This window comes from Sciurus vulgaris (genome assembly GCF_902686455.1).
Source record: "Sciurus vulgaris genome assembly, chromosome: 11".
Lineage (NCBI taxonomy): Eukaryota > Metazoa > Chordata > Mammalia > Rodentia > Sciuridae > Sciurus > Sciurus vulgaris.
This window is the reverse complement of record NC_136472.1, coordinates 147,275-282,829: the sequence shown is the minus strand read 5'-3', so window position 1 is coordinate 282,829 and position 135,555 is coordinate 147,275. Positions and strand designations below refer to the sequence as shown.

General features: G+C 50.6%; 7 protein-coding genes and 1 long non-coding RNA gene across 13 annotated transcripts; 3 read left to right on the top strand and 5 right to left on the bottom strand.

Annotated features, from left to right (window-relative positions):
• Positions 1 to 18,936: 18,936 nt before the first annotated feature.
• LOC306640580 (interferon-induced transmembrane protein 3-like) lies at positions 18,937 to 20,093 on the top strand. The gene is made up of 2 exons (XM_079104909.1): positions 18,937 to 19,276; positions 19,766 to 20,093. Exons 1-2 carry the CDS (start codon positions 19,028 to 19,030, stop codon positions 19,955 to 19,957), a joined length of 441 nt encoding a protein of 146 aa, XP_078961035.1. The 5' UTR covers positions 18,937 to 19,027; the 3' UTR covers positions 19,958 to 20,093.
• Positions 20,094 to 22,205: 2,112 nt separating this feature from the next.
• LOC306640581 (interferon-induced transmembrane protein 1-like) lies at positions 22,206 to 23,347 on the bottom strand. Its single transcript, XM_079104910.1, has 2 exons — positions 23,022 to 23,347; positions 22,206 to 22,532 (listed from the first exon to the last, which is right to left on the bottom strand). The coding sequence occupies exons 1-2, from the start codon at positions 23,205 to 23,207 to the stop codon at positions 22,341 to 22,343; spliced, it is 378 nt and encodes a 125-aa protein (XP_078961036.1). The 5' UTR covers positions 23,208 to 23,347; the 3' UTR covers positions 22,206 to 22,340.
• Positions 23,348 to 26,652: 3,305 nt separating this feature from the next.
• LOC306639287 lies at positions 26,653 to 27,632 on the bottom strand. Its single transcript, XR_013757604.1, has 2 exons — positions 27,308 to 27,632; positions 26,653 to 27,109 (listed from the first exon to the last, which is right to left on the bottom strand). It is a non-coding gene; the product is annotated as an uncharacterized lncRNA (long non-coding RNA).
• Positions 27,633 to 61,561: 33,929 nt separating this feature from the next.
• LOC306638607 (pre-mRNA-splicing regulator WTAP-like) lies at positions 61,562 to 62,011 on the bottom strand (the record flags this gene model as incomplete). Its single annotated transcript, XM_079101802.1, has 1 exon — positions 61,562 to 62,011. One exon carries the CDS (start codon positions 62,009 to 62,011, stop codon positions 61,562 to 61,564), a length of 450 nt encoding a protein of 149 aa, XP_078957928.1.
• A 25,335-nt stretch (positions 62,012 to 87,346) lies between these two features.
• Positions 87,347 to 88,458, top strand: LOC306640779 (interferon-induced transmembrane protein 3-like). The gene is made up of 2 exons (XM_079105338.1): positions 87,347 to 87,635; positions 88,125 to 88,458. The coding sequence occupies exons 1-2, from the start codon at positions 87,387 to 87,389 to the stop codon at positions 88,314 to 88,316; spliced, it is 441 nt and encodes a 146-aa protein (XP_078961464.1). The 5' UTR covers positions 87,347 to 87,386; the 3' UTR covers positions 88,317 to 88,458.
• A 4,548-nt stretch (positions 88,459 to 93,006) lies between these two features.
• On the top strand, positions 93,007 to 99,212 carry IFITM5 (interferon induced transmembrane protein 5). Of its 2 annotated transcripts, XM_079105340.1 has the most exons (3): positions 93,007 to 96,028; positions 96,159 to 96,453; positions 97,693 to 99,212. In XM_079105340.1, the coding sequence occupies exons 2-3, from the start codon at positions 96,262 to 96,264 to the stop codon at positions 97,903 to 97,905; spliced, it is 405 nt and encodes a 134-aa protein (XP_078961466.1). In that variant the 5' UTR covers positions 93,007 to 96,028; positions 96,159 to 96,261; the 3' UTR covers positions 97,906 to 99,212. The 2 variants fall into 2 exon arrangements, with proteins under 2 accessions (XP_078961466.1, XP_078961465.1); XM_079105339.1 differs by having other exon boundaries at positions 93,007 to 96,453.
• Positions 99,213 to 100,237: 1,025 nt separating this feature from the next.
• Positions 100,238 to 105,991, bottom strand: PGGHG (protein-glucosylgalactosylhydroxylysine glucosidase). Of its 2 annotated transcripts, none has more exons than XM_079104624.1 (14): positions 105,800 to 105,991; positions 105,355 to 105,635; positions 104,739 to 104,949; positions 104,231 to 104,666; positions 103,319 to 103,438; positions 103,005 to 103,136; positions 102,738 to 102,849; positions 102,580 to 102,652; positions 102,357 to 102,493; positions 102,146 to 102,279; positions 101,956 to 102,051; positions 101,668 to 101,765; positions 101,391 to 101,614; positions 100,238 to 101,312 (listed from the first exon to the last, which is right to left on the bottom strand). In XM_079104624.1, the coding sequence occupies exons 2-14, from the start codon at positions 105,611 to 105,613 to the stop codon at positions 101,257 to 101,259; spliced, it is 2,088 nt and encodes a 695-aa protein (XP_078960750.1). In that variant the 5' UTR covers positions 105,614 to 105,635; positions 105,800 to 105,991; the 3' UTR covers positions 100,238 to 101,256. The 2 variants fall into 2 exon arrangements, with proteins under 2 accessions (XP_078960750.1, XP_078960751.1); XM_079104625.1 differs by having other exon boundaries at positions 101,391 to 101,602.
• Positions 105,992 to 108,313: 2,322 nt separating this feature from the next.
• NLRP6 (NLR family pyrin domain containing 6) lies at positions 108,314 to 115,480 on the bottom strand. 4 transcript variants are annotated; one of them, XM_079104607.1, is made up of 9 exons: positions 114,564 to 115,480; positions 114,252 to 114,456; positions 113,678 to 113,958; positions 113,427 to 113,465; positions 111,456 to 113,205; positions 110,570 to 110,662; positions 109,723 to 109,893; positions 109,482 to 109,649; positions 108,314 to 109,051 (listed from the first exon to the last, which is right to left on the bottom strand). In XM_079104607.1, the coding sequence occupies exons 3-9, from the start codon at positions 113,802 to 113,804 to the stop codon at positions 108,913 to 108,915; spliced, it is 2,487 nt and encodes an 828-aa protein (XP_078960733.1). In that variant the 5' UTR covers positions 113,805 to 113,958; positions 114,252 to 114,456; positions 114,564 to 115,480; the 3' UTR covers positions 108,314 to 108,912. The 4 variants fall into 4 exon arrangements, with proteins under 4 accessions (XP_078960733.1, XP_078960734.1, XP_078960731.1 ...); XM_079104608.1 differs by having other exon boundaries at positions 114,252 to 114,396; XM_079104605.1 differs by lacking the exon at positions 114,252 to 114,456.
• Positions 115,481 to 135,555: the final 20,075 nt, after the last annotated feature.

The following is a 135,555-nucleotide window of genomic DNA, read 5'->3' as shown; positions in this document are numbered from 1 at the left end:
GTGCCCCAATTCTAAGGGCACAGGTGCCAGGGATGGGATCTGAAGAAGGCCCGGGGTGGCCCTGAGAGCAGCAGGGCAGGCGGGGTCCTGCGGCCTCCTCTCTGTGCTACCTTCTTGCTGCCAGCCTGGACATCATGGCCGCCAGGTCCCTCTTGGCCCAGGAGCTGCGACCTCTCTAACTGCATCTGAGCATTTTCATCCAGACCAGGTCTAGTGTCAGATGGTGTCCATCAGAGACTGCCTGGGCCCCTGGAGGACCTATGGAGGCAAAGGATTGGAAGGAGAGGTGTAGACAGAGTCGCCAGAGTCCAGGGAGTCTGGGATCCCTCCAGCCCACTCACCTGAGAGGACACAGAGCTTCAGGGCTGCAGCACCATGTTCAACCAGGAGCTGTTGTCTGCAGGGTGCACGGAGGCGAAGAGGCCCCGAACACCTTAGGGGCAACGGGGCCTGGGGCCCTGCCGGGCTGAGCAGTCTCTACTCGCCGAGTCACACCCCGCCCAGCAGGGACAGGCGTCTGAGACAGGTCACATCTCTGAGAGCCTCCTGAGCGTCCCAGGCGTGGCAGGCAAGACGCAACGGCCCACAGACGATCCGAGGAGGTGCGTCCACTGATCCGACTCCAGCTGGTCCCTCTCCTTCTCTCACCCGCCCTTGTCAAGTTGCCCTGAATGTGCACTCTTTCACTCAGTGAACTTTCCACTCCAGAAAAGAAGAGAGAGCTGGCCAAAGGCTCACTAACGCAGACCTTCAGATCCACTGGTATGACTGCTTCCTCCTGGTACTAAGCTTTGGCTGAAGTCTGAACTTGGGGCAAGAGTGGAGGCTGCTATGTTCCCAGGAGCCTGCGGACACCTATACAGCACAGTGAGGCTGCCCTGGTCACCCAGGCTGAGCCATGTGTGCCTGGTGCTTTTCCTCCTCTGGATGGTGCTTCCAAACTGACTTGCAGCTGGGCATGGTGGTGCATACCTATAATCCCAGCTGCTCAGGAGGCTGAGGCAGGAGGATTGAGAGTTCAAAGCCAGCCTCAGCAATTCAGCAAGGACCTAAGCAACTCAGCAAGACTCTGTCTCTACATAAAATACAAAAATGGGCTGGGGGGTTGTGGCTTAGTGGTTAAGCGCCCCTGGGTTCAATCCCCGGTACCAAAAAAAAACCCTCAAAAAACCCCCAAACAAAAACAACAACAAAAAACCCCAAAACAACAACAACAACAAAAAAAACAAACCAAACAACAAAAAAACTGACTTGCAACAAAACTCTATTTAGTTGACTGAAGGAAAAATATGTGCTCAGATGTGAGTCTTCCCCAAAGCAGGACTGGGTCAGAACCTGCGGTTCTGATGGACGCTGGCCGGAGCCTGCCGGCTGAGGTGGCTGAGGTGGCTGAGGTGTCAGCCTGGAGCAGGACTGAAACCCAGGTTTCAGTCCCCAGAGTCACTAGGTAGGTGGGCTCAGTGCAGCTGTGGGCAAGTGGCTGCGAGAGGTGCCCGCTGGAGAGGTTCCTAAGCCTTTTTGGTGACTTAGCCACTAGATGTGCCAACTTAAATGAAATGATGTCTATTTGTTGAATATTTAGATCATTTTCAAATCAGATAAAATCCATGAAACGTTAGCTACCAGCATAAACATCTCCAGATTCTTATCATGCAAGAACTAAAGGTGTCTGGTCTGTTGGCCAACACTTTCTATGCTGTGCTGACGCCCTGCCGTGAGGAAGCCAGGTTTCCAGAGGTCACCTCAGTGGTGACAGATTGGCCAGTGGAGGATGTTGGCGTGTGGTGCCCAGCTGGCCATCACCCTTTCCTGGTTCTCACCAGGACTGAAAGCTGAGAAGGGTTCCGAATTCTAAGGTGTTCGGCAAATAAATGAGGGAAAATGAAGGGGTGTCAAGGGCATGTCCAGGGAGGAGGAAGAACTTTGTTAAGACCGCTGTGACCCTGAGGCCTGGGGAGAGTTTCAGAAGGAGTGAAGGGAGACGGGGACACAGGGGGCCCAGGGAGCTGGAGAGGAGGCTTCTGCAGCCACAGGGGTTCTCAGTGTGTGTCCTGAGGTCAAAAGTAAACGGATGGGATTTGGTTTTTTTCTTTGTTTAAATGAAATAATTCTCTTGTTCTGGCCTTCATAAGAAATTTAAAAAGTCTGTCTTTATTTGCAGGTAACTGGCCAAGGAGACAGGTTTTCTGTTCTACGGAGGTGACCTCACACCGTGTCTGTTGGGTCTCTGCTTACACAAGAGAGCTGAGCCTCTTTGTTTGAGTGAAGAGACTCATTCCACACGAGTCCTTTATGAAGGCTCTGGTTGCTTCTTAGTGATGTGATTCTATTCAATCACCTGTTTAAACTATTTGATGTTTTTTACAAACTTCTCGAAATCAAATTCTAAATTTTCTTGACCTTGAATTACTTTTGGGATTTTTCAGATGAGTCCCAGGATTATCTCAAAAGAAATTGTTTTTGCTGCTTTTAGAAAGAGAGATGATAAACTATTAGGTTTATTCAATATGTTAAATTGCAGATGAAGATGTAGCAAGTAAGGTGGTGTTTGGCTGAATAATGTATCTGTATGGGTCTATGTTATTATGATGTGTTAGGCAGCTTTGTGTTACTACAGTGAAATTCCAGAGACAGCAAACTTTAAAAAGAGAAAAGTTCTATTCAGTTCACAGCTCCAGAGGCTTAAAACCAAGCTGCAGCTTTGGCTTGGCAGCTGGCAGCATCACCTCACAGAAAGGGTGGCCATGATAGCTGCCAGTGGAAACCAGCAGCCAAGCTTGCAGCAGGGCAGAGCAGGGTCCGGGCAGACTCGGGCTTTCCAGCCGTCCCCTTGCAGGAGCTGCCTTGTGGGGCAGCGCCCAAGGACCTGGGGATTTCCTTTTGACCTCGCTTCCCAAAGGGTCTGGCTCTTCCAGTAGCGAGGCCCTGGAGATCAAGTCTTCAATGGGACCTTGGGGGGCGCGGCAAGCGGACGAGCGATATCCTGAGAAAGCCAGAGGCCCCGTGTGCTGCCTTGCAGTGGAGGAGCCAGGAGGGCGTCAGGAAAGTCAGTGCCCCTGCCCTGTGCATGTGGTCTCCCACCACACCATGGCCATTTTGGGGGCTTGCCACCCGAAGACTGCTGATTGTTTCCTGAAAGCTTTTGCAAGGACTGATCCTACCGTGCGGTGTCTTCAGGAGGCCCCGGGAGAGGCCTCCAAGGGGCTGCTGGCTGCTGCGCCTCAGATCACACCGCCGGACTGCCCGAGGCCTTCCGGTGCCGAGGAGAGGCTGAGCTGGGGATGCGTGGAGCTGGAGCCAGGGCCAAGCAGGGCAGAATCGATCACCTGGGGCTGCACTGGCCCTAGGGTCTGAAGCTGTGGCTTTTGACTCTCTCGCATTGCCGCCTCTGTGAAGTTTTCTTTTCCAGAGTCAAATCTTTTCTTTCTTCCTGAGCTCTCCTTAGCTGACTGCAACCTGCTCGAGTACAGCTTTGTGGGCGAAGATGAGACAGTGCTTTTCCTGCCTGCCGACCCTCCAGAATGCAGAAACTAGCAGTCAGTCACCTTCCTTTCTGTGGTGTGGGGACCAGGTCTTGCTACTGAGCCTGGGCTCCAGCCCTGTCAGTGGAATTCGCCCAGATTCATAGGTGTTGCCGGTCAGGTGTGCGGGGCAGTCCCTGGCGAGAGGTGCAGGTGTGCTCTGATGTTCCTTTTTAGAGGTTTCAACGAGGACCTTTTTTTGTGTGTGTGGTCAGTGCTGAAGTGCTGGGCATCAGGTGCAGGGCCGAGTGCACAGGAGGCAAGTGCCCGGTGGCAGGGAGTGCTTGGAGGTGGATACGGGGCATTTGCCACTGAGCCACACCCAAGCCTTTTATTTTCTGATTTGAGACAGTGTCTCGCTAAGCTACTCAGGGCTTCACTGAGTTTCTGAGTCTGGCTTTGAACTTGCTGTCTCCTGCCCTAGGCTCACACGACTCTGGGCTTACGGGACTGCGCCACTGTGCCCAACCCACAGAAAACACTCTTGAAGAAGAAACTAAACAAGAAGAAAAACAAGTCCATGAAATGCTGCAGGACACGGAGGTGAGGGGGTAGAGTGTCAGGGAAAAGCCTGGGCGTGAACCTCCCCCAACTCACAAAGGGCCAGGAAGAAGCCCTGGAGGCACAGTCTCACACCAGAGCAGAAGCCAGACCCGCCCAGACCAAGGGACAGGAGTGTGCCGAAGACCAAGTGGTGCTGGAGAGGTGCAGATGCAGCCCAGGAGGGGCCCAGCTAAGGAGCACCACTGGGTCATCCAGACCATCTCCCTGGAGTGTGCATTTCATGGAAAGTGAACGGGAAGGACCTCAGTTCGTTGCTGGTCAGAGTCGTGGTCATGGGAGTGAGTTGGGAGCCTCTGCTGTGCTCTGGATAGTGAGGGATGAGTTGCTCCAACAGGATCAGCACCAGGGCCACACTGCGTGTCCTCCACCACACAGCCCTGAGCCCCGCAGCTTTGTCACAGGACAGACATGTCTTCCCAGAGGCTCCGAGGACGTCCCAGACAGATGGGACCCGGGTTCTTACACACAGAACGGAAAAGAACTCCAGCTCTGCCAGCCAGATGCCCAGATGGGTTTCTTGAGGAAAGTCCAGAGACGTTCAGGGAGGATGGGGTGTGTCCAGAGGGGGAGATGGGGTAGGTGCCATCACTGAGGGAGGGCCAGCGCCCAGCTGGGCTGGAGGCGCCCACAGGTGAGCAACAGGGCTCGGCACCTGTCCCCCGTGCTGGCTCACTGCCCGAGTGTTACCAGGACGTGGTCCGGGACATGCTGCTCTGGAGTTGCGGCCGCCTCAGTGGCTTATGGGCCCTCTTCTGAGACGCAGCGTCGATGGCTTCAGCACTGAATTCCTACCTCGGGGTCACCTCCCTCACCCATCCCAGGGTCAGAGCCAGCTCCCTTAGCACATGTCAACCAGAGCAAAGAACAGCATGTGCCTTTAATCAGAGTTCTGCCTGACCCAGGGGTCCGCCCAGGGCTGTGGAGGCCCAGCATACTGCGTTCCAGCACCGAGCAAGGGGGTGCAGAGGTTTTGGCCATTCCTCACTCACTGGTGGGGGCAGGCTAGCCTGCGGGCTGGGGCCGTGCAGGCCGGGAGTGCTCTCCTGCACGTCAAGCCAGGGTTGCTCTGCAGACCCTCCCCACAGGACTGAGAGGAGGGAGCGGCCAGCTTCCTCACCATGCCCTCAGGGGCCTGGGGGGGACAGGGGCTGTGGACTCCTGCTGCTGTTGGCCTGGACTGTGGACACTCCCAGGTCTGGGAGAAGCACGCGGGTCCCCCACAGCCCTAACACGGAGGGCTCAGCAGAGGCAGGTCCTGATCTGGGTTCCTGGACAGGGAGCACCCTGCCCTGGGCCTCTCCTGACACCCTGCCCTGGTGAAATCGCCACTTACTGATTTCTTTCCCCATCTTCTTTCCTCAGACAATTTACAAACACAAGGAAGCAGAAACCTCTGAGAAAGCAGAACTGTAGGGTACACGGGAGGAGGCTGCCGAGGAGGGGCCAGACCCTAGTAGGACCAGCCCCAGCACCTGGGCCTCAGCCCACAAAGGGCTTCGGTGGCAACAAGAACCACACTTCCCGAAGTCCCTCTCAGCAGCATCAGCCTTCTCTGAATGAAGAGCGAGACGCTCCAGGAGCCTGGCTCGGCTCCCCCGATGTCCACTGTGGTCAGTATCAGCAGGGAGGACATCACACCCGACTATGTCACCTGGTCCCTGTTCAACACCATCTTCCTGAACTTCTGCTGCCTGGGCTTCACAGCCTTCGCCTTCTCCATAAAGGTGTGTGTGCTGAGGGGGCTGGGCAGTGGGAGGGCCGGGGGTCGGGACGGTGCTGGGAGGATGAAGCTGCACCTCACCTGGGGTGAGCAGCCAGCACTGGGTCCTCCTGCACAGTCTGAGCGTGTGAAAGGGGAGGGCAGCAAGGACCCTGGGGGACCTGGACAGCAGCACCTGGCTCTCCCCTGACCGCTCAGGGCCCTCTCCATCTGGTCTCCCCAGTCTAGGGACAGGAAGATGGTGGGTGACTTCACCGGGTCCCAGACTTACGCCTCCACTTCGAAGAAACTGAACATCAGTGCCACGGTCATCAGCATCATTGTGATCGTCCTCATGCTGATATTCATTAGAATTAGAATACAGGTGTGAAGGTGTAGCTCCATGACGGGGTGGACCAGGCTGTGCATGCAGCTCGGGGTTCCATCCTCAGCACCAACATAAATGAAGGACATTTGAAATGCTTTCCATATTTGAGGCAAGGTCAAGTTTCCATGCTTGCCATGGCCCTGACCCTCCCTAGCTGGCCCTGCACCTGGCCTGAGGCCTGCCCCCTGCACCACCTGAAGCTTCTCACTCACACATCCCTCCACAGTGGGAGTCAATAAAGTGCATTGTCCCGAGTGTGCTGTGATCTCGCCTGGGGAGGGGGCACTCTGGCAGTCCCAGCCTGCGCAGAATCTGAACCCCACTCCCTCTGCGGTAGCGTCATGTCCCCAGGTTCTGCAGGTTTCTGGCCTCCTGCTGTGGGTGCTCAGTGCTAGGTGGCATGGGGCTTTCCCCATATTTGATGTCTCAACTGGATGGGCAGAGCCTGAACTTCCCATGGCCCAGCCCCCAGGAAGGTTGCAGGGGACAGAAGTCAGGAGTCCATAGCCCAGAGGTGGGGGGCAGTAGCCCAGGGTCCCTGGCCTTCAGGGAAGAACAAAGTTCTGACCAGCCACACCCACGACAGGGTTTGTGTCTGGGCCTGGAGTGGTGGCCTCAGGGGCGCCCCTGGGCTGACCTTGCCCTCGACCCCCTGCTGCAATGAGCACTGAATTGCCTGCCAGCTCTTCTCCTGCACAGCCTGAGCAAGCTGGGCCTCAACCCGCCCGTCCCAGGGAGTGCTCGGATTCCAGGACACGTGGCAGGCCACGTGACTGGACCTGAGGGAACCAGGGTGCAGCAGGGCCACATTCTCAGCCCCCGTACCCCTTCTTCCCCACAGTGTGGGACACATCTCCCAGGCTGCTGCCTCACTGGGGGCGACCCGCACTTGCCAGTCTCCTGGGGCCTGTGGAGGGGATTTGCCTTTGCCCATGGTGCGGGGTCCGTCCTGAGCCCCAGGAAAGGTACACAGGGTGGGAAAGCCACAATTGATCTGCTGCTGTGGGAGGCCAGGGACACCCCGTTCTCCAAGACCAGGGAGGGAGGGCCCTGAGGCTCTCTGCCCAGCCAGCCTGCAGCTGGGGCGTGCACTCGGGAGGGGCCAGGAGACCCAGGAGGACAGCAGTCATCTCACTCTGCATCTTGGCAGGCAGAGAGCTCTTGGATGTTCACAAAGACTGGGTCCCTGGGGGAAACAGGCCGTGCAGGAGGACACTGCCCAGTCCCCACCAGCTCAGGAGCAGTGGTGGGAGGCAGGGCCCGGGCCATGCTCCCTGCAGCAGACCTGGGCCTTCACTCAGCTTCAGACGCTGCCCCGTGGCAGGGCAGGACAAGAGACGCTGCCACGCATGGCCATGGGCACACTCTCACGCCTGAGTCCTTCCCCACAGACCATGTGGACATCACTTGGGCACTGGACCCAAGAACAGGGGACTTCAGGGGCACCAGGCACCAGTGGGCACAGGAGTGGGTCAGGATCTCGACACCCAGAGCATCGTCATGGCTCCTTGTCCATGGGGGGTGTGTCGGCACCAAGGGATCAGCAGTGTCCAGATCCAAAGTCCACTCACAGTGGGCCCCAGGCCACGGGCCCTCCCAGCAGGCACTCTCCATTCCCCAAATATGTGACTGGAACAGAAACAACAGGGGTTCACAGAAGCCGTACTGGGTCAGTGGCCGGCTGGGCAAGAGCCATCGTAGTGTGGTCAGCCAGGTGAAAGGGCCTGGGTTGCTCCCTGCTGGCTATGCCCAGCTAGAGAGCAACCATGAATAGTGGAGCCAGGCACAGAGCCTCCTGGGTCTGGGCGCTGGCCCCATCCGTCCTCCGATCCCTCGCGGGTCTGGTCCTGCAGGAGAGAAGGCTCTGGCAGAGGGGGTGGATGGCTGCAGACCCCCTGCTGGGACTCCAGGTGTCGCGAGTGTCAGGTGGGGGGTCTCGGGTCTGGGTGGGAGCTACACTGGACACTGCAGGCTTTTCTATGATTTTTCTCTAATGATGGAACTGGTCACTAGAAAATGTAGTGGAACTGCCCACCAGGAGCAGGACTGTGCCAGAACCTGCAGGCCGTAGCACCCATGGGACAGCAACACTGCAGGTGGGGACAGAAGCAGAGCATCCTGGAAGGAGTGGAAGGCTGGTCCTGACCCCTGTGTCATGTGCTGCTTCCCAGTGCCTGTCCCTTTGCTGACCCTTGGGGCTGCAGAGGATGCATTTGGGACAGACAATGGAGAAGGCAGAGCTCAGTGAGGGGCAGGTGGACAGGGGAGAAGCCTCTCTCCAGCCCAGTCAGGGCAGCTTGAGGACACTGGCAGGGGCAACCTCCCCGTGGACAGAGCTGGATGCAGGCCCCAGGCAGCCTGTGTGTGGGGGGAGACGTGGCCCAGGATTCAAGGTACTTGGAGGCCTGGACATGGCAAAGTCCTAGCAGAAGGTGAAGGAGGCAGAGCGGGGTGTCCCAGGTCCTGAGGAGGGCTGGTGGAAGTGGCCACTAAGTGTGGGATTAAGGGAAAAGTCTTGCTCTCAGAAATAAGGTACCTGTGCAGGGCTCGGCAAGCCCCCGGAGCATGAGGTGGACCTCAGGAACGTGGTGAGCCAGGGTGCACACAGCCCCTGTGGGGATGGAAGCTGGTGAGCTGTCGGTCAAGTCGGGGCGTGGTGTCGCAGGCCTGCCACCACTCTGGGCTGTGCCTGGGGTCACTCTGCACTTCGCCTCCTGCCCGAGGCCATCTCTTCCCACCGCAGCCCAGGGATGGCCCAGGGGCAGCCTGGAGAGGGCCAGGCTGTCGGGCTTTCCCCTCAGAGGGGCGGAGGCTGTCAGGGTTCAAGCAAGAAGCGGCACACGGGGCCCGGCCAGGACCCTGCCCCTCGGCACCCCCACCCCCAGCCTGCTCTGTCCACTCAGTGCCCCGTCTCCCCGTGTACAGCTGCAGCTACCAGAGGGAGGCCCTGGGTCATGTAGTCCAGGTGGCCTCGCAGAGGCACACCATAGTTCCAGCGGGCAGGGCACTTGAGGTGACCCAAGTGACTTGCAGGGACACCTGTTTTGGGGTAACTGGCAGCCTGCACCCCTGGGATGGCCCAAGGGAGACAATGCCTGATCAGAACTGGACACCCGGGGGAGGCCCAGGGCCCAAGACCCAGCGCCCCGGTGCAGTGGACGCAGCAGGGACACTGCAACACGGGTGCCAGAGCCGGGACCCCACGGAGCCTGCAGGACCGTCGCTCCCAGCAAGAGTCCAGGACATGCCCTCCTGTAATCAGGGAAGGACACCTGACCCTTCAGGCTGACCTGGAACTGCAGTCCTGGCCACAGGGGCACCAGGCTCGTCCTGTGAGACCAAGGTCATCCAGTGGCCGGCTCCACACCTGAGATGAGAAGATGACGGGGATCAGAGGGTGCATTCAAGGCTGTGTGGCTCTGTGCTGGGAGGTGGCTGGCAAGGGCACTGACCCCACCCCCCACCACCCCATGAAAGCCCCACTTCAGCCACTAGCTCCAGAGTTCCGTCCCTGGCCTGGAAGTCACCCCAGGGCCAGCAACATGCGCTACTGCGTGTCTGACCTGCAGTCAGGAGGTGCAGCGGGGTCAGGTCTCCCCAAACTCCACCTTCATGAGAGGCTTCAGCAGTGGAGGCCCAGGACAGTGATACAGGTCTGGTGGGATGGGGTCCTTGTTCCCCAGTCGAAGACGAACACCAGACAACTGCCGAGGCAAGCACGGCAAGCACAGCAAGCACGTTTTATTGAAGCAAGCGACAGAGAAGGACTTCTCCGAATGAAGCAGGAACAAAGGAGGGCAGTCAGTGCAGACGCGGGGTCAGGTAGGGAGGATCGAAGCACTTTCCTGGCCCCTCCATCGCCTGCTTCTGCTTCATCTCCATCTTCCCTCTCGTCTCCACCTCCATCTTCCGCAGCCTCTTTTAGCCCACCAGCCACCAGGTCCCACACCCACAACCAAATTACCCAGCTCCATACAATGGCACCCTTATGAGAGGCTGCTGGACCCAAGGTGTTATTAGGGTCCTGTTCCCTTTTCTATGACTGACCTCACTCAATTGGAAAAATGGCTAGGTTCCTTCACTACTGACCCTACTATTACATCCGTGAATTCCAATGGGTCCTACAGGCCTTATTCTTACTCACCATGACATTTACATGCTCTTAGCTAACACTTTACTTCCTGGGGAACGCAGACGGGTCTGGGAACTAGCCCAAGCTCACGCAGATGACACTCACCGAATCAACCCCAACCACCCTACTGGCCCCCATGCAGTCCCCGAACAAGATCCAAACTGGGACTATAATACCGCAGCCGGAGTACAATTAAGAAATCAGTTTGCTCTCTGTATAATCGCTGGTCTAAAAAAGGCCACTCGCAAGGCAGTAAATTTCCAAAAAATCCAGGAGATAATCCAAAAAAAGGATGAAACCCCCTCTGAATTTCTAGATCGCCTCACTAAAGTGGTCGAACAATACACCAACTTAGATCCTGAGACCCCCGATGGCAGGCATGTCCTTATGACATATTTCCTATCCCAGAGCTTCCCTGATATAAATGCTAAATTAAAAAACTTGAGCAGGGGCCTGCAATACCTCAGACCGAAATTCTGGCTATGGCTTTTAAGGTTTTCCATAACCGGGATGAGGAAGCTGAACACCATAAGTACCATAGGTATGAAAAGGCAGAAAACAAATTTCAGATGCTCGCCCAGGCTCTACAGAAAGCCCCTCAGGGCCGACGCCAACAGCCTATATGAAACACCAATCCCCCAGGAGCCTGTTTTAAATGTGGCAAAGAGGGTCACTGGGCTAAAGCATGCCCTACTTCTAGGACCCCCAACATGCCTTGCCCTAAATGTCAGCAAATGGGCCACTGGGATTCAGACTGTCCCACCTTCTGAAGGGGAGTTGCAGCCACAAACCCCAGCAGTGACCTCTTGGGCCTTGCGCTCAATGACTTGGGCCCTGGGTCCTCCTCCCCAGCATTACTATCAACAGGCAGGAACCCAGGGTGCCACTCCAAGTAGATGGGCGCAGCATCAACTTCCTTCTCCATACAGGGGCCACCATTTCGGTCTTGAGGGAGTTTTGGGACCCACGTTGCCTTCATCCTCTCCTATTGTTGGGGTAGGAGGGAAACCATACTCCCATTAAAAACACCTCCTCTCGCCTGCTCTATAGACGGTTTCCCTTTTTCCCATTCTTTCCTTGTAATGCCCCAGTGTCCAGTACCACTTCTCAGTAGGGATATCCTCTCACTCCTCAAGGCTACTGTAATGTATAAAGCTGCTCCCCCGCCCATCAGGTGCAGTCATTGTCCACGCCTCCCAACCACTTGTCAATCTGTGAACATCCTGGCTAGCTATTGGTTCATCAGTCAGCTTGCAAGTATCCTTCTCCGATATTGGTCCCCTGTTAGCCCGGCGGGATTCAACTGTTTACTAAAGCTTCCCCGCCATTTTTTCCATTCTTCTGTCTGTCTTATTCACTTTTCTCTATTCTCCTGGCTTTCCACTCTCTCTCTAGCGCGCGCCCTTTCTTTTCCTCTCATTTTCTCTCTTACCCTGCAGGGAGACACTCTGTTTGCTTAATAAATTCCCTTATGTGATTTCCCATGTCCAGCATGGTTTCGTGGAAATTCCCTTACAGCTACAGTTTCTATACAGCCTCCATCGTCCCCGGCACCACATTTTTTAATGGCTGTCTTAGCTTATGATTTTACAATCCCTTTCTGCTCGGATTACACAGGTCCACCCTAAACACAAGCACTTCCCCATCCCCACCTCCCTCGTAAACCCCATTGTCTGGGATGTCTGTAACCCTTCCACAGTCGCCTGCCCCCCTACCAAAATCCAACTCAAAGACCCCACTCATTTTTCTAATCAGGCCCAATACCCATTACCTACCACCTCGCTAATTGGCCTCCAGCTCATCATATGGGACCTCCTAAAGAAAGAATACTTACAACCCACTCACTCCCCTTTCAAAACCCCTATCCTAACAGTTAAAAAACCAAATGGTTCTTACCGCTTAGTGCAAGACCTTCGCCCCATCAACTCTTCTGTTATCTCCATCCACCCCCTAGTCCCTAACCCCTACACCCTTCTCTCCCAAATCCCTGCTACATCCACTCATTTCTCAGCAATGGATCTCAAGGATGCTTTCTTTTCCATTCCCCTTGCACCTGAATCCCAAGACATTTTTGCTTTCACCTGGACTGACCCCAAAACCAGGCACTCTCAACAGCTTACATGGACAGTCCTTCCCCAGGGCTTCAGGGATAGTCCCCATCTCTTTGGACAAGTCCTGGCAATGGACCTAAAGGACTTCCACTCAGCTTGCCCTGACTCCACTCTCCTTCAGTATGTAGATGACCTCCTCCTCTGCAGCCCTCCATGGAGATCTCAAAGCATGACTCCACATCCCCACTCAACGTCCTGGCCTGTAAAGGTTAGAGCCCCCCTCGAAGGCCCAGCCGTCCAGTCCCACGGTCACTTATCTTGGGTTCTCCATCTCCCACGGAAGGAAGGCCATCACTACCGACAGGGAACACCTCATTACTCCCTTCCCATCCCAAAACCAAAGCCGAAGTCTTATCCTTCCTGGGCTTTGCAGGATATTTTAGGGCATGGATTCCCAATTAGCCCCTCCTAGCAAGGCCTTTATACGAGATGGCAAAGGGCCCTCAAAATGAGCCGCTACCCTCCACTCCTGACCGGCCTTTCCACATATTAAAAGGGCACTCCTCCAGGCCCCAGCCCTCCACCTGCAGGACCTAAAAACAACCTTTCTTCTCTATGTTCATGGAAAAGGAGGCCAAAGTTTAGGAGTCCTTGGACAAAACTATGGGCCAACTTTTGCCCCAGTCGCCTATCTCTCCAGGCAGTTGGACCCTGCTGTTAGAGGACGGGCTCCCTGCCTGTGCACCTTGAAAGCCAGCCATGATCTTCAAAAGGAAGCTCATAAACTCACCTTTGGGTCTCCCCTCACGATTCTTTCACCACATCACCTGAAAGACCTCCTGACCTACAAAGGGTTGCAATCTCTCCCCCCTTCCAGGATTCTTTTCCTACTGGTATCATTCTTACAGAACCCCACAATATCTTTCAAACCCTGTCCCCCTTTAAATCCCACCTCCTTGCTCCCTATTATAACTAACTTGCCAGAGCCCCCAGTCCTTAACTGTACTGAAGCTCTGGAGGCTTTTCTGCCCTGCCCCACAACCATCTCTGAGGGGCCTTTGTCTGGTCCCGACTTCACGTGGTTTTCTGATGGCAGTTCCTTTATGCAGGATGGGGTCAGAGTGGCAGGATATGGTGTAGTCTCCCTCTCCTCCATAATCGAAGCAAAACCCCTCTCACCAAACACCACTAACCACCAGGGCTTGTGAGCTCACAGCAGGAAAGCTCTATCCCTTTACACTGATTCCAAATATGTTTTCCATATTCTCTTGTGTCATGCTGCCATATGGAAAGAAAGGGGACTCCTAACAACCAAGGGCACCTCTGTCACTAATTCAACACTCATTTCCAGCCTCTTAGAAGCTTCAAAGTTACCATCTAAACTTGGTATTACACACTGTAAAGCTCACCAAACTGACTCCTCCCCTATTACAGCGGGCAATTTTGTTGTGCCCAGTGGCTCAAGACCCCACAAAGACCACCAGAGACCACGATCAATGCAAGCAACAAAGAGTCATTTATTAGCAAGCTCGAGCCTGGTCCTCCGCGCACTCGGTAACTGGTGACGCTAAGAGGCCCTGAGCCCTTGTTCAGCAGGCTTTTTATAATGAAAGGCAAACAGTTTTACAGTGTTCTTTTTAATTGGTTAACATATAAAATTGTATACAATGTTATTTTAAGTTCTGGGTCATCCTGACCTCTGAGAGGAGGGTTATCTTTAAGTTTGTTTTTGTGCCAGTCGTTTGCTTTTGGGTCAGCCACCTGGCCTTTACAGATAAGATAAGAGACAAAAATTCTTTGCGGCTTTTATGAGGGGTTGAGGGCGGTTTGGGAAGAGCCTCGTATTTGTATTTACACAGGTGCGGGCTCTTTCTATCTTCACGATTCCAAAGCTGATCAAGCCGCACGATCGGCTGCCCTCCACACTTCCAATTCCTCTCCAATGCTCACACTCACCTCTCTGGTGAATATACATGAACCAGATCATCAACACCTTTTCCATTTTCTCCATTCCCTGTTTCACTGTAGCCCCCAAAGCCTTGAAACCTTTCTTCAATCTTTTTTCACCCTCTCTGGGGACGATAAAGCCCTCTTACAGCGCATCTCCTCAAAATGCCACATTTGTCAAGGAACCAATGCTAACACACCCTTCGGCCTAAACCCTTCCCTGCCCACCAGGCTCGAGGGCACATCCCCGCAGCTGACTGGCAAATCGACTTCACCAACATGCCCAGTTAAACACATGAAGTACCTACTAGTACTGGTGGATACCTTCTCCAGATGGGTCGAGGCTTTTCCTACACCCAACAAAAGGGCCTCTACTGTCGCTACATACTAATGACTCAAATCATCCCTCGACTCGGGATGCCCACCTCCATCCAATCCGACAACGGCCCTGAATTTATTTCACGAGTCACTCAGGCCCTCATCCAAGCCCTATCCTTCCCTTGGTATTTTCACTGCCCCTATCACCCACAAGCCTCAGGAAAAGTTGAAAGAACAAACAGGCCCCTTAGAGTTATCCTCACTAAACTAACTATGGAACTTAGTTTGGACTGGGTTAAGCTACTCCCTTTAACCCTCTTACACTTGCGAGCTTTACCAAAAATACCCTCATCTCTCTTCCCATTTGAGGTCATGTATGGCCGCCCCTCATCCCCCTGGACTATCACCCAAGCCTGGGCCTATCTCTAACAAATATTCCTTACCTCTCCTCTTCCACCTTCGAACCGAATTGTGGAAATACCAGGACTGGCCCCTTCCTGACCCCAACCTCTCTCAGAACACTTTTCCCTTGACACCTGGTCAACTGTCTACTTCTGCCCTCCGGGGGATAAAACCCCATCACAACCAAAATGGGAAGGGCCACCTAAGGTCACCCTGTGCACTGCACAGCTGCCATGTGGCTTCCATAATCAGCTCTCTCCCTGAATTTGCATCTCTAGGCTCAAACTGCCTCCTGCCGATCCAAAGGAAGCTCATCAGGAGACTCCTCCTCACGAAGCCGATCCCAAATTCTCCTGTTCTCCCTCCTCAAAACCCTCTGAAACTACGCTTTATTCCCATCTCACTCCTCGAACCCATACCCAAAAATACTCAAACTATACCCAAAAATGCTCGACTCTAAACGTTCCTCTTCCCACTCCTCCTAGCCCTCCCTCACATGCCACGACTTTTGTCTGGACGTTCAAAGTCACGAAAACCTACACTGAACATAACACCAGAACTACTCATCTACTTCCCACCTCTGCCTCCTGTCCACCTACGGGATGTTCAGCTCCAATGACCCTTATGTCCCACCAACAACCGAAGTCTTCTTCAGTCAGTCCCTGCTCTCTCCCTACCTCTGCTTCATATATGACCAAAGCAAAGATTACTGCCATTGGTGGCCTGATGTTTATAGGGGCTGTCCATATTAGTCATGCAATATTCACTACCTGGGAGACTCCACCCATGGGCATTCCCCATACTCTGCCTCCAACAATCTCCAGAAAGAGAAGAATGGCTCAATTTCACTCACCATCAAAGACCCCTGGGACCCACGCTGGGCAACCGGAGAAAAGGCCTTCATCTACTATGGAACTTGGTCTAAACCTCATGGAATCCTTCACATCTCTCGCGAACTCACTCCTGTAGGGTCACAAATCTCTCAGGTTGCCTCAGACATACAACACTCAGAAAAGGTTCTTATCCAGACCTTACAAAATACATCCTCACCTTCTGGTCATACCTATTCCTGGCTACACCTTATCCAAGATACAGCTAGATTTCTAAATCTCACCTCTGTTGATCCTAAAAATTGCTTCTTATGTGCCTCCTTGCAACGACCCCTCCTGGCGGCAGTCCCTCTGAACCCTTCTACCTACTCGTTCCTAACCTCTGCAAAACCAATGACACCCATCCATGTTGTCCCCTTATGGGAACCTGAACCAGATCACTTCGTTCATGGCCTTCTCACGTCCTCACCCTCAATATGTCCTTCAGCTATAACCTGCCACACTAATACCACTATTACAAACACCATCTATACCCACCCCGCGCATTTCTTCTGGTGCAACGCCACCGTTAGTAACCAGCTCCATGTCGATTCCACTTCTCCCTGTGTCCTTTTCACACTGGTGCCTCAATTGACCCTCTACAGTTCCTCTGAGCTTCAATCCTTTTTCCTTCCCTCCCCGCGGCAGAAACGAGCTGCCTTCCTACCTATACTCGTGGGAATATCACTAACCTCTTCTATCGCCGGAGCTGCTCTTTGAGGCGGAGCCCTCGGGCACTCTGTGGGCCACGGAAGATCTGAACACCAAACTTGAAGGCGCCCTCGCTTCAACAGCCGAATCCCTAGCCTCCTTACAAAAACAGGTGACCTCTTTGACCCAGGTAACACTGCAAAACCGCAGGGCGATAGGTCTTCTCACAGCTGAAAAAGGAGGCACTTGTTTATCCTCAGAGAAGAATGTTGTTACTGTATAAATGAATCTGGGGTGGCTGAACAGATCATCATAGAACTACAGGATTTGGCTGCGGGGCTTCGAGGACATGCTCCTGATTCTCCTCTTTGATTCTGGCTCCAGTACCCTTCCTTGCGTGGGTACTCCCAGTCCTGGTCCAGTGCTCCTCATTTCTCTCTCCTGTCTCTTTTTACCCTGCTTGTTAAAGTTCCTTCAACGTCGACTTCAGGCTATTTCTAACCAGACTTTCAACCAGCTTCTTCTCAGGTACCATCAACCACTGGCTACAGATGACGTCCCCATATCCCCCCGGGGACATCTTACCACCACCTGTTAAGGAAAAACTACTCAGCTCATAGGACCTGTGGCTACAGAGGACATTCACCAACCTCACCCCCCAAGAAACCTTCCCTTTTTCGGCCTTGTTATGGGGTCTCCTGACCATATTTCTCCCGAAGCCCTCTACCCCTTCCTAGACTCCACCCCATCCAGCAGGAAGTAGCCAGATTGAGCGACACCCTATTCCAAAATACATTAAAAAAAAACGGGAGAAATATAAGGTCACCACTCTTGCTCTTCCCAACATGGTGCTGGTCGGCCTTCTTATCCGGACTTTCCCTCCCGCCGCGCCACGCCACACCCAATCAGTATTCAACACCTCCACCTGAACCCGGGGCAAGGGACTCGTCCTATCAACTCTCACCCCATTTCATGCCCCAACCAATCAGCCCACACCCGGCTCTACATAAACACACTCCTTTCTGAATAAAGCGGAACTGCTCTGGCTAAGCTTTGACCCGTGTCTCTGTGTGAAATTCTTTCAGTGAGTCCGTGGGTTTGGACTCCAGGTGAACACGGGAGTGAATCTTCAATTTATTTGTGACTTGCTATCATTAGGAAGGTTAGGTTGAATGTGCATTGCGTGAAAAAAAACCCACTTGTTCGAACCAAACTTGATTCCTCTCTTACTCATCTGGAAATGGTTTGCCCCTGCTCCTGGTACAAGCGCTGGATGCCCTTCTCCCTCGGGAGAAGTCTGTCTATTCTATCCTTTAACAAAACTTGCTTCCTAAGTTGCCACCGAGTCTCTTAGCTGTTTGATCTTCACATCGGGGAAATCTGACTGGGCCCTGGTTCTCATCATGGTACCACAGAGAAGGCTCCCCAGAGCTGGGTCTCCCTGGGAGTGGGTGGACTTGCCTTTCTCACATCCTCATGAAACCGGAGTTTTGAGATGAGACTGGATTCCTGGCTTTGCCGATTTCCTCTCGGTTCTTGTCTTAGAATTTTGGTGAATAAGATCCACAGACAATCACAGAAGGGAAAGTTAAACCAGCAGGACTTATTTAAACAAAAGAGATAGAACTCCCGCCGTGCCAGAGGGGGCCTGATATTAGAAAAATCCCACGTTGTTACGCCAGCTCAGGAGCTTATACACGTTCTGGGCAGAGAAAGGACGAAGTCTGTTAAACAGGCATCGCAAGTAGCCAGGCACACAGCTGCTGTCAGCTGGAGCTCACTGCACCTCCACTCCTCCGCCTCTGACTGGTGGTGCTCCACAGGTGAGCCCAGGGTCTTTTACATCTGAAATGGGCCTTGACGACGTGCCTTAGCAAGGCTATCATTAGCTCCAGGGTCAGTTCCTGGCTTTGAATCAGACTGACCACGGATGTCCTTACCCACTGAGAACGCCCCTCTTTGTTGATCCTGGTCACGTTAGGTGCCTGGGAGAACAGGCCTGGACGTCACTGTTAGCAGCCTTAGTTCTCCCTAGGGACTAGTCCCCACCCTCTCAATCTGCACCGGTCATCACCTACGCTGGCTGCCTGACCTTCACTGCAGTATCAACAGTGGGATGCAGGCTTTGGGTGCCCTCAGGGACAGGAGGTGAGGGGCTGGGGCTGGCTGGGCCCAGAACGTGCACAGGGAGCTCCTCCTGCTGTTGGCAGGGCTGGGAGACTCCCAGGCTGGGAAAAGCCCCCAGGAGGGTCAGCTGAGAGGTCCTGGTCTGGGTTTCTGGACCGGAGGCCCCGCCCACCCGATCCTCCCCCCACTCTTCCCTAGAGTAATTTGATGCTAGTTTTAGCTCCACCCCTCAATACTTGGCAAATTCCCAGCTCACAACAGCCAGGAAAAAGAAACTTCTGAGAAACCGAAAGTACTGGGGAAGGGGCGGGCAGGACAGCCACCTCCAGCCACCCCACCGCTGGGCTCCCTGAGCAGCATGAACCAGTCTTCCCACTCCATCCTGATGTACCCCAGTGCCGGGCGCCCCCCACACTACGAGAAGCTCCAGGAGGAGCATGAGGTGGCCGTGCTGGGGGGCCCCCGCGGCCCGGCTCCCGTGACGACCACCGTGATCAACATGCCCAGCGAGATCTCGGTGCCCGACCATGTGGTCTGGTCCCTGTTCAACACGCTCTTCATGAACTTCTGCTGCCTGGGCTTCATAGCCTTCGCCTACTCCATAAAGGTGTGTGTGCTGAGGGCGGCTGGGCAGTGGGAGGGCCGGGGTCGGGACGGTGCTGGGCGGATGAAGCTGCACCTCACCTGGGGGTGCGCGCGCGTGCGTGTGGGGGTGCTGCGCGTCGCCCCGTGTGTGCCCTCCTCTTTGTGGGTAAGTGGGGGCCGCTGGGGGATCTCCCCGGCAGGCACAGGAGGGAGCAGCCTGGGGATCCTGGGGTCACTCGTTGTCCCCGTCCCCAACCCAGAGGAATTCTCCCTACTGCCCGAGGGCAGCAATACCCCTGCGCACTGCGCAGTGTGGCGCCCCACGCTGTCTCAGGCAGAGCACAGGGGACCCAGGGTAACACTGCCCCAGCTGGGGTGAGCAGCCAGCGCTGGGGCGTCCTGCACGGTCTGAGCGTGTGAAAGGGGAGGGCAGCGAGGACCCTGGGGGACTGGACAGCAGCACCTGGCTCTCCCCTGACCGCTCAGGGCCTTCTCCTTCTCGTCTCCCCAGTCTAGGGACAGGAAGATGGTGGGTGACATCACTGGGGCCCAGGCCTTCGCCTCCACCGCCAAGTGCCTGAACATCTGGGCCCTGATCTTCAACATCCTTCTGACCATCGGCTCCATCGTTGTTTTCATCATCTTCTCGGCGGTGATCTTTCAGGCCATTTCACAGAAGATGAAGAATCTTGAGGGCTTCTAGTCTGGCCATGTCCCTGACCCTCCCTAGCTGGCCCTGCACCTGGCCTGAGGCCTGCCCCCTGCACCCCACACCATCTGAAGCTTCTCACTCACACATCCCTCCACAGTGGGAGTCAATAAAGTGCATTGTTCCCGAGTGTGCTGTGATCTCGCCTGGGGAGGGGGCACTGCTGGCAGTCCCAGCCTGCGCAGAATCTGAACCCCACTCCCTCTGTGGTAGTGATAGCACTGTTTACCGGTGAGGAGTCCTGCTTCCCCAGGTGTTGAAGTGTAACACCAGAGAAGCACGCCAGGGCGAGAGTAGAGTAGAAAGTAAGAAGCTTTATTAAAGAAAAGTAAAGCAGACTTCTCCTGGTGGAAGAAGGGGACCCAAAGGCGGAGTCCATGTGATGAGCAAATTTGTCCTTTTTATAGGTTTTATTCTCCTGTTCCTTCCCCCTCATCTCTTTCCTTCCTGCCTAGGAGACTAGGCCTGGTTTTGCATAAAGTGAGAAGCGGATGGAAAGGGGGAGGGCCAGAGTGATTCAGCCCGGTAAGGGCCCAGGGGGCATCAATTAGCAGCTGCCTGCCTGTAGTCCTTGACTAGGGCAGGTAAATTTGGTAATCAATGGGCTCCAGAAGTCTTTGCTATTCCATTCTCCCAGGGCAGTCTCCTACTTCCAGATGCAGATGGCTTTCATGGCTTCTGCTTCCTCCATTTGACCGATTCCCCATTTCTACACTAACTACCTGTCCCCAATTCTGGCTTCAGTAGCAGACATGTCCCCAGGTTCTACAGGTTTCTGGCCTCTTGCTGTGGGTGCTCAGTGCTAGGTGGCATCGGGTCTTTCCCCATATTTGATGTCTCAACTGGATGGGCAGAGCCTGAACTTCCCATGACCCCAGAGCCTGAACTTTCTATGCCCTCAGGCCCTCAGTAAGGTTGCAGGGGACAGAAATCAGAGAGTGCACAGACCAAAGGTGAGGGGCAGTAGCCCAGGGTCCCTGGCCTTCGGGGAAGAACAAATGGACCAGTTACAGTGCCACCCGGGTTTCTGTCCAGCCCTCCAGTGGTGGCCTTAGGGTGCCCCTGGGCTAACCTTGCTCTGGACCCCCTGCTGCGATGAGTTGGATTGCCTGCCGCCCCTCCCCCGTACAGCCTGACCAACCTGGGTCTCAACCCCCCCGTCCCGCAGCAGCGCTGCGATTCTAGGCCGCCCAGGGATGCAAACCAAGGGGACTCTGGTGCCCAGGACCCCGAGATGCTAACCCAGTCGCTCGTCCAGCCTCGCCACCTGCCGGCCACCGACCTCAGCCGGGAGGTCACGTGACTGGAGACTGGTGTGGCGGTGGTCCTTCCGCAAACCCATTGCTGGGCAGTGGCCACTCGCCGACGCTTCTCAGTCCCTCTGCCTTGCTAGAGACTCTCATCGCTCCTAATGCGTGTGGTCGAATCTTCGCCTCTGCTCTGGCGACCACCGCTTGCAAGTCTCCGGCAGCCCCATGAAGCCATGGGCGGTGACGCCTCCGCGGGTGCGCCCAGGGCATCACTCCCAAGTCCCAGGAGTGCGTTTCCAGGTTAGCCTTTACCTGAATCACCCTAGGCCCGTCCCTCAAATCCACGCGGCGTCTGGGACTGAGCCACGTCCTGCAGTTTTTTGCTGCCTAAACCGCCCTGGTGGGTTTGCAATGCACCCAAAGCCCTTGGGGGTGGCAAGTTGGGTCCTGAGGGTCCCAGTGTGCTCGCTGGGGAGACCAGGGCTGTCTGACTAGGAAGGGGCGGACCTGGCACTTCTGCAGCCTCCGCTTGGTATGGGGTCAGGGTGGCAGCACCTCTGTCCATGTGTCAGGACCCGGTCTTTTCCTCCAGCCTGGACTCTGGTAAGCAGGGCTGCCTAGGTTGGGACTTGAACCATCAAGAAAACACAAAGATCCCCTTCTACCGGAGACCCAGCTTGCCACGGAGCATAGTCTACCTGTACCTCCCTGTGAGGGCAGACCATACCCCATTTTATTTTCAGGATTTTGTTTGAGGCGTGCACAAGCGTGGACAAATCCTGTGGGTACAGCTCCCAGCATGGGTGTCTGATAACCCTTACCCATGCGTGACCACGGATTCTGCAGCTGCCAGTGAGTCCTAGGCTGTTTCCCTGCTCCATAGCCCCTCTGTCTGTCCTGCCCATGCCCTGCCACAGAGGGAGTGGGGTTCAGATTCTGCGCAGGCTGGGACTGCCAGCAGTGCCCCCTCCCCAGGCGAGATCACAGCACACTCGGGAACAATGCACTTTATTGACTCCCACTGTGGACAGATGTGTGAGTGTGAAGCTTCAGATGGTGTGGGGTGCAGGGGGCAGGCCTCAGGCCAGGTGCAGGGCCAGCTAGGGAGGGTCAGGGACATGGCCAGACTAGAAGCCCTCATGATTCTTCATCTTCTGTGAAATGGCCTGAAAGATCACCGCCGAGAAGATGATGAAAACAACGATGGAGCCGATGGTCAGAAGGATGTTGAAGATCAGGGCCCAGATGTTCAGGCACTTGGCGGTGGAGGCGAAGGCCTGGGCCCCAGTGATGTCACCCACCATCTTCCTGTCCCTAGACTGGGGAGACGAGAAGGAGAGGGTCCTGAGCGGTCAGGGGAGAGCCAGGTGCTGCTGTCCAGTCCCCCAGGGTCCTCGCTGCCCTCCCCTTTCACACGCTCAGACCGTGCAGGACGCCCCAGCGCTGGCTGCTCACCCCAGCTGGGGCAGTGTTACCCTGGGTCCCCTGTGCTCTGCCTGAGACAGCGTGGGGCGCCACACTGCGCAGTGCGCAGGGGTATTGCTGCCCTCGGGCAGTAGGGAGAATTCCTCTGGGTTGGGGACGGGGACAACGAGTGACCCCAGGATCCCCAGGCTGCTCCCTCCTGTGCCTGCCCGGGAGATCCCCCAGCGGCCCCCACTTACCCACAAAGAGGAGGGCACACACGGGGCGACGCGCAGCACCCCCACACGCACGCGAGCGCACCCCCAGGTGAGGTGCAGCTTCATCCGCCCAGCACCGTCCCGACCCCGGCCCTCCCACTGCCCAGCCGCCCTCAGCACACACACCTTTATGGAGTAGGCGAAGGCTATGAAGCCCAGGCAGCAGAAGTTCATGAAGAGCGTGTTGAACAGGGACCAGACCACATGGTCGGGCACCGAGATCTCGCTGGGCATGTTGATCACGGTTCTTGTCTGGGGGCCCGAGCTGTGGGGGCCCCCCATCACGGACACTTCGTACTCCTCCTTGTGCATCTCCTGGCTGGGGCTACACAAGTGTGAGAGAGCAAGCTCGTCTGGAGTGTGGCAGTGGGAAGATCAGGGCCGCTCTAGGGCTGGAAGGGGTGCGGGCTGCCTCTGCCTAACAGTCTCTCTTTCTCGGAAGTTTCTGTTTCCTGGTGGTTGTTTGGTGACTTTCCACCCAGCGGGGGGGAAATACCCGAGTTTCAAGTTACAAGGGGGACTGGCTGCAGAGGGGCTCCTCCCTGCACAGCCCTCTGGCCTGCCCCAGGCCCTCCCCCAGGGTGGAGAGTGAAGAGGTTTCCTGCACAGCCTGGTGGCCTCAGGCCCTGGCAGATAAAGTGTAGGTGGAGAGTCAAAATGCCCACGTCACGGCTGTGTGTTCAGGGACGATTATGTTGAAGCCAGAACTGGGGACAGGCAGTTGGTGTGGAAATAGGGAATCGGGTCAGATGGAGAAGATGGGGCATGGAAGCCATCTGCCTCTGGAGGTTGGAGACCACCCTGGGAGAATGGAATGTAAGGATCTCTGGAGCCCAGATGACCTCAAGCAAGGAGCTGCTAATTAATTCCCCTGGGCCATACCTGGCTGAATCACTTTGGCCCTCCCCCTGCCCCATCCGCTTCTCACTTTTTACATCTTACCTGCAAAACTGGGCCTAATCCTGTAGGTGGGAAGGAAAGAGATGAGGGGGACGGAACGGGAGAATAAAACCTATAAAAAGGACAAGATTTGCTCATCACATGGACTCCGCCTTTGGGTCCCCTTCTCCCACCCGGAGAAGTCTGCTTTACTTTTCTTTAATAAAGCTTACTTTCTACTCTACTCTTGCCCTGGCGTGCTCCTCTGGTGTTATACTTCAACTCCTCACCAGTAAACGGAGGTATCAATGTTTTCATTTTTATATGATTTATGTAATTCAGCTTATATGGATTAATTTTTTGGAGTCATTAGTACTTAATTTTAGTTAAAATTAAGAGTGCAGATGAAGAACAGGACGATAATAGTGTTTAACATCAACTTCTGAAAGTCATGCTTGTATCAAAGGAGACAGGCCAGCCCTGCTCACGTTCTGCGTGTGGTAGAAAGCTGTCAGGGTAGTGTGGCATGCAGGCCAGGTCAGAAGGAGGACGTGGTGATGAAGCCAGAATTGGGAACAGGTAGTTAGTGTAGAAATAGGGGATCGGGTCAAATCGAGGAAATGGAGGCCATAAAATCATCTGCCTCTGGAAGTTGGAGACTGCCCCTGGGAGAATGGAATGTCAAGGATCTCTGGAGCCCATTGATCATCAAATTTACCTGCCTTTATCAAGGACTGCAAGCCAGGAGCTGCTAATTAATGCCCCCTGGGCCCTTGCCTGCCTGAATCACCCTGGCCCTCCCCCTGCCCATGGTTTCTCACTTAATGCAAAACCAGGCCTAGTCACGTAGGCAGGAAGGAGAGAGAAGGGGGAAAGAACTGGAGAACAAAAGAGACTTTAACCTATAAAAGGTGTAGGGTGCGCTCACTTCTTGGGACTTTAGGACATCAGCCATGGCCCCCTTCTCCCTGCCGGGAGAAGTCTGTATTATTAGCTTTAAATAAAACCTGCTTAACATGCTTGCCTTGGCTGCTTCTCTAGTGTTCAGTCTTCAGCATTAGAAGGAGCAGAACTCGTCACCGGTAAACGGCGGTATCAGATTTGGAGGTCCCACCGAGATTTACGCCAAGGTAAGTAAGCTTCTTTCTCCACGCACCCACATCTGTTTGAGGTGTATCTTTCTGTCTCTTTATTTTTGGAGGGCAAAATGGGCACTCGTCGGCTACTTAAATGCAGTTAGTGCAGCCGCCATTCTTAAGACTCGGGTGAGAGGTTTCCCGGCCCAGGCAAGTTTCCAATCACCTGCTCTGTAGGCATGTTGGACTGTGCTGAAGCCGTTTCCTACTTTTCTGTCCAGGCCCGGAGCGCAATTGCCGCCAGTACACAGTGTCCCTCGTCCTGATCTGCCCAGGATGCGTGGAGGTGGAGGAAGGGTTGGAACAACTGCGGGGTTCTCGGCCCGGGCTACTCTCGGGTGGACCCCAAAGGTTCCTTCTCTGGACTCCCCCTCCCGACAGCCCTGAGGGGTATCCAGGGTAATCGGTAGATGAATGGCACTGAGGGAAAGCGCCAATTACCTCTGCCTCCGTATGGGCCGCACAGTGCACAACACTCCAGCACATCCACTCCCTCCTGGATGCTCCCCTTCCCTTGCCAGTCAGATATTAGGAATTCAAGCTGTAGGATTAAGGCCTGGGATGATTAGTATGAAAATGCCCAGGTTCCCTTTGTTCGCATAGTTAGCCTTCACTAGTGTAGACACTAGAGTCTCCCCATTACAGTTCCTGTGCTTAATGTGCTCACGGTGTTCTCTTTAAGCTGCAAGAGGGAGGCATTTAAAAACCCCTCCTGTGAGACCCTCCAAGCAAAAGGCGTTATATACCTAACAACCAATAGATGTTTCCTCACCCTCCGGAGATTCCTTTAGTCTACAGGGCAAAAAGATAGGCAAAAGGCACACTTTTTACTTTTGTCATCGTTTTTCATAATTAGGAATTTATAGTGGCAGGAGGAAAGCAGTAATGCCCTTAAGTCTGAATCCTCCCAGGGTCCCCAGCACAGGGCAAACTAGGACCCTAGCACTTTGCCGAAGAAGGCCAGAAATAACTTTGGCAAAGCCAGGTAGTGAAAGACGGGTTTTTCTGGACCGTAAGGAAGCTCAGTTAGGGAGACATCCCTAATACTTCTAACGCAGAAGGGAGCTTCTCTCTCAACAGTATGCCAGGTTCACCACTAGCCTGCATACTGCTAAATTGCAAATGATCAAGAAAAGTGCCTTTCATATGTTACCATGCTTGACATCAATAATCTACCATGAGAGGAGAAAGCCTTGAGGAATCGCCCACTAAGGGAGGAAAATCGAGGGGACCCTCCCAACTTAAGACAGACAAAAATAAATTTAAGGAGGCTTTTGGAGGATCCTAATGAATATTGAGATGTTTCAAAACTTATGCCAGGCATGACTTCACCTGGAAAATTATGCTATTAACCATCTAGCGCACAGGCAGTTCCCAGAAACCATCCTAAATGGGATTCAAATGAGTAGGATGCCTAAAAAACTATTATGCAGCCTTCAGGAAAGTCCTGCTATTTTCATGGAGAGACTTAGGAAAGCAATAAGAAAACACACCACTCTGAATCCTGAATCCATAAAGGACCACCTACTTTTAAAGTATAAATTTACCATTTAGTCAGCCCCAAATATTTAGAGGAAATTACAAAAATTGGCACATGGCCTTGATCAATCCTCAGATGATCTTCTCCAGCTTGCATCTTCCGTTTTTTTAAATAGACATCAAAAGGAAAAAAGGGAACATATAGGCAAGGAAAAGGACTTATTAAAGATCATTCAAACTGATAGAAACTTTTAATGCCTTGCAATAGTCCATGCAATTTGCCCATTTTAGGAGTTAAAAAGCAAACTGCCTAGTCCAAAACCTTAGAATAATGAAGCAGTAATTTCCCCCACCCTGTAGTTCTTAATCCATACACTTTTATCTTGGATTCCAACTGCTGCTTGGTTTACTAAGTTAGATTTAAAAGATGACTTTTCCTGTCTGTGCTAGACTCTGAATGGCAATTTCTGTTTGCCTTTGGGGAACCAGATACTGTATCTCAACTAACCTAGACAGTATTGCCTCAGGATTTAGATGGCCCTCACCTCTTCCGGACAAACCTTAGCTAAGGACTTAACAAAATTCAGAGATAAAACATCTGTAATTGTTCTCCAGTAAGTAAATGACATCCTTTATGTGCCTCCACCCAGGAGGAATATCAAAAGGCCATTGCAGAACTCCTAAACTTCTTAGCTAATAGGAATTATAAGATCTCAAAAACTAAAGCTTAATTACGTCATCAACAGGTTCAATACTACAGGAAATAGCCACCATAGGACAATATTCTGCCCCAGGAATATCAAGAAGGGGTCTTACTTCAAGCTCCTGTCCTCAGCTTACCTATGAAGCAAGATTTAACTTGTTAGTCACAAAAGGGAAAATAAATCCTGGATAAGCAGCCATAGGCAGCTCAGTAACCAATGGCATATCTCAGTGAGGAACTTAGCAAAGTAGCTTCATTCTCTAAAGTAATGGAAAATAAGGTCTCATAATTTTCTTTGACATCCAACCTGTCCTGATGAGATGGCTAAAATGCCCTAGGCACAAGGTTTCTGTTAAAACCTGTTAGATCCTTCCAGATCTCAGTCAAGGCTTACATTGAAATGTGAATAAAGGAAGCCTAAAGGCTCAGTAGGAGACCAGTCTCAAACCCAGGGAAAGAAAAGGTAAAAAGAGCCTTATCTAAACTCCAGCAAAAGTAAATTTTATGGTACTTCACTAAAGTAATTAACGGCCGTATCATTTTTCCAGACTCTTGTTTTTTTTAATTATATGTTTTCTTGAGCTCATGATTTTTTTGATCAGTTCTATTTTTTTATTCAACTAGAGTTTTTGAACATCTGTTACATTGCAAAGGAGATTCACCTATAAAGTTACAAGGCCTTTAATTTTGTGTTATTTGTATGTTGTGCTGTCTGATGTCATGTTTTGTCTGTATCAAAACTGAGCGCTCCTAAAATTAAAATTAAAAAAATGGATCCAGATACTCTCAATTTACGTGATTTAAAAAGGTTCAAATTGGGTAAAATAATAAAAGTAAAATGTCTTTAAAAATAACTCGCAAGTCTCTAGGTGGTCAAGCTAATAAAATATTGATGTTAATAAAGTGTCTAATACCAATTGTTTCTAGGACTTTTCTTCAACAGGGAAGAGACAGCAAATACTGTTCAGGACACTTGTCTGATAGCTTGGTTTTTATAGAATAAGTGAATTAGAGTTAACCTATATGGGATTACTCAAATGTGTTTGTAGAGACATCTGATTAATTTACAAAGTTAAAATGCTAATTGTTAAATAACATCAAGTACTTTTAACTCCTTAAATTCCATGAGGTATCATACTAAAACATTATTGGTATTTTCATAGGTTGGTAAATAAAAGGGTTTAAACTTGCTTTGTGTCATCACTAAACTAAAACCAAGGTTACTAAGAGTTATGTCCTAACAAGTGCAATTCTATATACAAAGGGTCCCAAAAGTTTCAACTGTGTTTCAATTAGAGTACTATAAACAACAAAATATTTAATCTTAATAGAGTAATTTATCTAAATTCAGAAATTTCATAAGAGTTGTTTCAGAATGTGAGCAAAAAGGGGTCAACAAATAGGAAAGAGAAAATAAAAGGTTCTGGGTATGGAAATATATTTAGTAAAAGGAAAAAGGAAATGTTTCTGGGTAAGAAAGTTCTTGTGTGATGAAATACATGAGGGTCTAAGTAAGTGCTAAGAAAGACTGTGTGTAAGTAAAGGACAAATTTCAACAAGTTTGCATGTAACTAAGTTGGTTGTATGTGTGTGAGACACCTAAAGCTATTTAAGGTTTTTCCTAAGGTGAAATATTAATGTTCTGATATAAACCAAAGTTTAATCTATATGGTAAAATAACAAGGGTTTCTTAGAAACACTAATTTACTCTTAACTTTATGTCTTAAGTTTTATTCTTTAGAACAATTAGTCTTAAAAATTAGGGGTTTTTACAATTATGGTTAAACAACTGTTAGATTATTGTACTATGTTACAGAGTCTACATTTTTCTCTAAAAACTAAATTTGGGGGCTGGGGATATAGCTCAGTTGGTAGAGTGCATGCCTCACATGCACAGGGCCCTGGGTTCAATCCCCAGCACCACAAAAAAAAAAAAAACCAAAAAAAACTAAATTTGGTAAGATAAAAGTGTCAAGGTAATTGTGAAATGGTCACTGGTTGTAAATTAAATGTGTTCATATTTTTCAGGTACATAAGTTTTTAAAGCAGGGAATTTATCAAGCTCTGCTATCCTCCAGATTAAACTTGTCTGTAATGGTAATTTTAAACTTATAAAGTAAATTTTATTGGGGATTTATTTCTATCATTTAATGTTCTATTATAGGACCTGCTATCAATAGGGTATGTGTAAAATTTGTTACTTTTTACACTGAGATAAAGAATTTCAAATGTAAATGTATTTCTAAACATTAGAGTCTGACTTGTTTAAAGGGTAATATTGTGAAACATGAAAACATTTTGCCACTTAATCACACAAAAGGAAAGTTAAAAGCTCTCTCAGGCTTTCTTTAATTCATGTTTTAGATATGTTAAATTGTTTTAACTAGTGTTCATATAGACTTAGGAAACAATATATGGAAACTTCTTAAAATGACATTTAAGAAAGAAGCAAAGATCAACATCAGAATTAGAACACTTAAGATCTGTAAAGAGCCACGCCTTACCTGAGATAAGGCTCTGCCTCCCACCTCACTGTGTGTAGAATGGCTCCAAAAATAAGCCAGACTTCAGCTTATTTAAAGTTATAGTCAAAAGATTGGTTCTTGTTGTAAAAGTAGTGTGATCTCAAATAGGGGATAGAATGTAGTTCTCAATCAAAATTCAAGATAGCTATTATACAAACAAAATATATTTTTACTCTTGCTAATTTCATTTAGTAAAACTGTTACCTGTTAATGTTTTGCAGAAGTAGCTGCTTCAAGAACACACAACCTAGGTAACTTGTGATAATAAGCCATCACCTATAGAATAGTGGTAACTTCCAGTACTAATGCAGACTCCAGTTAGATAAAAGGGTAAATAACTGTAAAGTTATAGACATTGAAGTTAAAGCCCATTACTCTTACTTTATGACTGGTGAGACTGGCTTGCTGGATAATTAAGATCAAACTTAGAGATTGGAGTTAAATACAGAGGTCAAGAAAAGTCCATATTTGGGTCTTGCCCTCAACGGTCAGCCTGAACCCAGGGAATAAGAGAACTTCTCTAAGGAGCGTTGCAACTCTGGGTCACACAACCTCCTGATCAAGGAGATTGTTGAGACTAGAGGATGAAAAATCACCCAGTGCATCTGCTGCAGAGGAGGGTCATGGAAAAGGGGAAACATCCCTTGATGTTTCTAAAGGAAGTCACCTCATCAAGAGACCCTGCCTAATCAAAGTCACTGGTGGAACCAGGAAGCCGCTCTTAAGTTCTGTACGAGTGACCCCTGTGGGAACTCAGCTGACTCTTTAACAAGACAGGAACCAGGTCAATTTGACCAGCTTGATCTTAGATACCCAGCAAAACAGTTAAAACCAAAATATAGCCATTCTTGGGCATTTAAAGGAAATAATAGTTAAATGTAACTTAAGATGTACACTTGTACTAGCCCACTAGAATAAAGACTGGAAAGATTCTTCAGCAACTGTACCTGATAACTATCAAGAGAAACCGCCAGAGTCAGAAGTTTTAGTCAGTTTAAGACCTTCCTAAGCTACACAGGTATGGTTATCTAGCCCTAAGTAACAGAAGTATAGAGATCTCTACTAAACACAGGTTATACCAATAAAGGGATAGTTTACAAAATCAGGTGACATTAAGTAGCTTAACTATATTTTCTGGGGACATCAATGACATTAAGGGTTAAATGTCGTGTTTACATTCCTGACAACCTGGAAAATGTTAAAGTCCCCAAATAAAGGCCTTGTCCTCTCCAGCCTTTGCTAGGCCTAGTTATGGGAACAATTTCTCAGTTCTTCCACCTTCTGGTAAGAGATTGACTTCTGCCATTTTCATGATACTCAGTGGCATGTTTCAGATGCTACAACATTTACTTTGTACTACTCTCATTTCAGTACTCATGTCTTTTTGTTCTTCTATCATAGAAGCACCCACCCCCAGATGACTTTACAACCTGCTGTTCCCCAACCAGACTTCTACCTTGGACCCCTCGATTGACCCGATTTTTAGAAAAGGAACTCCAAGCTGCTTGCCCCACGCCATCCACTTCCAGCTCGAAGAAGCCAGAGCGGTCATCGACCTCCTTCCCCAGCAGCATGGAGTTCCTAAGATTAGAGGGGGGAATGAAGCCAGAATTGGGAACAGGTAGTTAGTGTAGAAATAGGGGATCGGGTCAAATCGAGGAAATGGAGGCCATAAAATCATCTGCCTCTGGAAGTTGGAGACTGCCCCTGGAAGAATGGAATGTCAAGGATCTCCGGAGCCCATTGATTACCAAATTTACCTGCCTTTATCAAGGACTGCAAGCCAGGAACTGCTAATTAATGCCCCCTGGGCCCTTGCCTGCCTGAATCACCTTGGCCCTCCCGCTGCCCTTGGCTTCTCACTTAATGCAAAACCAGGCCTAGTCACGTAGGCAGGAATGAGAGAGAAGGGGGAGAGAACTGGAGAACAAAAGAGAATTTAACCTATAAAAGATGGAGGGTGCGCTCACTTCTTGGGACTTTTGAACATCAGCCATGGCCCCCTTCTCCCTGCTGGGAGAAGTCTGTATTATTAGCTTTAAATAAAATCTGTTTAATATGCTTGCCTTGGCTGCTTCTCTAGTGTTCAATCTTCAACATTAGAAGGAGCAGAACTCGTCACCGGTAAACGGCGGTATCAGTGACACAGGACCAGCCTCCAAGCAGTGCTCACTCTGGACTGTGAACTCTCTGGGACCCTCAAGAATACTTAGCATATTGGATACATTCCACATGCTCTCTCCAAAAACACGTGTTAGTTACACACTTACTCCCTTCATAGCTGCGCAGGTATGGTGGGCTCTCAGCAGCCCACAGTAGCTGCATCTTCCCGGCCCCAATCAGAGGAGTGGTTTCTACCTTGCAGGTGTGTTAGGGAATATCGCTGTGGCTCCTGTTGACCCCATGAGCACACTTGATATTGCTCATTTACCTGAGAACATGACAACAGGAGGCAGCGAGTGTGCATGAGGTCACACTGATGCCTGGCTGCTGGCAGAAAACAGCAGAGCCTCTAGGAAGTTCCCCATCACGTTTGCAAAGGTGTGTCACTGAAAGCTTGGTTCTTGTCCTGATGCTGATTTAATAATGAGGATATGGTTTTGAGAAAAAGGAGAAAGAAATTTTATTGCTTTGCTAGCAAAGGAGAAGCACAGGGACTCCTGTCCCAGAGGCTGAGGTTCTCCCTGTCAAGGGAAAACAGGGCTTTTAAAGAAGCTCTTCAAGGGTTGCCTTCAGGTGTGTGCTGGTAGTGAAGCCAGAACTGGGGACAGGCAGTTAGTGTAGAAACAAGAAGTCGGTCAAATCGGGGCCATGAAAGTCTGAATCTGGAAGTTGGAGACTGCCCCTGGGAGAATGGAATATCAAAGACCTCGGAGTCCACTGATTACCAAATTTACCTGTCCTTGTCAAGGACATGGGCAGACAGTTGCTAATTGATGTCCCCTGGGTTCTTACCTGGCTGGTCAATTTGGCCCTCCCCCTGCCCATCTGCTTCTCACTTTTTGCAAAACTGGGCCTAGTCTCCTAGGCAGGAAGGAAAGAGATGAGGGGGGGAAGGAACAGGAGAATAAAATCTATAAGAAGGACAAGATTTGCTCATCACATGGACTCCGCCTTTGGGTCCCCTTCTCCCACCAGGAGAAGTCTGCTTTACTTTTCTTTAATAAAGCTTCTTACTTTCTACTCTACGCTTACTTCTCTGATCTTATACTTCAACACCTGAGGAAGCAGGACTCTCACCGGTAATGCGGGATCATAGGGGGTCCTAGGGTGCCCAGATGGTGTTGATTTGGGAAATATTCACTTCTTAGATCCTCTGGCAGACATCTCCTTCCTGTGGTGTGTTCAAGGACAAGGAACTGGGGGAAGAAATGGTAACACTGTCTACCTAATCCTGTTAGGGAGGGAGAGAAGGGGGAAGAGAGAAAGAAACATGTCCTTTTAAAAATAAGCCTTAGAGCAAGGAGGGCTGTGTTGAAAAGGTGGACCACTGTCATAGTGGCAATAACCGCATGGATAGGGACGGCTGAGGCTGGGTCACTCAGTGGTGGGTGCCTGCCTGGCACGTTCAGATCCTGGGTTCCATCTCCAGCACTGCAGAAAAAAAGACTGAAAACAGAAAAGACCGACTCTGGCTTCTGACAAATTAAAACATCTATTTTGTCTCTACCTGAGTGTTACACACAGAAGATGTGCATCAGCAGACCCCACGTGGTGTGCAGTCCACCTCTACCCTTCCAGACTCAGGAACGTCAAGGTCAGCGCTTCCCTGATCCCCACAGGCCATGGTCTCCCCACCCATATGGGCAAGCCAGGGGTATTTTTGCAAATAGTAGCTTCTAGGTGAAGAATATGGAAATGACGCTCCTCCAGGACAGTGTGTGGCCCAGGAGGAGGGAAGAGGAGAGAAGCCAAAACTTTGATCCTTCCAGTAAATCATTTCCCAGTAACAAAACAAATCCTGGAAAGGAGATAACCATCAATCTGAGATAGCTGGTCCCTGGGAAGAGGGATGCTTTCCCAAGGAAGTTCTCTCCCAGTGACAGTGAAACCACACATCAGTCTTGTCCCCGTGACAATACCCTGGAGGACAAGATAGCACTGGACCTGAACTCTGAACCCTCCAACCCTGCCCTGGAAAAACACTGCCTAACAGAATTTGTGCCCAGTAAAAACAAGTTCCAGATGTCTGCAGCCTTTTGCAAACATAAAGTCTTCAAGGTCTGAGTCACCCACCAACATAACCTATAGAAACCCTCACTTCCCCTGTAATTGGGGCCATTTTCTACCCAGAAAGTGAGCCCATCCAGTGCCTGACTCCACTGCTGAATAAAGGCTTTGTTGAGTTAGGGAGGTCTGCACTAGGCAGTCATTTTATGCTTCACGGGAAGGCAGTTCCTGCAGGTATTTTGCATGGTGCCTTTGGTGATATCCGTGAGCTTCAGCTGGACCTTTGGTGATATCCAGGAGCTTCATCTGGACCTTTGGTGATATCCAGGAGCTTCAGCTGGACCTTTGGTGATATCCAAGAGCTTCAGCTGGACCTTTGGTGATATCCAGGAGCTTCAGCTGGACCTTTGGTGATATCCGTGAGCTTCAGCTGGACCTTTGGTGATATCCAGGAGCTTCCGCTGGAACTTTGGTGATATCCGCGAGCTTCAGCTGGACCTTTGGTGATATCCGCGAGCTTCAGTTGGATGCCCGGGCTGCGCTTCTCCTGCACACCACTCCTGTAGCACCCCAGGACTGGTCAGTGGTGGTCACAATTCTCTACGCCTGAGTATTTGTCGGGCTTCTCCAGAGGAACAGAATCAACAGAAAGTGTGATTATAAAAAGGGGATTTATTAGATTGGCTTACACAACCAGAAGCTGGATAGTCCACAATGATCATCAGCAGCTGGAGAGCTGGAACAACCAGCAGCTGCACAGTCCAAGATGAAGAAACCCCAGAACAAGAAGGATCAAGAGTGCTACCCTAGTCCAAGAATGAAGGCTTCTGGAAACTCCCTGGAGAATCACTGGTAGCGTCCACTTTGGAAGAGTGAAGAAGCGAGAGACCAATATCCTCAGATGGTAAGCAATCGAAAACCCGTTCAAGAAGAGCTGAGCTTGCATCTGCATCTGCTTCCTTGTTCTTCCAGCTTTATTCCATCCAAGCCTCCATCCTACTGGGCAGTGCTGCCCACGCTTAGGGAGGGGCTCTGCTTCAGTTCCTATCCTACATTCCAGTCACTCCCAGACACGCCTCATGACACACCCTCTTAATCATCAGCATCTCTTAATCCAATCACGCTGACAATTCAAATTAACCACTACACCGAGTCACAGCAAAACAGATCCAGTCCCACATCGGGAGAAAGTAGATTCTCCTTCACCAGTGAACTGCATCTCTTCCGCAGATCTACTTCAGGGGATCATTTGCCAGTCAGCGGCTGTGCCCAACCTGCAGACTCCGCGGCCCATGCCCTCTCCTGCAGGGGAAGGGATGCCATGCAGTATTATTTTGTGTGGATTCCTCGGGATTCTCCATGCAAATGGCCACACAGAGAGTGTCTCCTCTTTGTTTGAAGTCTGGAGTGCCTTTTCTTTCCTTCTTTCTTCCCTCAGTGCCCTGGTGAGGCTTCACTGAATGGCAGGGTGGGATCTGACCTGTCTGCCTCCTTCTTGGGGAGCAAGGATCAGCTTCTCCCCATTAAACTTGGGGAGAAACTGCTGTGGATTTTTGTAGTTTCCTTTCGCCACCTAGAAGTCCCCTGCTGTTCCTAGTGGGTTGAGTGCTTTTATCATGAAAAGCTAGAAGGTTTCATCAAATTATTCTATCAAGTCTTGACTTTTCTTCTTTATTCTGCTGATATAATTTATTATTACTAATTTGGATGTTGAATCAAACTTGCATTCCTGGGATAAATCCCAGATTGTGGTGTGTGTTTTTTTCTGCTGGTGGCTTCTGTTTGGTCTGTTTTGATGTTGAAGCCAGAATTGGGAACAGGTAGTTAGTGTAGAAATAGGGGATCAGGTCAAATCGAGGAAATGGCCATAAAATCATCTGCCTCTGGAAGTTGGAGACTGCCCCTGGAAGAATGGAATGTCAAGGATCTCTGGAGCCCATTGATTACCAAATTTACCTGCCTTTATCAAGGACTGCAAGCATGGAGCTGCTAATTAATGCCCCCTGGGCCCTTGCCTGCCTGAATCACCTTGGCCCTCCCCCTGCCCATGGCTTCTCACTTAATGCAAAACCAGGCCTAGTCACGTAGGCAGGAAGGAGAGATAAGGGGGGGGGGGGAGAACTGGAGAACAAAAGAGAATTTAACCTATAAAAGATGGAGGGTGCGCTCACTTCTTGGGACTTTAAGATGTAGGGTGCGCTCACTTCTTGGGACTTTAGAACATCAGCCATGGCCCCCTTCTTCCTGCCGGGAGAAGTCTGTATTATTAGCTTTAAATAAAACCTGCTTAATCTGCTTGCCTTGGCGTGCTTCTCTAGTGTTCAATCTTCAACATTAGAAGGAGCAGAACTCGGCACCGGTAAACGGCGGTATCAATGTGATGGCACCACAGAACGTCCTCGGCAGGCTGGTTTAGTGTTCTCTCCCAGTGATGTTTTACCTGGTGTAGTGCCAACGTGATGCTGGCCTCAGACAGCGGGTTGGGAGGTGCCCCCTCTTCTGCTTCTTGGGAAGGTCTGCTTTCAAATAGCTGGTGAATTCAGTGCTGAGGTCCTCTGCCCTGGGCTTCTCTCTGTGGTTGGGTTTTCAGTTACTAATGTGTTCTCTTCCCTTGCTGGAGTCTTTTCAGGTTGTCTTTCCTGGAGTTAGTTTCAGCAGTTTGTGTCTTTCTTGGAACTTGTCCAATTTGTCTACATTTTCTATTTGTTGGTGAACAACTGTTTGTGATGTTTTTTCCCCCTGGGGTGCTGGGGATGGAGCCCAGGGCCTCACACCTGCTGGACATGTGCTAACCACTGAGCTTTCCAGTGTGCCTTTGCAGTCCTTTCCTCTCTGGGGGGGTCAGCAGTGGCCTCCTTCTCTAATCTACTGTCAATCAGCCGTGAAATGCATGGCAAGGTCCAAGTGTTCTTTAAGTTACTGTGGGGCCTGCTTTAAACTACTTCCAAAGTAGATGGCAAAACTCAGGGGGCTGGTGACCTGTGGAAAATAAGCAGAGGCAAAGCAGCTGATGGGAAACGTGTCGGGAGAAAAGGGTGACCGGAACTCACCCCCACGGGGCTCACTGATGCCGGCGTGAACAGGAACGGGTGTCTCCGTCTGCCTGTGAAGGAAGATTCCTTCAGTACCGCAGGCACACTAAGGTAACTTCTGGCCAGCCATTGACCCCAGTGTCCACATTAACATGGGATCGAATTGTAGATGGAGCCCCTAAATAGGATGGCCACCTTGACCATTCCAGAGCAACCAACGAAAGTCAAAAACTCCACCATCGTGGGGGAGGAGTCGAACACCTGATTGCAGAGTACAGAAGGTGGTCCCCAGTTCTGGCAAACATCAGGCAGTAACCTGGAGACCCCAGTTCTCCTGCCAAACATCAGGGGGTAATAACTTGGAGACCCCAGTTCTCCTGCCAAACATCAGGGGGTAATAACTTGGAGACCCCAGTTCTCCTGGCAAACATCAGGGGGTAATAACCCTGGAGACAGTTCGCTCTGCTGGATCCTCCCTCTCCTGTTACTTTGCTTCCACCTCACGTTCTCTTTACTTTCACTTATAATAAAGTTCTCTTAGGTGACTTTTGGAGCTGACTTTAGGTTCTCTTTTGTGGGAACACAGGATCTGGGGTTTGGAGCATCAGCTCCCCACTTCCCTGCGACACCGTGATCCTGGCGATCTGAGTCTGGACTCTTATCCCCGGGTCGCCCGAGCACTCCCAAGAGCCAGCTTTTGTTTCTGTCCTCTGGAGCTGTGGCTTACATTCACGACCAAGTAGTGGTCAGCATGCACAGGCCGCGTGCCTCCCAGCACACCCCTCCTGCCTCCTGCTATGCTCATCTTCATCCCACTCATCCACGTGCCCGACCTGTCTCAGATATGTCTGGGGACAGGGAGGGATGAAGGGAGGGAGAGGGTCCTTGGGCAGTCTGGGAGACTGAACCCAGGGCCTTGCACGTCCTAGGCAAGGCCACTAAGCCACATCCCAGCCCCTGTATTACAGTGTCTAACAAACTGCAAATTCTTAGATCAGTTAAGAGAAAGAAAAGGAGCACAGCACAATGGCTCACAGCTGTGATCCCAGTGACGCAGCTCGCTGAGGCAGGAGATCGCGTTTGAGGCCAGCCTGGGCAGCCCCAGCACCATTAAATTAAAAAAAAAAAAAAAAAGATAGAGTCTGCAGGTGTCGGTCAGCGGAAGGGCATTTGCTCAGCACAGGTGAGACTGTGATCAGATCCCCAGCCCCACACCTGCAGGAGTGCGTGTGTGAGCGTGCACACACACACACACACACACACACACGCACAAGAACAATAAAATACTTCTCGCTTCAACCTGCCCCCTCACTAGCTCTTCCTTCCCCAGGGGAAGTGGGAGTTCCTGACCTATGCCGTTTCCCTTCCCTCTGAAAAACGTCCTGTAAGGTGGGTCTACCGGAAACGTCCTGTAAGGTGGGTCTACCGGAAACGTCCTGTAAGGTGGGTCTACCGGAAAGCGCCTCCCAGTCCTTTGAGGAGGTATTTCTGCTTCTATTCTGAGGGATGATCTTGCTGGCATAGAGTTCTGGGCTGGTGGGGTTTCCTTACACGTTCAGACACCTGCCTTCCTGGGCTCTGGAGGAGTGGATTCCGTCCTGGCCCCAGCCCTCACAGCACCCGCCTGGCTCCTGCTGGGACTGGTGACACGCTGGCTAACTCAGGCTGACTACTCGCGGCGAGTGAGCAAGATCAAGGCCTCAAAGGCGGTTTCAAAGGTTAATGACGATAAATCGGACCACCATCGGGGATTGGTTGACAACAGTTCCGCGAACACCATGTAGTCCTATGGGACTCTCGCCTGCGTGACCACTCCCCCCCCACCTTGCTGACCTTTAAGCTGATTGGTTCCCGCCTGGCCCCCACCCTACATAAAAGCTGTGTAGCTGTGTGCCTTCCTCAATAAACGAGTTCCTGCTGTGACTGGTCTCCCTGAGGAGTCTGATTGTCCTCCACCCGGAGGGCTGGGTGTGGGCGGCCAGTCGGCCCTACCTTTCCCGGTCTGACCTTGTTGGGGAGTGCTCCCTTCCCTAGTCACTGGTCGAGAAGTGCAAGGGGGCTTAAGACCCCGGCAGGCTTCCTTCCCAGCACCCACCTGGCTGCCTTCCCCAGCTCCAGCTGGACTCATGCTCAGCATGGGTCCCATGTTCTCTGACCTTCCTAGGAATGAGGTTTGGTTGTGTCGTTGATTTTGGAAAATCCTCAGCCGCTATTGCTTCAGGTGTTTCTTGTGTTCTTTTTTCTGTCCTCCTTTTCTGTATTCCCGTTATATACATGTTACCTTTTTGTAATTCTTGTATACCTCTTCCTTTTTTCAAAATTATTTTTTCTCTTCTCATCCAGTCAGTTCGTTCATGGACCACATCCAACCCACCCATGGGCTTACCAGGGTCTTCTTCATCCCAATTACACTGGTTTTTATTTCCAAGGTTTCATTTTGATTTTTTCTTTTGATTTGATCTTCCGTGTCTGCTTAGATTACTCATCTGTCCTTGCAATTTATCCATTTTTTACCCTAGAAACCTCAGCACATCTAGGACTTTAAATGTTCTCACCAGAGGCATGAAACCTGTTGAGGTTGTGGGTAGCTAATCAACCAGACAGCCAGGACCTGCACATCTGTGCCTCAGTGCTGGTGTGTGGCTCAGTGGGGGAAGGCTTGTCCAGCACTCACAAGGCCCTGGGTGTGATCCCCAGCACTGCACACGTGCTCACACACACACACACACACACACACACACATCCATACCACACTTTGTAAATACATAAAATTACTATGTGTTGTTATTTTTAGAAAGAGAAGCTGAGCCAATTGGAGAAATGCAAATCGATGCTACACTGAGATTCTATCTCACTCCAGTGAGAATGGCAATTATCAAGAATACAAGTCACACAGTGGGACTGCAGATTGGTGCAGCCACTCTGGAAAGCAGTATAGAGGTTCCTCTGAAAACTTGAAATGGTCCACCATTTGACCCAGCTATCCCACTCCTCAGTTTATACCCAAAGGACTTAAAATCAGCATACTACAGAGATACAGCCACATCAATGTTTATAGTAGCTCAATTCACAATAGCTAAACTATAGAAACAATGTAGATGCCCTCCAATAGATGAATGGATAAAGAAAATGTGGTACATATACATAAAAGAATATTACTCAGCCTTAAAGAAGAATGAAATCATGGCATTTTCCAGTAAGTGGATGGAAATGGAGAATATCATGCTAAGTGAAATAAGCCAAGTCTGAAGAACCAAAGGCTGAATGTTTTCTCCCATCTGCAGATACTAACTCACAATAAGAGGGGTGAAGAACAGAGGTATTTTGGACTAAACAGAGGGGAATGAAGGGAGGGGAGGGGGCCTGGGGGTAGGAATGATAGTAGAATGAATCGTACATTATGACCGTATGTGCATAGTGGTCACAGGACTGGGTGACTCTACACCATGCACAACCAGATGAAGACGTCACACTCTATCCATGTATGATGTGTCAAAGTGCAGACTACTGTCACGTGCAACTAATCAGAACAAATAAAAAAAGAAAGGAAGAAGACCTGGGCATGTGATCCATGCTGCTTTGAGTTCCCGCAGTACAGTGTCTGCCACAGCTGGTCTGCTGCCTGCTCTGTCTCTTGTGGACTTTGTTCACTTGTCTTTCAACATTCCTGGCGCTTTTGTCTTGAAGGCCAGACATGCTGCGTTGGAGAGAAGGGACCAGAGCAGACAGTCCTCTGGAGCGAGGCTTCAAGTCCATCTGAGCAGTGGTCATACTGGTGTTTGCTGTAGCTGTCGGCGTCAGAGATAAAATCTCCCCGAGTACCCTTGTTTTGTCTCCCACCGCAATAGCAGAGGTACAAGAGCGTAGCAAGCAAGATTTATTTCAGAACGCGATGGAGGACAGACTGCGGAGAGGAGCAACCTCCCAGGCTGAACCCTGGGGAAGGGGCACGACTGGCCTTCTTATGGCCCTCAGTGCTGTCCTCCGTCATGAATCATCGTCTAACTCCTTCCCCACACCGAGGAGCAAAAACAGCAGAGCTTACTGTTTTTCCTTCTGGACAAAATAATTGTCAGCCATTCTCTTTCTGATTTTGATCAGAAATCATTGGAACAGGAGTCGGTTCCTGCCTGCCACGGCTTCTCCTCTCCTCCCTGCACACCTGCCTTTTCACACTTCTGGCAGTAGTGAGTCATTCCTGTGCACAGCAGACATTGTCACCCATCCTTACGCTGACTGCCTGACCTTTCCCCTTCTCACCTCTTGCTCCAACGGTGATTGGGCCACTGTCCCAGTAAAGGACAGGAAGCAGTTCATGAGCTGGAGAAGGGACAGCCCAGCTCAGCACCTAAGGGAGGACTTCCATACAGGGTGGGCCTGGGGAGGAGCTCCCTGCTGCGCTCTCCTGGAACTTGGCCCTGCTACAGGCAGCCGGGGACAGGAGGACGGGCCTGGGGACCAGCCCTGGTGGCAGCCTCCTTACAAGGTCACTTCTGCTTTCCCCGTGAGCTCTGCTAAGTTACGTCCCCCTCGGCTGGCACATTCTCAAGACTAACAAGGAGCCACCCTCTGTGGTGAAGACAGGAGCTGCTCCTTCGCCCTTGTTCAGCCCTAGAGAGCCCAGGACGACTCCCACAGTGGAGGCCCCTCATGTCTCCTGTGTGGATGACACAAAGCAGGAGGTTTGCCTGAGGTTCGACTCACAGCACAGTCACAGCCGAAGAACTGACCGAGTCTGTCTGAAGAACCACGGGGCTAGACCCAGAGGTCAAGGCACTGTGTGTTCCTGCAGAGAAGGAGAAAAACAAAAGAAGACCGGCCCTGGGTGGAGACCCCGCTCAGCTCAGCTCAGAGCCTGCCTGCATCTCCTTCCACCTCAAAAGCCCCATGATCCCCAGGGGTGGAGGCTTGAGGATGAGGCCAGCCTTAGACAAACCTGACCTCCCCTACCCCACCAACCCCCATCTTCAAGTACTGGCCATCCAGGTGCAGCCGGGCCTGGTTCAGGAGCATGGGTTCTGTCTGCCAGAGTCCAGGAGGGGAGAAGGGGTGGTCTCCTCCTTCATATGCTGCACAGACTCTTCCCAAATGTTCTTAGTGTGAGAAATAGAAAGTCCCTGATAGTTAGCTTTAATGTTAAATGGCTTGGGCTGTAGGAAAGGCCGCTAGAGGGGAGAATAGAGTGGACAGCTACAAGCAGGTGACCCGGGAGTGTGAAGACTCACAGCCCTTGTCTGACAGGAGGCCAGACCAGCCTGTGACAAAAGGCACTCAACTGGGGGCCTTTCCTGCCACAAGGGGCACGGAGGCGGGGACAATGAGAAGATGTATTCCTCCGAAGAGCCCAGCAGGAGCCGGTGAGGTCGCCAGGTAGTGGGCACAGTCAGTGCCCTCTTTCCTCAACAGCTGTTCATGCCAGACTGTGTGGTCAACTCTGGCCAGCGAGCAGTGACCTGGAGCCCTGGCGCCAGGGATGAAGGCCGAGCAGGGGCCTGCTCCTGTGCCTGCTGTGGTTCCATCGCTGTGCGCCCTTTTGCAGGTGGCCATGACATTCTTGGCCTGCTGGCAGTGTGGCTTAGTCCCACCACTCCTGGGTACCTGGGACCACCCATCTTTCCAACTATTCGGGGACTCGGCCAGGACCTTATTCCACGGCATAGGGACCATTCCTGTCCCAAGGGAGATGCGTCCTAGCGTCTCACTACAATGCCAGGGACCCCCTCCTCTACATCGGGATTGGGGATTTGGCCCTGCCTGGGTAGCAAATGGACCTGGGGCTGTGGACCTGAGGAAGGAAGGCTGACCATGATTAGGTGGCCAGGCAGGCCAAGGTAGGGCTGGCAGGCAGGACAGGGGCGGACAGATGTCAGGTCCACCCTGGCGGCTGGTGGATCAGGAGGCCGAGGAGTGTGCTTGAAACAGTGGGCGTTGCAGGTGCGTGGGGTCTTGATTCCGGTTTCCCGGGGGGCCTCCTGCGACTCTGGGCAGAAACGTTCAATGAGTGATTCCTACCGACCCGCCAGCATCCCAAGGCACCCAACATTCCCAGGAGGGAAGCGGCTGGAGACAGGAAGCCCAGACAGTCAGGCGTGAAGGAAGTCCTTGATATTCCCCAGGAAGCGGTTGGTCCATCTCTTTTTTTTTTTTTTTTTTAATTTTGTTTTACTTTTATTATTATTTTTTTTTACCACGACTTAAAAATGGGAAACAGCCAGACAAAGGGAACTTCAAAACAGGAGAAGAAACTAACAAACAAACAAAAACCCTCCACACCCAGACAGCCCACTGGGCTCACGCTTCACACTGGGATGAGAATCCATGGGCCAAAACTAAAAGAAGCAGTTAGGGACTGGAAATCATGGTTCTACCTGGACCTAGGGACCCACCCTAGAACCTTCTGACTTTTTTTTTAGTTGTAGATGGACACAGTATCTTATTCTATATTTATTCATTTTTTCTGTGGTGTTGAGGATCTAACCCAGTGCCCCGCCACATGTGAGGCAAATACTCCACCACTGAGCCCCAGCCCAAACCCCCTGTCTTGTGGCCAAGTTCAGCTCAGAGGAAGACTGGGCTTCTCAATTGTTGGAATTTGTAATGATAAGAGCCCAGGGAGTCAGAAGGTCAAAGCACCCACGTGTGAGCTCTTTCCTCCCGTGCTCAAACACAGCTTCCCTGCTCTTCAGCTGCCGGGTGCCCGTGGGAGATGTGAGCCATGTGAGCAGAGGCCCAAATCAGTTTAAGACCAGAGGGAAAAGTTGCTTCCAAATCCAGGCTGCTGTGGACATACGTGGCTGTTTCATCTGTCTTGTAGCATGGATTCTGCTAAATCCCTCCCGAATGCCAGAGAACAGGAGAGAGAGATGGAGCGGATCAGGAAAGGCCGGCTAGACAGGCCCTGGACCTTGGGAGGATGCTTAGGTCCACATCCTGCCTTGGGACAATGCAGGTGGTGCCCCAAGCTGCAGGGTCCGCTCTGTAAGAAAGCCAAGGGACAGGAATGGGGGTGTCCTACTCCCTGTGGTTTCCCTCCTCTCTCCATCTGGGCACAAAGGAAAGAAAATGGAACGATCCCAAACGTGCGGATCTTCTTTCCCTTGAGAACTTTCTCCTGAGAATGTCATGGGCTCCCACATTCTTTCAATAGCTGGACTATCTAATCCGACTGCACTCTGGTGTGGTATGGATGTTCCTCATGCCCCTTCACTAGGGTAATTATGGCTGGGTCTTTTTTTTTTTTTTTTCTTAGAACTTCTGTATTTTTTTGAGCTCACAATTTTCATGGTAAATTCACATTTGATCCTGTGTGCCTGAATTGATATTTTTTTTCTCAAGCAGTCTTGTTTTATTTAAATATAAAATCTCCTGCCCCATTGGCTCTTCCTGCTGTCTTTATTCAGAAGTCAATTACTAAAGGGAAAGCTCAAAAATCTTTGTTTCCTGTCTGTTTCCGTGTATGTCTGTGCACACCTGTGTATTGTATGTTGTGTCTACATATGTGCTTTGTCTCTCTATATTGTTTATATGGTACCAAAATTGGCATATAGGTAAATGAGTGCTCATAAGTTATATATTTTTTAAAAGGAATGGGGTGGGGGGCTGTGGATGTTGTGCAGTTGATAGAGTGCTTGCTTAGCATGCACCCTAATCTCCAGCACCACCAAAAAAAAAAAAAAAAAAAAAAAAAAAAGAATGGATCCAAAGACTTTTTAGTTCATATAACTTAAACATTTAAGAAAAAGTTGAATTTAAATTGATTAAACAGGTAAGAGTAAAGATAGCTTTAAAATTACTAACCCACATGTTTTTCTAGGTGGTCAGGCAATTAATAGAATGTTGGTTTCTAAAAAATGTTTAAAACACATTATCCATTGCTTCTAGGATTTTTCTTTAGGAGAAAAAGGAAAGGATGGCTTATTCTGTTAACTACACTTGTCTTATATATTGATTTCCATGGGCAACCTAAAGTTAACAGTTAAAATGGGTAAATTAAATTTAACTTAAATGAGATAAACATTTATGAATGTGTTTATTAGAGGAGAATACGATTAATTAAAAAAGTTAAAATACTAAAACATCAACTGCCAAGTTTAAAACTAAATGCTCTTAACTTCTTAAATTTCATAAGTTGACATATATTTGGGGACTATTAAATATGCTTTTATAGGTTGCTAAATGGAAAAACAATTTTAAGGTTGATTTTCTTCTAGGCCTGAAGTAAAAGAAAGGCTACTAAGAGTTAAACGTCTAACAGGTGTAATTCTATATGCAAGGGAAAGAAGAAGTTTCAGCTGTGTTTGGATTAAAGTACCATAAAAAGAGTAAAGTATTCATCTTAATAAAAAGGAACAATTTGTCTGAATTCAGAAATTTCATACACTTATCTAATTTCATGAATGGGCTGACATATTTGAGTCCATGGAAATGTTACAGACCGGCTTCATGGATGACTACGCAGACTCCATTTTGCCCTGAGACTCCATGTCAGGCAGGAAATGCTTCCCCATGGGAGCCCCGCTCTGTGCCCATCATCAGTGGTTTCTTGTTTCTTTCATTGTTCAGATTTTTACCCAAATTCTAAAAAGGGACTCTGAACTGCTTGCTCCACCCCAAGCTGCCCCTTCTCAGCTCGAAGCAGCAAGAGCAGTCATTGCCCTTTCCCTACATCAGTAAGAAGTCACTAAAATTAGAGGGTTGATATAAAAATTAAAAAGACGGTCAATATAGATAGGTAATTGGGTTAGATCACAAAAATAAAGGCCAGTTTGGGCTCAGAAAGTTGGAGGCCAACAAACTCTAAGAGATTAAAATGTTAATGCTTCCAGAGCCCTTCCTCCACCCTTACCAGGAACCTGCTCCTGTTCCCACCTGTTAAGTCTCCCCAACAGGTTCAACTTACGAGAGAACCAGCCCCGAGGACCACTGATTTCCAACACCCACTTCAGTCAGAAGACTACGTCTACATTAAATGGTTCCAGGAAAAAAGGACTAACGCCCGGCGGCAATGGAGGGGAACTTACTCACAATGTGGATTCATCACATCTGAGTCAAGACAATGGAAAAATGGACAGCCCGCAGAGACCCCAACCACCCTCTAAAGGTAAGACTGGAAAGTGTCAATCATGTTTTTATCTTACTTACTGTGTTATAAGGTCTGAGCTACTACAATGACATATTTCATTGGTCAAGTTAATCTATATGCATGGTCACTGAAACCCCTTACCTAATTGAGAAGATAGATCAAGTATTCTTACACCTCTACTGTGGTACTTGGGACTTCTTTGGGCCCATATGACAACCATCTTGTGGCCCCTGAGGGAACATGGTTTACTTGTACGTCAGGAGTAACTCCATGCCTGGCCCTTCAACTTTTTGAGATTACCAAATGATATGAATCCTGTGATACTGTTCACATGATTCCCCAGGTGTACTATTGTGATGGGGAGGGAGGAAGGGAACATCTGGGGCTAATACACTGATCTAAATGAGCGGCCCCTCATTAGTTCCCCTCCTCGTGGGATTAGGTAGAGCTGGCCCCACTGCTGTAGGGACCACTGCACTCATTACGGGAGACCCAAATTTCAAAACCTTAAGTCCACAAACAGATCTAGACTTAAGTGATTTTAAAAACTCTGTAAGCCATTTTTTAAAATCCCTTGATTCACTTACAGAGTTTTACAAAACAAAAGCGGGTTAAATTTGTTGTTTTTAAAATAAGGAAAATTATGCATGGCCTTAGGAGAGACCTATTGTTTCTGTACTAACCACTCAGGTGCCATTTGTGATACTTTGTCTTTGATTAGGAAAAGGCTCAAAAACAGGGAGAAAGCCAAAAACCTGAGGAAATTGGTACCAAAATCTGTTCTCTTGGTCCCCCGGTTAACTACTCTAATAACCTCAATGGTGGGACCTCTCATCCAAGTGACGTTGGGGCTTCTAATCGGGCCAGGCATGATAAACTGTTTAGCTAAATATGCTAGAGACAGAATCCAGTCTGTTAAACTAATAGTGTTACATATCCACTACATTCACCTCTATACTAATAATGAATCAATGATTTGATTATGTACATAAAACCAGTGGGGAATGTGACAGGCTGACATATTTGACTCCATGGAAACGTGACAGGCCAGGCTACATGGGCAACGACTACACAGACTCCATTTTACCCTGGACTCCATGCCAGGCAGGAAATGCTTCCCCATGGGAACCCCGCTCTGTGCCCATCATCAGTGGCTCAGCATGGCATGTTTGGCAGCACAAGTGACAAAATGGTAATTCCTGTGTAATGAAAATCGTTCTCTTTTGATTCCTATTTCTCCTGAACAATGTACCATGTCAACAGTGGTGTCAACAGTGATGGTTTAGATGTTAGTAGCCATTCTTCAGTTTGCACCTCAGTAAGGTCACTTTGACCCGCTTCCCCCACTGCTGATGATTCTAGAACCCATGATGTTAGTTTGTGATTTTGAATCATAGCAACAGACACTTGTGCTTGATGTACTGACTTATGGCATAAAAACCCCTGCAACCCTGTGGTCGGGGCTGTTCTCCCAATAGCCATTTTGGGGCATTGTGTGAGACAGTGAGCCGGCCGGCTAATAAGACTCTCAAACTTGGACTTCTGCGTGTTGATGGGTCTGTTCTTAAGTTAGGCCCCATAACATTCAGAATGTAAACATAACCGAGTCGGCAACTGAAAATAGATATAAAAAGTTATAGTTATGGAAATGTATGTTTCTGGATGAAAAGTTATTTTGTATGACAAAGTGATAGTCTTGTGCTAAAGTCCAAGACGAAAACAGGTAAGACGAAGGACAGGAAAAGCTGTAGAGAGTCCCAGTACGTTGCAGAAGGTCTGTGGCAAGTAAATCTCAAAAAGTCTGTGCATGTGATTAAGTTGGCTAATAATAAATACAGTCAGTAAAAATTGTTTAAAGGGTTTTCCAAAGACAGATTTTAATGCACCAATATGAAACAAACTCTAATTAAAACATTGATCCATTCTTCTCAAGGTAATTCTTGTGTCTGGTAAGTCTTGTTACTAAGGGAAACTATGTCTTAAAGGAATTAAGGTTTGTATCTGTTTTAAAGTCTTTTAAATGATTACTTCATAACTGGCTATGTAAACAACTATTATTTTAGGTTATTAAAATATAGTGAACACCCTAATTATATATGAGTAGAGATATGTATACATCTGAAATTAAATGTTTGTCTGAGCCTTATCTAAATGTAATGTAAATGTTTGTAAAATTAAAGCTTATGTATGCTTACAAAGTAACCAATAAGTGCTCTGTTTTATACATTGTATCTGACACAAAAGGGCCACACTGCCATTTAAAAGCCTGGCTTACATCTGTTTGCTTTGATTAATTCTATTTTGATCATTAACACTGCTTCTTAAATATAAAATAGTATTAAGGCAAGCTTAAGAGAGCACAAGCTAATATTCTCCAAACTAAAGTTGCCTGTAGCAACTCTCCTTCAGATTTTTGACATTTATTGTTCTAGATCTGGTTAAGGTCACCTGTTATCAATAAGTTATATATAGAATTCTGTGTTACTTTTTACACTGGGATGGAAATTTAAATGCGTTTTTGAAAGATAATAAGGAGAGCCAGATTTGGTTAAATGTGGACAATGTGGAACAAGGAAGCATTTTGAAACTTTTTTCCTACAGAAAGAAAGTAACTCTTTTAGCTTCTGTTTTGGATGTAAAGTTATAGTGTGTTAACTGATGTTCATATAGACTCAGGAAACAATATGGGAGAACTTTGTAAAATGATCTTCAAGAAAGAGGCCAAGATCAACTTCAGACATGAAACGCTTTCCCGGGGTGGGGCTGTAGCTCAGTGGCAGAGCTGGCATGTGAGGTACTGGGTTTGATCCTCAGCATCACATTAAAAAAATAAACAAAATAAAGTCATGCTGTCCACCTGCAACAACGACAAAAATAAATAAATAAAACACCTTACCTGTCGAAAGCCCGCCTCCCCTGAGCTAAGGCTGCATCTCTCACCTGCTTCGTGATAGCAGGACTCCAGAGGAGGCTGCGCTTCAGCTCACTGAAAGTCATGTCAAAGGGCAGGTTTTGTTGTTGTTATTGTTATGAAGATCACAGTGACCTCAAGATAAACAAGGGCTGTAGTACATAGCTAAGTAAAGGTTTGGGTAAATTATAGAAGGTACGTAAGGTGGTGAGAGAGTTTTAAAAGAAAGCAAAATTTGTAAAGGGCCTTGTATGTAATCGAGTTGATAAACTTATGAATCCTTGTGGAGGCAAAATGAATACCAAGAAATATTAGTGTTATTATAGGTATTATGTTTCTTGGTCCAAAGCTATCATACAACTGAATATGTTTTTGATCTTGTGGTTTTTTTTTTTTTTTTTTTTTTTTTGGTTTTGCATTCTGTCTTTTCCTTCCTTCCTTTGTAACTGTTGCCTGTTGGTGTTTTGCAGAGGTGCTCCTATAGTACGGCAGAGTTAATTTGAGACAATGAACTATCACCTACAGGACAGACAGGAGGCAGGCTGACTTGCTATATTAATGCTAACCCCAGTTAAGTGAAAGGGGAAACTGTAAAATCATAGGCATGGAAGTTAAAACTCACTACGTTAATACTGGTGGAGCTGACCTGTCGTAACCAAGAACATGGGCACCGAAGTCCAGGAAGGAACAGGGAAAAAGCATTTTGGCCTTTGGCTTGTAAGTTCAGCCAGGATCTAGGGAATGATGTCCTGAAACTGGTGAGTCCCTCCTGGTCAGGGTGTGAAGGGGATCCTAGAGAACAGGAAGTCAACCAGTGCACATTCTGCAAAGAGGAGGGTCACTGGAGAGGGAAATGTCCCTGATACTTCCAAGGAAAGGCACATGTGGTCAACAAGACCCAACCATCCTAGAGGAAAACAGTCTTCTCACACGTTCCCAAGAGCGATCTCTGGATGGTCCAACATGGTGGACTAGATAGAGGCTGCGTTCCTTGTCGCTCCATAACTCGGGTTTCAAGCAGAGGATATCTGTTTCCTGTGAGGCAGTCTTGGCTGCTTATCAATCTCCTGCTGTTTACCCATTTGTCCACTGTGATCACCTGCAGTTTGTCAGCATGTTGACTACTTTTTGAGTGCAGATTGCTCACCAACTGGCACCTATCATTCGCCATTTGCCTGCCTCTTGCCTGCCCATCACCTGTCTTTCACCTACTCATCACCCACCACCAGTGGTCCACCTGCAGATTGTCCACTGGTAACCTGTAGACTGACCGCAGACCACCAGCAGATTGCCAGCTGCCTGCTGTTGCCTGGAAGTCCACTGTCACAGTACCCGCAGGTTTTGTTACATGTGACTGCTGCCATTTTGAGAAAACCACCAGGACCTGCAGGCCCTCTGGCTGGACAGACCAAGCCCTGTCGCCAGGACCCCATCAGCCCAATTGACCACACCCTGCCTCCAGGACCACCGGACTGACTGTCCACACCCTGCTGCCCAGACCACCAGCCAACCATGCCCACACTCTAAGCTGCAGCTCCCCATTTGCCAACATGTTTGGAAGCCACTGTGGCCATCTTGGATTATCCTGGAGGCAGAAGCTCCCATCTTTTTAGGTGGGGCAAATCCCATCCTGAGACGCCTGCTGGAGACTGGGAACTCATTGTCAGGTGCCTTTCGTGCAGCAGGCTACTGAACACTGGGAGGTCTGAATACTATATGACTGTTAGAGTGTGGATTATTTTTCTCTTTTTTCTCTCCTTTTTTAAGAATTCTGAGTTTCATTTCTTTACTTTTCTTGCTCTCTCCTTGTGTCTACCTTTTCCTTGGAGTCTCTTTCTCCCGTTTCCCATGCTGACAACCAACTTCTTTTGATCACATTTTCACTTTCTATGATCTAGAACTTCTATGTACTCTTCTCTTATCCCATTATCAGCTACATCCTACACCTCTTCCCATCCTCTTTCTCCTCCATTAGAAACTGCAGACCTTATTGCAAATCTATTTGTTATACTGTAGATAATAATTGAACTCATTCTGTTTATTATGAAAATACGGTTAACGTCTTCATAGGGGCTGTTTGGTTTAGGGCTGCATATTGTCTGTACTGGACGCTGCTAATATTGATCTCCCTTTAAAGAAGTGGTTTTGGAACCTATAGTGTCACTATAAGCCTATGGGGGAAACTTCAATACTCTAGATCTGCACTGCGAGAGGGGAAGATACATGAACAACATGAAAAAGCAAGGGAAGAAAATGATCCAAACACCTAGATTCTATATTAATAGAATCCAGTGACAGCATGGTAGAAGAAATGTCAGAAAAGGAGTTCAGATTATACATGATTAGGATGATTCATGAAGCAAAGAATGAGATAAGAGAGCAAATGCAGGCAATGAGTGATCATACCAATAAGCAGTTCAAGGAGCAACTGCAGGAAGCAAAAGATCATTTCAACAAAGAAATAGAGATTCTTAAAAAACAAAACAAAACAAAACACAACAAACAAACAAATGGAAATCCTTGAAATGAAGGAAACAATAAACCAAATAAAAAACTCAATTGAAAGCATCACCAACAGATTAGACCACTTGGAAGACAGAACCTCAGACAATGAAGACAGAATATTTAATCTTGAAAATAAAGTTGCCCAAACAGATAAGATAGTAAGAAATCATGAACAGAATCTCCAGGAACTATGGGACATCATGAAAAGACCAAATTTAAGAATTATCAGGATTGAGGAAGGCACAGATATACAAACCAAAGGAATGAACAACCTATTCAATGAAATAATATCAGAAAATTTCCCAAGCCTGAAGAATGAAATGGAAAATCAAATACAAGAGGCTTACAGAACACCAAATACACAGAATCACAACAGATCCACACGAAGACACATTATAATGAAAATGCCTAACATTCAAAATAAAGATAGAATTTTGAAGGCTGTGAGAGAAAAGCATCAGATTACATATAGGGGAAACCAACACGGATATCAGCAGATTTCTCAGCCCAGACTAAAAGCTAGAAGGGCCTGGAACAACATATTTCAAGCTCTGAAAGAACATGGTTGCCAACCAAGAATCCTATACCCAGCAAAGCTAACCTTCAGATTTGAAGATGAAATAAAATCCTTCCATGATAAAAGTTAAAAGAATTTACAAATAGAAAGCCTGTGCTACAGAATGTTCTCAACAAAATATTCCATGAGGAGGAAATGAAAAACAACAATGGAGGTCAGCAAAGGGAGGAACTACCTTAGAGAAAAACCACTCAAAGGAGAAACCAAGCCAACTTAAAAACAAAAAATAAGCCAAATGACTGGGAATACAAATCATATCTCAATAATAACCCTGAACGTTAATGGCCTAAACTCATCAATCAAAAGACATAGACTGGAAGAATGGATTAAAAAGAAAGACCCAACAATATGCTGCCTGCAAGAGACTCATCTCATAGAAAAAGACATCCACAGACTAAAGGTGAAAGGATGGGAAAAAAATACCACACATGGACTCAGTAAAAAGGTGGGGGTTTCCATCCTTATATCAGATAAAGTGGACTTCAAGCCAAAGTTAGTCAGAAGGGATAAAGAAGGACATTTCATACTGCTTAAGGGAACCATAAATCAGGAAGACATAACGATAGTAAATATTTATGCCCCAAACAATGGTGCATCCCTGTACATCAAACAAATCCTTCTCAATTTCAAGAATCACATAGACCACAACACAATAATTCTGGGCGACTTTAATGCACCACTGTCACCACTAGATAGATCTTCCAAACAAAAACTAAACAAAGAAACCATAGAACTCAATAACACAATCAATAACATAGACTTAACAGACATATATAGAATATTCCATCCATCAACAAGCAAATACACTTCTCAGTAGCACATGGAACCTTCTTGAAAATAGACCATATGTTATGCCACAAAGCAGCCCTTAGTAAATGCAAAAAAATAGAGATACTGCCTTGTGTTCTATCAGATCATAATGGACTGAGAGTAGAAATCAAGGACAAAATAAAAAACAGAAATTACTTTGACACCTGGAGACTAAGTAATATGCTATTAAATGAAGCATGGATAACAGAAAACATCAGGGAGGAGATAGAAAAAATTCTTAGAGGTAAATGAGAACGATGATACAACATATCAAAATCTCTGGGACACTATGAAAACAGTACTAAGAGGAAAATTCATTACATGGAGCACATTCAAGAAAGAATAAAAAGTTGGGGCTGGGGAGATAGCTCAGTCAGTAGAGTGCTTGCTTTGTAAACACAAGGCCCTGGGTTCGATCCCAGCACCCCCCCCCAAAAAAAAAAAAAAAAGAATAAAAAGTCAACAACTAAATGACCTAACATTATACCTCAAAGCCCTAGAAAAAGAAGACCAGAAGTAGTAGAAGACAGGAAATAATTCAAATCAGAGCTGAAATCAATGAAATTGAAACAAAAGAAACAATTCAAAAAATTGACAAAACAAAAAGTTGGTTCCTTGAAAAAGTAAACAAAATAGACAAACCCTTAGCCACACTAACAAAGAGAAGGAGAGAGAAAACTCGAATTACTAAAATTCAGGATAAAAAAGGAAATATCACGACAGACACCACTGAGATACATAACATAATGAGAAGCTACTTTGAAAATCTATCCTCCAACAAAATAGAAAATATCAAAGACATTGACAAATTTCTAGAGACATACGCTCCTCCCAAACTGAACCAGAAGGACATACACAATTTAAACAGATCAATTTCAATCAATAAATTAGAAGAAGCCATCCAAAGCCCACCAACCAAGAAAAGTCCAGGACCAGACAAATTCTCAGCTGAGTTCTACAAGACCTTGAAGAAGAATTCAGTCCAATACTCCTTAAAGTATTCCAGGAAATAGAAAAGGAGGGAACCCTTCCAAACTCGTTCTATGAAGCCAGTCACTCTGATACCAAAACCAGACACATCAAGGAAAGAAAACTTCAGACCAGTATCTCTGATGAATATAGACGCAAAAATCTTTAACAAAATACTGGCAAATTGCATACAAAAACATATTAAGAAGATAGTGCTCCATGATCAAGTGGGGTTCATCCCAGGGATGCAAGGTTCAACAACTGGAAATCAATAAATGTAATTCATCACATGAATAGACTTAAGGTTAAGAATCATTTGACTATTTCCATAGATGCAGGGAAAACATTTGAAAAAATACAACACCCCTTCATGCTTAAAACACTAGAAAAATAGGGATAATAGGAACATACCTGAACATTGTAAAAGTTATCTATGCTAAGCCCACAGCCAACATCATTCTTAATGGAGAAAAACTGAAAAAAATCCCCTTTAAAAATGGGAACAAGACAGGGATGCCCTCTTTCACCACTTCTATTCAACATTGTACTTGAAATACTAGCCAGAGCAACTAGACAGACTAAAAAAATTAAAGGGATACAAATAGGAAAAGAAGAACTCAGCTGTCACTCTTTGCTGATGACATGATTCTATATTTAGAGGATCCAAAAAAACTCCACCAGAAAACTTCTAGAGCTAATAAACGAATTCAGCAAAATAGTAGGATATAAAAATCAATATGCCTAAATCTAAAGCATTTTTATTCATGGAACATCTGAAAGGGAAATGAGGAAAACAACTCTGTTCACAATAGCCTCAAAAAAAAAAAAAAAAAAATAGAAAAACAAAAACTTGGGAATCAATCTAACCAAAGAGGTGAAAGACCTATACAATGAAACATACAGAACATTAAAGAAAGAAATTGAAGATCTTAGAAGATAGAAAAATCTCCTGTGTTCTTGGGTAGGCAGAATTATTATCAAAATGGCCAAACTTCTAAAGGTGCTATACAGATTTAACACAATTCCAATTAATATCCCAATGATATTTCTCATAGAAATAGAGAAAGCAATCTTGAAATTCATCTGGAAGAACAAAAAATCCAGACTAGCCAAAGAAATCCTGGGCAGGAAGAGTGATGCAGGAGGTATCACAATACCAGACCTTAAACTCTACAATAAGCAATAGTAACAAAAACAGTATGGTATTGGCACCAAAATAGACAAGTAGACCAATGGCACAGGATAGAAGACATGGAGACAAACCCACATAAGTACAGTAAACTCATACTAGACGAAGATGCCAAAAACTTACAATGGAGAAAAGTTAGCCTCTTCAACAAATGGTGCTGGGAAAACTGGAAATCCATATGCAGTAAAATGAAATTAAACCCCTATCTCTCACCCTGTACAAAACTCAACTCAAAATGGATCAAGGATCTAGGAATTAAGGCCAAGACCCTTCACCAAATAGAAGAAGTAGGTCTGAATCTTGGCTTAGGACCAGACTTCCTTAACAAGACCCCCATAGCGTAAGAAATAAAAGCAAGAATCAATAAATGGGATAGATTCAAACTAAAAAAGTTTTTTCTCAGCACAGGAAACAATTAATAATGTGAAAAGAGAGCCTACAGAGTGGGAGAAAATCTTTTCCATGCACACTTCAGTCAGAGCACTCATCTCCAAAGTTTATAAAGAACTTAAACATTTTTACACCCAAAATACAAAGAACCCAATCAATAAATGGGCCAAGGAACTGGGCAGATGCTTCACAGAAGATATACAGGTGATCAACAAATATATGAAAAAGTGCTCATCATCCCTGGTAATTAGAGAAATGAAATTAAAACCACCCTAAGATTTCATCTAACTCCAATTAGAATGGCTAATATCAAGAACACAAGTAACAATAAGTGCTGGCGTGGATGTGGGGAAAAAGTCACACTCATACATTGCTGGTGGAGTTGCAAATTGGTGCATCCACTCTGAAAAGCAGTATGGAGATTCCTCAGAAAACTTGGAATGGACCCACCATTTGACCCAGCTATTCCACTCCTCAGTTTATACCCAAAGGACTTAAAATCAGCATACTACAGTGATGCAATCACATCAATGTTCATAACTACTCAATTCGCAATAGCTAGATTGTGGAACCAACCTAGATGCCCTACAATTGATGAATGGATAAAGAAACTGTGGTATATATACATAATGGAATATTACTCAGCCATAAAGAAGAATAAAATTATGGCATTTGCTGGTAAATGGATGAAGTTGGAAAATATCATGCTAAGTGAAATAGGCCAAGCACAATAAACCAAAGGCTGAATGTTTTCTCTGATAAGTGGATGATGATACATAATAGGGGGGGCAAAGGGGTCAGAAAAGAATGAAGGAACTTTGGATGGTATAGAGGAAAATGGGGTCGGAGGGGGTGGGGGAAGGAAAGATAGATTGAGACAGACAGTATTACCCCATGTACATGTATGATTACACAGATGGTGTGAATCTACATTGTGTACAACCACAGAAATGGAAAGTTGTACCTCATTTGTGTACAATGCAGTCTATAAAATTTAAAAAAATTAAATAAAAAAAACCTCAAGTGTGATCTCTGAAGAATAGTAGATAAGAACAGAGTTGCTTTTGACCAACTTGGCCTTAAACACCCCGTAGGAGAGTACAACCTAAGCACAGCCGTACATGGACATTCGAAAGACAAGGTGTGATGTGTACTTGTGTCAGCCCCCCAGTAAGTAGAAGTGGGAGGTGTACAGGAAGGGTCTTTGTACGGGAGTGCCTGAGACCGTCACAAAAGGTGTCAGAGTCACACATTTGTTCTGAGACAATTGAGACCTACAAGTTTTCCTAGCCTCCTACACAGGCAGACTTAATCTGTGTTTCTGTGGTTTTGGTTTTTTTTTTTTTTTTGCTTGGTGTATCTATCCCTGATATTTATCATCCCTGATATTTATCATGAGCCGCTTACTGGGCTTCCTTACTCGGGAAAAACTACAGAATTCCCTTTCATGGAAACGAAGATCAATTTCTAAGGAAATGTGAAAATGTGTCCTGGCTGTATCCTCCGTGCTATCCTCCCTTGGGTTAAAGGACTCCTTACCCAGACTCCGCCTCTGAAGTTCACGATTCTTCACTTCCAGCCTGGCGACTTGACTTTAATCAAGACCTGGAAAGAAGAGAAGTGTCACCTGCCCTTACCAGGTGCTCCTCATGGCTATCTGATGGCATCTGAACAGTGAACAGGGAGAGCTCAGCACCACGGGTGATCTCCACCTCGAAACGTCAGTCCACCTCGGATGGCCGGCAATAGCAATAGGTACAAGAAAAAATATGAAAATGAAACCAAAAGGCGTGAACAGGACTTGTGAGAAGTAGAGTCAGCTGAAGAACTTTCAGAGCCCAGTACTTAGCTTTAAATGTGCAGGAAAGGCAGCTGGGGGCGGGCAGGGTGGAAAGGCACAGCAGGTGACAAGTCTGAAGACTCACAGCCCTTGACAGACAGGAGGAGAGGCGGAAGGGCCACGCTGGCCAACAGAGATGACCCATGTTTGTGCCAGAAGGCACTCAACCAAGGGGACTTTCCCGCCACAAGGGAACAAAGGGAGGTGGGGACAACCTAGGGTTTTTCTTCAATAACTCAAGAGGAGACAGTGAAGTCAGCCCCACCAATGGGTGGTGGTCAAGTGCCCAGGACCCCCAGTTCCCAGACTGATGTTCCGAGGGCTTCACAGGGTGTCTTCAATAACCCTCCCACTGGAAGCCAGATGCTCCTCATGTGTCCCACAGAAGTCCCTCTCCCGAGAATGGAGTGGGCCCCATCCTGGGCTCGGCTGATGGCTTCTCTGCCTGGGGCTCTGGGCGCCTGGACTTTCTGGGAGGGAGCAAAGGGAGGGCCACCCCCAGGGAGCAACTCTGAGGCAGGGCAGTGGCGCTGCCTGCTCTCTGTGTGCCTCCCATGTGCCAGGCCCTGGTTAGGCCTGAGAGTCCACTGGGCACCTCCGAGCGGTGGGCTGGGTTCTCCAGGAATCGGGGACTGTGTCCGGAACACCAGGAGCTTCCTGTGGATGCTCTAGTTCTGGAGGCAGTTTTGAGGGAAGGAGCTGCTCGGCACACACCTGGACTAGGGCCACTGGCACACCCCCTCCTGAGCTGCAGCCCTGCCCGGAGACCACCCAGGACCCAGGTGCCCTGCTGCTGAGCACTGTTGCTCCCAAAGCCGCGGTGTCAGGCTGCAGTGGGGCTGCAGAGGGAAGGGAAGGTGGAGTCCGTGGCCCCTGTGCAGGTAGCCAGGAGCAGGCCAGGCTGCAAGGGTACTCAGGGCTACCTGCAGGGGCCAGGTCCAGGGCAGGTGCACAGGGAGACTGGGGTGGGGGTGGGGCCGTTTCCTACCAAGGACTTGGACTTTTAAGTCATTTCCATTCACTGATTTGGGATTTTTACAAATGAGCTTAGTGTCTCTCTCGGGATACCTGTATCTATATCCAGAGAGAGAGTGTGGGGCACAGGATGGAACCCAGGGCCTTGCATGTGCTCGGCAAGTGCCCTTCACCTAAGTAGCACCCTAGTCCTTTCTTAATTTATTTTGAGATTGAGTATCCCTGAGTTGCCCAGACTGGCTTGGAACTTGCCATCCTCCTGGCTCAGCCTTCCGAGCGACCGTGGTAATAGGTGTGTGCCATTGTGCCCACTCGGGATATCTTTTCTATGAACTTATAAAAACTGTGTAAATGTATGTGAATATGTTAAGACAGAATATTTCTGACTGGTTATATATTTCACCGACCTCTCCCCTGGAGCCCTGCAGAAGCAGAGAGTGCCCTCTGCGCAGGGCTGTCAAGTTCTGCAGAATGTAGTCAAGAACTGGTCAGTCTGTTGCCTCCTGCTGGGCACTGAGGTACTACCAGAGCTGCAGGGGCTGCACCTGCAAAGCAGGGCAGCTCACAGGCCAGTGTGGGACGGCGCCACACTGTCACACAGGCCAGTGTGGGACGGCGCCACACAGTCACAGTGACGGTAGCACACAGCACACGGGGCCCTGGCTGGGGTTACTTTCAGAGTTGCTGCATTGTGGTTTCAAAGTCCATTCACGACACATTCAGAGAATGATGTGTGGATGGCCACGCGCAGATGGCCACTGCGTTCTGCTGAAACCCTGCTGAGGAGCTGCTGGCGTCAGGCTCGCTGGATGAAGATTTTAAATGATCTTTAGTATCTTCAAACAGACAAAGGAGCATGTCTGGCACACTAATGGGTAATACTGGAACAGGATTCCACTCGACAGAGAGACACCAGAGAGCACTGGAAAGACCCGGAAGGCAGAGGCTAAGCAGAATGACAGCTGAGATGTAGGTTGTCCGGCAGGACCTGAGAGTGCACCTGAGCTGTGCCAGGGCACAGGCAGGGCCCAAGAGCAGCAAGCAAGAGAGCGACGGGAAGGGACCTGTCCTCAGTGACCACCAGCAGGGCACCCCCAGCAGGCCAGTGCAGGCAGAGGTGGGCTTGCAGAGGAGGTGAGGAAGAGAGGGACAGGTTGAGTGTTAAGGAAATGGTGGCCAGAAACATTCAAAATCAGATGGAGCATCCCAGTCAATCCCCAGCGTCCACGTGGTGGTCTGACCGGGAATGTCCCCCAAAGGCTCACGTGGTAAAGGCCTGGTCCTCTGCAGCCGTGTCCAGAGGAGGGAGGTGATGGATCGGAGGGCTCCAACCATCCAGCAGATCCGTCCTCCAGGGGGTTCACACACCCGGGGATTCCGTGGTCGCAGGAGGTAGGTAATGGGGTGAGCCTGAAGGGGATCTGTCCCTGATCCTGTGCAGGCTCTCTGCCTCTGCTTTCTGCTGCCACGAGTGAGCAGCCTCCACGCTGTGATGCTGTGGCTCACCCAGGCCCAGAAACAATGGAGTCAGGAGGCCCCGGGCTGTAGCCTCTGAATCTACCAGCCAAAGTAAATCTTCTCTCCTTTTAAGTTGTTTTTCTTGGATGTTTTTTCACAGCAATAGAAGGTGGACTAACCCACTTCAACTGCCAAAAGTCAAAGACTGAGGATGTCAAGCACCTACCTGGTGAGACGTGGACTTGATTTCCCCGGGGCTTGTGCTGAGCACTTCCACACTATCCTCTGTGAATTTTCTCTGGGGAAATGCCTACTGGAATCCTCTGCCCATCTTGCCATCTTGGGTCTGGTGTCTTCCTCCTCTGCTGGTATCCAGTGTCTTCTCTAAAAACTGTTGCCTGAGGAACACACATGCCAGAACTGTCACACCTCACCCTTGGATTTTGCCATGAAGGACGGGACTTTGGCCTCACATTGAGACCTTTGGTCCATTTCGAGTGGCTTCTGTCTGTGATGGTATGCAGGTTTCTCCAGTCTGTGGGTGTTTTGCAAAGACTGTCCTGTGAATTTCAGTCACAAATCAGTACAACATAGACATCAGGCTTTTTTCTGTTTTCTCAACTGTGTTCCACTGGGCCTGAGTCTTTGCTGGGTGCCATGTGATCTTGGGAACTGTGGCTTTGAAGCAGTTACTCTCTCTCTCTCTCTCTTTTTTTTTTTTTTTGTACTGGGGATTGAACCCAGGTGTGCTTAACCACTAAGTCACATCCCCAGTACTTTTTAGTTTTTTATTTTGAGACAAAGTCTTGCTAAATTGCTTGGGGTCCAAGTTGCTGAGACTGCATTTGTGGTCCTCCTGCCTCGGCCTCTGGAGCTGCTGGGATCATAGGTGTATGCCACTGCTCCACCCTTGGAGTAGCCTTTGAGATCAGGAAGTATACGTTCTTCAAGTGTGGTCTTCTTTTTCATACCTGTTTGGCTATTCAGAGCTCTTTTGTATTTCCATATTTTTTTTCCAAGGCACATTTAATTTAATATCAAGAGTGTAATACAAAAGGCCCAAATACAATGAAGGAACACATCCCCCATTAACACCAACAACAACGCTCTGTTGACATGGCCTGTTGAAGGGGATGGGGTTTCATAAAGTTCACTACTGGAAAAAAACAATGCAGTGAGTCTCATCACAGCCTTGTGAAATGAATGTTTGTAACGCTTCAAAGTTTAAACCTGAAGTTGGATACTGCACCTTCATGTTTGTACAGTCCTCAGTTAAGATTGTCTAGCTTTTGCAACCAAAGAACAAACCATTGATGAAAACTGCATTGATTCAAGGCTCCTTCATGTGATATAGAGCCCTAAGCTAAATGGTTAGATATATGCACTACTTGTACGGACATCTGTTATTTGATTTTCTCGTGACTATTAAAGTTGGTTCTCAGCAAAAAACCCTTTAAAGTCAAAATCACCTCATTTGAGTTTTGACCCAGAAGTTCAACAACAATCACGAAGTCCACAGTCTTACTGGCAAAACTGATACACAGTGTCTCTAAGTCATTATGCTCAAGGTTGAGAGCGATGCATATTCCGTTTTTACATTTTACTGGAATTTTACATGTTCAATTCATGATTTTAAATCTCTAGGTTTTCAGTCCTCCAAACTGAAGACACAGTGTGCCACAGACTTAAGACTTCTGTTTCTCCCTCTATTTTCTTCAAACAGAAACATCTCTCAAGTGTCTACATGTTCTAGAAGGGGAATTTTTCGGAGATGGCCTCTTCTTCGGAATCGTCCGACGACATCAGGCCTCAGAAGCAAGGGGAAGGGGAAGAGAAGAGAGCTGAGACACACGGCTCATCGGGTCAGCTTTACATCGACCATTACACGCTGCACGGTATAAGAATGTGGCTTTTTTTTTTTTTTTTTTTGCTCAAAAAGTCTGCGTCTTGGTGTGGGAACGAGTACTTGGTGTCCCACCACAGCTGTCTTGTAGTGGGACTGTCAGGGAAGTCTTGACGGGGAGTATGATGTTTACCTATCGGCTGAGCTTCCAGGCACTCAGCTCATTTTGGGCTTGTTCCAGTTTGTCTTTAGTCTGTTCCAGTTCGCCTTTCATTTTTAGGAAGAACAAGTTGATCGCTGGGTCTACCATTGTTGATCTCAGTAGGGAGACACTCGGCTGCTGGACTTGCTTGAGGTACTGAATTTGAGTAGAACACTCTTGCATCTCTTGTTCCTTGGTTGCTAGTTGCATTACAAGGATGTTTTCCCTGCGTGCAGACTCCGGCTGCTGTTGCTTTAGTTTTTCTTCAGACGCCCTTAAGCCTGTTACATCTTTTGAGTTCAGATCTGTGTACTTGCCCTCCAAAGCTTGAACATAGGCTTCATATTGTTTCCATCTTAGAATTAACTCATCTCGTGCCATAACTTTGAAGTCTGTTTCACTGAGTGGAACCTTTTTTGGAAGAGGTTCTTCATTGGTCATTTTGAATCCTCTCCAGGCCGCGGCGGCACCTCCAGTCACAGGGACTGAGGCCGCAGCGCCGCCGGCCCCGCCGCCCTCCTCTGTATTTCCATATTATTATGATTTTAGAATCAACTCATCAATTTCTGCATTAAAAAAAAAAGGGGGGGGGAGGGAGAGAGAACAAAAAGAGGGGCCAAGGAGACGGTTTGGGTATTACGCACATCGAGGTGGGGATCACCATATTTTTTTTTATTGTAAACAAATGGGATACATGTTTTCTCTGTTTGTACATGGAGTAAAGGCATACCATTTGTGTAATCATACATGTACATAGGGTAATGATATTTGATTCAGTTATTTTTTTCCCTTCTCCCCACCCCTCCCACCCCTCTTTTCCCTCTATAAAGTCCTTCCTCCATTCTTGCCCCCCTCCCTAACCCTAACTCTAACCCTAACACTAACCCCTCCCACCCCCCAATTATGTGTCATCATCCACTTATCAGCGAGATCATTCGTCCTTTGGTTTTTTGAGATTGGCTTATCTCACTTAGCATGATATTCTCCAATTTCATCCATTTGCCTGCAAATGCCATAATTTTAGCATTCTTTATGGCTGAGTAATATTCCATTGTATATATATACCACAGTTTCTTTATCTAATCATCACCTGAAGGGCATCTAGGTTGGTTCCACAGTCTGGCTATTGTGAATTGAGCAGCTATGAACATTGATGTGGCTGTATCTCTGTAGTATGCTGATTTTAAGTCCTTTGGGTATAGGCCGAGGAGTGGGATAGCTGGGTCAAATGGTAAGTCCATACCAAGTTTTCTAAGGAATCTCCACACTGCTTTCCAGAGTGGCTGCACTAATTTGCAGCCCCACCAGCAATGTATGAGTGTACCTTTTTCCCCACATCCTCGCCAATACCTGTTGTTGCTTATATTCTTGATAATCGCCATTCTAATTGGGGTGAGAGGGAATCTTAGGGTGGTTTTGATTTGCATTTCTCTTATTACTAGAGATGTTGAACATTTTTCCATATGTTTGTTGATTGCTTGTAGATCTTTTCCTGTGAAGTGTCTGTTCATTTCCTTAGCCCATTTGTCGATTGGGTTATTTGTATTCTTGGTGTAGAGTTTTTTTGAGTTCTTTAAAGATTCTGGAGATTAGTGCTGTATCTGAAGTATGATTGGCAAAGATTTTCTCCCACTCTGTAGGCTCTCTCTTCGCATTGCTGATAGTTTCCTTTGCTGAGAGAAAGCTATTTAGTTTGAATCTATCCCAGTTATTGAATCTTGCTTTTATTTCTTGTGCTATGGGAGTCCTGTTAAGGAAGTCTGATCCTAAGCTGACATGTTGAAGATCTGGACCTATTTTTTCTTCTATAAGATGCAGGGTCTCTGGTCTGATTCAAGGTCCTTGATCCATTGTGAGTTGATTTTTGTACAGGGTGAGAGATAGGGGTTTAGTTTCATTCTGTTGCATATGGATTTCCAGTTTTCCCAGCACCATTTGTTGAAGAGGCTATATTTTCTCCATTGCATATTTTTGGCACCTTTGTCTAGTATGAGAAAATCATATTTATTTTGGTTTGTGTCCATGTCTTCTATTCTGTACCATTGATCTACCTGTCTATTTTGGTACCAATACCATGCTGTTTTTGTTACTATTGCTTTGTAATAGAGTTGAAGATCTGGTATTGCAATACCCCCTGCTTCGCTCTTTCTGCTAAGGATTGCTTTAGCTATTCTGGGTTCCTTATTCTTCCAGATGAATTTCATGATTGCTTGCTCTATTTCTGTAAGGTACGTCATTGGGATTTTAATTGGAATTGCATTGAATCTGTATAGCACTTTTGGTAGTATGGCCATTTTGACAATATTAATTCTTCCTATCCAAGAACATGGGAGATCTTTCTATCTTCTAAGGTTTTCTTTAATTTCTTTCTTTAGTGTTCTGTAGTTCTTATTGTAGAGGTCTTTCACCACTTTTGAGAGATTGATTCCCAAGTATTGTTTTTTTTCGAGGCTATTGTGAATGGGGTAGTTTTCCTAATTATTCTTTCCAAAGATTCATCACTTATGTATAAAAATGCATTAGATTTATGTGCATTGATCTTATATCCTGCTACTTTACTGAATTCACTTATGAGTTCTAAAAGTTTTCTGGTGGAATTTCCTGGTTCCCCTAAGTATATAATCATATCATCAGCAAATAGGGATAGTTTGACTTCTTCTTTTTCTATTCGTATCCCTTTAATTTCTTTGGTCTGTCTAATTGCTCTGGCTAGAGTCTCAAGAACGATGTTGAATAGAAGTGGTGAAAGAGGGCATCCCTGCCTTGTTCCAGTTTTTAGGGGGAATGCTTTCAGTTTTTCACCATTTAGAATGATAATGGCCATGGGCTTAGCATAAATGGCCTTTACAATGTTAAGCAATGTTCCCACTACCCCGATTCTTTCTAGTGTTTTGAGCATGAAAGGATGCTGTATTTTACCAAATGCTTTTTCTGCATCTATCAAAATAATCATGTGATTCTTGACTTTAAGTCTATTAATATGGTGAATTACGTTTATTGATTTCCTGATGTTGAACCAACCTTGCATACCTGGGATGAAACCCACTTGATCATGGTGCACTATCTTTTTAATATGTTTTTGTATGCGATTTGCTAAAATTTTGTTGAGAATTTTTGCGTCGATGTTCATTAAGGATGTTGGTCTGAAATTTTCTTTCCTTGATGAGTCTCTGTCTGGTTTAGGTATCAGGGTGATATTGGCTTCATAGAATGAGTTTGGGAGGGTTCCCTCCTCTTCTATTTTATGGAATACTTTGAGAAGTATTGGAATGAGCTCTTCTTTAAAGGTTTTGTAGAACTTGGCTGAGAACCCATCTGGTCCTGGACTTTTCTTTCTTGGTAGGCTTTTGATGACTTCTTCTATTTCATTACTTGAAATTGGTCTATTTAAATTGTGTATGTCCTACTCGTTCAGTTTAGGCAATTCATATGTCTCTAGAAACCGGTTGATGTCTTTGAAATTTTCTATTTTGTTGGAGTATAGATTTTCAAAATAGCTTCTAATTATGTTTTGTATTTCACTCGTGTCTGTTGTGATATTTCCTTGTTCATTCCGAATTTTAGTGATTTGGGTTTTCTCTCGTCTTCTCTTTGTTAGTGTGGCTAAAGGTTTATCGATTTTGTTTATTTTTTCAAAGAACCAACTATTTATTTTGTCAATTTTTTGTATTGTTTCTTTTGTTTCAATTTCGTTGATTTCAGCTCTGAGTTTAACTATTTCCTGTCTTCTACTACTTTTGGTGTTGGTCTGTTCTTCTTTTTCTAGGGTTTTGAGCTGTAGTGTTAGGTCGTTTATTTGTTGAGTTTTACTTCTTTTATTGAATGAGCTCCATGAAATAAATTTCCCTCTAAGTACTGCTTTCATAGTGTCCCAGAGATTTTGATATGATGTTTCTTTGTTCTTATTTACCTCTAAGAATTTTTTAATTTCCTTCCTAATATCTTCTGTTATCCATTCATCATATAATAGCATATTGTTTAATCTCCAGGTGTTGGAGTAGTTTCTGTTTCTTACTCTTTCATTTATTTCTAATTTCAATCCATTATGATCTGATAGAATACAAGATAGTGTCTCTATCTTCTTGTATTTGCTAACATTAGCTTTGTGGCATAGTATATGGTCTATTTTAGAGAAGGATCCATGTGCTGCTGAGAAGAAAGTGTATTCGCTCTTGGTTGGATGGTATATTCTATAAATGTCTGTTAAGTCTAAATTATTGATTGTGTTATTGAGATCTATGGTTTCGTTTTTCAGTTTTTGTCTGGAAGATCTGTCCAGTGGTGAGAGAGGCATGTTAAAATCACCTAGTATTATTGTGTTGTGGTCTATTTGGTTTCTGAAATTGAGAAGGATTGTTTGATGTACATGGATGAGCCACTGTTTGGGGCATAGATGTTTATGATTGTTATATCTTGCTGATTTATGGTTCCCTTAAGCAGTAGAAATGACCTTCTTTATCCCTTCTGACTAACTTTGGCTTGAAGTCCACATTATCTGAAATGAGGATGGATACTCCAGCTTTTTTGCTGAGTCCATGTGCATGGTATGTTTTCCCCATCCTTTCACCTTTAGTCTATGGGTATCTTTTTCTATGAGGTGAGTCTCTTGCTGGCAACATATTGTTGGATCTTTCTTTTTAATCCAATCTGCCAGTCTATGTCTTTTGATTGATGAGTTCAGGGTTAACATTCAGGGTTATTATTGAGATATGATTTGTATTCCCAGTCATTTGGTTCATTTTTAAAATTTTATTTATTTATTTATTTGACATGACTTGGTTCCTCCTTTATTTGACAATTCCTTTAGGATAATTCCTCCCTTTGCTGATTTGCTTCTTTGTTTTTCATCTCTTCCTCATGGAATATTTTGCTGAGAATGTTCTGTAATGCTGGCTTTCTTTTGTAAATTCTTTTAGCTTTTGTTTATCATGGAAGGATTTTATTTCTTTGTCAAATTGAAGGTAAGTTTTGCTGGGTATAAGATTCTTGGTTGGCATCCATTTTCTTTCAGGGCTTGAAAAATGTTGTTCCAGGCCCTTCTAGCTTTTAGGGTCTGGATTGAAAAAGTCTGCTGATATCTGTATTGGTATCCCCCTGAATGTAATTTGGTTCTTTTCTCTCACAGCCTTTAAAATTCTGTTTTTATTTTGTATGTTAGGTGTTTTCATTATAATGTGTCTTGGTGTGGGTCTGTTGTAATTTTGTGTATTTGGAGTCCTATAAGCCTCTCGTACTTGATTTTCCATTTCATTCTTGAGATTTGGGAAATTTTCTGATATTATTTCATTGAATAGATTGTTCATTCCTTTGGTTTGTTTCTCTAAGCCTTCCTCAATCCCAATAATTCTTAAATTTGGCCTTTTCATGATATCCCATAGTTCTTGTAGATTCTGTTCATGATTTCTTACCATCTTCTCTGTTTGTTCAACTTTGTTTTCAAGGTTAAATAGTTTGTCTTCAATATCTGAGGTTCTGTCTTCCAGGTGTTCTATCCTATTGATTGTGCTTTCTATGGAGTTTTTATCTTGGTTTATTGTTTCCTTCATTTCAAGGATTTCTGTTTGGTTTTTTTTTTAAATATCTCTAACTTTTTATTGAAATGATCTTTTGCTTCCTGATTTGCTCTTTTAATTGTCGATTGCTGCGATCATTCAATGCCTGCATTTGCTCTTTCATCTCATCATTCAGTGCGTGCATTTGCTCTTTCATCTCATTGTTTGCTTCCCTGATCATTTTAATTATGTACATTCTGAACTCCTTTTCTGTCATTTCTTCTGCCATGCTGTCACTGGGTTTTATTGATGTAGCATCTAGATTTGTTTGGGGCATTTTCTTCCCTTGTTTTCTCATATTGTTCAGGTATCAGTGGACCGCTGAGATATTGCAGATTTCCTCTATTGACTTACAATGTCCCTGGAGATTTCTAATATATCCCCTCTTAGCCTTCAGTAGCCTGAAGTCTTGGAGGAAGTTGATAGCGCAATGCTCCACAAGGAAGCTGCCTCTCTAGGGGTGGTGGCCTTCAGGTGGGTATATTCCCTGCTAGTGGGCAGAGGTGCCTCCACTTGTTGACCAATGGTCATCCAAAGGGGAACTAGGCTGTGGGCTGAGGCAAGACCTGTTTGGGCCTGTGTCTCTGGTTTTACCATCCTTGTGGGAAAACCTCACCCAGTGGGAAAGACTCACCTGGTGGGGAGGTCTCACTAGTCAGTTTCCATCCTAGAGGTTCCCCTCAATCCACAACTACCACCTGGGCTGGGCTGCCTTCCTCTGCAATATTCTCAGGGGCCCAGACCTACCTCCTGGGTCTGGGAGCCTCACCCTTTGCAGACAAGTCTCCGTAGGCTGCCTCTCCTCAGAGAAGCTGCCCGCAGTCCTGGAACCTTCGCTCTGCCCCTCAGCGTGTCTCTGTGTAGCTCTTCCACCAAGAAGCCACCTAGGTCCTGGGAACCTGCTCTGCACCTAATCGCTTGGCTCTGCGTCCCCTCCTCTGAGCTGCCACCTGGAGCCCTGTACAGTCACTCCAAGTCCCAGCGCCCTGCCGCACGCCTCTTCCTCCGGGCAGCCACCCGGTGTTCCGGTGCGGTCGCTAAGAGTCCAAGCAACTCACTGCTCACCTCCTCCTCCTGAGAACCGCCCATAGCCCTGGTATAATCACTCCGAGTCCAAGTGACCCGCCGTGCTCCTCCTCCTCCTCTGGACAGCCGCCTGGAGCTCTGGTGCGGCCGCTCGGAGACCAAGCGACCCGTCACATTCCTCCTCCTCCTCCGGGCAGCCCCCTGGTGTTCAGGAGCGGTCGCTCTGAGTCCAAACAACTCACAGTGCGCCTCCTCCTCTGGTTCGCTGCCCGTAGCCCTGGTGCATCACTCTGAGTCCAAGCAACCTGCAGTGCTACTACTCCTCCTCCTCTGGGCAGCCCCCTGGTGTTCAGGAGTGGTCGCCCTGAGTCCAAACAGCTCGCCGCGCACCTCCTCCTCTGGGCATCCGCCAGAGCCCCGTGGGTTGCTCCGAGTCCTAGCGTTGTGCTGGGCGGCCTCCTCTACGATGCTCCCAGTTGTCCATGTTCACTGCTTCAGCGGGGGGAGTGGTATCTCCTTGGGCAACTCTACTTCATAAAGTTCCCTGCGTTCCGGAACTACTGCCCTATCCGGGTCGCCTTCCCAATGGGAGAGACTCACCTGGTGGCTTTGAGTTGGTCCCAAGTCTCTCAATATCTCCTCTTCTTGAATCCTGAGTCCTGGAGCAACATGAAATGCAGCCACCCTCTGGACCGCCATCTTGAAAAAAACCTTGGGATCACCGTCTTAACACCCCGTCTCTGAGAGGGGAGCAAGAGGCTGGTCTTTTAGGCCTTCTGCTATTCCTTTGAATGCTATGGAGCAGTTGGACAAGTCTTAGCATCTTTTGTTACATTTATTCCTAAGTACTGTTTTCTCCTGAATGGTAATGGAATGAAATCATTTTCCTTAGTAAGGACTGTTCATTGCTAGTGTACAGAAAGAAAATGGACTTCACGGGTCCACCTGCGTCCCACATCTTGCTGGCCTCGCACTAGCCTACGGTGTGTGTGAGAACTCCTCAGGATGCTCTGTATAAATGACCACATCGCCTACAAAGAGTTTTACTTTTAACATGGCTACTTTTCTGCAGGTGCCAAGGGCCTTGCACACACTAGGCAAGCGCGGTACCGCGGAGCCACCCCGCAGCCCCAACGCTGAGAGTCTGTGCTTCGCTTCTTCCCAGTGCCGGGCTAGATCCTCTGCACAGCGGGCAGTGCCGGAGCCGCAGTTCTGAGTCTCTCTGAAGAAGGAGACCATGGGCAGCAGAGGGCAAGTGGGGCTTCCATGGGAGCTGCGGGTTAGAGGTGCTGCTGGAGGCCACCTTTAAAGCTCTGTCAATGACGTTTAGGGAGGGGGGTTTCTTCATCCAATCAGAGTGAGCCGTTCAGGGACCTCGCCCCGCTGTCCAGTGTGGACGCTGGCCAGGGGCTGTTGGCCCTGCAGGTACTTCAAGTGAGTGTTTCTTGGAATCTCTTTGGTGGAATGCTCCTTGGACCCCACCAAGACGTCCCTTAACTGTGTAGCCCTGGGTCTTCTGCAGTTCCACACTCCTAAGAGACAGACTGCAAGTGTGCTCTCGCCTTCTGCAGGTGGCCCCACCTTTTGAATCTCGATGAGCCCGTTGCTCCTTCTTCTTCTTGCTAGTGCTGTGTCTTCCTCTGTTTGGTTAGGAGGTGCTCACGCTCAGTGGCCCACCTATGTGCAGTGGTGTCCTGCCTGCTTCGTTGACTTGCTCGCCCCTGATGGGCATTTGCATGCCTGCCTTTCACCGCCTTGGAGGAAGGTGCACAGGCCCCAGGGCCCTGTCCTCAAGAGTGCAGTTCTCTTGGGGTGGGGATCCTGGGTAGCAGCTCCTACACCCCCGGCAATTCCGTGCCCGCCTTTGAGGACCACCACACCCTTCCCACTGTCTGCAGCAGCGTCCAGGGACTCTGTTTCTCCCCATCCTAACCAACACTTTTCTTCTTTTGATAATGTTGATCCTAATGGGAGTGAAGTGACAAGTCACCTTGATTTTTATTTGCATTTCCCTGACGATGTTTTGCATCTTTTCATGTGCTTGTGGGCTGTTCCTCTGTCTTCTTTGGAGACATGTCTATGAGAGTCATTTGCCTGCGTTTACACTGGACAGTTTATTGTGAAATTGTAGGTGTTATTTTATATTCTGGCTATTAACTCCTCATCAGATATACAGTTTGCAAATGTTTTCTCCCATTCTGTGGTTGTCCTTCTACTCTCCTGTTAGTGTCTTTGAATCCTGATGAGGTTGAACGTATCTTTGGATTTTGTGGCTGTGTTCAGGTACGGTGTCTGAGAAATCATTGCCAAATACCACACCATAAACATCTTTCCCTGTGTTTAGTCCTTGAGCAGGTCTTGGATCTCCTTTGTGTCCATGTTGAGTGCGGGGGGAAGTAAGGGCCAGCGAGCTCTCCAGCTCTTACTTTCAGGCCGTAATCCCAATCATGAGGACACTACCCTCAGGACCTAACTTCCTTCTGTAGCCCCACCTCCAAATACCTTCACCATGGGGTTATGTCTCTAAAATAAGGATACCTCTTATTTTAGTGGGGGCACACACTCTCCTTTGCTAGTGTTGCAAGATGAAATGTTATATACTGATTTGAGAGCTTTCTTTTTCATTGTAGGTGTTTCTGACTATGACTTTTTCCTCTATGAACTACCTTCCTTGCATCCTAAAAATTTTAGCATGTTTTGTTTAATTTCTTTTTTCCTTCATCTTTTCCTTTTTTGTGTGTGTGCATGTGTGTGTGCATGCATGTGTGTGCACGTGTGCATGTTTGTACATAAATGCCTTTGCATGGGTTCATGCATATGTTTGTGTGCAAGTGCAAGTGTGTGCATGTGTGTGTGTGTGCATGTGTGCATGTGTGTGTGTACATGCTGAGGTTGAACCTAGGGCCTCATGCATGCATCTTATTGTTTTATTTTCATTCAACACATTTTCTAATTTCCTGACGATTTCTTTTTTGCTTCACCTTGATCAGGTAATACATTTTGAATAATGTCAACCCTTTCACATTCTTCCAGATTTGTTTTATGTCCTACTGTGTGTTTTGTTCTGAAGAACATGTTACATGACCCTAAGAAGACCATGCCTTCTGGTGTTAAGCCTAATCAGACCACTTGGCGGCACCGAATAGTCCTCCCCCTCAGATGCCAAGTGGGACCAGGACACATGCTCCGCATGACAGCCTGGAAAGGCTAGTCTCACATAATGAGGTGCTGTGAGAGGGTCAGCATGCTTTCCAGCATGGCAAAGAAGACTTGAGAGGGCAGGGGGAAGAGATGGGCTGTAGGTTTTTGGGAGACTTCGGGATGAGGACTGGGATGTCACTTCCACCAGGGCACAGGAGGAAAGGCCAAAGCTCAGGGGACAGGAGGGAAGAAGAGAGTGAGTGGGCTTAGAGCTAGGGCACTCAACCTCAGCAGTGGCCTCTTTATCGCAGCGTCACCCCTGATACTATGCCAGGTGGATAGAAGATGCCTTTCTTCCCTTGGTTTGAAAAGCTGCAAGGAAGGTGTCTGGCACTCTGCCAGGCCGTGGGCCAAGGATGCTCAGGGAGGGACCCTTCCCTTCAATACCTTCCTCAAGAGCCTGGTGTGGTGAGTGCCCCCTTGGTAGCGGGGAGTCTGTGTCCCTAAAGGGATGCACAGAGTCTTGGGGTGGAGAAATGTGTGACCTTGACTCACAGTTTGGGGATCTGTGAGGTGGGTGATTCTGAGTTCAATTCTTTATCCCAAGGTTTGGAAGAGAGGCTGATGCAGATGTGTATAGAATTACAGCTCTCAGGCTGCACCTTCCCCAAGTGACTCCATGGTGTAGAGCAGCAGCTCTCAGGCTGAGCCTTCCCTAGTGATTCCATGGTGTGCAGAGCAGCAGCTCTCAGGCTGTGCCTGCCCTAGTAACTCCATGGTGTGTAGAACAGCAGCTCTCAGGCTGTGCCTGCCCTAGTGACTCCATGGTGTAGAACAGCAGCTCTCAGGCTGTGCCTGCCCTAGTGACTCCATGGTGTAGAACAGCAGCTCTCAGGCTGTGCCTGCCCTAGTGACTCCATGGTGTAGAACAGCTGCTCTCAGGCTGTGCCTGCCCTAGTGACTCCATGGTGTAGAACAGCAGCTCTCAGGCTGTGCCTGCCCTAGTGACTCCATGGTGTAGAACAGCAGCTCTCAGGCTGTGCCTGCCCTAGTGACTCCATGGTGTAGAACAGCTGCTCTCAGGCTGTGCCTGCCCTAGTGACTCCATGGTGTAGAACAGCAGCTCTCAGGCTGTGCCTGCCCTAGTGACTCCATGGTGTAGAGCAGCAGCTCTCAGGCTGTGCCTGCCCTAGTGACTCCATGGTGTATAGAACAGCAGGCCTTAGCCTGTCTTCTCTGATGTATTCCATCCTATCAAGCTGTGGTTTGCCAGGAGCTGCTCCAGTTTGAGTTTGAGTGCTGAGGTGGATCACTCTACACCTTTTTGACAAATGTACAACCACTATCTGCCTGGTACAACCATAAGGCACAAACTGACAAATACATTATATGTGCTAATAAAAATGTCCACCTTTATCCTGGTGGCTTGGGAGACAGGCCAGAGGATGGCTAGTTCAAAACTAGACTCAGCGACTTAGCAAGGCCCTGTCTGTATGTAACAATAAGGAAGTGCTGGCTATACGGGTCAGTGGGTAAGTACCCTTGGGTTCATTCCCCTGATCAAAAGCAAAACAACAACAAAAGACCACCCGTGAATTAATCAAATTAATTGAAAGCACATGGGTGGATGGGCATATCAAACTATGAACACACCAGACAGTGCATGAGGCAGTATCCTCCCTTAAAGCCCAAAAAAGGAGGAGCCTCTTGAGACTGGTGCCAGTGGCTCCCCAACACTGTCACCTGGTCACTTGTCACGAGCCCTGCCCAGGAAAATCGCCACAGCAATGACTCTCGATCCCTGTCCTCGGCTTCCTCGGAACGAGCTTTCTCCTGCCTCTGGTGACCTCAGAGCCCGCTCCACGCCGACACTGGAGCCGCCACGCCATGGGACACTGAACTGCTGCCTCAATGTCCGTTCCTGCTTGCGGGCCGGAAGAAGCTCTCCAGACCTTTGTGATCTTACCTAACTGGCCCCCTCTGCTGACCTCACACCCCTTCTGCTCTCTGCCTGTGCTCTGGGTTCAGCCTCCTGCACCCTGTGGCCGCCCAGCCCGTTCTCAGCCTTCCGTTTCCTGTTGCATGATTGTGGGAGCGTGGTGTGTGACTGGAGTCTCACTGGAGTTAGAAACCGAGATTGGAATGAAAGATGCTGTGATTGCCTGGCTTGTGACTCTCAGTGACCTCTACACGTCCAGTGAGCTGCCACCATTGACGGTGGTGTCTTGGTCAGTCCCTGCTCCTCAGTGAACCCCGACGGTGTGGAGAGACAGTCGAGTTGGGTCTGTTGGTGACAGGCTCGCTCACTCAGGCCCTGACCGCCGTGGCTTCACCTAGGGACTGCTGGGAAATTTCCCAACAACGCAAAAGCAGCACCGGTGCAGGAAGTGGCTGGAAACCTCAGTAAGCACCGCGATGCTCAGTGTGTGGGGGGCTGCACACCACATGCAGCCCCCCAGAGAAGGAAGAGAGACGAGAATCTAGGGACCTTCCACAGTGGCAGTGACGAACATGCCCAGCGGCCACGCCCTGTGTCCCTTCTGCTCCACGTCCCTCTGCAATGTGCTGACGTGGGTTCTGGTTCCATGAGGGGCTCTGGGCTCAAGCTCCGGTGAGCCTGTGGTTTCTGGGAGGCCCAAAGACTGTGTGCTACTCACTGCAAGCCCATACACCTGGGTTATGTTAATGGGCTGATTTGTGGAAAGTCCCTGGCTAGCTCCTGGACAGGGCCTTGGTTGTGTAGGGAAGGTTCAAGTTACCCTTTTCCCTCTGAAGATTCAATCATTTTACTTTGTAAAATAAACGGACAATAGCCAGATGCCAGATAACAGGAATAACAAACCACACATCTTATTTGTGCCTGAGCATGGGAGCCACACACATTCAGGGTGAGACTCAGAGAGAGTCAAGGTGGCCTTGTAGAGAGCTCAGCAGGGGACAGGGCCTCTCCACAGAAGGGAGGCCATGCAGGCTGGGGACAGTGAGTGGGGAGAGTACCAGTCATCGCTGGTACCAGGTACCAGTCATCGCTGTTAGGTCTAACCCTCACCCCCAGTTTGTCCTCTGTCCAAAGATCACTCCTAGCAGAAAGGAGGCTGTCGGGCAGAGAAGCCTGTGCCCACACCTGTGGCTGGACCTGAGACTCTGCTACAGGAGGCTGCCCTTCATAACCACCCCTGTGTCTGCAGACCCCTGCAGTTTCTCTGAATAACCAGCTCCAAATATGATAAAGCCAGGCCTCATCTGGAGGGCAGTCAGCTGAGAAGACTTGCAATTTGGACCCAGAGCCCCTTCTGCTGGACTGGAGGCTGGGGTGGCCAGACCTGCTTTCCTGGCCTGCAGTTGGAGGTGATTCACCCGAGACTGTATTAAGTCAATTGTTCTCATCTGAAGCTTCAAAACAGAGCATTTCTAATTTCACTGAGTCTGTATCAGAAAACTGGGTGGGAATTTGGAAACATTAGGTTTCGAGACAAGAAAAGCTTAAGATGCAGCCCAAGTCACAGGTAAATATTAAAATTCAAAACAATAATAACGATCAGAGCTAGAATGCAAAGACAAGTGCACATGACTTTGTCCTAAATGTAAATCTCTCCAGAACCCGTTTCAGAAGACGATCACAGAGAAATCGGTTCGCCACCTTTCATCACATAATTGTCACCACTGTGCAAATCTTCTCATCCATTTTTTTTTTAGTCCAAAAATTGGTTTGTAACCCTCCGTTGTGTAGTCGCTGTATGGCATGAATCTGCTCCTCGTGCACTGGAAAGGCCTCCGGCAGTGTCCTCTTGTGCTCCAGGACCCCAAGCCTGAAATTCCCGGCTCACAGGCACCATCAGTGTGTCCAAGAGCTGAGTCGGTGATCTGGTTGGCACGCCTTGGTACTTGTGGTGACCACCTTGCCTGGGTGGCACTGAAGATGGCGTGTCAGGTGACAAAGCCAGTGACAGGAGAAGTTGTAAGTCTGTGCTTTGTAGAACTAGCGAGTTTCCTCCAGTGAAGTTCTTCGATTATGATGCCCAGATCAACAACTAATGTATCAATTTTTCAGACTGGAAAAGTGTTTGCTAACCTGTCACAAAGAAATGCTGTGCCTCCGTTTGGACTGTTTTAATGCACATTCATAAATGTATGCGGAGTGCATATTCCTCGCATCCTTATCTCTCACCAAAGACAGGTTACTAATAATTTTTAAACAATACCAGAACAATTTTTTAAAAAAATCACATAATGGATGCACCCCACCATTTTCCCAAAAGTTTGGCATAAAGTCTGCAACGATTGAAACGTGGTATTTGTCAAATGAATTCAGTCTCATTAAACTTGGCCTGATTTTCCGCACAAGTGCAGTGAAAGCGAGAGACCCCAGGGCTCCTGGGAAGCTGCCCTGCAGCCCTGGGTCTGACTCAGCACCGCTGGACGAGTGAGGACTCTGCTGGGGCTCTGGACGAGGAATCTCAGGGCAGCCTCATGATGGCCTCTCGGCTGGAAGCCAGCGCTTCCTCTTAGCTTGAGCTGCTCAGGGTTCCCAGCAGGTTTGAGGTTCCTGTCAGGGTGTGGTGCTTGCGGTGCCAAGCAGAACCATCAGGGAAGCACCGTGCCAGGCGGCATCTCCAAGGGCTCTGTTGGCCTCCCCGAGTCACCCCTGAAGGTCCTGGCCCCGTCCCAAACGGCATTCCAGGCAGAGCCCTGCACTCCAGCCATTGTCCTCAATCTACTCTGTGACAAAGACAACGGGTTCTTTTTGAAATTATGCAAAGAACTACATCGTCATAAAATAAAGAACACTCACAAATAGTGCCGACCTCTGGCGGCCTCGGGGAGGGAGAGAGATATGTTCCGGTTCTGCTCACGAAGGGAGTGTGCTGCAGATGGCCCAAGGGGCTGCTATTTTCAGATGTGCAGGGGAAGAACCAGCAACATCCTGGACAAAAGGCCGCCAAGCGTCGCCAAGCCCCCCCAGCCCCAGGGAACCGCCTTTCTCCTCCACTTTGGGTCAGCAGTCCCATGACCCATGAGTCCTGTGTTGGCCTCTGGAAGTCAGTCCACACTTCAGGGGGCAGTTCCTTGCAAAGCCTGTCAGAGGAAGCTGGACAAGGCCTGTGAGGTGGAGGGAGACCTGCCGCAGCAGCCGCCGGGGGAGATGCGGCCACTGCCCCTCGTCCTGGCCACGACTGCGACTGTCAACGCCAGCTAGCAGGGCACGGGTGACCTGGAGGCTTATCTGACCATGTTTCCTATACGACTTGATATTTGTCACACGATCCTCATCATTGAAAATCTCTCCTGGACTTCCAGGCACCCTCTGGAAACCCCAAGCCCTTTGGGGATCAAAAGACTTAATTTTCTTTTTTTGAGTAGCTGTGAACACTGCTCCAGAGACTGGCGGCTCCTCACGGAGTGGCAGGGCCTACTTATCAATGGATAGTGTGTTTGTCTATGAAAACCATGAAGCCTGACGCAAATGTCCCTGAGCCTGTGTTTGGTTCAATAAATGTTTTAGTTCAGCCTTTTTTTTTTTGGACTGGAGACTGAACCCAGGGGCACTTTATCACTGAACTACATCCCCAGCACTTTTTATTTTTTTATTTTTGAGAAAGGGTCCTGCTGGGCTGCTTAGGGCCTTGCTAAGTTGCTGACGCTCGCCTTGAACTTGTGATCCTCCTGCCTCACCTCCTGAGTCTCTGGGATCACAGGTGTGTGATACTGTACCTGGCTTATGTTCTTCTTTTAATTTGATCATTCCATAACCACCTGCCCTAGCAGTGGTCGAGGGTCCTAGGTGGATGGGAGGCGTCAGCATGGCAGAGTAATAGCAGACAGAGACACCAAGTGTTCTGAGGTTGAATCTCTATTTTTCTGCCAGCCTTTTAATACATTTTTTCTTTAGTAATGATTATATCATTTTATGGTTAGTTTAAAAAAAAGAAAAACCTTCAAAAGTACAATCTATGCTTCCTCTCAAATTACACATCCCTCTGTGTGACAGCCCAGACCAAACAAAACAACCCCAGCCAAACCGAGGGCACAGCGATCTGCCAGCCTTCAACCTCCAGAACAAACACGTCACTAGATTTTCTGAGAAACCACCCCCACTATGAACTCCAGTGTTTAACAGTGAAAAGTATTTACTATTATTAACAAAGGGCAAAGAAATCAACTTATAGTTAGTATTTAGTCTATTCTCTTTCATTTAATGGGGGACTATAATCTTATGATTCTTTCAAAGAACTAGACTAAACATAAGAAAAACACAAATTATATTTATGACTAACCTAAATATTTTTATTATGTAAAATATGTCTACAATCAACTATTAAAACTAGGAAAGCAACAAAGGCTAAACATCCAAGCTCAGAAGAATGCCTCTTTAGCCATCTATATTTAGAAATTATTATACTAAAGTAAACACAGGCTCCTTTTAACTTGAGCATAGCTATAATTGTTTATTTTATATATTTATCTATGTATTACTACTAAATTTTTATTGTGCACTATTTTGTGTCCCAGTACAGTACAACCTTCCCAAAGCTTTTCCAATAAGTTTCTAATGACATATTGATTATTAATATTAAAAAGCAACTGCAAATGGAGACATGCCACGCCTATGGCCCCCAAGAGGGAGAATGATCTTCCAACAGAACCGTGTCAAGTGCTGAGTCCTCTACTCCAGCAGAACCGAGTCAAGTGTTGAGTCCTCTACTCCAGCAGAACCGAGTCAAGTGTTGAGTCCTCTACTCCAGCAGAACCGAGTCAAGTGTTGAGTCCTCTACTCCAGCAGAACCGAGTCAAGTGTTGAGTCCTCTACTCCAGCAGAACCGAGTCAAGTGTTGAGTCCTCTACTCCAGCAGAACCGAGTCAAGTGTTGAGTCCTCTACTCCAGCAGAACCGAGTCAAGTGTTGAGTCCTCTACTCCAGCAGAACCGAGTCAAGTGTTGAGTCCTCTACTCCAGCAGAACCGAGTCAAGTGTTGAGTCCTCTACTCCAGCAGAACCGAGTCAAGTGTTGAGTCCTCTACTCCAGCAGAACCGAGTCAAGTGTTGAGTCCTCTACTCCAGCAGAACCGAGTCAAGTGTTGAGTCCTCTACTCCAGCAGAACCGAGTCAAGTGTTGAGTCCTCTACTCCAGCAGAACCGAGTCAAGTGTTGAGTCCTCTACTCCAGCAGAACCGAGTCAAGTGTTGAGTCCTCTACTCCAGCAGAACCGAGTCAAGTGTTGAGTCCTCTACTCCAGCAGAACCGAGTCAAGTGTTGAGTCCTCTACTCCAGCAGAACCGAGTCAAGTGTTGAGTCCTCTACTCCAGCAGAACCGAGTCAAGTGTTGAGTCCTCTACTCCAGCAGAACCGAGTCAAGTGTTGAGTCCTCTACTCCAGCAGAACCGAGTCAAGTGTTGAGTCCTCTACTCCAGCAGAACCGAGTCAAGTGTTGAGTCCTCTACTCCAGCAGAACCGAGTCAAGTGTTGAGTCCTCTACTCCAGCAGAACCGAGTCAAGTGTTGAGTCCTCTACTCCAGCAGAACCGAGTCAAGTGTTGAGTCCTCTACTCCAGCAGAACCGAGTCAAGTGTTGGAGTGATAGGAAATAGATGCGGCAACCACCAATGGGACAAGTGTTTAGGATTTCTTTCTTAAGTGTACAGTTTTTTGAATCAAAAGTATCTCTGGTCTGTTTGTGATCAGGCTCTCCAACAGTGTATTCACTCCATTAAGGACTTAATTGATTCCTCCCCAAACACACGCAGAGAGCACAGAGGCTGAGGCCAGGAAGTCCTCTGCAGGAGCATGGTGAGGCTCAGGGCCATGCCGCCTGGAGCTCCTGGCATCAGCGCCCGGCCTTCCAGACTGGCTCCTGACTGTGGGAGCAGGATTTCTAAATTGCCCTGCCAGCCCCACCTCCTGCCTGAATCCTGGGGGAGCAGTCTGCACCCAGCCCCAGGTCACTCCGTTCCACAGAGCAGCCCTTTGCCCTGAGGTCTCCATTCCAGTCCAGTGCTAAGGCAGAGTGGTGTGTGACTCGTCTGGCCAAGCTGAAAACCACAGACGATGGACTCACAGAGGTCAAGGACACGACCAACCAGCTGAGCAGCAGTCGCGAGGCATGAACTGGTGATGTGGTTGTGATAAAAAGGACCTCGCGAGCACCTGTAGGGTTAGATCAGAGGCACGCGGACACGGGCCTGTCAACCTGGTTACCTGGGACGCCAGCTCGTGAGCACGTCCAACACCCAGAGCACCAAGGACCCAACCGTCACCTGGAAGGCGGGACGCACCTAAGGCAGCTCACCTGGTGAGCAGGCAGCAGCCTGTCCCTGGGACTCTGCGGCTGGACCCTGTGCTGGGCAGCACAACCCTTATCTGCCCACCTGGTCAGCATCAGCTCTCTGGCTCTGTGCGGCTCTGTGGCTGAACCCTGTGGCCACTGATGACCCTTTCTTGGCAGTTCTGTGACCCACACGCCACGGTAAGGTGCCCTCTGGGACTCGAGAGAGACGTCAGTACTTCAGATTAGCACGGAAAGAAGGCACCTGTGGCTGCCGCGGTCCACCACCAAGCGAGCGTGAGTGTCATGAGTGAGAGCGTGCGGCTTGTGGACTCATCGACGTTCAGTGCTCTGACGCGTGGGAAGACGGACGCGCCCGGTCTGTGTTAATCACGCAGCTCCTCACAACACGGGCACGCAGTAAGTCTGAGCCTCAGCCGGGACGCAGACATAAGACAAAACCAAAAGCATTGGTGACTTTCCCCCTGGTGACAAATCACACAAGAGATGAATTCCCTTTCAACCTGGCATATCCAGTCAGACAGTTGGGACTCCCAGCCAGTTGGCTGCCAACCTGGCATGAACCTTGGGAACTCCTCCCCCAGGGGTGGTGGAAATGTGGACGTCGTCTGCACCCCACTGCCAGTCACGGGGCAGGCTCAGAGCTGTGCTGTGCAGGCTGTGCCTTGCTCTGGAGTTTCCAGTCCACGCTGCAGAGCGGTGCCTGGTCCCCAAGTGGCCCCGCTGGCGGCCGGGTGCCAAGGTGGGAGTGCCCGGCGCCTGCCTGGCACTGGTCCACAACCAGGGCCTGCACAGCACCGCCCTGAGCAAGGGCACAGCGTCCTAGGTCCGCGGTGGAGCAACTCCGAAGGACCACCTGTGAGAGGAGCGCCCGCGATAGCTCACGCACCACCGGACGGGAACCGCCCCGCCCCGCCACGCCCCTCACCTGCGAGCCTTGTGGGGACAACTCGGGGACAACTCGCGGACCTGGGGGCCGTGTCCAGTCCAGGTGGCCGTCTCCAGGTGGACGGGTCAGCGCCAACAAGGGGCCTCTGCTTCCCTGTCCCCACCGGCCGGCCTTCAGCTCCCCTCCGGCCCCCTGCTGGCACGCTGCCCTGGCCCCAAACCTCTTGCCTGCTCTGAGGGCTCCGCGCCCCGAACACGATCTGGGGCTGCTTCCTCCTCTGCTCTGAGCACCCGTGAGCCTTGGCAATCTGCTCTCCGGCTGGGCTCCCCACTGCGGCCTCCTCCTCCGGCCCTGCGGCCTCCTGGGCCTTCTCACAGTCTCTCTGGAACCCACAGCCCAACGTGCATGGCCCTAAAGTTTCATGTGTCCATCCACTCTTACTCCCACATGAAGACAGGGTGGGAGTTGAGAGGACCTGTGGTGGCCACCATGGACTTGGTGACTGGCAAGGGACAAAGGCAAGAAGGCTTGTTATGAGTGGCATGCTTTGTTTTGCTTTGGTCATGTGCATCTTTACTATTTTACATTGCTTTGTTATATTTCACTAATATGGAACTGTACTATATGGAATACTATATGAAAATTGCAGTGTTATATGGGACTGTGCAAAAACCCAATGATGTAACCCCCAAAAAAGGCGTAACCCGTGAGAGACCCCCAAAATGGGGTGTGAACAAAAAGAAGCGGCTTAGAGCCACACACCTGACACCCACAAGTACCATCCACCTTATTGAGCCTGGACAGAAACAAGAAGAACTATAAGAAGACAGGCCAGAGAGCAGGGGTGGGATGGCAGAGAGCCGAGACCAGGCCAGCCTTGGTCAGAGAGCTGAGGACACCAGAGGTCACCAGATGTCACCAGAGAGCGAATACCCCGGGCAAGCTGAGCTGAGGAGAGGCCACCAACCTCTGCATTCCCTCTGAATTCCCCTGTGGGGAATTCACATGCTCTTGTCTCCTCTGGGGACTGATGGCTGCCAGGGAGGCCGGACTCGAGACATGTCAGTGGTGAGCATGGGGATGTCAGGTGTGAGACCAGAGTTAGGTTAGGACTAACCTAGAGTTAGATCAAGTGAAGGGTGTGACTCTGCAGTGGATAAGCCAGCATTTGAGAGACTACCTAACTCTCACATCTCACGCTGGAACCGCTCGTGACAAGACTGCGCAGCCTCTGCTGTTTAAGGAGTCCCACTTCGGGGAAGACAGGCCTCGGGCTGGGTTGACAGCAAGAAGCCAGGCCATGCTGGGGCTGTTGGTCAGGGGTAGAGAGCTTGCCTGGCTGGCCTGAGGTGCTGAGGATCACCCCATAAAAATGAGGAAAATTAAAAGTTGTTTGAATATGTTGAGAGTAAATGTGTTATTTTAAAAAAAGAAAGGAAGGAAGGAAGAGAGGAGGAAGAAAGAAAGACAAACTCTAATTTCAAAGCCCAGCTCTGAAGACAGAAAGGTGAGACAAAAGGAGGTTCTTGCCTGGTGCCCTGGGAGGCCGAGCCAGTTTCCCTCCTGGTGAGCACGGGAAGAGACCCGAGCAGACTCCCGGGGAGCAGTTCAGCCTGGGGCTTGGAGGCTTCCCTCCACCCTCTCCTGTTCCCCTGGTGTTTGGAGACATGGGATGTGATTCTTATTCTTGTTTTCCTGCAGATAAAGTGCTTTGGTTTGGTTTTTACCAGTCTTGGGTCAGAGACCTGACTGGGGTTCCCAACAATCCAGTTCTAGTCACTCACCCCAAAAACCAAGAGAAAAAGTCACAGTGAAAAGCAGGAGAGCTTTAGTCCCTGTGGCCACATTCAGCACCTCACATCAGGTCATGGCGGAGCCTCAGGGTTGTGGAGAAAGGACAGGGCAGAGGCAAGGTCTGTGTGCTGGTTCAACTCTGCCTGGCCGCCCCTCTCCCAGTGATGGTTTGTCCAGATGACTCTGGGGAAGTCCTTGTCACTTGAGGGGCAATGTCCCTGCTTGCTCAGGATGTTGGTCTGTGGGACCTCTGGTCCTGGAAGGCGCCTCAGTTCCCACAAGGCGGCTGCTTCTGCGCTCCCAACTGCAGACTGTGAGCAGCACCCTGGAGTCTAGAACAGGAGGCTGCAGCCCTCCCTGCCACTCTGGCCTCGGTCGTGAAGGGGCCAAGGTAGGCTGGGTGAATTAGGGCAATAGACTTTGTATCACCACTTTATTGACATGCCCAGGAGCAAAACTGAGCAGCTTCAAGGTCTGGGGTAACATCACTGGGCACCAACCAACCCAGGGAAGAGGCTGTGTGTGCCCCTTGCTGCTCCGTGAGCACTTGGGGTCAAAGTAGGAGAAGAGGTTTAGTCAAAGCTGTCTTTGAAGAAAGATAGAAGAAACTTTTTGTTTCAAAAATTTTATCTTTGGAGGCTCTGAAAGGGAGGAAACTTTGTAAAAGAGAAGAGGCGGCAAAGTGAGAGAAGCAGGACATACACAGGCCAGGCTGGGCCCCGCTGGACAGGCGGCCATGGGCATCTCCCCTCTCAGCCTCCTTCATGTCTGCCCCAGGTGGACAGCCTCCCATCCTCCGTTTTCACACAAGGAAGCTGTGCTCAGCAACGGATAGGCCCCCAGTTCAGTCTGCTTCAGAAATAAAGGAGACAGACAAACACAGAACAGGAAGGCAGAGGTGCCAAGCTTGATCCTGTGGGTCACTGTGGGCACCACAAGCCCCAGCACCTGCAGCTCTGTGATGTCCTGCTGAGGTCTTGGCTCTCTGTGTGTTTCCACGCTGGCTGGGCCACCTGCCCTGGCTCTCCTGCGGGGAGCGCCTGGTTGGTAACACAGCTGTGCCTGTCCCGGAGCGTCTGTGGTGTATCAATTCTGTCTTATACCATTTAGATCTTTACCCCAAAGTTTGTGTCTTACAAGAGGAATGAAGGTTCTGTTTTGTTTTGGCAGGGGCGAGGTGTACTGGGGATTGAACTCAGGGGCACTTGACCACTGAGCCACATCCCCAGTCCTATTTTGTATTTTATTTAGAAACAGGGTCTCTCTGAGTTGCTTAGCACCTCGCTTTTGCTAAGACTGGCTTTGAACTCAAGATCCTCCTGCCTTAGCCTCCTGAGTCGCTGGGATTACAGGCGTGGCCCCCTTGCCTGGCTGGAGGTTCTGTTCTGAACCAACACCGGCAACTTTGATGGGAACTAATGCAGTGAGGGAGGATTGTGAGTCCCCTGCACACACCCGCTGCACATTCCTCTGACTCCCGTGGGGCTTTCTTCAGTGACCTCTCCTTCCGGATTGCTGGAATGTCCCTTAAAGGTCTTGGATTAGAGGTGTGGTCTGCAGGTGGCCTCTGGGGCGTTGTGAAATGTGGGCAGGTGGCCCGAGGGAGGTCTGAAGCCCTCTCGGGGACAGGCTTAGCTGTTCTCTCTTCCTTCCTGGTTCCTCACATAAGCAGTGTGCTCCCATCCTGCTCCAGCTGGGTGCTGCCCTCATCAGAGGCCCAAAGTGATGGGGCTGCTGGATGGTGAACTGGATCTCCAGAACCATGAGCCAAAATAGACCTGTCTATAAGATCACTGCCCAGTGTGGTAGCCAGCATTGCACTGCTGTGACCAAGAGACCGACAACAGGATGTAGACAGGGAGAGCTCACTTGGGCTCAAGGTTGTAGAGGTTCAGTCCACGATCAGCCAAGGGGAGGCAGAGTCGCATGGGGAAGCACGTGGGGGAAGGGTGTCAGCTCTGCTCACCAGGAAACGCCCCCGGGGACTCACCTCCTCCAGCCACACCTGCAGTTGCCCCCACTTCATCTGTCGGGAGCCAGGGCACTGATTAGGTTAGAGCTCTCGTGACTCAATCACCTCACCTCTGAACATTTTTGCATTGTCTCATATGAGTTTTGGGGGGACACCTCACATCTAAACCATAGCGCTCGACATTGTGTTACAGTGACAATAGCCAACCAAGGACATCTGTGTGCTTTCTCTGCACTGGGGACCCCAACCACAGACGGCTGCATCAGCTCAGGTCCAGAAACCCCAGTGCCTCTGGGCTTGGTAGCTGTTTCCCCTGTACTCCTCGGTTCTGAGTGTGCACCTGCTGTTCATGTTCACATACACACAATTCAGTTTCCTGTGTGTGTTCTGATTGCTTCTCTAACACTGGCTACAGGTTTTGTGGCGAGGTATTGCTCCACGTTTACCTGTCTCCGGTGATGTGTACCTATTGTTATCTCCCATGATCACTTCAAGGATTAGTCCCATTCGCATCATAGAACGTACTGTAACATATTTAAATAGATTGAAATTGTACCAGATATGCTTTCCATAGAGCAAACGCACAATTGCCACCATTCCAAAGTATGTTGAGATATCACATTTATTATACATTTTACTTATCATGTAAACTACATCCACATAGATTAATGTTGCTGCAAGGTGCTGTGTTTGATGGAGTCAGCCAGGTTTTATTTTTAGTGCCGGTCTCCCACATTCTTAGTAATCTGGAGGTTTTTCCCATCAGATGATTCCTGGAGCTGCTGGGGGGTTCGTGCTGAGCGCGACCGCCGTGGCCGAGCTCCGTCCCTGTCTGCTCCAGCCCAGCACGTGCCTCAGAGGTGCTCCCCAGGTCAGACGGGTGTCCCTAGGGTCACAGTTGAGAGGAGCTACTGGTGTTTTAATGTCCCATTCCAGCTTTCCATGCTTTAGCTGCTGTTGCATCCCATCCTAGGACGTATGGCCACACGCCCCCATAGAAGGGAAACCTTCACCCACTGTGGCCATTGTCCCTGCTCAGGCCCCAGGCAGGGCTGGTGGGCCGGGCATCCATCCTGGTCACCTCTGGGCTGAGCAGCACTGCACGGGGCAAGCCCCACCCACAAGCAGGTCTCTGCTTCTTTCACATTACGGATTCTCCCCTTGTGCGAGTGTCCCGTAGCCAGACCCAAGGCCAGGGAGGAGGGCCACGTGGCAGCTGCCCTGGCTGCCAGTGGGACAGGCAGGTGGAGGTGCAGTTGCTCTGTGTCTGGTCACTGCCGTCTTCTCTTGCTCTTGTCCTTTCCTGTTTCTGACTGAAGGCCACCTCATCCTGCAAGCCCCGACGTGTCCTTTCTCCAGTGTGGGCTTGTCCCTGGCTGCACATTCTCACTGGAGCTAATGTCACCCAAGACTCCAGGTCAGGCTCTCAGGTGTTCCCCAGTGCCAGCCAGAGCCCACTGCAGGTGTCCTGGTCCCTGAGGGTTGTTGCTCAGCTGCAGACAGCTCCTGGTGACCAGGGCAGGCCCCTCCTGGCTGCGCAGACTCAGACAGCAGAGTCTTGATGAGAGATTGCGTTCCAGAAGTGAGGTTGATAATCAGCCAAAAGTAAGATCAGTCAGGGACAGAGAAGTCCTTCTAAGGACAACTTACAGCACGGCCCTTTCGACTGAAGTGCGGTGCTCTGGGTGGTTCTTCCCCTCCCCCACCTGATGAACCAAATGGCTTCTGTGCCAGCCCTGGGGTAGGAAGGCAGCTGAGGTCCTGGGGCTGCAGGGAGGAGTGGCCAGTGAAGGGGGTCTTTCTGCACAGCGGTTGGGGCAGTGGGGCTGGAGAAACCCTTCAAGGTTTGGGCAGGACCAACATGGGCCCAGGTAGAGGCCCAAGGGACAAGCATCAGAGTGACCCAGATGCTGCGTAGCCCCTGGGTTCTTGTTGGTGACTCCACCTGGAGTGCCGCACCAGGAACAAGAGCCCACATGGGCAACAGTGAACTGTGAGGGCGCTGTGCCCTGGTGTCTGTAGACGGTGACCAGGGTCAGAGGGCAGCGGAGGAGGCCAAGCTGCAGTCAACCTTCCCTCGGAGGCCCTCGCTAGGATGATGGCCCTGAGGGCAAAGTGATACGTGGAGAACAGAGGTCCAGTCATCCTCTCCACCAGGGGAGCACAGGCACCTCCCACCTGTACTCCCAGGGAGCCAGCAGCTCAGGCTGTGGACAGACACTGGCGTTCTGCTGCTGCTCTTGGGTGCACCTGTCCCCTGTGGGCCTTGCCATGAAGCCACCCTCCTGCACACAGGTCTGTGTGCTCTGCAGAGCACTGGTGTCTACACCATGGAGCATCTCCATCCTAGCTGCAGCATGACCTGAGCTTCAACATCACTTCCACCGTCGGGCTCACAAAGAACACCCCACAACCATCCTGCACCCAGGGCACAGCAAGGACCTCCCTCAGGCCGATGGCCAGGAGCAGAATGGTACAAGGGCTCAGCTTTCAGGGTCCTGGCAGCTAAAGCCAGTGCCTGGAAGGGACAGGAGTTGCTCCTGTGAACCCCATTATTTATCCGTTTCCTACCCACTGCCACGTTGGAAATCGGACTTCTGTGACATTGTACACTGAACACTACAGAGAGGTAACTTGGCAAATGCTTGGTCATCAACTTTCCATAGCAAGCCCTGCGCTGAGGCTGACAGTGTGTGCCAGGTCCTTTCTCACGTTCTGGAAGCAGAGTGTGTTAGTGTGCTACTTTGTCTTCTCCTTCAGAACTTCAGTCCAAGAACATGGCTGTGACAGCAAGATGGACCACCACAGTGGTGGACCTGGGGGTGGAGGGGCTGTGGGGGGCTGGCTGGGCCCAGAACGTGCACAGGGAGCTCCTCCTGCTGTTGGCAGGGCTGGGAGACTCCCAGGCTGGGAAAAGCCCCCAGGAGGGTCAGCTGAGAGGTCCTGGTCTGGGCTTCTGGACCGGAGGCCCCGCCCACCCGATCCTCCCCCCACTCTTCCCTAGAGTAATTTGATGCTAGTTTTAGCTCCACCCCTCAATACTTGGCAAATTCCCAGCTCACAACAGCCAGGAAAAAGAAACTTCTGAGAAACCGAAAGTACTGGGGAAGGGGCGGGCAGGACAGCCACCTCAGCCACCCCACCGCTGGGCTCCCTGAGCAGCATGAACCAGTCTTCCCACTCCATCCTGATGTACCCCAGTGCCGGGCGCCCCCCACACTACGAGAAGCTCCAGGAGGAGCATGAGGTGGCCGTGCTGGGGGGCCCCCGCGGCCCGGCTCCCGTGACGACCACCGTGATCAACATGCCCAGCGAGATCTCGGTGCCCGACCATGTGGTCTGGTCCCTGTTCAACACGCTCTTCATGAACTTCTGCTGCCTGGGCTTCATAGCCTTCGCCTACTCCATAAAGGTGTGTGTGCTGAGGGCGGCTGGGCAGTGGGAGGGCCGGGGTCGGGACGGTGCTGGGCGGATGAAGCTGCACCTCACCTGGGGGTGCGCGCGCGTGCGTGTGGGGGTGCTGCGCGTCGCCCCGTGTGTGCCCTCCTCTTTGTGGGTAAGTGGGGGCCGCTGGGGGATCTCCCCGGCAGGCACAGGAGGGAGCAGCCTGGGGATCCTGGGGTCACTCGTTGTCCCCGTCCCCAACCCAGAGGAATTCTCCCTACTGCCCGAGGGCAGCAATACCCCTGCGCACTGCGCAGTGTGGCGCCCCACGCTGTCTCAGGCAGAGCACAGGGGACCCAGGGTAACACTGCCCCAGCTGGGGTGAGCAGCCAGCGCTGGGGCGTCCTGCACGGTCTGAGCGTGTGAAAGGGGAGGGCAGCGAGGACCCTGGGGGACTGGACAGCAGCACCTGGCTCTCCCCTGACCGCTCAGGGCCTTCTCCATCTCGTCTCCCCAGTCTAGGGACAGGAAGATGGTGGGTGACATCACTGGGGCCCAGGCCTTCGCCTCCACCGCCAAGTGCCTGAACATCTGGGCCCTGATCTTCAACATCCTTCTGACCATCGGCTCCATCGTTGTTTTCATCATCTTCTCGGCGGTGATCTTTCAGGCCATTTCACAGAAGATGAAGAATCTTGAGGGCTTCTAGTCTGGCCATGTCCCTGACCCTCCCTAGCTGGCCCTGCACCTGGCCTGAGGCCTGCCCCCTGCACCCCACACCATCTGAAGCTTCTCACTCACACATCCATCCACAGTGGGAGTCAATAAAGTGCATTTCCACTCTCTTCAAATCTGCTTCGATCCTCCCTACCTGACCCCGCGTCTGCACTGACTGCCCTCCTTTGTTCCTGCTTCATTCGGAGAAGTCCTTCTCTGTCGCTTGCTTCAATAAAACGTGCTTGCTGTGCTTGCCGTGCTTGCCTCGGCAGTTGTCTGGTGTTCGTCTTCGACTGGGGAACAAGGACCCCATCCCACCAGACCTGTATCACTGTCCTGGGCCTCCACTGCTGAAGCCTCTCATGAAGGTGGAGTTTGGGGAGACCTGACCCTGCTGCACCTCCTGACTGCAGGTCAGACACGCAGTAGCGCATGTTGCTGGCCCTGGGGTGCCTTCCAGGCCAGGGACGGAACTCTGGAGCTAGTGGCTGAAGTGGGGCTTTCGTGGGGTGGTGGGGGGTGGGGTCAGTGCCCTTGCCAGCCACCTCCCAGCACAGAGCCACACAGCCTTGAATGCACCCTCTGATCCCCGTCATCTTCTCATCTCAGGTGTGGAGCCGGCCACTGGATGACCTTGGTCTCACAGGACGAGCCTGGTGCCCCTGTGGCCAGGACTGCAGTTCCAGGTCAGCCTGAAGGGTCAGGTGTCCTTCCCTGATTACAGGAGGGCATGTCCTGGACTCTTGCTGGGAGCGACGGTCCTGCAGGCTCCGTGGGGTCCCGGCTCTGGCACCCGTGTTGCAGTGTCCCTGCTGCGTCCACTGCACCGGGGCGCTGGGTCTCGGGCCCTGGGCCTCCCCCGGGTGTCCAGTTCTGATCAGGCATTGTCTCCCTTGGGCCATCCCAGGGGTGCAGGCTGCCGGTTACCCCAAAACAGGTGTCCCTGCAAGTCACTTGGGTCACCTCAAGTGCCCTGCCCGCTGGAACCATGGTGTGCCTCTGCGAGGCCACCTGGACTGCATGACCCGGGGCCTCCCTCTGGTAGCTGCAGCTGTACACGGGGAGACGGGGCACTGAGTGGACAGAGCAGGCTGGGGGTGGGGGTGCCGAGGGGCAGGGTCCTGGCCGGGCCCCGTGTGCCGCTTCTTGCTTGAACCCTGACAGCCTCCGCCCCTCTGAGGGGAAAGCCCGACAGCCTGGCCCTCTCCAGGCTGCCCCTGGGCCATCCCTGGGCTGCGGTGGGAAGAGATGGCCTCGGGCAGGAGGCGAAGTGCAGAGTGACCCCAGGCACAGCCCAGAGTGGTGGCAGGCCTGCGACACCACGCCCCGACTTGACCGACAGCTCACCAGCTTCCATCCCCACAGGGGCTGTGTGCACCCTGGCTCACCACGTTCCTGAGGTCCACCTCATGCTCCGGGGGCTTGCCCAGCCCTGCACAGGTACCTTATTTCTGAGAGCAAGACTTTTCCCTTAATCCCACACTTAGTGGCCACTTCCACCAGCCCTCCTCAGGACCTGGGACACCCCGCTCTGCCTCCTTCACCTTCTGCTAGGACTTTGCCATGTCCAGGCCTCCAAGTACCTTAAATCCTGGGCCACGTCTCCCCCCACACACAGGCTGCCTGGGGCCTGCATCCAGCTCTGTCCACGGGGAGGTTGCCCCTGCCAGTGTCCTCAAGCTGCCCTGACTGGGCTGGAGAGAGGCTTCTCCCCTGTCCACCTGCCCCTCACTGAGCTCTGCCTTCTCCATTGTCTGTCCCAAATGCATCCTCTGCAGCCCCAAGGGTCAGCAGAGGGACAGGCACTGGGAAGCAGCACAGGACACGGGGGTCAGGACCAGCCTTCTGCTCCTTCCAGGATGCTCTGCTTCTGTCCCCACCTGCAGTGTTGCTGTCCCATGGGTGCTACGGCCTGCAGGTTCTGGCACAGTCCTGCTCCTGGTGGTCAGTTCTGTTGAGAAGCCAGGGCTTTTCATGGTGACAAAGGGAAGATGCACTGCTGCCTTGGCTCCTCCCTCATGGCCCTTGAAAGGTCCCACACTAACTCACACTTTGTCACACACCAAAGGACCTCGCTCATCCCCCTCCAACTGCACTCAGGGGTCCTCAGAGCCAGCGGCTTTGCTGGCGCCTTCTTGCCACAGGGTAACGTTGCCAGGTTAAAGGGCTGGCAATGGCGAAGGTGCACCTGGGTCACAGCACCTTAAGCTATGCCAGCAGCCCTCAGAACGGTTGCCTGCACGTCCGTTAGCTGGGTGGCCCTGCCACGCGGGGCCCCATGGAGGCTGTACTCGGTATTTGTGCTTGCCTGACTCCATTTGTCTCATCGTCATCGAGTCAGAGTTCTCAGTGTCCAGCATCACTACCACCCTCTGTGGCCGTGTCTGTCATTAGAGAGGACAGGGAAAAGGCCTTGAGGCAGTGCCCAGGGCGATGTTCCCGCAGCACACCCTGGGCCTTCACTCCACCTCAGACACTGCCCTGTGACAGGGGAGGACAAGAGATGCTGCCACGCCATGCAGCTCTTCCTGCATCCTTGTGCTCCTTCCACAGGCCTAAGACCTCCCTAATAAATGTTCTACCCGCCATCTCCCTGGAGTGTGCATTTCATGCAGAGCGAACAGGAAGGACCTCAGTTCGTTGCTGGTCAGAGTCGTGGTCATGGGAGTGAGTTGGGAGCCTCTGCTGTGCTCTGGATAGTGAGGGATGAGTTGCTCCAACAGGATCAGCACCAGGGCCACACTGCGTGTCCTCCACCACACAGCCCTGAGCCCCGCAGCTTTGTCACAGGACAGACATGTCTTCCCAGAGGCTCCGAGGACGTCCCAGACAGATGGGACCCGGGTTCTTACACACAGAACGGAAAAGAACTCCAGCTCTGCCAGCCAGATGCCCAGATGGGTTTCTTGAGGAAAGTCCAGAGACGTTCAGGGAGGATGGGGTGTGTCCAGAGGGGGAGATGGGGTAGGTGCCATCACTGAGGGAGGGCCAGCGCTCAGCTGGGCTGGAGGCGCCCACAGGTGAGCAACAGGGCTCGGCACCTGTCCCCCGTGCTGGCTCACTGCCCGAGTGTTACCAGGACGTGGTCCGGGACATGCTGCTCTGGAGTTGCGGCCGCCTCAGTGGCTTATGGGCCCTCTTCTGAGACGCAGCGTCGATGGCTTCAGCACTGAATTCCTACCTCGGGGTCACCTCCCTCACCCACCCCAGGGTCAGAGCCAGCTCCCTTAGCACATGTCAACCAGAGCAAAGAACAGCACGTGCCTTTAATCAGAGTTCTGCCTGACCCAGGGGTCCGCCCAGGGCTGTGGAGGCCCAGCATACTGCGTTCCAGCACCGAGCAAGGGGGTGCAGAGGTTTTGGCCATTCCTCACTCCCTGGTGGGGGCAGGCTAGCCTGCGGGCTGGGGCCGTGCAGGCCGGGAGTGCTCTCCTGCACGTCAAGCCAGGGTTGCTCTGCAGACCCTCCCCACAGGACTGAGAGGAGGGAGCGGCCAGCTTCCTCACCATGCCCTCAGGGGCCTGGGGGGGACAGGGGCTGTGGACTCCTGCTGCTGTTGGCCTGGACTGTGGACACTCCCAGGTCTGGGAGAAGCACGCGGGTCCCCCACAGCCCTAACACGGAGGGCTCAGCAGAGGCAGGTCCTGATCTGGGTTCCTGGACAGGGAGCACCCTGCCCTGGGCCTCTCCTGACACCCTGCCCTGGTGAAATCGCCACTTACTGATTTCTTTCCCCATCTTCTTTCCTCAGACAATTTACAAACACAAGGAAGCAGAAACCTCTGAGAAAGCAGAACTGTAGGGTACACGGGAGGAGGCTGCCGAGGAGGGGCCAGACCCTAGTAGGACCAGCCCCAGCACCTGGGCCTCAGCCCACAAAGGGCTTCGGTGGCAACAAGAACCGCACTTCCCGAAGTCCCTCTCAGCAGCATCAGCCTTCTCTGAATGAAGAGCAAGACGCTCCAGGAGCCTGGCTCGGCTCCCCCGATGTCCACTGTGGTCAGTATCAGCAGGGAGGACATCACACCCGACTATGTCACCTGGTCCCTGTTCAACACCATCTTCCTGAACTTCTGCTGCCTGGGCTTCACAGCCTTCGCCTTCTCCATAAAGGTGTGTGTGCTGAGGGGGCTGGGCAGTGGGAGGGCCGGGGTCGGGACGGTGCTGGGAGGATGAAGCTGCACCTCACCTGGGGTGAGCAGCCAGCACTGGGTCCTCCTGCACAGTCTGAGCGTGTGAAAGGGGAGGGCAGCAAGGACCCTGGGGGACCTGGACAGCAGCACCTGGCTCTCCCCTGACCGCTCAGGGCCCTCTCCATCTGGTCTCCCCAGTCTAGGGACAGGAAGATGGTGGGTGACTTCACCGGGTCCCAGACTTACGCCTCCACTTCGAAGAAACTGAACATCAGTGCCACGGTCATCAGCATCATTGTGATCGTCCTCATGCTGATATTCATTAGAATTAGAATACAGGTGTGAAGGTGTAGCTCCATGACGGGGTGGACCAGGCTGTGCATGCAGCTCGGGGTTCCATCCTCAGCACCAACATAAATGAAGGACATTTGAAATGCTTTTCATATTTGAGGCAAGGTCAAGTTTCCATGCTTGCCATGGCCCTGACCCTCCCTAGCTGGCCCTGCACCTGGCCTGAGGCCTGCCCCCTGCACCACCTGAAGCTTCTCACTCACACATCCCTCCACAGTGGGAGTCAATAAAGTGCATTGTCCCGAGTGTGCTGTGATCTCGCCTGGGGAGGGGGCACTCTGGCAGTCCCAGCCTGCGCAGAATCTGAACCCCACTCCCTCTGCGGTAGCGTCATGTCCCCAGGTTCTGCAGGTTTCTGGCCTCCTGCTGTGGGTGCTCAGTGCTAGGTGGCATGGGGCTTTCCCCATATTTGATGTCTCAACTGGATGGGCAGAGCCTGAACTTCCCATGGCCCAGCCCCCAGGAAGGTTGCAGGGGACAGAAGTCAGGAGTCCATAGCCCAGAGGTGGGGGGCAGTAGCCCAGGGTCCCTGGCCTTCAGGGAAGAACAAAGTTCTGACCAGCCACACCCACGACAGGGTTTGTGTCTGGGCCTGGAGTGGTGGCCTCAGGGGCGCCCCTGGGCTGACCTTGCCCTCAACCCCCTGCTGCAATGAGCACTGAATTGCCTGCCAGCTCTTCTCCTGCACAGCCTGAGCAAGCTGGGCCTCAACCCGCCCGTCCCAGGGAGTGCTCGGATTCCAGGACACGTGGCAGGCCACATGACTGGACCTGAGGGAACCAGGGTGCAGCAGGGCCACATTCTCAGCCCCCGTACCCCTTCTTCCCCACAGTGTGGGACACATCTCCCAGGCTGCTGCCTCACTGGGGGCGACCCGCACTTGCCAGTCTCCTGGGGCCTGTGGAGGGGATTTGCCTTTGCCCATGGTGCGGGGTCCGTCCTGAGCCCCAGGAAAGGTACACAGGGTGGGAAAGCCACAATTGATCTGCTGCTGTGGGAGGCCAGGGACACCCCGTTCTCCAAGACCAGGGAGGGAGGGCCCTGAGGCTCTCTGCCCAGCCAGCCTGCAGCTGGGGCGTGCACTCGGGAGGGGCCAGGAGGCCCAGGAGGACAGCAGTCATCTCACTCTGCATCTTGGCAGGCAGAGAGCTCTTGGATGTTCACAAAGACTGGGTTCCTGGGGGAAACAGGCCGTGCAGGAGGACACTGCCCAGTCCCCACCAGCTCAGGAGCAGTGGTGGGAGGCAGGGCCCGGGCCATGCTCCCTGCAGCAGACCTGGGCCTTCACTCAGCTTCAGACGCTGCCCCGTGGCAGGGCAGGACAAGAGACGCTGCCACGCATGGCCATGGGCACACTCTCACGCCTGAGTCCTTCCCCACAGACCATGTGGACATCACTTGGGCACTGGACCCAAGAACAGGGGACTTCAGGGGCACCAGGCACCAGTGGGCACAGGAGTGGGTCAGGATCTCGACACCCAGAGCATCGTCATGGCTCCTTGTCCATGGGGGGGTGTGTCGGCACCAAGGGATCAGCAGTGTCCAGATCCAAAGTCCACTCATAGTGGGCCCCAGGCCACGGGCCCTCCCAGCAGGCACTCTCCATTCCCCAAATGTGTGACTGGAACAGAAACAACGGGGGTTGACAGAAGCCGTACTGGGTCAGTGGCCGGCTGGGCAAGAGCCATTGTAGTGTGGTCAGCCAGGTGAAAGGGCCTGGGTTGCTCCCTGCTGGCTATGCCCAGCCAGAGAGCAACCATGAATAGTGGAGCCAGGCACAGAGCCTCCTGGGTCTGGGCGCTGGCCCCATCCGTCCTCCGATCCCTCGCGGGTCTGGTCCTGCAGGAGAGAAGGCTCTGGCAGAGGGGGTGGATGGCTGCAGACCCCCTGCTGGGACTCCAGGTGTCGCGAGTGTCAGGTGGGGGGTCTCGGGTCTGGGTGGGAGCTACACTGGACACTGCAGGCTTTTCTTGAGTTCTGCATGCACATCCACTCAGCTTCCTGGTCGAGGGTCTTTTTCTTGCTGCCATTGTTGATGCCACCTGAAGCCCTTCCCTCCCAGGTCACTTCCTGCTTCCAGTGTGTGAGCACGCGAGTGGTCTCCTGGATGCCCTACTGTAGACGTCTCTGATGGGTTGTCCCTTGCCCAGAGCTTCTCGGTGGTCAGCTCTTCTGCATCCTTCTGCTCCTTCCCGAGGACTCAGATTTCCCTAATAAGTGTTCTAGTGATCTCCCTGGAGTGTGCATTTCATGGAAAGCGAACGGGAAGGACCTCACAGTTCGTTGCTGGTCAGTGTGGTCATGGGAATGAGTTGGGAGCCTCTGCTGTGCTCTGGGCAGTGATGGATGGGTTGCTCCTGCAGGATCACCGTGGCCTCTCGGTGCTCCAGCTGAGCAGCAGGGAGCCCCCAGAGAAGAGGTGGGCATCTTGGTCTCTGGGGGTCTCAGTGGGGGTGTAGCCACAGGGTTTGGTTAGGAGACAGAGGGGCAGGGATAAGCTTTTGGTCTGAGCAGCTGGTCGGGCTTTGGGGAAGGTAGACAGAACAGGCGTCAGGGGGAATTCAGAGGCTTCCTGCTGAAGAGTTAGGTTGGGGCAAGGTGGTCCCTGAGCACACTTGGCCACGTGAGCCTGGAGCTGGGGAAGAGTCACTCCCAGCACACACATGTGGGTCACTGGCCCCAGGGACATTTGTAGCCTGAGGCTGGAGAACACTCCCAAGGGGAGGACAGCAGGAGGAAGCCCGAGCCCTCAAGGGACAACCCCACCCACCAGCACTTCAGGACCACAGATGGCAGGTGACTGAGAAGGACCTGTCTACCTGGGAGGCAGAGGATGGCTGGAGGCACACCTACCCGAACTCTTGGAAGGCGAGGGAAGCTCCCTGTAGCCTGGGCAGCACTGCTGGGGTGTGTCCAGTCCCTGGGGGCTGCCTCACTGTCCCTCTCCCCTGGTGTTTCTCCTCAGACCTCATCTCTGACAGGTGCATCTGGTCCCTACTCTCACCTCCCTCACAGAGTAGTGGAGGGTGTGGAGCCTGAGTCCTGGGTCAGGAGGGCCGGGGTCAGCAGCTTTTGCTGGGAGGAGGAGGCTTGGTCCATGCCTGGAGAGATCTGGCCCTTGCCTTTGGCTGAGGCAGCAGGGCACCCGAAGTCCTGGCTAGATCTGGAAGGTAGTGGATAGCCACTGCCCCTCAGCCATCTGACCTGGGGTCTCCTTGGGGTAGGTGGCCAGATACCAGGGGGGCTCTGGTGGGTGGTTTGTCAGAGTCCTAGGGTGAGGGTGGGGACACTGGGGCAGAAGGGCCTCCGCCTTGCTCCCAGACTCAGGCTGTAATTTGGGCTATATTTAGCAGGCAGAGCTGGTGGGCAGGGAGGGCGGCCAGGGCTATAAGCAGACCTGGTGCCCACCCTGGAAGTGCGAGTCCCAGCAAGGGAGAGACGGCGCTGGAACCCATGGACACGTCCTACCCCCGTGAGAGCCCCCGGGCCTCCACTCCCCGCAAGGTCGATGGTGCTGCCCACACGGCTCTGGCACTGGGGTCACCAAGTCCCCCGCCTCGCGACCACTTGATATGGTCAGTCTTCAGCACACTCTACCTGAACCTCTGCTGCCTAGGCTTCCTGGCACTGGTGCACTCCATCAAGGTGAGTAGGGAAAGTTGTGGGAAGGGGCTGTGGGGAGAGGTCAGGGGCTGGGGCTGGGGGGAGGGGTCAGGGGATGTGGGGAGAGGCTGGGGCTGGGGATGTGGGGAGAGTTCAGGGGCTTGGGGATGTGGGGAGAGTTCAGGGGCTGGGGATGTGGGGAGTGTTCAGGGGCTTGGGGATGTGGGGAGTGTTCAGGGGCTGGGGATGTGGGGAGAGTTCAGGGGCTTGGGGATGTGGGGAGTGTTCAGGGGCTTGGGGATGTGGGGAGTGTTCAGGGGCTGGGGATGTGGGGAGTGTTCAGGGGCTTGGGGATGTGGGGAGTGTTCAGGGGCTGGGGATGTGGGGAGAGTTCAGGGTCAGGGGATGTGGGGAGTGTTCAGGGGCTGGGGATGTGGGGAGAGTTCAGGGGCTTGGGGATGTGGGGAGAGTTCAGGGGCTGGGGGTGTGGGGAGAGTTCAGGGGTTGGGGGTGTGGGGAGTGTTCAGGGGCTGGGGGTGTGGGGAGAGTTCAGGGGCTGGGGGATGTGGGGAGAGTTCAGGGGCTGGGGGTGTGGGGAGAGTTCAGGGGTTGGGGGTGTGGGGAGTGTTCAGGGGCTGGGGATGTGGGGAGGGGCTGGAGCTGGGGATGTGTGGAGAGGTCAGGGGCTCCTGAGCACTGGGGGCAGCTTGTGAAGGAGCTCCTGGGGCTCTGAGCAGGCAGCTTGTGGAGAGGGCTGTGTTAGGGTGGCCACGTCTCCTGCACTGAGGGGTGCAGTTCACAGCAGGGCGGTGGATAGACAGTCCTTGGAGAAGGGCAGTGTCCATGGGACTGCCTGTAGAGGTTCCTCTTCCCAAAAGGGGATTCTCACCGATTGTGGCTCTTTTTTGAGGTCCTGTGGCTTCTGCTCCTACATGGTTTGGTGGTCTTAGCTCTCCAGAGAACTGCCTACCTGCAGAGGGATCTTGGGAGCTGACAATGACCAGAGATGGCCACTGGGTCCATGTCTTGGACACAAGGAGCCAGGCACCCCTTGCAGCACCCATAGGGTGGGGGCCATCATGACCCAAGGCACACCAAGAGCCAAGCAGCATGACAAGCTAGGGACAGTGGAGGAAGAGAGTTCAGTGATGGGAGCGTCCCCTCAGGCCACACCCCTCCACCCAGATTCTGGGTGCAGCATGGACCCTTCAGGTGTTCTGAGTGCACCTGGCAGCCAGGCCTCAGGGCACATGTTGATTTGCATCTTCGGTTGCTCTGCAGGCTCGAGACCAGAAGGTGGCTGGTGATCTGGAGGCAGCACGGAGGTACGGCTCCAGAGCCAAGTGCTACAACATCCTGGCTGCCATGTGGACATTGGTACCCCCACTGCTGCTTCTGGGGCTGGTGGTGACTGGTGCCCTGCACCTCTCCCGCCTGGCCAAGAACTCCGCAGCCTTCTTCAGCACCAAGTTCGATGATGCAGACTATGACTGACAGGCTGGATCCTGACCCTGTCCTGCCTGAGGACGCCAACCCCTGGAGCCCCGGAGCTGAATGCCAGCTCTTACAGGGCCTTGAGCCCTGCCCTACCCTGACCCTGGAGGCCCCTGGCCCAACCTGGCTGCCCAGAGCTGACCATTCAGACCCCAGGGACCTGGCCCATCCCTGAGGGTCCCCAACTCCTACCTCTGACCCTTTCCTCTCACCAGGCTCAACCTCTGTCCACAATTAAAAGTGCCAGGTCCCTGACATGCCTCCAGGGCCTCCTTCCTGGCTTCAGTGGGGGAGGGAGCTGTGTGGGGACCCCCCAGCCCTCAAGGCTCACCTTCTCTTACCCTGCTCTGCTTGACTGTTCCCAACTGTCTCCCTTCACTTTGCCACGGGGCGGCCTGCGGCTTCTGGGGAGGTGCCCGAGTGTTTTAGCATGAAGTTGGGAGCACAGGCCTCTGATCCCAGCTGCCTGTGGCTTGGTGGCCTGTGTTCAGAAAGGGGCCCCGCCCGGATGTGTTCTGCCCCTCCTGGTCTGTCCCTGTGACTTGTGTGCCCCTTCAAATCTCAGTGATCTCAGTGTGGTGGTGGGCTCCCTCCCTCCTGGTCACCCATCTTGCTGGGTGGGGCTGGACACTGCATTCCACCACCCATGCACGTACACACCACATGGAGGCAAGGCCACGTCTTCCCTCCCTCCTTCCCTCTTGCCTCTACATGACTGTGCAGAAGCAGTCAGGGAGGAAGTGGGTGTGGGAACCCTGTCTGAGCCTGTGCTGGGGACACATTCCTGTACCCTCTTACCTCCCTGTGTACCACATGGCACACACACACACACACACACACACAGCAAAACTGGCAGGGCCTAGCATTTGGGAGGGGGATGCACACACTCAGGCACAGGCAGAGGCTGAGGTGAGGTCCCGCTGCCTCCCTGTGGCCTGGACAGTGAAAGGCTGAACTAGTTGCAGAGGTCTTAACCAGGAGGAAGCTCATGGGTTCGAACACCCCACTCAGGGTCCCTTCCCTCCCCCTGCGAAGACCCCTTTGCTGGTCAGCTATTCCAGGGATAGGGGTGGGAGTCCCTTGTCTATTGCTGTATGTGGAGACCCCACACAGTCACCATCCTGTGACATGCCTGGGACCCTTGCTGAAGACAGGGTATGTGGCCTGTGCTGGACCCGGGGTGGAGACACACCAGCCCATGCTGGGCCCTGGAGCAAGTCCCACAGGGGATCTGGGTCAAGGGAAGCATGTGGCCTCTGCCTGAACCAGAATGGAGGCAGTATGCTGACCCTAGCCCCAGGTTTGGTTCGAGAAGGGGTCAGCCTGTCCTGGATGAAGAGGCTGGGACAGCAGCCAGCCTGTGTGTTGCTGGGGGCATACCCCCAAAGACGATCTCTCACACAATGGGGAGACTGGCCTGTGGCCAAGCACTGACAGTGTGGCCGTCACCTGAGAAATGTCACAGTAGCCCTCTCTGCCCAGGCTCATCGTGGCTGCAGGTTGGTGGATCCTAGCCAGGCGTGTTAGCATACAGTCACCCCGTGACCCACCACATGCACAGAGGTGACTGTACATGTATGGCACGTAGACACACAAGTACAGGCCACCTCCACCCTACGGGTGCAAGGCCACCTGCCATCCCATTCTGCTGTCTATGCCCAGTCCTGACTCTGAGGCTGCAAAAACGAATGCCCACTCCCATTGGGACAGTGCCCGGCCCACAGCAGACAGAAGGTACCCACAGTCCTCGGCAGATCTGCCTTATAGCTCAACCATAGTGTTTACAGGGCCTGAAGTGAGAAGTCTGTAGGCACCCTTGGTTTCAGGCCATGCACTGGCCTGCATGTGGTCTGCGACTTGACCCTAACCCTGCCCACCTTGTTCCCAAGCTCCAGTAAGCATGCTGCTTGCTCACTGTGGCCACTGGAGCATGGCATCATGGATCCCTGCCCTCTGCATGTCAGTTACTTTGGGGTGGCTGTGAAAGCCCTCCTTTCAGATCTCCTGGGTGTGAAGGCAGGTGGCCACGAGTGTCCCGGCCTGAGTGGCTGAGCATGGGAGACAGGAAGACAAGCCCTGGAAGGTGCAGACACTTGGATTCCCAGCTCTAGAGCTGCCTGAAGCCCAGGACACCCTCCCCTGCATGTGTGGAGTGCTCTGCCTGCTGGGTACTGTTACTGGGATAAGGTCTCTCCACTGAGACCAGGGGTGTGGCAGGACACAGCAAAGGAGGTGGGGCAGTCATGATGGCACCCCTGCCCTGAGCGTCCAAGCTGCTGTGCCTGCCACCAGGTGAAATGGAAAAGTGACATCACACAACCCCACTTTCAGAAGAAGTGTGCAGGCCTTTATAAGAGCAAATCTCTTCCCAGCACTGACTTGGACTCTGCAGGTGGCTTGGTGCAGGGTCTGGACCTCACCATTATCCTGGTTCCAGATGCCATCTCACCCATTCTGGGGAAGCCACTGGTGACCCACCCCAGGGCTGGCTGAGGTCTCAGGAGCTGCTGCCAGGAAAAGCCTCCATCTTTGAACAGCCTGCCTATCGCAGCCTGGCCTGGGACTGTGACCCTGAACCCAAATGCACTTCTAGCTCCTCTGGTGGCCAGTGGGGAATTTGAGGGTCTTGCTCCGACACCACCGGCTTGTCCTCCAGCAATGGCACTCCCTTCCCTCTTCTTAGGCCATGTGGTTGAGAACAGGCTGCCCACCTCACCCTATAGTGCCAGAGGCCATCTGACCTGCAGTCAAGGAGTTGGAGATGACGCCGGTGTGCGCCTGCTCCAGCCCTGCTGACCTCAGCTGCACCACAGGAAAAGCTCTCTACTGGCAAAGCTGCAGCTGACAGTCCTGAGCAACTCTGCCGTGGCGGAGGCCCTTCCTCCGTGTCCCCATCGCTGCTGCGTGCTTCCTCATGAGAGCTGACAGTCACTCCCCTAAAGGGCCTGTGACCGAGTCTAAGGGAGTAAGTGTGGACACTCGGGCCCTGGCTGCGGGGGCCTGGAAAGTGCCTAGGGAGTCAAGATGGGGCACCGAGAGACGGGGTGTCAAGGTCAGACCAACGGGCAGATGAGGTGTGGGAAACTGCTGCCGTCCAGGCTGGGGAGGGGCTCAGGCCAGGCCGACAGCCTGGGACTGGGGGAGAGCGGGGTGAGGGACATGGGGCAGCAGGTGAAAAGTGGGGCTCAGGAGACATCTCTGAAGCCAGTTTCCCTGGTCACTCAGGGGCAGGGCTCCAGGGTGAGGGCCTGGGGGGTGGAGAGCTTTGGGGTGTCCCAGAGGCTCGGCAGCATGGGTCTAATGTCTTCGAAAATTCTCCCAGGAAATTCTCGGAGTCAGTGCTTCAGGCAGCTATGGGAGTGACCTTTGTATTCGGCCAGCCGAGAGGGGAAAGGAGGCCTTGTGTCCTGCAGGTAGGGAGGGGTGTCCTGTGGGTGACGGCACACACTGGGCACCCTGGTCTCATCACTCAGACCCTCACCTACCTGGCAGCAGAGGCAGCCGAACCTGTGAGGGCCACAGCTCGGCCTCTAGCAGGGGGGCCCAGCGTTCCACCTGGGCGGTGACCTCAACTGTCACACAGTCCTCAGAGATGGCAAAGTTGAGCTTGTTCCCCTGGTAGGAGATGCCAGAGACGCACACTCCGGAGACCCCCGCTGGACACAGGGGGTCAAAGGTCAAACCTGCCCTGGTGACCCTGCAGGGAGAGCTGTGTGAGAAGGTGGGGGTAGGGGGCTACCCTCTGTGCCACTTTGCACTCACCTGAGGCCTGTGCATCCAAAGAGAACTGCCTGCAGGAAGCCCCCCATGCCTGTCAGGAAGTTCACTGCACCAGACCCGTCTGCATTCTCTGTCCACACCTGCAGGTCAGAGGCTGTCAGTGCCAAGGCCCCCAGGGCACTGGCCCTCCTGGGGCTGCCATCCCAAGGTCAGGCAGGAATTGCCAGGGCCATGATCCTGTGGTGACCCAGAGGCTGGGCTGTACCTCCCCCCATGGCCATTGGGAGCAGAGTGGTCAGTGAGAGGGTCCTGAGCCAGAGCCAGGCTAACCTTGAAGGGCTCAGTTACATTGATAAAGCTCTTGTCCAGAAGGCTTCGTGCCCTTGATGGGTCCTTCAGCTCCATCCAGCCCACTGCAAACATGCTCTAGGGTCAGAGTTCAGAGTTCAGTGGGGTGAGAACCATTGTATGAAGAGAAAGACTGAGGCCAGCGGGGTGGGGCCACCCCCAGGCTTCTCACCCAGGTCATGGCTGGGCCCCAGGGGGATGTCGCAGCCTCATAAATCTCCAGGTTCTTTCTGCGGACATCAGGATTCAGGGGGAAGGGGACCGGGTACCCCAGGAGCACAACATCAGCCTGCTTCACCTCCTCTCCTGGGGAAGGTGTTGGGGGCATGTCAGGGTCGATGCATGCGTCTTGGACCAGGGAGAAGAATTCAGTGTCCACTCACCAGGCTCATACCCATCAAACTCAGGGTGGAAGTTTCGCTCTGGGTCAAAGGGCACCTTGATCTTATCAGCCACCACCAGCCACTGGTTAGGGACAGGCAGACCCAGGTCCTGGGCCAGATCAGCTGCAAAGTGCAGGCTGTAGAGAGGGACAGGCAGGAGCCTCAGTGCTTCTGGCTGGCCTTGCTTGCTGGGGAGGGGCTGGGGCAGGGTCTAGAGTCTGACCTGGTCTGGACCAGGACATTGGTGTACGTGGAGTTGTTGACTCCCGAATGGTACTCATCAGGGGGGATGACTCCTGGGCACATAAGTCAGACAGGGCTCAGTTCAGGTGGCCCCCCAGCAGCCCCTCCTCCTGGCCATGCCCCCAGGGACCTCCTCACCTCTCAGGTGGTACTGCTTCTCCTTGGAGCTCCACTCTACACGGCTACACCAGAACTCAGCCACAGCACTGACCACATCCCAGCCACCAGCCTCCCGGAAAAGTTGCAGGTCCTGGGGGCCAAGGGTCCTGTGTGTGCTGAGTGCCCACTTGTCCAGTGTCCAGAAAGGAAGACCTGGCTTCCCAAATCCCCTCTTTTGACAGCTTCCCAGGACTGTCCCCTATCAGCAGGCCTAGGGTGACATGGTTGGTGGCGGGGACACCTCACCTGGGTGGTGTAGTAGTACAGCTGGAAGGCCAACAGGACAGCCCCATTGATGTGGATCTCCTGAGCCCCGTAAATGTCCTCAGGGCAGACCTCCAGGCCCGAGCCTGCACTCTCCCAAGCAAACTTGGCTCCCTGTGGGGAGAGGGCAGATGAAAGAGCTCCAGTCTTTACCCCATGGGACCTTGCGGAGGGGCAAAGAGAGGAGCAGGCGGGGCTCTGGGGCCCAGTGCATGGTCCCGCCAGGAGGCTCTGCCCAGTTCTTGCTGTGGTGGACCTGGGTGGGGTACCATGGGGTAGTGCCCTGGCTCCCTCACCTGGCAGCACAGGTGCTGGGCATTCTCAAGGGCCCCACTCAGTGTCCTGATGCGGTACTCTAGGATGGCCCTGGCAGCCTCTGGGTGGAACATCAGGATATTTGGGAACATCCAGAGGTCCTGAGAACAGTCTTTGTTCTGGAACCAGAAGGGCTCACACCTTCTCCCTCCCCTAGTGCCATAGCCTGCCCTGGCCGGGCCTCCAGCCAGCGCACAGCAAGCAGGGCAATTGGTGCAACCTCCCTGCCTCTTGGAGGCCTGCTGCCTCCTTCCAGGTTCTTCCTGATGCGCACCCAGATCTACCAGCCCCTCCCCAGCCCACCATGTCCCTTCCCCAGCCAGCAGGTGGGTTGCCCAGGCCCAAATCAGGGCACAGGCCACTATAGGAGGCCTCCCTAGCCTCATCCATAAAATAAGTCAGAGCTGATTTAGGAGGCGCCCTGAGGTGGGAGCACCTGAGCAATACCCTCCATGCCTCCTCACCCAGAGGCCAACAAGTCTCCCCACGTCTGTGTCCTCAGCCTCTCTTGGCCCCACTCCTCGCCCTCCTCCACCCAGCTCCACTTGGCAGCTTGGGGTCTTCCCAGAAGCTGCCTCTGTGTCACTCCCCTGACTAAATGTCCTGGTTTCCTTAGCCCTCAGGTAAACTCCAGGCCCAGGGCCCTGCTGCATACTGTGCTGCTGCTCCTTCCACCAGTGAAGCCCCTGCTGCACATGCCACAGGCCCTGCCATGTGCACCTTCTGCTGCTCTTGCTTGGATCACTGTCCAGACTCCTACATCTGCTGAGACACCACCTCCTCCAGGAAGCCTTCCCACCTGCACAGCCCCTGTGCTTCCCCATCACAACCCCAATCCCAGGAAGGGCAGAGGCAGTGCTTCCCATGGTGCGGTGCTGCTGGATGATGTGTACCTGGTCCCAGAAGACATGGCCCCAGTAGCACTCCTCCTGGCTCCCGTTGGAGAGGCCCCCGGGGCTGAGGCCATGACAGACGTACCCTACAGCTCCAGGTTGGGGCAGGGCACTGAGCAGGTAGTAGAGGGAGCCACGAAGGGCCTGGCGCAGGGGCAGTGGTCCCACCACGTCCAGGCCGCAGTCTGCCCACAGCTGGGCCCAGGACTGTGCATGGGCTGGGTACAGAGAGCCTCTGGCCTGCAGCTGCAGGGCCTCCTGGAGGTAGGCCTGGGCCTCTGCCTGGCTGCTGCCCACTACAGTTAGGAACTCCCAGGTCCTGTCCTCCTCGCCTTCCCCAAGGGTCAGCGTTGGGGGCACTGGTGTCCACAGCATGTGCACCTCCTGTTGCGGCCCCCCAGGTTGCTCAGGGGTGAGTGTGTGGCCACACAGGTACCTGAAAGAGAGCAGCCATCTTAGGGGCAGCTCCCTCTTTGGGCTGCCCAGCTGGGACCCAGCCCCTCCTCACCGGACTCCCTGGAAGTCAGGCCCCAGTTGCAAGTCCAGGTCTGGGCTTTCTGGGGAGAAGGATGAACGCAGCAGCACTGTGATGGGCCAGCTCCCTGCAGCCAAGCGTGCAATCGACACACTGAAGGCCAGAACGTGGGGCAGTGTGCGGTGGGCGTAGATTCGCTGGCAAGCCTTGAAGCTGGAGCTCTCCAAGGTGTGCAGAAAGGTTCCTGGGGAGGGATGGGAGCTTCAGTCACCGGACAGGGGTGAGAGGGAAGACAGGGCCCCCCCAGGCAGGCTGCAAAGCTGTGGCCTCCCAGTGCCACAGACCACACAGCACTAGGCCCTCCCTGGGCTGGCAGTGGTGTCCCTCAGACCTCTGGTAGCTTCTTCCCACAGTGGGATGGATGCTGCCTCCAAGTCTCATTGCTCTGTCTAGGAAGCCATGGCTGCACAGGACCCAGGTTCCTGCCCAGGACCCAGGGGGCCCACCCAGAGAGAGGGAAAGGGGAGAACCCAAGACAGGGCCTCTTTTCCTTTGAGACTTCCTGCTCAAAGTGAGGTGAAGCTGGCAGGGGCTGTGCTCCACAGCGCCGGTGGGGAGGAGCCAGGAGGAGCCAGGATAGTGCAGCTACCTGTGTTGGTGTCCAGGGCAAAGGTTTCGGCCATCTGCTCTCCTGGCCCTGGGGGTGCCTCCAGCTTGACGTTGAGCGGGCTGGGCAGACTTGCTCGGTGTGTGCCACTCCCAGCCCCATTGTACACGCCACTCACATGCAGGGTGTCATGATACACGCGTGTGCCCAGGTATGCATTGGTCACAGTGGCCAAGAACCGGGGATCGCTGGGCAGAGACCGGGCAGTAAATGTGGTCGGGTCTTCCCGGGTTTCCGCCATGGAACACTAACTAGCGGGTGGCCTGCGGAAGCGGGAGAGGAGGCCATGACTGGCTGGGCTCCCTTCCTCAGACCGTAAACCCTGAAGTCCTCTCAGAACTTGGCTGACCCCCAGATGTGGCAGGATCTAGGGGCCACCCGGGAGAACACTCCACTGTGGACTGGTCGCCAAGCCGTCCCCTCCAACCTGCATTAGAGTCGGATCCTAACCGTGGCGGGTCTCTGGGCCCGCTTCCCAGGCTGCACGGTCCACAGAGCGGTCCCGACCCCACCTTCCAGAGTCCGGAAGCCCTGAGGGTGGAATTTTAAGCTCAGCCCCAGGGACCAGCCCGTCCCGGAGCGGAGGGCCGAAGGCTGCGGGCTGGCGGAGCTGGGACAGGAGCGGAGCGGCTGGGGAGGGCAGGCGGCTACTCTCAGAGACTTACCGCAGCCCTAGCTCAGCCGGGATCTGCGTCCCCCGGCTCCCCGGGGTCGGGGAAGACGAGCCGCACCACTGCCACGTGACCAGGAAGGCCCCTTGCCCCGCCCCCAGGCCGCCCACAGGGCGGGGCAGCTGGCCGCCGACCGCTTTGGCCTGAGGCCCCCTCTTCCCCGCTGCGGCTGTGTCTTCCAGACCGCTGCGAGCCTGGTGGTCCCTTGCCGTGGCCAACCAGGGATCTGAGTGGGGAGTCGAGCCTTGACCCCCAAGGTGTCCGCTCTGCAAGGATGGATTGGGGCACCTGCGTGGGCTCTGGATGCGATTCCTTCCCCTTCTCCAGATCCCTCCCTTGCTTGGAGACCCCTCCTTCGGCTCTCTCAGCTTGTGGCACTTTGGTCTGCCTCTTTCCACCTGCCGGTGGGAGCTCTGAGTACAGCCCTGGGCCTGTCCGTCCTGTGGCTCAGGCTCCCTGGCCTGACTTACATGACTGTGTCTGTCCAGCTGCCCAGATTCAGCAGTTCCTGAAACCTGCTCCACCCCCAGCCTTGGCCCCCAGCACAGGTGACAGCATCGCAGCCTGTCCAGCTGCTCCAGGCAGAAGCCTTGGCTCACCTTGTCCCTCTGTCACCATACCCCACATCCGATGGGGACATGTCTTCTGGTCTCCTTCCTAGGTTTGCTGGATTAGCTGCTTCTGGGGCTTCTGGTGCTGACACAGAGCAACAGCCACCAGGACCTTCTGGGCCATGCTATGCCTGCTTAGAGGCCTGCAGTGGGGCCCACCCGGGCCCACTCAGAGCCCCCACAACCCTGCCTTGGCTCCCTGATCCATCTCCTGCGCCACAGCAGCCAGCTGGCTCCACTGCCTCTGGAATTTCTGAGCATGCCTCAGGGCCTTTCTCTCAAGAGCGCCCTCCTCTTCCTCCTACAGTGCCCAGTGCTCAGTGAGACTCCCTGAGACTTGCTCCCTCCCCCAGCGCCTGGTTGCCCTGACTTGCCCCCACAGCATAGATCTGTACATTTATTTATTGAGTTATGTGTTCATGTATCGCATACCTTCTTTTTTTCTGGCATTGGAGATTGAACTCAGGGGCACTGTACCACCGAGCCACATCCCCAAACCTTTTTTAAAAATTTGGGACAGACGTTTACTAAGTTGCCCAGGCTGGGGAGGAGGAATCCCAAGGATGTGTGGTGAAGGGCACATCCCAAGGGCTGTCCAGTACCAGGCAAGGGCCTGTGTCTGTTTGGGCTGTCCACTTGCCGGTCCAGGGCCCCTCTGCTCAGAAGAGTCACCCCGAGTCTGAGAGCCTCACTTGCCTCAGCCTCCCAAGCTGCTGCATGACTGGAGTGTGCCCGTGTGCCTGGCTAACAGTGTGCCCGTGTGCCTGGCTAACAGTGTGCCCGTGTGCCTGGCTAACAGTGTGCCCGTGTGCCTGGCTAACAATGTCTCCTGTATCACGTTGGTGAATCGCCCATGTGCCTGGCTAACAGTGTGCTCGTGTGCCTGGCTAACAGTGTGCCCATGTGCCTGGCTAACAATGTCTCCTGTATCACGTTGGTGAATCGCCCGTGTGCCTGGCTAACAGTGTGCTCGTGTGCCTGGCTAACAGTGTGCCCGTGTGCCTGGCTAACAATGTCTCCTGTATCACGTTGGTGAATCGCCCGTGTGCCTGGCTAACAGTGTGCTCGTGTGCCTGGCTAACAGTGTGCCCGTGTGCCTGGCTAACAATGTCTGTTGTATCACGTTGGTGAATCGCCCGTGTGCCTGGCTAACAATGTCTCCTGTATCACGTTGGTGAATCGTCCGAGTTTCCTGAACTCTGCACTCACGTATCATTATTTACTGGGTCTTATTGTATGGCATGCTTATTTATTATCTGTCTGTCTGCCTAGAATGCCAGCTCCTGGGGGCGGGGGTTTTGTCTGCTTTGTGGAATGAAGGAATGGATTTATAAAGCGATTATGGAGGGGATTTCCCCTGGGAAGGGAAGGGGCAGATTCCAGGGTGCCCCTCACTTGGACGGAGACCTCAAGAGCTGGCAGAGCCTTGCTGTGCTGAGCACAGAAGACTCAAAGTTTCTGGGAACGTCCACTATTGGCACTGGCTGGCAAGGCCAGGTTGTGCTTCCAAGTTTTCTGAAGTCAGGCCGCCCACTGAGCTGTTTCCTCCGAGGTGAGTGTGGCCTAAACTCTGCCCTCCTGTGCAGGTGAGCTGGAAGAAAGACTGTCAACACATATGGGGTCCTGGCCAAGAACAGCGGAAACCAGAGCACGTGAGTCTGAAGGAGCATTTATTACCATGATGGCACCATCGGGTTCCCATCCTGAGCCAGGCATTGGCTCCACCTCCACCCTCTCTGGTCTTCCCTCCCATAGATCTCGGGCAGCTAGTGGACACCTCTGGGCTCAGACCACACTACTTCGGGGATGGCTTCACTCCTGATGCCAAGACCCAAATTTCCAAGGAGGGCCCCACCACTTTCTGCCTACGGGGCCAGAGTTGTGGGGGTTGAGGCTCCACTGCAGGTAGGGGCCAGGTCAGAGAAAGGGTCACTCTGCCAACACACTATGCACTCAATTAACGGGCCTCGTCAGCATCACTGTTGCAGGGGCATCTGCAAGGGGCCCAGGAGAGGACAGTGGCAGTGGCTGTGGGGTAGTGGAGGAGGAATGTGAGGAGCTTGTCCCAGGCCTGACCAGGACCAGACCCCTGTGTCTGGGCCTCCCACTTGCCTGTCCAGGCCCTCTCTGATCAGAAGAGTTGCTGGAGTCTGAGGGCAGCACCCTCCTGCCTGCCTTTGGGACTGAGATGACCTCTCCAGACCTCTCCATAGGGACTCTGACCACAGAGCACTCTGCCCTGCTCTGGCCTCAGGACCTCAGAGGACACTATTAAATCCCCTGGGAGGCTTGGGGGCACTGTCCAGCTCCGGGTGTAGGATGACCAGATCTGGCTTTGCTGTCTTCACAGCCTGCAGCTCCTGCTTCGCCTGTTCACTCAGCTCCACAGAGGCAAGACTGCAGCCACATGCAGGGGACAGAGGGTATGGATCAGCTGACAGAGAAAGCCCAGGGCTGGGGTGACAATACTGGGGCACAGTGGGGGTGGGGTGATGAAGGGGCTGCTGGCCTAGGCTGTGCCAAAGGCCCAAGTGACAGAAGATGTCAGACAGGGGCTTTGTTAGAGGCTTGGGACTTCAGGGGAGTAAAAGGGTATCAGAATCACTGGTCAAAGGATGTATCTATTTGGTCAACAGAGTGGTCAGGGACAGGGCTGAGGCCAGGGCTTCAGGGTCTGGGCTCCAGGCTGGGCTCCCAGATCTGTGTGTGAGCCTGGACACTTGGGAGTTTCTGAAGAGGCTTCTCTTGAAGGTCAGGGAGTCCCGGCATCCACCCACCCTGGGGTTACCAGGCACTGTCCCCACACTCTGTCCTACCCCGATTCTACCTGAGGGTCTGCAAGCTGCATCCTGGGTGCTGCAGGACTGCACACATGTAGGTCACTAAGGGGTCAGGCAGCTGGCAGCCACTGAGATCCAGGGTGGTCAGGGCAGGGCTCTGACGGAGCATGCCCACCAGGTACTGGAGTGCTCCCAAGAGGCCAGGGAGCTGCACCCTGGGAGGAGGGCAGACTCAGGAGCTGTTGGGAAGGGGTCCCATCCCTCTGCCCCTCCCAGGCCAGGCCTCACCTGAGTGTCTGCACCCGGCACTGGGGCCAGGCCAGGCCTTCGATCAGCATACGCAGGCCTACCTCGCTGAGCCTGTTGTGCAGGAGGCCCAGCTCTGTCAGGGCTGGGGCGACCCTCAGGGCCTCAGAGAGGTCTTGGCAGACGGTATTGGGGAGTTTGCAGTGGGACAGCCTGTAGTCAAGAAGCTTGTGGATCTGTGTGCAAGCCCCCCGGCCACTTCTCCACCCCAACCACACAAACTAAGGTGGGCCAGACCCCACCAGCTGGCCAAATGTGGGCATCCTTTTGGTTCCTTATGAGGATTTCCAGATTGCTGAACCTGGCCCTCCACCCAGTGAACCGCTTGACCGTGTTGCCACGGATGCACAACTGTCCCATCTCACCACACCTGGCAGCCGGCATTCCTGCCCCTTTCCCACAGTAGTTGGAAAACTATCTCATTCTAAGTACTGTTCATGTCTCACAAAGTCTCACGCCAACCCTCCAAGGTAGAGGCCACTGGCTGCATTTCACAGGGAGGAAGCAGAAGCCCAGATAGACTGACTTGTCCAAGGGCACACAGAGGCCAGGACTCATAGGCAGCCTGACCTCAGAGCTGGCACTTGATGCCTTCTGGTAGACGGATGGCCTAGGAGTCTCCAAGAGCACCCAGCAGCCTCCTTTGGAAAGAAATACCTTGCCATCCTCTCTGCCCCCAGAGCCCCCTCTGATTTCCACCAGCACTACACCTTTCCCACTAGCACCTCACTTTCTAGTGGGGTCCCTGTCAGCTCCCTGCCTTCCCCATACTCCTGTCTCTGGACAGGGCATCCTGCCCCCTGGGAGGGGCTGGGGCATGGTTACTCACGTCAGGCTGCTTAGGCCGCACTGTTTGCCAGTCATGGCCTCACAAAGTGGACGCAGTGGGGAGCCCAGGAGCTGTTTCGTGGAGGCTCGAGAACTGCAAGAAGAGAGGAAGGTGAGGCCCACTGCCCCCCTTCAGGGCCTCCTGGACAGGGCCTCTTCTTCTCTGCAGTCCCCAGGTCTTGGTGCTGCCTTGGCCATCACCTCACGTTGAGCCAGGACCCCTGTCAGGACCCCTTCACCCCTGCACCCACTGAACCTAGGGTGAAACCCAGGGGCCTGCAGGTCCCTAGGCCCAGCCATGTCCTTGTCCTAACATTCATCCTCTGAAAGATGTTGAGCACCCAGGACAGGTGCTGAGTGGAGCTAAATTCAAAGTAACTCTTGCACAAGTTTTGTCGAGGAGGAGCTGGGAGTCTGGTCTAAGAAATAGGCATGGAGCATGTCATGGCATAGAGTGGTCATCAGGGCACTTCTTGGGCCAGTGGAATCCCAGGCCAGCTGAAGGAGCGAGGGCAGGCTTTAAGGACAGGCAGAAAGCAGAGTGTTGGGGGGCAGGGACAGCAGGTGCCGGCTCAGGGTACAGAGGGCATGGTGTACTCTAGAATTTGTTGAGAAAGCATAACAGGAGGAGCTGGACCAGAGCTGTGTGGCAGAGGGCTAGAACATGGTGAGGACACCCTAGTGAAGAAGATGGGCACTGGGCCGCTGTCTTGCAAGGGGGTGAACAAAAGCAGCCCTAAGGCCCTCACTGCAATTTGGGGGAACAGGCCTCAGGTATGGATGTGCTCCCTTAGCCCAGATGGGCACAGGTACACAGGCATACCCTGCATACATGCTTCATGCACACCAGGGCCTGCCGGGGGGGCCGTCCTACCCTGGAGACTCACCCCTGCAGCCGCTTCACCAGGCTTTTCTTCTTTTTCTTCTCTTGTGCAGCCACCAGTCCAATGCTGACCAGTCGCAATGCCTGTCCAGCTGGGCAGCATCGCACACAGTAGCTCAGAACCTCCAGGTCCATGCGACTCAGGCGCACGCGCTCCAGTGCCAGCTCTGGGAGACTGTGAAGGGCCCGGCGCACAAAAGCATCCTCCTGTGTCTCATACAGGCAGTACAGCAGCTCCAGGGGGATGTAGGGCTTCTCGGCCTCCTCCTCCTCCTCCTCCTCCTCCTCCTCCTCTGTTTCCTCTGCATCCTCTGATCCTTTGCCCCCCTCCGTCCTCTCTGGTGCAGTCTTGGGGCAGCCCTGTCCCTGCACCCACCTCAGGGCATCCTCCTTCACATGCTCTGAGACCACACAGCCAAAGTAATGCTCGATGTCCCGCATCCGCTCTGCACTCAGCAGCCCGAAGAGAAAGCGGGTGGTGAGCGCCAGGTGTCCACTTAGCTCTGTGTCTGTGCGCAGGAGGGACTGGACGCTACCTGTTGGTGCACCCGGAGCTCCTTCCTCAAGCATATAGGACAGTGCAGCAAAGAACTCCTGGAAACTCTGGTCAATGAATTGGTAGATGACCTCAGTCTCCAGCACGCCTGGCAACTCCTTCTTGCTGAGAAATAGTGTCTGCACTTTGGAACCCCGAAGCTCCAGTCTCTCTAGGTCCTTTTCAGTAAACTGCGCTTTACGCTGGAGGACGCCCTCACGGGCCAGAAGGCACAGCTTGCGCAGCTCTCTCTGCACCCAAGGACCGTCGGCACCGGCAGAGCTCAGCACGCTGGCGATGAAAAGAAGGTACACAGAAGTGGTGGTCTTGGACGTGCGCGACAGGTCCTGACCCAGCTCGAGCTGCTGGTGCAGCACGGTGCACACGATCCAACACACGAAGGGCACAAAACACAAGCCATACAGTGTCTCATTCTCTTTCACAAAGCGATAGGCGCGCTCCGCCCTCCACTCGTCCTGGAAGAACTTGTAGAAGTACTTCTTCTTGTCCTTGTCGGAGAAACCTCGCACCTCTGCGCATTGTGGTGAACACAGACCGCCCCGCAGGCTCCCAGAGGCGGCAGCGCGCGTGGTCACCAGCAGGCGGGCAGAGGGCAGCAGCGCTTTGCTCAGCAGCCCGCCCAGCACCCGCGCGCCGCTAGCGGCCTCAAAGGGGTCTGTGCAGGGTGCAGCCTCCGGGGTCCCGGGTGCCGGCAGCTCGTCTGCGCCGTCAAGGATGAAGAGCAGCCTCTGAGGCTGCGCAAGAATGTGTCTCACGGGTGCACCGCGATCGGGGCACTGGTCTAGGATCAGGTCAGCCAAGCTGCGTGTGCCCGACCGCTCCAGCAGCTCGCGGCATGGCATGAAGAAGGCAAAATCCACTTGGCCTTGGTACAACTTGCCTGCCGCCCAGTCATACAGGATTTTCTTGGCTGCCATGGTCTTGCCAATGCCCGCCGGGCCCTGCAGTACTACGGTCAGCGGCCGCCGGCCTTCCTCGTCGCGCCGGAACAGTCGGTTGAACGTGTGTGTGTCTGAGCGCCGTGCGCGCTCTGGCTCCGGCTCCTCCGCAGGCCCGAGCGCCTCCTCCTCCAGGACGGCGGTCTCGGACGCGATGAGCAGCTTCGTGAAGCGCTTGTTGATCTTCACCGAGCGGGCATTCCTCTCCTTCACTTTGGCATGTTGCCTCAACACGTGCTCGCGGTACCTCTTCTTGTACTCTGGGAGAGCGACAGGGAGCGGGGCAGGAGTGGGGCGGGCTTTCCAGCACCCTGGGGCCGGTGCCCTCGCTGGCAGTCAGGCCTCAGTTTCCTCTAGCGCGTCACGGCTCCCTCCCGCGCCAGCTTTTCCAGGGCCCGCAGTGGGACTACCCAAGCGACGGAGGGACGCTAGTGCTCTGAGCCCAAGACCCTCCCCAGTGTGCCTCCCGCAAAAGACCTACCGGACACAGAGAGCAGCGCTGAAGAGCTGGGGCCGAGTCCTGGAAGGGAAGCCTGAAGTGAGTGCGGGATGCAGCAGGGGTCAAGGTCACCCTCTGCATCGTCCAGGAACGAAGTCATAGGGCTTGCGAATTTGTAGGTAAAGCGCCAGGGATTTTTCGGGGAAGCTGGAAGGAGGGCGGCGGGCAGTGAAGCCCCTGAACCAGGGAGCGAAGTGGGCAGGGACCCTGGGTAACCCCCAACCAGAGCTCACGCTGCAGCCGCTGCGCCTTGAGCCGCGCGGCCACGTCACGCACGTCGGCTCTCTTCAGGGTCTTGCGGGCCACGTCCAGCGCTGGCTCTGGCCCATAAAAATGGGTCAGCTGCTCCGCTAGGTCCATGGCGTCGGCGCGCTCCAGCCTCCCCCAAGGGATGCTGCGCCCGTCCACCTGCGCGTCCCGCAGCTTGTGGCGGAAGCGCTTCAGCTGCTCCTGGCTCAGGTCCTCCAGCGCGGCCAGGAGCAGCTCACGGGCCGCTGTAGCACGGGGCTCCAAGCTAGAAGTGAGTGGGACTTACGTGTGCTGTCAGGTGACCCCCGCCCGCGCTGCCGCACACGCTCTAGGGCTCCACAGTGGGCAGGGTTTCTATCTAGGAGCTCCTGGCTAACACATGTGGTGAGCTCCAGACCCCCCTGCTCCCCTGGGGGAATCTTGGCATGCCCACGTCTGTGCTCCAACCTCCTCACTGGTGATGAGAATCCACATACTAGCCTTCCTACTCCACAGCCCCCTTCCAACTTCCTCCCTTCCACACACCCAGCCAGGCAGGTGAAAGGCCAGAGTGTGTACCTGGGCTGTCCTCTGTCCTTTCTGTCCCTCTCTGGGTTGCTGGGGAAGGGCTGGCCTCAGCAGCAGCAGTTAGCTTGTTCCCAGACTGGGTCCCTGCATTCCTACGGCTCACTGCACACTCTGGGCCCTTGAGGCAGGGCTGAGCCTGGGGTGGGGAGCAGACCCTGTAGACCTCTGTGGCAATAAAGTCTCTAGAACCCTGAGCCTGGGGTGGTGGAGGAAGGGCGTGGACAAAGGGAATCAGCATGGTGAGGCCCCAGAGGGCTGAGACCAGCCCTCTCCCAGGTGACCCCTCTGGGAACTGGCTCTCACCTGGAGCAGAAGGCCCCTGCCTCTTCCATGGCAGCTTGTCCGTGGGTCTAGCACTCAGAGGCACAATCAAGGACCAGATAGGTGACCCCTACCCAGGGCGATCTCAAGCCAAGTCCTGGGGGTGGTGGGCTGTTCTGCTCTGTCCATTCCCCAGGTCTGGGCATCCCTGGTGCTCAGCTGGCACTGAGGTGTCCATCTGACTGGCAGCGAAGCTCCTGAATGCAGGCTCTGTGGCACAGGCTGCACTTCACTCTTTAAGTGCTGTGCTTGGTGACCTTTGATGTCCCACTGCTCTCTGGTTCTGTTAACATTCCTTGCACAGGGTGTGTCGTCCAGCCACAGCTGTGAGCAGCTAACTGCAGAACCAGCCCAGCTGCATGGAAGAGGTGACTGGTTCAGAACCAGGCCTCCTGCTAAGGCAGGAGATGGTGAATTCTGCAGGCAGGGGTGAGGAGGGGTGTCCAGGCAGAAGGAACCTGAGAGGGAGGGAGGGCTGTGCTGGGGGACCTTGGGGAAGGGCCGTTCTCTCCTGGGCATGAGGAGGTGCAGGACTAGGCCGTCTCTGCAGCTTCCCACACTGTCCTGAGTGGGCTGATGAGAGGTTTGGAGGTGAGGTGTGCTTCGTGACCTCTGGACCACCAGTGACCTCACAAATGTGGGGTTCCACTAGCTGTGCAGAATGGGTGCATGTTGTGGGAATGTGTCTGTGGTGGGTCACATAGTGGTCCCCAAACAATCCCTAGGACATATGAGTGTCCCCTCATAGTCCAAAGGGACCTTGTAGATAGGATTAAATTCAGGATCCTGAGAGGGGAGTGTATCTTGGGTTATTCAAGAGGGACCCAGATGTCGTCACAGTGTCATAAGATGGATGCAGAGGGTGATTTGACACAGAGGTGCTTTGAGACAACAGGAGCGGACTCTGGAGATGGAGGAAGGGGCCGGGAACCAAGGTCTCCGGGGAGAACCACTTGGAGCTGGCGCACATCCAGGGGTCTCCTCCCTGGAACCTCAGATGGAGCACGGGTGGAGCCAACACCTGGCTTTCAGCCCAGTGAAACTGATTTTGGACTTGGACCTGCAGAACTATGAGAGAAGAAATGTGTGTTGTTTCAATCACTGAGCCTGTCGTGGTTTGTTAGGGCAGCTGCAGGAAGTGAGCTCAGACGCCAAGTGGCCCTGTGTGAGGAGAGCCTTCTGCTCTGGCCACTCACCTGGCCACAGGTCGTGTTCAATCCTGCTTCCATCTGGAACCCAGCTGGCTGTTTCGGGGAGGGAGGTCCAGAGCCTGGGAGTGGACAGTAGGCCCCACCACTGCCTGAGGCGCAGTTCTTGCTCAGTCCCACCCCACCTACTGCTTGAACTTCCTCCCAAATGTCCTGCCCACCTTTCCAATTCCAGGGGCTGCCCCATGCCTGGGAGAGTCTCTGGTGGGCAGAGGGCTCACAGGATGCCCAAGGCTCACAGGATGTGACCTGAAGGGACCGAGAGGGAGTTGACAGCACACATCCTGGGGTGGGTTGTGCTTTGTGAAGGGCTTTCGTGACCATGGACCAATCACTTATCACAGAGCCCTGGGTACCCGTGGGCACATGGTGGGCAAGGCCCTCATTCCAGGAGCCAGCTGGGCAGCATCCCACAAGAAGAGGAGGGTCTCCTTGTGCCAGGGTTCAGCACAAGCCCTCAGAAACATGGTGTGAGATGCTAGACTTGCCTTGGCCTCTGCATCCCGGCCTCGACTGAGGGAGTGGCCCCAGGAGTTCCTGGGCTCAGGGAGGTGCTGTCCGTCTGGGATCCCAGCCCCCTTGATTTGCTGAGGCCTGACTGGCTCCTCTGAAGATTTTGCAGAGGGAATCACAAGACAAAGCAATGGCCTCCAGAGCACACAGCCTGACTGGGGAGAGTCTGGCCCCTCAAGCACAGCATGCACCACGGGGCCCCTAGGCAATGGCCTACTCCTGAAGACCACATGCCCTTGCTGGCCCCTGGTGGACTCTGAGCCCGGGACTCACACATACTCCTGCAGATGCAGACTCAGCCCACATAAGCATGACTGTGTTGCTCTTCATGCACATTCAGTTTTCTGTGTCAGGTTTTTTTTGGGGGGGTACTGGGGATTGAACCCAGAGGCACTCGACCACTGAGCCACATCCCCAGCCCTATTTTGTATTTTATTTAGAGACAGGGTCTTGATGAGTTGCTTAGGACCTCACTACATTGCTGAGGCTGGCTCTGAACTCACAATCCTCCTGCCTCTGCCTCTGGAGCTGCTGGGATCACAGGTGTGGCTGCCATGCCCAGCTTCTGTGTCAGTCCTTGAAAGTCAGTTCTCCATGGCAGCTTCTTTCCCTTTCGTTGTCTAAGACAAAGTGCAGAGCCAAACCGCCTGGGATCTGGTCCTGGATGTATGCCCAGCAGCAGTGACCTTGGACGGGTTGCTTCTGGGCTTCGTGCCTCCAGTTCTGAACCTGTGAAATGGGAGGCTGGGCACTCTGGTCAGGGCTGAGAGGTGAGGAGCTGCAGTGCACACACCTGGCATGTCCTGGGCACTCGCCAGCCTGTGTCCTGAGAGTGCAGCAGGACTGTACTGCCCTCAGAGGCTGAAACGTCTCAGCTCCTGCACACTTTCCTTCTGATCCCACCTCACCTCTCACCAGTCCTTAGCCCTGCTGACCATCACCTTTTCCTTGAAGTGCTCTTTTCCTGTTGGCCACCATGACTCCTGGGCACTCTTCCAGGAGGGCGAGGAGGTCCTGAAGCTGAGATGTGGGGGTGCCCCATGGTGGTTGGCCTCCCATCTGCACTGGACGGAATCACAAGTGAACTCTGCCCGTGAGCTCTCAGCCCTGCTGATAACAGCCCTGGAGAGCAGCCTGATAACAGAAGTGAGCACTTCCAAGAATCCTGGGCCATGGAGGATGGACACGTATTCAAGATGTGGAGTGGAGGTTGGAGCAGAAGCAGGGAGGAACCAGGCAGGGGCCATGGGTAGAGTCCTGGAGGAGGCCAGCAAAGAGAGAAGAGGGGCAAGAATGGTTGAGGAAAAGGAAGGAAGGAAGGGAGGGTAGCCAGTCCTTTCTGGACTAGGGTCTTCCCAGGGGTAACTTCTGAGCAAAGCCACGTACCCAGATGTGACTTGAAATCTGTCACACAGATTTAGACTTCTCCACAAATTCCTCAAAAGCAACTCCTACAGGGATTTTGTTGTCCCACAGAGCCTCATGGAAATCTTCCAGCATGCACCCAGTATGTCCTCATACTGGGGGGTAAGGAGCATCCCAGGTCTCTTGGCAACCTGGGCATCATCCACTCCGTAGTCCTTCCTTGGAAAAGCCTGGTTCCTGAGTGCTCACATGCCTGCAGCAGTCTGGGCATCCCATTTTCACATCCTAGCCTGGAAATGAGCTGCTTGAAGGTCCCACAAATCTCTTCTGGAGATGTGGTCAAGGAGAGGGCCAAGGGACCTGCAGCCCACCCTCCCCATATAGGAGTAAATCAGACAACCCAGGTGAAGTGCACAAACTCCCGGACAGACACAGACTGTGGAAACTGGCTCAAGAAGAAATAATCTTTAGATCTATAATAAGATGTTAAATTTAAAATAACTTTCTACAAAGAAGAGCCCTGGACTCTACCAACATCTGAAGAGGAATCAACATGGACTATACACGAACTCTTATAGGAGACATGAGCAGAAGGGCTTCTCACACCACCCTGCTGCCAAGTCACAAGGAACCCCTCACAAGGAAGAGATAGTGTCCCTTGTGAACACAGACATGCAAAACCTTCAACCAGCCATGCAGTAAATGAGTCTGTAACAGGTAGAAGGAACAGCAATGTGGGTGGGTCCTCCCAGGAGCCAGGTCATTAATACACCATGTTAATATCAAGAAGGACAAAAACTACCTGGTCATCAATGATGCAAAAAAAATATATCACAATAGCCAACAACTCTACATGATTAAAACCACCAAACAAACCAGGAGGAATAGATGAGAACTGTAGTAGAACATCCCCAAATAGTTGGGAATTGAACAGCCTACTACCAAGAAACACATGGGTCACAATAGAAGTCTAATGGAATTAAATATATTTAATTAAAGGAAAATGAAAGTACAAGTTATCAAAATTTCTAGGATTCATCAGAAGTGATCTTACAAGAAAATTGATAGCACTCAGCATACATAGCAGAGAAAAGAGAACCAATTTGATTGCTTTGCTAGCAAAGGAGAAGTACAGGGACTCCTGTCCCAGAGGCTGTGATTCTGCCCATCAGCAGGAACAGGGACGTTTTAAAGGGGTGACTCAAAGGCTGCATTCTTCGTGTTCTCTGCTGGAGTTGCCATGCACTTGTTCATTTGGGAGATGGTCACTGCCCAGATCTTCTGGTGCCATCCCCAAGTCTGGATACTTCTTTCCTGTGGTGGGTGTGTGCTCAGGACAGATCGCTCTGCCTAGGATGGGGAGGAAAGCAATCCTGTTTCCCCTGAGACTAGGGAGGGGAGAGATTAGGGAGGAGTAGGGAGAGAGGAAGAGAAACGTGTTCTTTTAAAAATAAGTCCCAGTGGCAGAGCAGCAAGGGCTGCATTCAAAGTTTAAAGTGGACCAATGTTACATTTCCCCACTGCCCATTTCTAGCTTCCATTCTTTATGGGAAAAATGGGTGACAACATGTCCAAGCTGCTTCCTGCTGGAAGGGGGCAAAGTGGGGGGAAGTAACCCAAAGTCCTTGTTCTCTAAGGTGGGGTGTGGACAGTTAAGGGCACTCAGCATCAGAGCAGTCCCATGGCCCACAGTGGCAGATGGCAGGTGACTGGACAAGGCACACACAGGGCAGGGATCATGCTAAGACAACAGTAAACAAGACAGCAAAGCATTGCTTTTTGTAAACAATTAGCACAAAAGCAATTAGTATTTCAGTCTCTGATAACCATTAGGACAGTAACTCACTCTTATCAGTGAAAAACAGAGTTTATCAATATAGGAGGTTAGGATGATTTATAGGTCTATTCGATCAGGCTCAAATCGACTCAGGATGAACTTGCAACTCTAGAGTTCTTTGTGATCATTATTATTAGGCTTTCCCACACCAGAACTCTTCCTTTATATCCTCCAGCTTTACTTTTGGTAGGGTGCACACCAGTATATATCTTAGGTTACATTTAAAAACAATTGTTTTTCTTTTTAAATGTTCATGTAGGACTTTGCTCAGGCTATGCTGTCCTACCAGGTGTTTAAGACCAGCTTGGTCAAAGCTGACCTTGTTCCTATCTATTTTTTTTCTTCTTCTTCTTCTTTTTTTTTTTTTAAACCTACTCTTAAGAGTCAGTGGAGATTCCTCAGAGACACTCTTGGGGACATGGGTGAAGCCTCCTGGCTCCTTTACCTTCCCTCTACCAGTGGTACCACTTGCCAGGATGGGTCGGGGTCTGGCTAAACATGTGTGGTTTGCCTTGGAAGCATCAGGGACATTTCAATGACCCTCCTCTTTGCAGAATGTGCACTGGTTGGCTTCCTGTTCTCTAGGGTCCTCTGGATCTCCCTGGTCAGCAGATTGGGTGACTCAGAGTTGCAGGACCCAGAGAGAGGTCCCATCATTCTCTGGGTCCTAGCTGACCTTAGGGAGCAAGGGCCAAAATGCTGGCTCTTTTTTCCTTGGCACTTTTATTTCATTGACTTTGGTCTCCAAGTTTTTGGTTTTAAACACCCAGCAGGCCAGTTTCACCAGTCTTAAAGAGGAAATAACAGGTTATAACTTCATTATCTATAATTTTACAAATACCCCTTTCATCTAATTGGGGTTAGTATTGGTACTGGGAGTCAACATTATATACTACCTGTCCTATAGGTGATGGCTTATTATCTCAAATTAACCCAGGCTTTTTGTTTTGTTTTGTTTTGTTTATAGAAGCAGTACCTCTGCAAAACACTAACAGGCAACAGTTATAAAGTTTACAAGGAAAATGAAATTAACATATTCCCTTTGTGTAATAGCTATGAACCAAGAAAAAATGATTTTTATAATCTTGAACATTAACCTAGTTATATATTATATTCCCTGTCTGAAATCACAGTAATCTTTACAACAAAAGCAATCTTTTGAACACAACTTTAAATGAACTGAAGTCTAGCCTATTTTGGAACCATTCTAACATGGAGTAAGGTGGGAGAGAGAGTCTTATCTAGGTGAGGTGGGACTCTTCTCAAATAACATAATATTACACCTGAAACATGAATCAAAGAGAGGCTATGAGAGCTTTTAACTCTCTTTTTGTGGAAAAAGTGGCAGGATATGCCCATGTTTTACAATATCACCTTTAAACAGATCAGGCTCTGTCTTGACCAGTTTAACCAAACTCTTAGGTCCAGTGAGGGGTGAAGGGGGATTGGAAAATAAAGATTCACAGACACAGATCTTGAAGATTAAACTGGGATCAGGTGGAGCTCTGCTGTCTGAGGGAGATGCAGATCTAAAGAGTTACACCAGCAATCTTTATTTATATATGTCTCACTATCAGGTTAAAGACTATGCAACCATTATTCTGTGTATTCAGAAGGTTACAGAAACTAGGACATCCTATGTAGCTTTTCCGTAGTTGCAATCCACAGCTGCAAAGTGCAATGTCAGGAGCTTTGTGCAGCTCTCAAGAAAGTCCACTGTTCAAAGTTACTGAAAGGAGGGCAGGAACTGGAGAAGGGAGCTGGTGAAACACTGTGGCTGTGGAGCATGAGCTCCTTCCTTCCCAGAGCGTGTGCCTGAGATCAAGGTCAGAGCTGATAGGACGCTTGCACAGAGCCTCCTTGTGCAGGGCATTGCTATAGTAGCTGAGCATCCTGTGCCCTTGCACAGAAACATTCCCGGGCACCGAGCATGCCACAGCCATGAGGTCATCAGAGACCCCTGATCTCAGACACTGCTCTCCCATCCTGCTCTCCACAAGGCTCTCCTTGTTATCTTTTTAAAATGCACTTAGATTCCAATTCCAGTGTGAAGAGTAACACAAAATTGTATGTATAACTTGTTGGCAACAGGTTACTGTATCCAGCTATAAAACACCAAATGACATGAATAAATGCCAACCAAATTTGTTATTTTTATACAAATCTGAGACTTTTGCAGCATATAATTTTAGTTTGGATAACACCAACTTGGCAAAATGCTCTTCTATGCATTACATTTAACCAAGTTGAAATTTTAAAGTATAAGAATCCAGAGTGTACAGTAACAATAACCACAGGTCTTCATGGATTAACAGAAATCAAAGGATAGCCTTAAATCTCTTATGTGCTTAGCAAACAGTGTTAATCATCAAGAATTGACTGAGTCACAGCAAACAGATGTAAGACAGGTCTTCAAAGGACAGTGTGGCCCTTCTATGTCAGATACATGTATAAAAGACAGCATCTGTTGGTTATCTTGCCTTTAAACTTACATAAACTTTCATTTATAAACTTTTACAGAAGACTTACACAAGGCTTAAAGAGAGTTCTCAGATGCCTACATATACCTAGTCACATATATTTAGAGTGTCAACTATATTGTTATATCCTAAAGTAACAGTTGTTTAACCAGTTACAAAGTAATCATTTAAGATTTTAAAACAGGTACAAACCTTAATTCCTTTAAGATTTAGTTTCCCCAAATAATAAAACTGAACAAATAAAAGAAAATTACCCAGAGATAAAAGCAGATCAATGTTTCAAACTTTCATAGCAGTACATTAAATTTCAAATAACTGTGCTAATTATAGCCAATTTAATCACAAATGCAAACTTTTTGAGATTTACCTTCCAAAATCTTTGGTGACGTACTTAAACATCCACAACTTCTTTACATCCTTAGTTTTGCCCTCTTTCATCTTAGACTTTAGCCCAAGACTATTACTTCACCAGACAAAATACTGTCTCATCCAGAAACATTTCTTCCAATTTTCCACACTAACATATATTTCCATACCTCTAACTTTCTTTTATCTTTTCTAGTTTTGGACCCTTTCTTAAATTCATATTCTGAAACAGACCTTATGAATGTCATCTGTGCACTTAATTGACACAACACATCTCATCCCAGGAGAGGGTTGTACAGTTCCGCATATACAAATAAACTGTGCCTTAATCTTTTTTCTCCCGGGTCGCATTCAAGGGGTTGGAGCACAGGATATTTCTAAGCCTGACCTGTCTCTGTTATCATTGTCATAGTGCCATCAACTTAAGTGAGTCCCCGCTGTCACTTGTACCCAAAGGCTCCTTTGGGGCCTTTCTCTTACACTAGGCTATTGATATGTGTGGAGGAGGCCCTTCCATCCTTTTCTTCAGCCTTCCTTGAGATCCTTTGCAGAGGCTGCCTACAAGACACAGGTTGGCCTTAGTTTCTGTGTTTTTCTTTCCTGGGTGAGTTATTTATTCTGCCAGTCTCCCCAGGCATTTAGTTGATGGGATACTATTATAGCAAGAGCTGCTTTGCCCCGGTGATGAATATCACATGACCAAATGGGGTGTCTGTCAGATCTTCAGAGGGGACACTATTCCTGTCCCCAGGTCATAACCTGACAGTGCTGGATCCTACTGCCACATCCTTTGTGGCCAGCAGCCTCCACAGCCCCACCTCCCCGCCAGGGGCAGAAGGGGCTGGAAGGCAGGGCAGAGGCCAGGTTCTCTTTGGCCATTTTTCTACAGCACGGGCAGCTTTTCTGGGATGTCCCCCCCAGTTTAGGGCTGGCTTCCTTGACTCACAGTGAGATGATCTATGGCTGCCTGAGGCCAGGCTGAGAAACAGTGCTGGGAGTGCCAGAGCTGGGGTTAAAAGGTTGAAATACTTTTACCCTTTCTTCTGGTGCCTGCTGTCCTTGCACACCAGGGCAGTGCCTTTGGCACCTTCAACTTAGTTCCTGACTGTTCAGACCCTCATCATGCAACTGCATAAATGCCCGTACACAAGGAATCTCTATCATGTAGTTTACCCCTGCCAGACCAACTTCAATGTCAAGATTGTACAGTAATCCAGAAAAAAAAACATTTAAAGGCCAGATCGTATTGTAGCAAACCCTCTTTCTCTTAGGTTTGTACCTATGAGTGGCCCATGCAGCCAAGATCTCTCTGCTCAAGAGACTACTAGTGAGAAAAACACAGCATGGCCCATGACTTAAAGGGCCAGTAACAGACAAAAAATAGACAAGAGAGACTCACCAAAACCAGGGCTGACAGATGGTAACCTCTGAAACAGACAGACCTGTGTGTACAAATTTCTTCCACTTACTTTTCCTTTAACAGAGCACCTCCAACGGCAAGATTGTACGATGATTCAGAAAGCTATTCAAAAGCCAGATCTTTACAGTAAAACAGTACCTTAGGCTTATACCTATAGGTGGCCCTTTCTTCAACTCACTTTGCCTGTGACAGATCAACTCCAATTGCAAGATTGTTCAAAAAAGAAAGAGAGAGTACCAGAGAGGAGCCCCAAAACCATGACTGAAAAATGGGAACCTTTAAATTGACCAGCCAAGATCTTTCCCAGGAGACTACCTATAGGATCAATGCAGTACTGGCCATGCCTTAAAAGGGGCAGTAACAGATATAACAAGCCAGACAACCAGAGGGAATTCCTAAGCCCCAGGCCAACAAACTGATGAGAACCTAGAACAGATCAGAAGGCAGTACATATCCATAGGTTCTAGTCCCACTTAACCGTGACTCCTATACCACTGGAGCCACAGAAATCCCCAGAAAGAGGGGCCAGGTGCGTGGAATCAAGGGTTGGCATGCACAATAGGGGACTTACCAAATGGCCAAGAGTGTCTTGACTTCCCTGAGTTCAGTTTCCTTTTTCTCAAAGTGGGCCAACTGATGGAGCAATTTGTGTGCTTCAGGGAGAGAAGGCAGGAGTTCCCTGAAGCAAAAGGTGTTCGGCAGCTGCTGGGATGGTCCCTCTGTCCCTCCTTTACTCCCAGGAACCGGTCCTCTGGTTTGACCTGAGGCAGACTCACCTGTCTCCTAACTGTCCTGCAGTTAACTCTCAGCAAGCTCATCAGTCACCACGTATCCTCAGCATGGAAGTGGGGCTCCTTGGAGAGCCAGGCCTACCCAAGAAAGCTGGAGTGGGGGCCGCTCTTGGTTCCCATCAGGGTTGCCAGATCTGTCACCAAAAGCTTAGTCCTTATCCCCAATGCCAACCCAATAATGAGGACATGGTTTTGAGAAAGAGGAAAAAGAAAGTTTAATCCTGTTTCCCTGATATTAGGGAGGGGGAGAGGTTAGGGAAGGGCAGGTTGGGAGGAAGAGAAAAGAAACACGTCCACTTTAAAAATCAGTTGCAGTGGTCAAGCAGCAAGGGTCATATCCAAAGCATAAAGTGGACACTGTCACAGAGAGAGAGGGAGCTGGGGTGGAGGCCTCATGGAGCAGACACAGTCCCTTGCTCTCCACCTCTCTGGCCTCTGTCCTCCTTGAACACGGACACAGGCCTGGGCTGAGGCTGGGACCTGTGGCCAGGGGCAGGAGAGGAGCCTCACTCAGGCCTGGCTACCTGAGAACTACTGTGCTGGCCTATCCCTGGGGCCAGGGCAGTCCCAACAAACTACCTTCGGAGGCTGTGGGTGAAAGGCCCCAAGTCTGAGCCCTCCCCCACAAGGCTGTCTGCTGCCACGGCTCCCCCAAAACCCACAGACCCTCACCAGGTACCCTGTGTCCATTGTTCTCAGGGAGGGCCTCTCCCATCCCCAGGGTCCAGGAGGAAGCACCTCCCCCTTGAAGCCAGCCACTCGTGCTCAGCCTGACGGGCACCAGCTCTCCTAAAGGTGTAGCAGAGTGCTACAGAGAGAAAGGTCCAAACTGGCCTTGAAAGTCAGATGCCTGGACCTGGGGGTCGGCTCAGTGGTGGAGCCTTGCCTGGTGTGGCCTGGAGGTGGAGGTGGTGAGGCCACATGGCAGGGGCACACGCTCAGCACCTCTGTGCCCTGGAAATGGTTAAAACAGGACACCTTAAGTCATGTGTATTCTACCACAACCGAAAAACTGAAGGGGACGGGGATGTGGCCTTGGGTGGAGGGGGAAAGCCAGCACTGAATCTGATCCCAGCCTGGGAATGAGCTAGACAAGGGAAATGTGTGTCCACTGTCTGATTAATTATTAGCCCTGGTTTCTCCCCAAGGCCTCTTGCCTGCTTCTCCAGGAAGGCCATGTCAGTACCGTCAGGCAGCAATCCACCTGGGCCCTACCAGGTGATCAGGATCCATAAAGTGTTATCAGGATCTCAATGCCACCGACCCTTGCTACCCTCAGAGAGCGAGGGCCTGCCCCATGCCCGCCTTGCTCTCAGAGACGGGGCAGCCAGAACCCTGAAACTGGCTCGAGGCCGAATTAATCATTCCCTCCACCAGCCCTTGGCCTCCTGCCCTGGACTCCATGTGGCCTCCTAAGGAGGCCTGACCTGAAGCCTCAGGGGATGGACCCCCTTGAAGGAGCCCAGGTTGGTTCCCTCCATGGCCCAGGACAAAGTAGGAGCAAACAGCCAAGCTGCACCTGAGGCAGAGTGGCCTTTGGGGCACATGGAGCCCTTCCTGGGGGAGGGCACCCAAGAAGCCCTGTGGCCCCAGCTGGGGCTCTGCTTGCTGCTGAGGCCAGATGCTTGAGGCTGGGACACTCAGCGCTGTGCCAGGGCCCCCGCCTGGGCCTGGCTCCAGCCTCCTCCCCCTGAGGCCTGAGGCCAGGTCCTTACTGCTCCCTCCCTAGGCCTCCCTCCTCCACCCTGCTGGCCCAGCAGCCCCCACCCAGCATAGCACCCTGCCTTTCTTCAATGGAGGGGAGCTGCCCTGGCCTGGGGAACACCCACACTCAGCACACCCACTGCGGGTCCCCCAGCTCTGTGCATGCATGGTAGTGCCTCTCCCTCCTTTGTTCACACTTCACCTCCTCAGGGGTCTCTGGTGCCTGTCCATAACCTGTGACTCTCCTCTTAGCAGCTACTGAGCAGCTGCTGGGGTCTGGGTCCTGGCTCATGACTCTCTGACCACTCTGTGACCAGGATGGGCTTGTGACACCTCTGGGCCTGAGTCTCTTCATCTGTGCATGGATAGTTCCTGTTTGTTCCAGGGGCTGTGAACTTGAAGGAAATAATACTGGGATATGCAAAGTTGTGCCTGAATGAACTCGGACTTCCTACCACACACCACATAAATTAACTTGTAAGGACCTACATTCAATAGTTAAAATTATAAAACTCTTGGTAAAAAAAATAAGCAAAAATCTTCAGAACCCTGGATTTGGCAATGAATTCTTTTTTTTTTAATTTTTTTTTTTTTTAGTTGCCAATGAATCTTTTATTTTATTTACTTGTGTAGTGCTGAGTATCAAACCCAGGGCCTCACACATGCCAGGCAAATGCTCTACCACTGAGCCACAACTGCAGCCCCGGCAATGAATTCTTTTATTTATTTATTTATTTACTTATTATTGTAAACAAATGGGATACATGTTGTTCGTGTTGTACATGGAGAAACAGCATACCATTTGCATAATTATACATCTACATAGAGTATGATGTTTGATTCATTCCGTTATTTTTCCCCTTCTCCCCCCCACCCTCCCACCTCTCTTTTCCCTCTATACAGTCCCCTCCTTCCTCCATCTTGCCCCCCTCCCCCCCCCCCATTACGTGTCATCATCCGCTTATCAGTGAGATCATTCATCTTTTGGATTTTTTAGATTGGCTTATCTCACTTAGCATGATATTCTCCAATTTCATCCATTTGCCTGCAAATGCCATAATTTTATTATTCTTTATGGCTGAGTAATATTCCATTGTATATATATACTACAGTTTATTTATCCATTCATCAATGGAAGGACATCTAGGTTGGTTCCACAATCTGGCTATTGTGAATTGAGCAGCTATGAACATTGATGTGGCTGTATCTCTGTAGTATGCTGATTTTAAGTCCTTTGGGTATAGGCCAAGGTGTGGGATAGCTGGCTCAAATGGTGGGTCCATTCCAAGTTTTCTAAGAAATCTCCACACTGTTTTCCAGAGTGGCTGCACTAATTTGCTTCCCCACCAGCAATGTATGAGTGTACCTTTCTCCCCACATACTTGCCAACACCTATTGTTGCTTGTATTCTTGATAATTGCCATTCTAATTGGGGTGAGATGGAATCTTAGTGTAGTTTTGATTTGCATTTCTCTTATTACTAAAGATGGTGAACATTTTTTCATATGTTTGTTGATTGCTTGTAGATCTTCTTCGGTGAAGTGTCTGTTCATTTCATTAGCCCATTTGTTGATTGGGTTATTTGTATTCTTGGTGTAGAGTTTTTTGAGTTCTTTATATATTCTGGAAATTAGTGCTCTATCTGAAGTATGATTGGCAAAGATTTTCTCCCACTCTGTAGACTCTTTCTTCGCATTGCTGATAGTTTCCTTTGCTGAGAGAAAGCTATTTAGTTTGAATCTATCCCAGTTATTGATTCTTGCTTTTATTTCTTGTGCTATGGGAGTCCTGTTAAGGAAGTCTGAACCTAAGCCAACAAGGTGAAGATTTGGACCTACTTTTTCTTCTATAAGATGCAGGATCTCTGGTCTGATTTCAAGGTCCTTGATCCATTGTGAGTTGAGTTTTGTGCAGGGTGAGAGATATGGGTTTAGTTTCACTCTGTTGCATATGGATTTCCAGTTTTCCCAGCACCATTTGTTGAAGAGGCTATCTTTTCTCCATTGCATATTTTTGGCACCTTTGTCTCGTATGAGAAAATTGTATTTATTTGGGTTTGTGTCCGTGTCCTCTATTCTGTACCATTGGTCTACCTGTCTATTTTGGTGCCAATACCATGCCGTTTTTGTTACTATTGCTTTGTAGTATAGTTGAAGTTCTGGTATTGCGATACCCCCTGTTTCATTCTTCCTGCTAAGGATTGCTTTAGCTATTCTGGGTTTCTTATTCTTCCAGATGAATTTCATGACTGCTTGCTCTATTTCTGTAAGGTACATCATTGGGATTTTAATTGGAATTGCATTGAATCTGTATAGCACTTTAGGTAGTATGACCATTTTGACAATATTAATTCTGCCTATCCAAGAACATGGGAGATCTTTTCATCTTCTAAGGTCTTCCTCAATTTCTTTCTTCAATGTTTTGTAATTTTCATCATAAAGATCTTTTACCTCTTTGGTTAGATGGATGCCAAAGTATTTTAGTTTTTTTTAGGCTATTGCAAATGGAGTTGTTTTCCTCATTTCCCTTTCAGCTGTTTCATCGCTTGCATATAAAAATGCTTTAGATTTATTCGTGTTGATTTTATAGCCTGCTATTTTGCTGAATTCATTGATGAGGTCTAGAAGTTTTCTGGAGGAGGTTTTGGATCCTCTAAATATAGAATCATGTCATCAGCAAATAGTGACAGCTTAAGTTCCTCTTTTCCTATTCGTATCCCTTCAATTTCTTTAGTCTGCCTAATTGCTCTGGCTAGAGTTTCGAGGACAATGTTGAATAGAAGTGGTGAAAGAGGACATCCCTGTCTTGTTCCCGTTTTTAAAGGGAATGCTTTCAGTTTTTCTCCATTAAGAATGATGTTGACCATGGGCTTAGCATGAATAGCCTTTACAATGTTCAGGTATGTTCCTACTATCCCTATTTTTTCTAGTGTTTTGAGCATGAAAGGGTGTTGTATTTTGTCGAACGCTTTTTCTGCATCAATTGAAATAACCATATGATTCTTATCCTTAAGTCTATTGACATGATGGGTTACGTTTATTGATTTACGAATGTTGAACCATCCTTGCATTCCAAGGATGAACCCCACTTGATCGTGGTACCAATTTTCTTAATATGTTTTTGGATATGGTTTGCCAATATTTTGTTAAGGATCTTTGCATCTATATTCATCAAGGATATTGGTCTAAAATTTTCTTTCCTTGATGTGTCTTTTTCTGGTTTGGGTATGAGGGTGATATTAGCTTCATAGAATGAGTTTGGTAGGGTTCCCTCCTTTTCTATTTCCTGGAATACTTTGAGAAGTATTGGAATGAGTTCTTCTTTGAAGGTCTTGTAGAACTCGGCTGAGAATCCATCTGGTCCTGGGCTTTTCTTGGATGGTAGATTTTTAATGGCTTCTTCTATTTCATTGTTTGATATTGATCTGTTTAAATCGTGTATGTCCTTCTGGTTCAGTTTGGGAGGAGCATATTGTCCCGACCCACAGGACTTCAACAGAAACCTGGAGGGGGGAGGGGAGATTGGGAGAGACAAGAGACACAGGAAATGGAGACAAGACAAAAGCCTGATCAAGTCTCGTTTATTAGGGGAATAAACACAGTTAATATAAAGTACAAAAACCAATCAGAGGAAAGCGCGCGAAGGCAAGACTAGTCTCACGCCAGAACTCGAATAAGGAAGTGTAGTTGGCCAATCATGAAGCACCACACAATCTAGTCTGATGCACCTGGTATAGTCTGACAGGTGTAAACAGGTAGAGGCACGCCCCCACCAGCATCTGGCAGGTGCCATCTTAGCTCAACATGAGGCGAGGCAGGGGGCGTGACCATGAGTCAAGGCGCATGACCTTGAGGCAAGGCAGGGCACGTGACCTGCCGCCTCCGGACAGCATATGTCTCTGGAAATTTGTCAATGTCTTTGGCATTTTCTATTGTGTTGGAATACAGATTTTCAAAGTAGCATCTCATTATGTTCTGTATCTCAGTGGTGTCTGTTGTGATATTTCCGTATGCATTATGTATTTTAGTAATTTGAGTCTTCTCTCTCCTTCTCTTTGTTAGTGTGGCTAAGGGTTTGTCTATTTTGTTTACTTTCTCAAAGAACCAACTTTTTGTTTTTTCAATTTTTTGACTTGTTTCTTTTGTTTCAATTTCATTGATTTCAGCTCTGATTTGAATTATTTCTTGTCTTCTACTACTTTTGCTGTTATTCTGTTCTTCTTTTTCTAGGGCTTTGAGCTGTAATATTAGGTCATTTAGTTGTTGACTTTTCATTCTTTTTTGGAATGCGCTCCATGCAATGAATTTTCCTCTTAGTACCACTTTCATAGTGTCCCAGAGATTTTGATATGTTGTATCATCATTCTCATTGACCTCTAAGAATTTTTTAATCTCCTCCCTGATGTTTTTTGTTATCCATGTTTCATTCAATAGCATATTATTTAGTCTCCAAGTGTTGGAGTAATTTCCCTTTTTTATTTTGTCATTGATTTCTATTCTCAGTCCATTATGATCTGATAGAACACAAGGCAGTATCTCTATTTTTTTGCATTTCCTAAGGGCTGCTTTGTGGCATAACATATGGTCTATTTTTGAGAAGGTTCCATGTGCTGCTGAGAAGAAAGTGTATCTGCTCGTTGATGGATGGAATATTCTATATATGTCTATTAAGTCTAGGTTATTGATTGTGTTATTGAGTTCTATGGTTTCTTTGGTTGGATTTTGTTTGGAAGATCTATCTAGTGGTGAAAGCGGTGCGTTAAAGTCTCCCAGAATTATTGTGTTGTGGTCTATGTGATTCTTGAAATTGAGAAGGATTTGTTTGATGTACAGGGATGCACCATTGTTTGGGGCATATTTACGATTGTTATGTCTTCCTGATTTATGGTTCCCTTAAGAAGTATGAACTGTCCTTCTTTATCCCTTCTAACTTTGGCTTGAAGTCCACTTTATCTGATATAAGGATGGAAACCCCCGCTTTTTTACTGAGTCCATGTGCATGATAGGTTTTTTTCCATCCTTTCACCTTTAGTCTGTGGATGTCTTTTTCTATGAGATGAGTCTATTGCAGGCAGCATATTGTTGGATCTTTCTTTTTAATCCATTCTGCCAGTCTATGTCTTTTGATTGATGAGTTTAGGCCATTAACGTTCAGGGTTATTATTGAGAAATAATTTGTATTTCCAGTCATTTGGCTTATTTTTGGTTTTTAACTTGGCTTGGTTTCTCCTTCGAGTGCTTTCTCTTTAAGGTAGTTCCTCCCTTTGCTGACCTCCATTGTTGTTTTTCATTTCCTCCTCATGGAATATTTTGTTGAGAACATTCTATAGTGCAGGCTTTCTATTTGTAAATTCTTTTTGTTTATCATGGAAGGATTTTATTTCATCTTCAAATCTGAAGGTTAGCTTTGCTGGGTATAGGATTCTTGGTTGGCAACCATGTTCTTTCAGAGCTTGAACTATGTTGTTCCAGGCCCTTCTAGCTTTTAGAGTCTGGGCTGAGAAATCTGCTGATATCCGTATTGGTTTCCCCTATATGTAATCTGATGCTTTTCTCTCACAGCCTTCAAAATCCTATCTTTATTTTGAATGTTAGGCATTTTCATTATAATGTGCCTTGGTGTGGATTTGTTGTGATTCTGTGCATTTGGTGTTCTGTAAGCCTCTTGTATTTGATTTTCCATTTCATTCTTCAGGTATGGGAAATTTTCTGATATTATTTCATTGACTAGGTTGTTCATTTCTTTGGTTTGTATCTCTGTGCCTTCCTCAATCCTGATAATTCTTAAATTTGGTCTCTTCATGATGTCCCATAGTTCTTGGAGATTCTGTTCATGATTTCTTACTATCTTCTCTGTTTGGGCAACTTTATTTTCAGGATTAAATATTCTGTCTTCATTGTCTGAGGTTCTGTCTTCCAAGTGGTCTAGTCTTTTGGTGATGCTTTCCATTGAGTTTTTTATTTGGTTTTTTGTCTCCTTCATTTCAACAATTTCCTTTTTTTTGTTTTGTTTGTTTGTTTGTTTGTTTTTTTGAGAATCTCTATTTCTTTGTTGAAATGATCTTTTGCTTCCTGCAGGTGCTCTTTCAGCTTATTGGTATTATCATTCATTGCCTGCATGTGCTCTCTTATCTCATCCTTTGCTTCGCGAATCATCTTAATCATGTATAATCTGAAGTCCTTTTCTGACATTTCTTCTACCATGCTGTCACTGGATTCTATTACTGTAGAATCTAGATTTGTTTGGATCATTTTCTTCCCTTGTTTTTTCATGTTGTTCATGTATCTTCCCCTCTAGCAGTGCAGATCTGGGGTATTGCAGATTTCCCCCTATAGGCTTATAGTGGCCCTATAGGTTTCCAAAACCCTTTCTTTAAGGGGAGATCAATATTAGCAGTGCTCAAATCAGACACTATGCAATCCTAGACCAAATAGCTCCTATGGGGACAATAACAAAATTGTCATAATAAACAAAGTGAGTTCAAATATTATCTTCGGTAAAACAAACAGGTTTGCAATAAGGTCTGCACAATGAATTCTTAAACTGTGATGGGCTGACGGATCTGGCTCCATGAGAATGTTATGGGCCAGACAGACTCCATTTTGTTCTGAGACTCCATGTTATGTAGGAAATAAGCTTCTCCCATGGGAACACCCTGTCTCTGTCCCCATCATCAGTTACTTAGTGTGACATGTTTAACAATATAAAATGACAATTCCTATATAATGAAAAATTGCTCTCTTTTGATCTCTATTGCTCCTAATAATGTACCGTGTAAATGTAATGGTGTGATTATTAATAATCATTCTTTGGTTTGTACCGAGGTGACCCACTTCCCCCTCTGTTGATGATCTCATGATGTTAATGTGTAATTTCAAATCATAACAACAGACACTTATGATTAATGTAATTTTTGGTATAAGAACCCCTACAACCCTATGGTTGGGCCTTTTCTCCCAATAGCCATTTTTTGGGGGGGCACTGTGTGAGATAGTCAGTGGGCCGGCTAAATAAAGCCTCTCAAATTTGGACTTCTCAGTGGTGATTGGTCTGTTCTTAAGTTGTGCCCCATAACAAGACATGATATTAATAGTGATACTGGTTTTACTGATGATAGGGACTTTGTCTTCCACGATGATAGGAGTTTGTCTTCCATGTAGTCAAAGAATGAAACTGTAACAGGGTCCACTTTATGCTTTGAATGTAACCCTTGCTGCTCTGCCACTGGGACTTAATTTTAAAAGGACACATTTCTTTCTCTTCCTCTCTCCCTGCTCCTCCCTAATCTCTACCCCTCCCTAGTCACAGGGGAAACAGGATCACCTTTCCTCCCCATCCTAGACAGAGCGATCTGTCCTGAACCCTCACCCACCACAGGAAAGAAGTAATATAGACTTGATGTGTTATGCGGCACAACTTAATAACAGACCCATCACCACTGACAAGTCCAAGTTTGAGAGTCTTTATTAGCCGGCTGGCTCACTGTCTCACACAACACACCAAAAATGGCTATTGGGAGAACAGCCCTGACCACAGGGTTGCAGGGGTTTTTATACCATAAGTCAGTACATCAAGCACAAGTGTCTGTTGCTATGATTCAAAAACTCAAACTAACATCATGGGTTCTAGAATCATCAGCAGTGGGGGAAGTGGGTCAAAGTGACCTTACTGAGGTGCAAACTGAAGAATGGCTACTAACATCTAAACCATCACTGTTGACACCACTGTTGACATGGTACATTGTTCAGGAGAAATAGGAATCAAAAGAGAACGATTTTCATTACACAGGAATTACCATTTTGTCACTTGTGCTGCCAAACATGCCATGCTGAGCCACTGATGATGGGCACAGAGCGGGGTTCCCACAGGGAAGCATTTCCTGCATGACATGGAGTCCAGGGTAAAATGGAGTCTGTGTAGTCGTTGCCCATGTAGCCTGGCCTGTAACATTTCCATGGAGTCAAATATGTCAACCTGTCATATTCCCCACTGGTTTTATGTACATAATCAAATCATTGATTCATTATTAGTATAGAGGTGAATGTAGTGGATATGTAACACTATTAGTTTAACAGACTGGATTCTGTCTCTAGCATATTTAGCTAAACAGTTTATCATGCCTGGCCCGATTAGAAGCCCCAACGTCACTCGGATGAGAGGTCCCACCATTGAGGTTATTAGAGTAGTTAACCGGGGGACCAAGAGAACAGATTTTGGTACCAATTTCCTCAGGTTTTTGGCTTTCTCCCTGTTTTTGAGCCTTTTCCTAATCAAAGATAAAGTATCACAAATGGCACCTGAGTGGTTAGTACAGAAACAATAGGTCTTTCCTAAGGCCATGCATAATTTTCCTTATTTTAAAAACAACAAATTTAACCCGCTTTTGTTTTGTAAAACTCTGTAAGTGAATCAAGGGATTTTAAAAAATGGCTTACAGAGTTTTTAAAATCACTTAAGTCTAGATCTGTTTGTGGACTTAAGGTTTTGAAATTTGGGTCTCCCGTAATGAGTGCAGTGGTCCCTACAGCAGTGGGGCCAGCTCTACCTAATCCCACGAGGAGGGGAACTAATGAGGGGCCGCTCATTTAGATCAGTGTATTAGCCCCAGATGTTCCCTTCCTCCCTCCCCATCACAATAGTACACCTGGGGAATCATGTGAACAGTATCACAGGATTCATATCATTTGGTAATCTCAAAAAGTTGAAGGGCCAGGCATGGAGTTACTCCTGACGTACAAGTAAACCATGTTCCCTCAGGGGCCACAAGATGGTTGTCATATGGGCCCAAAGAAGTCCCAAGTACCACAGTAGAGGTGTAAGAATACTTGATCTATCTTCTCAATTAGGTAAGGGGTTTCAGTGACCATGCATATAGATTAACTTGACCAATGAAATATGTCATTGTAGTAGCTCAGACCTTATAACACAGTAAGTAAGATAAAAACATGATTGACACTTTCCAGTCTTACCTTTAGAGGGTGGTTGGGGTCTCTGCGGGCTGTCCATTTTTCCATTGTCTTGACTCAGATGTGATGAATCCACATTGTGAGTAAGTTCCCCTCCATTGCCGCCGGGCGTTAGTCCTTTTTTCCTGGAACCATTTAATGTAGACGTAGTCTTCTGACTGAAGTGGGTGTTGGAAATCAGTGGTCCTCGGGGCTGGTTCTCTCGTAAGTTGAACCTGTTGGGGAGACTTAACAGGTGGGAACAGGAGCAGGTTCTTGGTAAAGGTGGAGGAAGGGCTCTGGAAGCATTAACATTTTAATCTCTTAGAGTTTGTTGGCCTCCAA

Coding starts and splice junctions, on each gene's coding strand:
- LOC306640581 (XM_079104910.1), bottom strand. CDS start 23,207: ATGCACAAGGAGGAGTACGAAGTGTCCGTGATGGGGGGCCCCCACAGC. Junction 22,533..23,021: donor CCTTCGCCTACTCCATAAAG/GTGTGTGTGCTG, acceptor TCGTCTCCCCAG/TCTAGGGACAGGAAGATGGT.
- IFITM5 (XM_079105340.1), top strand. CDS start 96,262: ATGGACACGTCCTACCCCCGTGAGAGCCCCCGGGCCTCCACTCCCCGC. Junction 96,454..97,692: donor CACTGGTGCACTCCATCAAG/GTGAGTAGGGAA, acceptor GTTGCTCTGCAG/GCTCGAGACCAGAAGGTGGC.
- LOC306640779 (XM_079105338.1), top strand. CDS start 87,387: ATGAACCAGTCTTCCCACTCCATCCTGATGTACCCCAGTGCCGGGCGC. Junction 87,636..88,124: donor CCTTCGCCTACTCCATAAAG/GTGTGTGTGCTG, acceptor TCGTCTCCCCAG/TCTAGGGACAGGAAGATGGT.
- PGGHG (XM_079104624.1), bottom strand. CDS start 105,613: ATGGCGGAAACCCGGGAAGACCCGACCACATTTACTGCCCGGTCTCTG. Junction 103,439..104,230: donor GCCATGTCTTCTGGGACCAG/GTACACATCATC, acceptor GACTGTTCTCAG/GACCTCTGGATGTTCCCAAA. Junction 102,052..102,145: donor GGGGCCCAGCCATGACCTGG/GTGAGAAGCCTG, acceptor CTCTGACCCTAG/AGCATGTTTGCAGTGGGCTG.
- NLRP6 (XM_079104605.1), bottom strand. CDS start 114,592: ATGGAAGAGGCAGGGGCCTTCTGCTCCAG. Junction 113,959..114,563: donor GCAGGGGCCTTCTGCTCCAG/GTGAGAGCCAGT, acceptor ACTCACTTCTAG/CTTGGAGCCCCGTGCTACAG. Junction 110,663..111,455: donor CTGGTGAAGCGGCTGCAGGG/GTGAGTCTCCAG, acceptor CTCTTCTTGCAG/TTCTCGAGCCTCCACGAAAC.
- LOC306640580 (XM_079104909.1), top strand. CDS start 19,028: ATGAACCAGTCTTCCCACTCCATCCTGATGTACCCCAGTGCCGGGCGC. Junction 19,277..19,765: donor CCTTCGCCTACTCCATAAAG/GTGTGTGTGCTG, acceptor TCGTCTCCCCAG/TCTAGGGACAGGAAGATGGT.